At 44.1% G+C, this 130303-nt stretch overlaps 1 protein-coding gene across 4 annotated transcripts; it reads right to left on the bottom strand.

Moving 5' to 3' along the window:
* Window positions 1-954: 954 nt before the first annotated feature.
* ATG7 (autophagy related 7) lies at window positions 955-114195 on the bottom strand. Of its 4 annotated transcripts, none has more exons than XM_065845443.2 (21): window positions 113669-114195; window positions 111972-112182; window positions 111689-111743; window positions 109853-109970; window positions 108478-108555; window positions 107805-107921; window positions 106749-106898; window positions 104505-104593; window positions 103462-103583; window positions 102332-102422; window positions 100753-100897; window positions 99998-100156; window positions 94705-94899; window positions 88541-88744; window positions 88174-88289; window positions 87365-87440; window positions 85399-85479; window positions 69955-70077; window positions 4170-4310; window positions 2648-2760; window positions 955-2091 (listed from the first exon to the last, which is right to left on the bottom strand). In XM_065845443.2, the coding sequence occupies exons 2-21, from the start codon at window positions 112147-112149 to the stop codon at window positions 2076-2078; spliced, it is 2367 nt and encodes a 788-aa protein (XP_065701515.1). In that variant the 5' UTR covers window positions 112150-112182; window positions 113669-114195; the 3' UTR covers window positions 955-2075. The 4 variants fall into 4 exon arrangements, with proteins under 4 accessions (XP_065701515.1, XP_071669424.1, XP_071669425.1 ...); XM_071813323.1 differs by having other exon boundaries at window positions 113658-114153; XM_071813324.1 differs by lacking the exon at window positions 94705-94899.
* Window positions 114196-130303: the final 16108 nt, after the last annotated feature.

A 130303-nucleotide genomic window follows, 5' to 3' on the forward strand; every position in this document is an offset into this window, starting at 1 on the left:
ATTTTACACGTCATTTTGCTAAGCAGCAGCTTCCTCAAACGCCAAGGAGAACATCTGTCTTCTCTCCAGCACACAGACAGACACGAAGGCGTCTGTCAGCACGAACCTGTGTCAGCCGCATGCCTGCTATGGGTAACAGTCAGAAAGCTGCTTATCTGAGAACTGTTTACTCAGTTTGGGCAAACACTGTGTACGCAGAACACTTCTGACAGCGTCCTGCTGTTCACGGGGGAGCCAACGCTACTTTTGTAAGCCAGGAAAACGTGAAGCTCAAATCTATGGCTTCCTGAAATAGTAAAATAATGAGGGTCTAGTTGTGTTAATGACACGGGGCTTATGTGCCAAAATATCCACACCGTAGCACGGCAGTGTTCTAGGTTAGTTAAAATCAAGTATAAAAAATGAGATTTGTTTTTGCTTTCAGAGGAAAAAAAATGCTTCAAATAGTTTAAAAATAAAAACCTAAAAGTTCTCACCCTAAAACCAAACCTTTGCTCCTCGCTCACCCACCGTGCTGTTCTGTTGTTGTTGTTTTGAGAGGGAATCGGGGATGAGAAGAATGGAAGAAACTAAAACAAGGCTTAGCCATTACATCAAAGGCCTTTCCTTTCCCTCCCACGTGGCGGCTTCTTGTGCTCGTGCTGAGGCTACAAAAATCTCTTCAGAAGAGAACGCACGGCAGGACCGCGGGTAACACCGCGTTACGGGGTTACAGCAGCAGCGAAGCCCCTCCCCCCAGGCTGCCCAGCACGCCCCTCTGCCAGCCGGTACCACTTTCACCCGTCACACACCTCCCCTCGGCACCAACAGCCACGGCCACTGCTCTGGCTGCTGGAGCCCACCCGACTTCCCCACCAGTGAAAATGCTGGAAATTCATTAACTGGAACTGATATCTAACTGAAGAAGATAACTTCTTCTCATTATTTGGAGTTGCTAAAAATAGAGTCATCCTCAGTTGTGAAAGTACTTTTTAATCGCAATGGTAACCTTTGTCAGCCGTTTGTACCTCTCTCTTGCCCAGTGGCTCTCATACCTCCCCTAGGAATTTGAAAATTGAGATTAAAATAAGTAATTTCTTAACCTGCAGGGCCAGTTTAGAAAGGTAACAACTGAAACTAGTAAGCCTATTTAAACAAAAGTAAGCAATATTCTCATTTTGTCCCCTGAACTGCAGACCTACAAATGTACGTAATTTACCTTTTGCTTTGAGAAAGCCTTAATGATTTATCAGGAAAGCAGAATTAGCTGGTCCAGGGGAAAAATAACATATAAGAGCACGCAAGACATCTCATCTGTTGGGATAAAGATGTGGCCGTCTGAATGTAGAACAGGGTTCAGAATGATCAACCACAGAAATGGAAAAAGCACTTCAACTCTCAAACACCACACTATAGACCTTGTCTAAAATGTTCTGTTCCTGAGATCTCCGCTTCGAACCATTCCTGCCCCGTCACCTCACACCTTTGGCATCCCCAGCCCATACAATGGGATTTCATTTGCTCAAACGTTGAGTTTTCAGGTGGGAGAATGAGGAAAAACCCCAGGCCAGCAAAGCCACCAGCACACACAACACGGTGTGATCCTAGGGCTCCTGTTCTAAAGACTTTTCATGGCAAGACCACCTTTCCTCACCACACACAACAGCGCTTTGCTGCTGCCAGGCCTGGCAGTGCAGCCCGTGAGCCCAGCGAGGCCCTTTCAGGAGGATGCACACCCAGCAGTCTGGTGACCTCGCTGACACGTCTGCGGCTTCAGTGACTAATCCAACAAATAAAGAAATACAGGAAAGGGGAGTGTGGGATTCTCCTCCCGCTCTGCCCCGTTACAGCTGAACTCTGGATGCAGTTTTGATCCTGCCAGTTCTCACAGGAAATGTGAGAATGCCCGGACAAAGGCTGAGGATTACAGTCAACAGCAGATCCACCCACAGCACAGCATTAACGAAGGAGAAGCTAATGAAGGCAAGAAGAAATATCCTCCTATTTGTACAAGTTTTTCTCCTTTTAACAGTTGCTCTGTGACAGATCCCATCTTCTCTCCATTCTGTCCTTACGTGACATGCTCCCAGAGCAAATTACGTGCATTTTCCCCTGAAAGAAGCATTAATTTTACCAGCACAGCTAAATCCAGCTCACAGCAATCCGCTGCCTTCCCCTCCTGGTATGTGCTGCTCCCCCTTCCCCTTCCCCTTCCCCTTCCCCTTCCCCTTCCCCTTCCCCTTCCCCTTCCCCTTCCCCTTCCCCTTCCCCTTCCCCTTCCCCTTCCCTTCCCTTCCCTTCCCTTCCCTTCCCTTCCCTTCCCTTCCCTTCCCTTCCCTTCCCCTCCCCTCCCCTCCCCTTCCCCTCCCCTCCCCTCCCCTTCCCCTCCCCTCCCCCTCCCCTCCCCTCCCCTCCCCTCCCCTCCCCTCCCCTCCCCTCCCCTCCCCTCCCCTTCCCTTCCCTTCCCTTCCCTTCCCTTCCCTTCCCTTCCCTTCCCCTCCCCTCCCTTCCCTTCCCTTCCCTTCCCTTCCCTTCCCTTCCCTTCCCTTCCCTTCCCCTTCCCCTTCCCCTCCCCTCCCTTCCCTTCCCTTCCTTTCCCTTCCCTTCCCTTCCCGTCCCCTCCCCTTCCCGTCCCTTCCCCTCCCCTCCCACAGGACTTAGGGGGCACCAGAGCCTCTTCCTGGGGAATGCGGGGAATGCAGCAAGTGCCTCAGGGCTGCCCCAAAACCAGAGGAGCTTGCCAGGGAACACGAAGGTCAAGTCTGCCCACGGCTCCAAAATCTGCAACGGTACAGATAATTCTTTGAATTGACTTTTTCTGAAGTATAAAAGAAGTTCTTCCCTTGAGCTCTTAAAAGCATAGAAGTCTATACTCAGAATGCTGATTTCCAGAGCCCAATGAAGGCAAGGGTGAGTGTATCCGATTTGATAGTAACATTCAGTACAGGTACAGAGGAAATAAAGCATCAGAGCTGCCAAATACGTCACCTCACTACTAGAGAATCAACAGCATTCAGACTTCAGGACTTCCTTACACTGCTCCATAGCCATTCAAAAATTGGGTTTCTGCCTTTATAGTACTGAGGAAAGGACACAGACCATGGCTATTATATCACTTGCACAAATCCCAGCCGATCCGTCGGCTGTTTGTTCTGCCCAGTACCAAGGCACAATGAACAGAACACCGCCACCATGTTTCAGTGGCAAGAAAGTTTTTCTGCCATGCAGTTATTTTGGTTATACTTTAAGGGAACAACTGTAAGGTGGCAAGGTAGTAATACTGATACCTTACCCCAATTACATATTCATAAAATTCACTGAAATCACCGCATGAGAAAATATTTCACTTGAATTTTTCAGAAGCAAAATTAAAATCAGGTTATTATAAATTATTACATTTGGAATTAATTCTGTTCTCGAGCCATTTAGCTTCACATTTTCAAGTCTTTCTACGCAGCCACAAAACAGATGTGTTCATTTTTAAATTAAGAAAAACCAAAACAGATTCTTGGGAACTGGAGGAACACAAAACAAAACAAGCCAGTGTTGGGAGACCAGCATCGACATTCTGAGTGTTGAGAAAGCTACCATCTACCCAGCTAGTCAGACTGATGAAAAGCAAATATTGTCTCCTCAGGAAACCTCCACTGCTTAGCCCTGCAGCCCTGGTGTGGGAATCAGCTACACTACAACCTCAAGCCAAAACACTTCAAACCTTCCACACAGGACGGTGTTCAGGGAGCACAGGGAACATTCATTAAGGTACAGGATCACATCATGAAGATTCCAGGTATGCTTTTTTTTGTTTTGCTCATGGGTGAGCAGTCTGCTTAAGCAAGTATATCTGCCTAATTCCTCTGTAGGTACAGATGAAGAATGTTCCTCTACTCTCTTTGTTTCTGCAACAGAGTGAAAGCTGGCTGGCTCACCTGTGCTCCGTCATCCTCCAAAACCTCACAGACAAGCAACCCAACAGGAAGCGCCCAAGCAGCTGAAAATTGATGCTAAACCTGAGAAGAACTTCCCCTAGATAGACAGACCCTGACCAGAAAAAGGGACGTGTTAAAAACTGCCACTAGCCAGGGAAATGACCTGACGCTCTCAGGAGGAATGGAATGGAATGGAATGGAGTGGAATGGAAAGGAATGGAACGGAACGGAATGGAAGCTTCTCAAAGCCAAAAGCAATACCTCTGATGGGAGAGCTCCCTGGGCCATCCTTGACCCCACGCTCTGAAGCCTGGAGCAGGAGCCGATCTCCTTCCACTGTCTCTTCCAGGCTCCTCTGCTTCTGGCACTTCTGCTTTTCTTCTGCCCCTTCATATCCCCCATCTAGAACGGAAACCAAGGATGAAAAGGAAATATCAGTGTGGCAGGACAACGGAATGACCGGAGCTTCATTATAATAGAGATCTGGAGCAATGATTTCAAAGGATTTCAGTTTATTTGCTCTTCTCTCTTAATTGGAAGTTTCTCTGCTGTTTTTTAAGGTAAGTGATGGTACATATGAGACTAGACTAGATTTATTTTGTACTTCATTTGTGAGAAGTTTAACTGGGGAAAACAGTCAATGACTACACTGTGAAAGTTCAGTAAAACACAAAAATGTCACTGACACCACTATACAGTCCAACAAATTACAGGTCATGGCAACTTATTTACATCTTGTACTTGGTTCATGAACAATTCTCCATATTTCACTCAGGAAATGGACAAAAAGAAGTGGTGTTGCTGCTGTTTTTTTTTCTCCTCTGGAGTACATTTATAATATATGGGCCAGAACCAATCGAGAAATGTTTGTTAAGAAAGAAAATGAAAAAATAAAAACCAACCAAACAGGAGAATGCCCAACAAACAAACACCAAACCTAAACAAGTCCAATTCTTACTCTGGATCTCCCTTTTTAGATCTGTTCTTGCTTCTTAATTCTTCCATTCCATTACCAGAGTCGATGCACACCTTCCTGTTGCAAATGAATCCAAACCTTTGATTCCAGGGGATGGAAACTTCAACGAGCAGTGCCAGCCTCAGAGAACAGAACCGATGCTGTTTCCAGCCACTCTCAGGCCGGGTTGCTGAGCCCAGCAGCGCCATCTCCAGCTGTGCCAACAACCTGAGCCAAACGTGGATGTGAACCCCCTGGGAGCAGCTGCACTTACTGGGAAACAAATGGTTAAGATTCCAGCACTCAGGCTGGTAACAACAAGCACAAGCCTCCAAACCAGAAACTCTGTTTAAAAAAAGCGCATTCAAACTTTTCTGTAATTCCTTTCCACAAGAAAAACAAATGTGTTTTGTGACTCCTCAATATTTTAGCTGATCTGTTACACAAAACCTCACGCTAACCCTGGTAAGCATATTTTCCTGTACATACGTGTAAGAAAGAGCAAAACCAAGACAGCAAGGGTTTAAAAGTTAACAACAGATTTATTTAATCCTCTGTTACATACATAAAGTTTTTAAATACATACTTAATGTAAGATTGTCTTTACATTTGAAATCAAGACTCCTTTTAGAATTCCGAAACCCAGTTTAAGACATCACCATGGTCTGGCTTAGAGCATCCAGAGTTGGGCATCCAAAAATTGAGGCCAAAGAATTTCACTACACACTTCAGAACTCCTTGTCCAAAATGATTAAATTAAAAGGCATCAACAGACGACGTTAGAGGTGAGATGTGCCTGTACCACCCCCGACACTCGCGCTCCTCTATTGCCTGACCCAGTCAAGACTGGTCGTGCTGTCCTGGGCATCCACGCAGCACTAAACAAAGCTCAGCCCAGGGCCGGGCACTGGAGACAACGCGACTTTCCTTGGCTTCACTGCAGGTCTCCGGTACAGTCCACGTGTTCTACTCAGTTCAGCTTCCCATGTCTATGACTACTATGGACAGGACAAAGTTGCTTTAAATAAGCAGCGTTCAAAAAAGTCGCACTAATTAATTACCTTAATCTCTGAGCTATGAAAGCTTGAACATAACATTTTGGCTTAGAAAACTTCTGAAGCCACAATCACCTATCATTGTAGCAACAAAATGATTTAAAAACCAATTTGGTCATATTCTGAAACAAGATACCGCTGGCTGACCTTGTGGCATGTCAGCCCCATCCTGAGACTCAAGTGACATTTAAATTACATTCTCTTCTATTATTTTCCAGTATCTCACATCAACAGGTATGTTGTTATTCTCTGTTCCTCGCTGATTTTTAAGCACTGGGTATCTTTGTGTTATCTATCGGAATCTGTTAATGACATTTCCAAGCCCTAACAACAGGAAGCTAAATTAAGTAACGGATACTTATCATAGCTGGAAATGGGAGCGGAGGATCTCCAGCCGCGGGGGGACGCTGGACACACGCCCGGTGCCCTGCTCCCTGTTTGTCCCCTGCAAACTGGGGTCTGGTTGCAAAGCAGCCTGTCTGAAGTTTCTCATGTTGGACCACTAAACGCCTCTGAACTCCTGTTCACTGCAATGCAGTTAGTGAGTACTGAAACGTCTCACCCTGGGGCTCCTGTGAGTGCCCGCCACTGCAGCGCATCGGGCGGCTGGCGAGGAGGAGCCAGCTTGGCCGAGACACGGGGGAGAATCCCAGACGCTGCCCAACTGCACGCCAGAGCGTACAACGGTAAACCGCTTAATCGGGGAAAACTGCCTTTGTGTCTGTACGGGTGACGTTCCCCACTCAGCACCAGAACACCGCTGCTGCTCTCCCAGCCATTGGGGGCACGCTCATTGAAAGCACGCTCGACCCCTGCACAGGGGTCACTTAGGAAACGAAGGATCCGAAGGAAGCTGAACAGTAAGTTTATGAATGTAGAATGAAATAAAGAAAAAAAGAAAAAAACTTATTAAAAAGAAAACCAAAACAGATACAGAAGCTTTTAACCTTTTTTTTTAGGACTTTCAGTGTGTCAACTGAAAAATAACTTTAATCACATGATTCTTCACGGTGCCAAGCTTTGACCTGGCTTGCTATAACTGGAAGAAGGACCATTACCTGTGGTAGTCACTGATGCCACCTCCCTGAGGACGTGGACTCTCTTGGAGCTTTCTTTAAAGCGCGGCCACAATGGCGCTGCCTGCTCAGAGACCTCAGGCGGCCAAAGCACAACCAAAAGCACAAGCCCAGTACCTCTGCTGCACCAACCTCTACAGAGGCCCCACACTGCTGCTATTTAAACAAGGGGACAGGGATCCCTTGCTCATGACAATAATAACTAAATGCAACGCTCTCACAGCCTGCTCATGAACAGGCAGACACCCAGCTCATCACACTCCCCTGGTGACAAGAATCCCCAGCGCTCTGACAGCCCCAGCACGGACATCGCGGGGGTCCTGCCCGTCCCCACCGCCTGTCCCCTGCTGCCCCCTCTGCTGCCAGCCAGGTGCTGCAAAGCAGCACGTTTACCCCAGCTCCTCCTGTTCCACCCACGTATTTGTACAGCGTTGCCACTGAGAAGGAGCAGTTGAGCGTTCTGTCAAGAACGCACTGTGGTGCACACGGAGGGCACTGGGAGCAGCCGGGGAGAGCCAAGCAAACCGCCCGCCAGCAGGAAAACACTTTTCTGTTGTTTGCGTTACTTCCAAACCAATAACGGAAAATTATGCTCATGCCTTTTCCTTCCCCGCTCCCTCTCCACAGAGCGGGAGTGAATTAAGAACGCTTTATAACAACACAACCTCTGCTAAGACCTGATCACAATTATTTCATTCATAAATAGCTTACGTAGGAATGCGGATCTCCTGTTTTAAGTAGAGTTCAATATTGGTGATTTCAACAATTCAAAAGGATAAAGCATGTGCTGTGTGGTTACTCATAACGGCGAGGCTAACTTAGATAATGAAAAGCCCTTGTCCCCTCCCCCCCTCACAAAGAGAACCCAAAACAAAGCTGCAAGTACTAAAAGAAACCCGACCGTCCCTGTTAGGAAACAGGCAATGCAGGCAGGGGCTGCCGGTGATGTCGTTTCATTCACGCGCTGCCTGAGTCACAGGTTCCTGAGGAAGTGGCAACACCTACAGAATTACTGTACCAAAGTCAGACTTTGAAGCGTGGAATTAAAATAAGGGCACTTAAAGACAAAGCAAAACCCCCAAGCAAAATCATACCTCTGCTATAGATTTTTTTGTCTCTTACACTAATTTGAAAGTCTATCACTAGAAATTAATTTGCTTGTTCATCCACGTCCCTCCCTTGGCAGCGAGGCACCGAGCCCTGGGGCGGAGGAGGAGGGAGGAAAGAGAGGGTGGGCGGGGGGACGGCCACTAAATTACCGGCTGCCGAAAACCTGAGTCCAAACGCGTTCGGAGCGGGCCAGACCTGGAAGCCCACAGCCCTCGGGTTCTGCCAAGCCTGCTGACGTGACGTGGAAACCATTTCAGCAGCATTTCCTCACAGTGTTTTCACTTGTAGGAAGTAAAACGATTGCAGAAATGAGATGTCTGCTGCATTCTGGACGTCCCCGCAGCGCTGCCTCGCGGGGCGCACGCGCTGGACCAGGCCTGGAGGGACCCACTGCCGGCCTCTGCCAGGAGAACCAACCCTTATTTCCGAACCGTGTAACGGCATTTCACTAGCAAATCAAACGATGAATCATTCTGCCGAGATCTGACAGAAATCAAATGTCCTGGTGCCAAAAAGTAAACTGAAGTTACACACAGGCCAAAATTTTTGGATGCTCAAAGATGAGCGAAGCAGCAATCCGTAGTTAAAGGATTGAAGAACAAAAAGTAACTCCTTGTGAGAGAAGCTACAAAGAATGTGTTTTTTAAATTGCGCTTTCGATTCGCAGCAGTACAACACTAGATAGATGCATGCTTCTGTCTTTTCCTGTTAGCTTACTAAAATCTTTTGTTAAAAAGTAATTTGAAATTTTTAGCATTGAAAATGAAATGCACGTGTGGACGTGACCTTCATTTCCAGAGGCAAAGTCCATTGTGCTTTCTATCCATGTCCTATATAAACATCTATTCAAAGAACAAGAGGAAACAGGCATTTAGGCTGCTACAGTAGATGGAAAGCGTGTGCTCTGTGCCAGCCAGGAAACATAACACGTTTGTTTTTAGAACTCCTGGCTGCCTCTTTTTATTCCCAAGCCCAAGGAAGCGCCTGCGAGGAGCTGCAATGGCAGGGGAGTACCAGCACAACCGGGCCGAAAGAAACCTGGCAACTTCATCTGCAAAGTTCAGACAAACAGCTCTGGGTTCTGAAAATCTTTTGAGAGAATGTCCTAAATAATTCCACCGGCTCTGAAACAATGCTATGGCTGTGTTGCAACAGGCACGTAGCATTGTCAGCTATCGAGGGCAGCAGTTAGAACTTGAGATTATAGCTGGTCAGAGTACTCATCTGCATCCTTATCCTAGGGCGAGAACATCTGAACTGGGAAATCAGGTGAAGAAATTGCTGCCCTAAGACACAGAATATCTCAAGGTACTTAACACCATTGCCACTCAAGTTTATTGCTGTTGATTCTTTCGGGAGCAGGTTCAGTTTCCCTTCCGCACTGCCAGGGTGCTTCTGGCCACGTTCAATAATCCTCAAGTGTCTTCACCGAAGCCTGGACAGAACACCCACCACGGCCCAGTGAAGAACGCAGACTGCTGCACTTCAGCTACTGCTCTTTAGAGAAAAGCGGCTACAAATTAACCCAAGCCACAGCCTATTTTGGTTAACACTACACGACTTCAAACAAAAGCCAGCGATACTTCAACGAACAATGGGCCAGAGCAACAGACCAGTTTCTTTGACCTGGGATAACTAGGAAAGAAACACATAGATATTATTTGCCAAGTACATATATCCAATTTCCACACATTTTACAGCTGAGGAATGAAATGAAAGTCTAATTAAAAAAAAAAACGTGGGAGTGTTAACCTCTTTGTGCCGACCTCGGAGAAGCGCTACCGCAAAGCAAGGAGTCCCGCGGTCCATCCTGCATCGGTCACTGCTCACTACGAGGAGTCACCATCGTCCATGGTAGCGAACAAAGAGGATCAACACAAGTAAAATGAGACTGAAAACACTGTTAACAAATCGTCAGGGCTTTTTAGTTCAAAACTTGTCCAGTGCTGCACAAATAAGAAAACAAACTTTTGAAAAATGATTGCACTCGATAGCTGAAATGGTAACGGACAGGGCAAGTCCGCATGGATGTCAGACCTAGCGCACGCCCTGTGCGGCCGTGTTCTGGAGGAGGCCCAGGCAGCCGCAAGGGAAAGAGCTGGAGCTGAAATGGGACAGGCAGGTGGGGTTTTCATAGGTTAGGAATTCACACCCTGCCAGACTGGGACCGTACAGAGTCCTTCCAGGGCGCTATTTCTGTCTTTTTACTACAACTAATCCAGGTGCTCTAAAAGAGCAAAGGTGCACAACACGCTCTTCAAGGAGAGTTTCACTGTGGCGGGATACGGATGAGAACAACAGCTGCACTGAAAATTAAAACGAAATCAAAGTAGGAAAAAAGGAAAGCAATTAAGGACAAAGATTCAGGGCAAAAAATGGTAACAGGCTCAGGACATCTTCCAGACTGTGTTTCTTCGGAAGTCTGCTGAAGTTTACCGTGTTGCCAATATTTCTTTAATGGCTCTCTTTGGACTATAAATCCTTATTTGTTTCTAAGGAAAATATTGAATTATTATCATTTAAAAAAATCTAAAGCAAATGAGGTGTAAAATCCCACCATGTTGCTATTCACGCTCTCTTTGGCTTTTGTGTGCTCCTACTGCAAAGTCACCGCCCCGCACACCCGCGCCACCGGAGCGCAGTGCCTGCGCTGCCACGGAAGCGGCAGAAGGACAAGAGAGGCTGACTACGTGTTACCTGGCAACACATTAATTTTTGAAAGAATGTGAGCTATCCTTCCTATTCCCTTAAGAATAGAGAGTTAGGACTCTCCTTGAACTCTTAAGACACAGTTATACTCTGAAGAGAAACTATACAAAAATACGCACATGGATTCTCCCATGGCTCTTAATGATGTTGTAAGAAGCAGGCAGAGCTGTTCCCGATCCACAGCCCAGCAGCTGCTCCCAGCAGCTCAGTGATCTCCTCCAGCAGCTCAGTGATCTCCTCCAGCAGCTCAGTGATCTCCTCCCGCAGCTCAGTGATCTCCTCCCGCAGCTCAGTGATCTCCTCCCGCAGCTCAGTGATCTCCTCCCGCAGCTCAGTGATCTCCTCCCGCACCACCGGCACGCACGGGAACCCTGCACACCAATGTCTGTCCAGTCACATCTCAGCAACCTCACTGCTTTTATGATTTGACTTAAAGAACAGGAAGAAAGCTCCACGGAGCACGGGGAGCTGGGGAACTCCTCAGCAGCCTGGGCAGTGCCAGGGTTATGGTGGGGTGCAAGGACCAACCTACCCGATCCTATGATGCTATTAGCAGTTCCAATTAGACTGGGTAACATACACTTAGAAGGAATTTGCTCAGTAAAAAGGGAGAAACAAGTGCTATATGATTCTACTGTGCATATTGAAAAGCTCAGAAATACATAAAATGCATTTCAGTAATTTTCTATGAAAGCGCAAATAATAAATTAAAATATAATGCTTTTCTATGCAAAAAATTACTAATTTTCGCTAATATTTCTGTTGCATATATTTAAGGTGAGTAGGTAAATATAAAAAGAAATAGAATTAGAAAGAACATTATACAGGAGGTGGAATAAGAATACTAAAGATGACAAAAATGAAATTTTAGTTTATGTCACTGGGCTTCTCTGAGGACACAAAATCAAACAGAACACAGGGAAGGGAAAAGTGTTTTTCCAGGCTCAAGCTCAATGATTTTAAGGGGCGAAGAAATCACTACGGTTACCTTTGATGTGCCACAATCACTACCGTGCTGTTGATTTCTGCTGAGGCAGAATCTTCCTTTAGTTCTTGAGTCTGCAGCTTCCTAGGAATAGAAATCCTACGGTTTCATTCCTTGGTGATTTTCTCTACCAACCTGCCTGGGACATCACGAATCTCTCTTCATGGATCTAGGTCTAATTCTCAAATTTGTGCCTTTTCTTGCTTATAGAGCCCAATGTTGAGGGCTTAAGACTCAAACTGGCTCTACCAGTGCAAAGACAATTTAACGTGATACGAAGGGCATGCCCGAAGCGGCAGGACACAGGTGAAGAGGACCTAACAGCAGCTTACAGAGGCTGTTCACGCCTCTTCCCAACAGATCTGGTCCGTCCCTGAAAAGCCAGCTATAGCTGTTGGGTTCTACAACAAATGGATGAGTTTGGGCTGTTCCCTGATGCCCAGGAGGTCATGGCAGCACAAATAAAATTGAAATCCTACCTCCTTCACGAAGAAAGGCCAAAGTTTAGCTTCTTCCATTAAACAGCAAGAACTGGAACTGAGGACTGTGCCAAAATCCTGACGCTAAGTACACACAAGCCAGTACATAAATGTGCTTATCTGCGAGTAGTATTTGGAATGTGCATTCATTCAGCTGAATGAATTCTCATGAATTCTCACTTAGTAAATGCCTAGATATTGAGTAAAAGTGAAATAAGAACAAGCCTGGTCCGCAAGGAGAAAGAGAACAACATTATAGTTAGACAAGGGAAGTTATTCCAAGTCAAACTGCAATGTTTCTGAACGTCGGAGACATCTGGGACGCATATGTACAGGAAACAGCCCGGCCTGGGAGAGCTGTGCGTTGCTGAAATTACAGAGGTAAGGAAACATTATATTAACCCCGAGTTTCGAACCTTTCCATCTTGTATATTTCTGCAGTTAAAAAGATGCTTTCGATGTGAAGCTACAATGTAACTTTACCAGGATAAGCAGAGTTTCAGATATTTAAAATAACTGTTACTATTGATCAGATTTCAGAAAGACGTCCGGTTTACAAGTTTTACACAATCAAAAACTGCAAAGACACTTTCACGCTTCACGGTCAGCAGCTCCCAAAGCCAGAAACGCAGACCCCCGTGAACTCCCCTGGCACTGCTCGCGGCTCGGGACGGAACAGCGCGGCAGGAAGCGGAACTCACTCCAGCGCCTAAGTAATGAACGATGTGCATTACCAAACTGCTTTACAACGGACCTGGCACGTTAGCAGTCCTATTGTTCACTACCTGACCACCAAATGATCAGTTCCTAGTCTACTGAAAGACACACCTGATTAATATATATTCTATATTACAATGAAGTTAGCTAAATAAGGCTACTTAAGAAGTCATGTAAATATAATGAATGTGACAGTTAAATAGAAATAATAGCTATTTTAGATACTTGATGCAAACCTCAGCATGTTCCGATAAATCTTCTTTTATGCTCAGAATATGGGAGTTGCAGATATCCTTGTTTTTAGGCTGATTTGACTGGACAGAACATCTTATGTGGCGTAAGAGAGAAGCTGTGAAATTATCTACACCAAATATTCAGAGCTTGCGTTAAGGAAGGAACTAAAATAATTGGATTGACCAAATAATTTTCATAATATACAGAGGAAATAAAGACTGCTTGTCAGGTAAAGTTATTTGCATTTTTTTCTGAATAAGCCCATAATCCCCACAATGTAGAGCCATAAAAGAGATTCCAAATATACTTCTAAAACCTGCCCCAAGACAAAAACCAATAGATTCACCCTCCATTTTGTAGCAATGCACTTTGATATTTTACAAATCCTTTTTTCTCAAGCTCTCTTTTAAACCCAGCCGTAACCTCTGACGCCACGCCTGAAGCTGCCAAAATGGAAAAACTTAAAACCCAACCAAAACGAACATCAGAACTGCTCCTTTAGCACCTGCACAGTGCTGCGCGACAGCAGCCAAGAACAGCAGAGTCACAGACCCGGTTCCGTATCTCAGCTCAGTGTTTCTCTACGAGTTTTGACTGAATCAATGATCCACCCCACCCGCCCTCAAATTCTTACTATAGAACAGAGACCTCTCTCAACTTCAGAGGAGCCTGACCATGGTACCAATGCATTTTGGTATTTCCCGTGTAAAAATAAGTCAAACCACATTTTTTCCATAGCATGAAATGATGAAATCTTTACAGGGAATAGCATCTCCATTGACACAGGCAAGAATGAAAAGTGGGACTACCAATCCATACGTTGACAGAGCAAGCAATGTGGTGCCAGCAGTAGGTGGAGGTTCTCACCTGCTCCTGCTCCCCTTTAATAGTGCGGTTTAATTCCTAATAGCAGAATATTCTTAATCTTACCAACAAATAGCAAATAAAGGAGCATAAATCTGAGAGAGATGAAAAAAAAAAGACAATTAGACATGCTGCTTGGACATGTCCATCGACCAGTAAAATAAAAATTGGCACAAATAAAACACCAAAGTTTACTTAAGCAACACATTTTATATGTAAGCCATATTCAGAAGGGAAGAAAATGAAGATGAGGTTTAAATGTAACCACATTGCTTTAGTTATTTACATAATAAAAATGAAAATGTGGAGAGCCATATCCATAACAGACTGCTTTTAAGGTGAAGTTACTAATGTCAAAACCTGGATCATATTTGTCTGTATCTGTAGCGGTCAGAGTGCGTAATCAATCATTAACTCGCCAGGAGAGACGCAAGGCAGCGCTGCAGCCCCAAGCAGGACACCTCCCACCTCCTGCTCATTCTCAGACCGCGTCGTCGTCGCTCATGTCCCAGATCTGCAGAAAAAAGGAAAATATCATTTCAGTTCATGCAGTTCAAATTTGCCTTTACTGGACATTTACTATTTAAAAGGAAGAACAAATAACATTTATGGACTCCTGACTAGCACCAATGGAACGTTACATAGAAGTCAGTATTTTTCTCTTCCGTTAAGAACCTAGACACCACTCGTTATTTGTAGTTTTGGGGGTATTTTCAGCATTTCTTCCTTTGGTTGTTTGCTATTTATTATCATTTACAGTGAGCCACTGACCAAACCCAGCCGTGTTGTTCTGGTCTGCTGGCTCACTGGCACACACTCAATGTGGACAACAATTTGTCATAAATAGCACTTCACGAAACACCGCAGAAAATTTTCAAGACATTTATAAAGAACTAATTGTTCTCCGAGACTTCAATTCATGCTCAAATATCAGGTCGCATAAATAGCAGCATAAAGCTGGAAAGTTATATGAAAATATATACTTTCCTATTGTTTAAAGACATTTTAAAACGACACAGATTTGTTCTGCGGTACAATAGTTTGCTATTTGCTCATGGTCAGCAAGTGTCTGTAGACTGGGCAAAATGTCAGTGTTTTCAGAGGCCACTGAGTAATCCGGTGTCAGTGTGAACACACTGAGGCGATGTCACAAACCCACACCCGTTACCAGGGAGCAGAACGCGCGGTCCGAGGCAAAGCACAGGGACCGGCCAGTACCGCTACTTAGTGGGGAACGGGGAGAGAATGTATTCTGAATGGGGGCTCCAAGCTTTTTCTTCCAGAGAAATGTGGGTGCTCTTAAAAGGCTTTAAACGATTTTTTAGAGCTTTAGCTCCTCGCAAACAGCCTCCTTCCATTGAGCGGGGCTGGCAGTGGCTTGGGATCAGGACGAACAAGGGTACTCAGCTTTGAGCTGGATTTATTAACATCATCGTATCAATTTTATAATATATAAAACTCCATATCTGACTTGGAGCATTTCAAACTCGTGTAACTCAGCAGCAACACTGCTGGAGTACCATGACAAAACACCGCTTCTCCAGCACGCAGCACTCAATGGCCCTCGCTGCAAATGACCTGGCGGAAAAGGAGCAGCGCCGGTCCTTCGTCCCTGCGCAAAATGAAATTCGGTTCCTTCGTTCCAAAACATGATTGGTGTGCTGGCATAAAGCGCTCCACTAAGTTCTTCTCTCATCTTACATCCTGACCGCTAAAATATCGATGCAAGGAAATACAGAGCGTGACCCGTTACCTAGACTGTGGGTTCCCCGGGGCACAGTTTGCCGTGGACTCGGTGCCCGTCACAGCGCGGCTGCGTTCACACCGGCACCCACACACACGCGTTAGCGTCAGACAAATAAAAAGCGCAAACCACCCCATTTCTGGACAAGCAACGACAAATGTTGACCTATAGCTGTAATAATCCCCTTCAAGACAAAATGAAGTATTTCTGGAATTTGAAAATATTCTGAAAAAAGCTCTTCAGAGCCAACCTCAGAAAACATATAAGCCCGGACATTTCTGTGCAGTGCTGCAAGCTGTGTGAAATGAAAAACTCTGAATGGCAAGACTTTCTCAATTGCTAGAAGTGTTGCAAAATGGTGGTGTAAATCCTTATGGAAAATACTGGAGGAACAGTTTGTTTACAGACGGAAAAAAGCGTTTTCATCCTGCCCTAGATGAGCAGCTTGGAGCTGGCCAAGGCAAACACAATGTCCCGCTCGCCAGTTGGGGTCAAGGATGTGGAAAATAAATACGAAAAACAAAATCTTTAAATAGAATTTATGGTGTGATTCAAGCTGGCAAAAAGCAAGAAATGCAAAGTTCAGACTGATAGTCCATCTTTGTCTGGCCCACTCTCGTTTTTGCAAAGGAAGCCCGTAGACCGTGGCCCTCACGAACACAGCGCTCCGCCAAAGCAGCGCAAGAAACGCTTTCAAAAACACACCGTGAGGCGACTCGAGGGCAGAAGCGAGCGAAGCCAGCGGGCAGCCCCAAGCAGCCGCGTCTGCCGCTCCGCTCTCCGCGCGCCCAGCGCCGCCCGGGCCCCGGGACGCGGGTCTGGGCCTGCCCGGCGCCCCGGGAGCTGGGAACGCGGCTGCGCAGGAGCCAGCTGGGCCACGGTTCCCGCAAAGCTCCGAGCTCTGCGCGTCCCAGGGGTGAGGCTCAGAGCTGTTTAACCGCTGTGCAAGCAGCCTGCATTGAGGAGAATTATTTTTAGACATTTGAAAGGTACTCTATTATTTGACTTCCAGGAGAAGATTTCAAGACAGTTTACACTTCACGTAACTATCAGGGCAGTCACAACCTTAGCACTGCGTGTGGACTCTTACACAGAACAAAGTGGCAGCACCTTAATAAATGACATGCAGAGGGGAGAGGAAAACATGAAACAAAGAGGAGAATTCAATACAAAAGTTAACAGTTGCGTGTTAACTCAATGAAAACAAGCTACGCAATACGTGGAAAGAAGTTGTGTTAAATGCTGATATTGACACCTACATTATAATACATCATAGGCTCTTTGTTAAAAGCAATACACCTTTCCACAAAAAGACTTTTAAACTACATAGACTATGACTATGCAACTATGGAAACTCTGGTTATTATTTCAAAAGAGTGAAACGTTTAGGAAGAGAAATAATGAAATACAGAAAGCCATCAAAGAAAAAGTCTAAAACAACTGTGGCACCACGAATCTGATACCTGGATCGAGCAGTGAGTCTGGAATTCGTTCGCAGTGCTCACCTGGCTGAGTGGAACCGCAGCGCAGCCCCGGGCAGCGCGGGAGGGCTCGCGCCACAGGGAACCCGGCCGCAGCTGCACAGCTCACCGGAATGCACCTGTTTCTTCAAACACGCCTTTGTATTCAAACTTCTTCATTTTCAGGTGCAAATTATGTCTGCTCACGATAAGAGAAGAATTCCTGCACTTGCTCTCTTGAATTTACAAGTATTATTTTCTTGCATAAAAGGAAGAATGGGAAAAAACCCCACCCTGTGAATTAACTGAACTGTTCGCAAGTTCCCAGTGACTGATTTTGCACAGTTCCAGATTGCATGTTCAACAACTCCTGCTGAATAGAGAGCTTTGCATTTCCTTCATACTGTGCAATAACACCTGGTACCTGGAATTTAACTTCCACGATAACATTTCTAAAATGGGTGTTCACCTACTGAAGCAGGTCGTGGCTTTACATCTTAGAATTAACGCATGTAATTCAAATAGATAACTACCATTTATGTTATAAATAACTTGCAAGAACATAAATGTACCCTTATGGGATTGTTGCGTCTCTTGCCAGCATGGGTCTAGCAGGATTTGCCACAAAAACGGCCGCCTCACTATGAGAGACAAACCAACCAAACAACCCCCGCAAATGCTGTTTTCTACACACAGCTGAGACAAACTTACATACACATGCACCAAAACCCTCTGCTTAGAAAAACCTGGAATAGTTAGGATTTACTGTCTTCTAAACGCTCCAAATAGAGTGAAAAGAGTAAAATTCTGCAGGCAGAGGCAAGGGTTGAAAATGAGAGGCTGCAAATGCCAAGCAGCAGAGCTGAGCATCACCTGGGAACGTCCCAGTTCCCCACATCCATTAAGGTTCATCATACCTTTGGCTTTGATTTAGAAATGTACGCTTACTCAGGAAATATAATCACATGAAAAACAAATACTCGTGCATATGTTTAACTTGAGAGCAACTGAATTATTTTATAGCTATAAAGTGTGAGCTTCTTGCTAGATACTAGGTTAAACATGTTTTTGTTCTATGCTTTATCAGAAAGACAGCGTATCAGAACGTTTGGCAGCCTAAATTACTTTACAAAATACGTGTGTATGTGTCTAGATATACTTGTCCTAGGAATGAACCAGACATAGCGGTGCATTAACACGCTGGTGGGACCGGACCAGTGTTCTGGGCCCACTGGCTGTATCTTTCAGGAATGGCAACAGAAATGAAACTGCAACTTGAAATTCATTAAACGCCCACAAGTTCTAACATGCAACGTTTTCGGGTTTCACAGTACAGACTGAGGGATAATTACCGCGTTCAGCAGCCTCCTTTCATCTCGGATACCTGATGCGCAGCGAGCACCGCCCTTCATCTTACCGAAACCAAAACCCTTCAAGCGTTTTGCGTTATCGACAGTTTCTTCCCCATCCCCGTTTCTCACATGAACAGAGCCACGCGCGAACACCCAGCAGGAGCAGCGCTGCGCCCCGACAGGAGCGTTCAGCTTTGTGCAGGGTTTCCACGAGGCGCGGTTTGGGCACCACGCTGCTCCCGCGCTGCCCGCCGCGGACACGTTTTCCCTGCGCTCGCAGGGGCCGTCCTTACACGCCCTGAAACAGGCACCCGCTCCCCTGCGGGGCGCACCAGGCTCTGGCTCTGCAGCAGCCCTCGCAGCCTTTCCCGTCTGAATGGTTTGCTATCTTGCAACAAAGCTGAAGTCCATCAACTTTGTACTTTTTTTCAGTGACAGTGTCCCTGGCTGATGCTATTTTCCCTTTCTAGCCTCTCCAAAATTCTGTATTTTCAGCCCATAACCACAGCTTCAAAGGTCAAGGTCATGAGACATTTCCTTTTTGATCTCAACCAGCATCAACCATTATTCTTCATGTTCCTCTCGCATGCATTTCTCTTGAATACACATGTAATACTTCTCACAACGGGCCTCAATTTTGATACAACAACTGCATAATAGGGTTTTCTTGGTATAAGAATGCTTCAGACACATTTCCTTCCATTGTTTCTTGTTTTACAAGGTGAACAAACAAAGCAGAGAAGCAAGCAAATACAAACCCAGCTTCTCCCCCCTCCAAAAGCGCCTTGGGCCGAACAGGCCATTCTTTCAGGGCACAACACTTGAGCTCCTGCGATGAGCTGTAGTCAAGAGCATCCTCAGGCTCTCAAAAACCCAGAACAAACAAGTGCGAAAGGAGCCAACCAACCCCCTGCCCAAGCAGCTTCGGTGGTTGCCTCTGTGCTGTTTTCTGGGGGATCTTAAACTTCATTTTACTACCACCAAAAGGCAACTATCCAAACAGAACGTGTGCTTGAATGAAGCCACAATGAGTGTAAATACTGTCATAGCGATGATTAGATCTGATACTAAACCTTTGACTGAAATGAAAACATTACAGCAGATAAATGTATACATTCAAATTCTTCTATCATCTTCCTCCTTTGATGTGTCTACATTTTACATTGCAAATAAAAATATGTGTAATTCTATATGAATTACATTTCTAAATCCTGCAAAAATTCACAATGTAGATGAAACACATATTTACTTTCAAGGGTTTCACAGCCTTGCACAGGAAATCTTGATCCTATAAACAAATGGATTTCTCAGAATAATTATCACCACTTATACATCTTATTCTATGCCATTCCAACCACACGGATCTTATTCGTTTTGCTGTATATCAACAGCTTGCCATGTTTTGCTACACCTGATGAATGCACAGGTGATACACACCTGCTGCCTACGACCTGCAAATCAGTCTTCAGGTCACGCAGAACCCAACATGTGATAGCTACTGATTTAAACAGAGCAGCAGTTCAACCACGCAAGCTGCTCGACTGAATGTCAGAAATACATCCAAGCCGATCGAGAGACGGTAACACACGACACTGAGGGCACCCTCAGAGTGCCAGCCCGAGGAACCCCTGGAAATGCCTTTGTCCGTTCCCATCAGAGCCAATGGGCTGAGGCTGCTCAGGGGCTTGTCCAGCTGAGTTTTCAGTAGTTCTGAGGCTTCACAGCCTTTTTAAGAATCCTGCTCTAGTGTTTGACTTGACCTCCAAACATAAATTAAATCGTGTTTGGAACAAGGATCTGCTTTGTCAGATTAGCCCATACCCACCACATTTCCATTGATATGCCCTGGAAGAAATCTCGCTCTTATTTAAAAACCAACCAACAAACCTGGCTTTTACAAGTGAAAAAAGAGGCCCACAGCAATCCTTGAAACTGTACGGACGGATTAAAATGCACAGACCATTTTCAGATTCGACAAAGAATCCCATCCCAGCAGGAGGGATCACTGGAAGGTCACCCAGCTCAGACACACCACGTTTCAATCCTACGCCTACAGTATTTTCTTGTTTAATCAACCACATCCCATATCTTTACAAAGTGTAGCTGGCAAAGACAAACAAAATATGCATTATTCTAAATAATTCTGAAATTAATAATACAGATCCTTTTCAGCTCCATTCCCATTATCAGAAAATCATATTTGGCAGTAAAAAGTAAGACAGATTTCACACACGCATTTATGTCATCTTCGATGCACATTTTGTACCCATCTTTGGTAGAAACCTATATCCTTTATTGTACCCGTAAAGGACACATAAATAACAGAAAACTTAAAAAGCGATCAAAATATTAACTTGTTAAAATGTTGCTTTATCCAGGGAGCTCGCTAATCTCATCACTGCTTCCCCAGAGATACATGTGGTGTATTCACATCGAGAGCTCATAGGGAACTTTCTCTTCTGCTGCAGAACAAATGCTCTTCATACAGTGAGAAAGTACAATAATTTCTGAAGACACCCGCTGAAACCAAATGAATACAGGAATATGGCTCCCAGTATTAAATGCAGAAATCATACTGCAATAATCAGATTTATTTCACAGTACTTAGTTCGAAAACAGGGGAAAAAAAAGGTATTAAAATCTTACATGCTAGTTTTCCCCATTAATTAAATTAAATTAATATGAATTAATAATTAATTCAAATTCTACACATAACTTTTCCCACTCTGTTTATCAAGTAGGACAAAAGTAAAATTTACCCAGAAAACTGCAGGCATTGGTATAAAAGCACAGCTAGCAAAATGTTTCGATATTAAAGGTACAGGTGTTCTAGAACCAGACCAGGCTGGTGGGTCAGCTCTGCTAAACCCCTGTTGTTTCAAATGAACAAAAAACTACCAAAAGCGAGCAGGAGGTGCCCAGAGCATCCACTGCGCCCACACAGCGCACCCACTCGAACCAAGGGAGCAGCCCCAGTCCACCAGAAAACCACGGCAGCGACTCAGGACGCAGCTCGGAAAGGGCACGTGCAGCCGGAGTCAGCTGAAAACCCACACGAGGGCCAGATTCGGTTTTCTGACACTCGTATGAATACAGAAACAACTGACCAGACAAGAATTTTGACAGAGGTTTCGCGCTAGGAGGGCCTTGCCTGGTTCTTAGGATTCTGTAACCCTCTGCAAAATCGGCTTTGATTTTCTGACCACGTCATCTCAACGCTTGTTGGACCACCAGACCATTGGTGAATACTTGTGTCCTAGCTACCAAATCTCCTTCTTTAACACTGATTTTCCCTTTCTTTACCTGTCCTGCCAGACCTGCAATAACACAGTGGCACCCCACTTGGTCCTGGTTGTTTTTCCATTCCCGGGACACAGTCACAAAGCCACGGTTTCACAGTCACAAAAAGCCACGGTTTCACAGTCACAAAGCCACGTTTTCACAGTCACAAAGCCACGTTTTCGCAGTCTGGAAGCCACGTTTTCGGCAGCTCCTGCGGCAGGAGAGCCCCGTTAAGCCCGTTTCAGCCCGAGGGTCCGGGGCAGGGCCAGGCCAAGTCGCTTGTTTCTTGGAGCACAGCAAATCCCATCTCCACCAATTCAAAATCAAACCCACCCTGCTGCACTTCATTATGGGGAAGGCAGCGCTCTGAGAAAGAAGAGAGCCAAAGGCAGCGTCTCCAACGGGCTCTGTCTGTACAATGCGGCGCGCTCGGCGGAGCCCGGCCCGTTCCATTCGTGCCGCTGCACATGTGCCGCACCAAAGCCTTCCTGGCGCTGACAAGCCAAACAGCTTGTTTTGGCTCAGAAAGCCCTTTTCCCCCATGTGGGGTCACTTTGATCTTTTTGCCTATTTTACGATTGCAATTAAACTGAGTTTATGGAATCAACGGGGATCACAGAAAGAACATGTCAATCCAACTGCCAACGACAGAGTGAGAAGCCACTTTGGAAGGTCTGGTTGCAGGGCAGCAGATACAGTCTGTATGTTTTCAAACGGGAGCGTAAACCAAGGCAGTTAAATTAATTTTCCGGAAAATTAATCTGAAAAGAAGCAACAGACCTCCTGCACTATGAAAACATAGTTTACTTCTTTGTGGCACTAAATTGACATTATCTTAAACATCCCTTTTCTTTCACTTCATCACCTCCTCCCGGCAAAGAAAGACCTGGGATACATTTATGAGGTTGTTCTACGTAATTCTGAACAACGAAGGAACATTTGTGTGTGATTCTCAGCAGCGATGTGAGGCTACAACAGTGTGAACTGAGACATCAGCCCAGTGGGGGCTGCGCTCGTCCCCTTGTGCCACTAGGAGCTGGTGACAGAAGCTCTTCCACAATACGCTGAGAGTGACAACAGCCTGTTCAGACAGCGTTAAAAACCAAGGACATACTCAGTTTTAAGCATCTAAGATCATATTGCACTTCAAAAAATGTCTGGTTTTCAGTAGTGAGTGATCCATTTTACGCAGTTTATAAAGCTCTTCAATTCCCTACAGAACTGATAACAAACAGAAATTAAAAGGAACAGGTGATTATAAATATGGCATAGGGGAAAACTGACCACTTGGTATAAACCAAAACACAGAAGGTACTCTATAAATCATTGAAACATTCAGCTACTGTTTGCAATTCCTCTTTTTAAACTGAAAAAAAAAATCTGAGGAGCACTCTCACAATGTTAATTTAAATGTTCAGGTCTGAATTTGAGAAACAGAAGATCATCCTGAATAATTAGAACGTGGGTAGCAGGCAGGCAAATAACCGTATCCAAAAGAAACACCTTACGAGAACTATCTTGATCACCTCTTTGCTTTGGCAACCCGTGACCCCGCTCCCCAAGTTCGGATCTTGTTCTGTGTAAACCAGGCAACTTCTGCTTCCCAGTGCTCACTAAGCCTGCGCTCTGGGTCGCGGTCCAGAAATCAGCAGCTCATCCTCATCTGTTCTGACGTAACAGCAAACTTTTCATAACACTTTAGGGTCGATGGAATATTTCTACATAATGCCAGTGCTGCATTCACTATTATGTAATGGAAAAGACTTAAAAAACAAAACCCAAAAAACCAACACAGCAAAAACATGAACACAAACGGTTTACCTGGGAGTACTATTCTTCCAAATTGTCCTCACTGGGAGCTCAGAAAAGTGATATAATTTTGTATTTTCTATAGAGCTGACCACATCTCTTTGATTAACCTTTCCAACATTTATTTAAAAGCTTGTATGTATTTCCAGTATCTCTCTTCTGGTGCGACAACAAATCACCGTTCTGTTGAAACTGTTCTTCCTCCTCATAACAATATGAAAAACCTTCGTTCATAGGCAAGAGCTGAGGTTCTGATTTCCTCCACAGCAGAGATGGATGCTTTCCCCCCCGTTTTTTTTTTTATTATGGGTAACAGGAAATACTTTCTAAGGAGCTAAATCAGAATTAGAGCCACATCATGCCCAGGTTGTGGTCTGCGACACTACGAAAACAACACCACTCGAGAAAAGGAGTTTCGAAAGACATGAATGAAGTGTAGGTTCTTCACAGCTGTAATCAGGGCAGCATCAGCCAAGCGCCAGTCACTCCTGCCCTTGAAATCCTCTCCGTTTTTCTCCCCTCAGGAATTCAAACCATCCAAAGACACCAGATTGTGCCTTTCTTTGTGCTACACATCAAGACGATATTAAACCACGGCAGAACGTTTTTAACATTGTCCTGCTTGTCCAGCGGTCCCTGCTCAAGCCCACGTCACCTCCTGCCATCCAGCTTCCTTGGCCACCCAGCAGTTACTCATCAGTTACTCTGACAGTACTAACTACTGGCTAACTTCTCAGGTACTCCGGGGCTTTCTCTTACACTGACCACACAGGGAGCAAATTCTCAACCAAAATTGTATGGTAACAAGTGAATTAACTTGTTCTTTGATATTCCTCAAAACATCCCAAATCAATCCCATTTGGGAATCAAAGAAACAAATGATAGGCAACAATAAAATTTTGCTGTTGACGTAGAATTTGTGAGTACAGCTTCAAACTACTAAAGACAGCAATTTCATTAAAAGCAGGAGCTATTTTCTTCACTGCCCTTCTGCACAACACTTAATATAATGATCTACTGTCTAGTTTCGCTGTAAAGATGAAGTTTTCCTTCATCCACCGATAAGAACATGTAACCAACCAAACTTGGCATAGCCAACCTTTATGAATTACTTCAGATATAAGCAGAATAAACTGGTTTAGAACTGTGATTTTGAGATGTCAGTGCTCTGCCAGTGAACTCTTCACACAAGACAAGCTTTGAAAAAATAAGAAGAATCTTCCTAGTCCATACATTTCACCTAAATGAACAACTGTCTTTAAAAAAGCAATTCCTTCTTCCAAGAAGACAAAATACCAATTCAGTAACTCCCTTCAGTACTCTATCCAACAGTGAAGTGCAGGCAAAAACACTCACAAAAATACAATTTTAACATTTATTTTGCCCAACTTTGATTTAAACTAGCTCGTAGAACTGAAAATAAAGGATTGCCAACAAATTCAGAGAGTTAACAGCACGTAAAGTTCACCACACCAGATACGTCGGTAGCTTCTTAGCGAAGCGTGTGCTCTCTGTTCCCGGCACCAGGAACAGGCTCCTCCGAGGAGCACGTGCAGAAAGACGGGAAGGCAACGGGCACGAGAGGCAGGAAGAGAAATTCTGCCCGCACGTAAAGATTGGTGAGGGGACAGCGGTGGGGGGACCAGCTGCCCACAGGCTCAGCCCTGCACTGAGGAAGATGCTGGACGAGAGAGCTCCAGAGCTCCCTTCAGCCTCAACTTCCTTCAGTTCTGTAAACTAGTGAGTAACTGGTACTTTGGTGCTGGAACTCAAGTTGTTACATTACTACGTCACCCAGATGACTTTTAGTTCTATTCATCATGAACAGCTGAATCCTCTTGTGGGGTTAGGATCTCAGCTGAGTCTTATTTAAAGGGTCATCGGCTGGCAGGGGCAAGAGGACCGCTGCAGGAAAGCGGGGACAGCACGACCTGTGCTCCTCTTCATGCACCACGGTGAAGCTCCGTTCCCAGCTGAAAGATCTAGGTGGACAAGTTTTAGCCAAATACGTGCTTCGTAACTATTCTTCTGAAAGTCAGGGAACTATTTTCCAGTTCAAAATGTTTCTGAAAGACTAAACTATTGGCTCCCAGAGACTGATGGAGTGATTTCCTGCTAATCTGATATCTAAATATTGTTGCTCTGGGTGACTTTGGTGATGTACGGAAACTCGTGTATTCCTGTGTCTTTGTAGCAATATAGCTCAACTAAAATTTCAGCAGTGAAAAAAGTGCCATCGTGTTAACCAACGATACTGAGGGATTGAAAAAACCCCAACATCAGCAATCGTATCTCAGGTTTGCATCCATACACTTCATTTTCTACGGCAGTTTCTCTGAAGAGCGTCCACTACTTTAAACCCATTAGCTTCAGAAAATTCCTCTAGTTACCAAACAAACACGTGACAGATAAGAGAGCAGCAAACCTAAAGGAAAAGACTGTATGTACCTGGCTGCCAGCGACCCCAGCAGAGAAATGGGACAGCACAGTCCGATCCCACTGGAAGCCAAACCCTCAGAGCCAGCAGAGTCCAGGCCCTCAGCTCTGACAACTCATCACCAACCTGCTCCCGCAGTATCACCCTGCTCTGTGCGATAAACCCCACCTTATTTCTCCCAGAGTTTTTATCAGTGATTTCCCTGCGCCTTGTCTTAAAATGCAATTCATAGCAAAAAGGTGCCCGCGACATCAGCTCCCTTTGCACCCTGTGCACATCGCTTGAGAGCCTCCACATTAAAGCAGAGTTCTGATGACAGCAAAAGTGGTGTGGTCATGAATAACCATCATTGGGTTTTCTCACTTTGTTTTCATAGAAAGCAAAGCTCAGGTTTTTTTGGGCTGTGTAAGTAACGGTAACCAGAAGAACCAGAATAATCCGACGGCTTGAAGAGTTTGTATTTATGCAAAGACTAAGGTGTTCCTTGAAAAGTTACAGTTCTCGAGTAAACTCTAAACTGAAGAGAACGTGAACAGCTAAAATACTTTTGCACCAACTGAAAAACTCCTTTACCAGTCGGGAACAAGCTGGAACTTGCACAGGGCCCTGCAGGCACTGGCAAACATCTGAACTGCTGGGAGCAGACAGAGTCTGTTCAGTCGTGTCTGCTGAAGCGGGAAGGAGATTACAACACATCTGCGCAGGCCGTTTCCACACGGGCCCTTCAGTTCTCGAAGCTCCTTCTTCAACCACCTAACCCCTCACGGACACCATCCCACAGGCTGCCCCTGCACCTGGCGAGTGGACAAGTGATCTTGTAACAGAAGCTCACAGTCACAGGAACAGCCTCCGAGTCCTTGACGTGCGGTGCCACCACACGCTCATGTCTGGGAGGGATTTTGCAAGAGTCTGAGTATGGCTCAGCGAAATTTCCAAACAAGCACAACCAAAGTCGCGGTGCCCTCTGAGGACAGCAATAGCTTCTTTAAAACACACAGGGAACCACAGCACGGCAAGGGGAACGGGCAGCAGCTCAAACCGCGAGATGAATCCAAATCGGTTTCTTCATTTCCAAATGATGGGGCGGGTTAACACCCCATCCTTCCCAAGATATTCTAGCAAGTTTTTTAATCCCTGCTCCAAACTAGCCAAAAGCTACGCACCCACAGAACACGTGGCATGACACAAAAACCTATTTAGAGCCAGCACTGAGGTGGATCTCATGTAAATGAACTACACAAGGAGTAAGGGCGGCTTTGTGCACTACAAACACCCAAACGTGGTTTTCCCGCTTTAGCGGCGGTACCTCGATTTTCAACACACACCCTCTGCTTATCCTACACTGCATTACTGGAAGGAAAAGAGTTTTAAGGTGCATCTGCACACTGCTTACGAAGTCATATGTGAAGTGCCCTCTCTGCAGAGAGCAGCTTCATGGTGACCTTTGCAATGTGGGTCAGTCTTGCCCCACAAGACGCTATTAAGATTCAGGCAACCAGCAAAATATGACACAAATCCATATACAAATCAGCATACAAATCTTCTAGCATTTGGATCTGTCTGCCTCATCCAGAGTGTGGCGTGGCCCACAGAGCCCAAAGGGACGTGGGTCCTGTTGTGTACAGGAAGAGCCTGTGTGGAACCAGGAGGACATGTTCCATTTGTATGGGAACATATGCTCTTCCCTTCAGCTTGATTTTGCATTCCGGGCAATTTTCAGCCTTGCAGGTGAGAAAGATCTAATATCAGGTGGCAGCTTAAGTTATTTTTATGTATTTTAACAAATTCTGAATTAATGTATACAAATAAATTTAATACATAGTTTAAACTTATTTTAAATTCCAAACCTTCAGAACAGAAAACTATGGTTAGGCTTCATGTCCCATGAAAGAGTTGAGTACGATTTGGTTTTCACAAGCAAAAAACCTCAAAAGGTCAGGTTCAATCAAAGGAATGATATCTCTCCCTTGATGTCTCCAAACTGCAGGCAAGTTCTGATCTGGGCAGTGATAACATCAGTGATATCAGCTTAGAAACAATTGCTGTTTGCTTTATTTAGGGCAGCCAGTCACCAGGGATTTATCTCTAGACTGGTACTTTTCCCACACAACGGAAAAATGAAATTCAGATGGAGACTGAGTACAAAACTGGGCAGACATATCACATGATCTGATTTACGGGAAATTTTTTTAAATTATGGAATTAATGTTAGCAAGAAGAAAGAAGTCAATAAACAGCAAATCATTCAAAAGGCAGAACAAGTTCTAAGCTATTCCAGTCTTAAAAGTTCACGCACAAAGATTAGAAGCACCATAAAAACTTATAGGAAATGACGCAGTGAGTCGAGGTTTATTAAAAGGCCACGGGGAACGCGATAATTATTGTATTTCCACATGCTTGTGAACTGGACTCAAGGAATATTAGATGAGCAGGACAATGCAGCAAAGGTGATGTAGTTACGTTCCTTGACTTCCATGGTATGGTATGCTTACATTAACAACGGTAATCTTTCATTACTTTGGGAAAATGGTGGTGTCATCTTGATTTACAGTCCACACCAGAAAGGCAAATTGGATGCGTCTCAAGAAAGGGCAGCACCTGAACTGATGAAATCAAGCCGCAGTGAGACTGAAGGACAAAACCATTTAGGTTGTCTGATTATTGCTGATGGCTCTATGCAAAACTAGTTAAAGGGGATTTATTAGAATTGTTTCATAGAAACCCAGATAAAAAAGGTGTTGACTGGGCTTCTAATATCACTACAGACTAGGAGCATTTTGCAGTAACAGAAACGTCAGAAAGGTGACAGCAGCAACGAGAGTCCAAAAGAAGTTACATGTCCAGTTAAATGGTTTTTGAGACAAGCTGGAAGTTGGGTCACAAGATGTGTGGATGGGTGGACAACACAAAGCTTATGGTGACTGCTAATACAAAGGACAAAGCGGCGCTAGAGTTGAAACAAAAACCCTTCAGCCAAAACGTGAGGCAGTGGAGAAAGCAGACAGGGTCTGCAGGGACAGCGCCCGTGAGACTTGGCAAAAGAGGGAACCCCGGAGATGAAAACACATTGAAAAGACACCAGCGGCACACAAAGATACTCCCAAGATCAGTATCGATGGTACTTTTGCCTGAAGCATTAAGTTTTTCTTTGGAAGTGTCCCAACAGTGATCCAGCCCAACTTTCTTAATGCATGTGAAATAGACGAGATTTTTTTAAACTTTAAGCAGCAGATGTAACAACACAGGTGTCTCCTGCCAGCTCTGCTCACAGCCATCCTGTTTTTCGGAAGGGTGGCAAGGGGCTGTCACCCCAGCCAGCGTGGGCTCAGCTGGCGGAGCAGGGACAGAGCGGTCGCCACAAGCAGCGACTCGTGCTCCCCGCGGCTGCACACCGGGAACTGCAGCCTCCTCCCGAAGCCAATCGCTTTGGCTGTTTTGGCCCTAGGCTGCATATTAGAAATTATGAAAGTAGTTCTTTCATACCCAAAGCAAGACAGCTCGAGGGCCAGTGTCAACACGACCAAGCTGATGGCGACGGAGTGGGGTCGGGACCAGTTAACGCCAGGCAAGTGGGAACAGGACTCTCCTGCCCGGTGGAAGCCTGGACTTACCCCACCATAGTTTTTACCCTGTGTTGACCAGACTCAGAATTGTTGCTCTGGCAGTAAGTACAAATCAAATTCTTTATAATTGATGAAGAAATGTCCCTGGAAACAATTCTGTGTCTTTGACATACACTCAATGCTTATTTAATCAGTTAATCAGTGCTTCCTTTTCAGGCACAGACAGACGTACAACTGCAAGAGACTGTAGTGGCTCATCACAGTAACTAAGAATATACAAATTACACCCAAATAAGACTTTTCAAATATAATAATTAAAATCATGACCGAGATGCACCAAAGTGTTCACCAGCAGCCAGGATGGAAACTCTAAGCAGTAACTTCTTGAATCTCGACGAATTATTTCACCGGAAAAGAAGAAATATTTATAATTGGAGACATTATAAGGTCTGTAGAGAGTGCGTTTCAGGAATTTGCAGAATGCAAAGGGAGCTCGTAAGACTGCAATGTCACTTGGAATTTTTAAATGTTTTGACTTGTGCCGTCATTTTTTCTTATGAACGGAAAACGCTCCAAGGAACATTGACAAAACATCCTCCAGAAAAATCCCGGTAAAATTCCATTTAAAATTCTGTATTGTACGTTTATGTGACGTGCATACACTTACTGAATATGGCAGAAATTGTCTGTCGTAGTAAAAACCCTGAACCAAGACTGCGAATGCAAAAACAACGAGGTAGCTTGATGATCCCTTTAAGATGCTACATAGCAAGCAGTAACCTTAAACTTAGTTTAGGTACGGTAAGCTTTCACGTACTTTATTTATAATCTCTTTCTTGGCCATTTCAATTATTTTATTCCCTAGTGATTCTCCTTTCTGGACATCTGTTTCCTCCCACAGTTGCCCCAAGGCGGATCAGCTGTCTTCACAGCCGAATGAAATTCCCTTCTCTGGCTCAAAGGAAAACAGGGTTGGTTTGCTTGTTTAACTAGAAAGAAACCAGCCATCGAAAAGCAGAAACCCTCACCTATCATCTGGGATGATAAGAACATTCTTCCCACAAAGATCTGTGTACTCTGACTTTGAAATACAAGAAAATAAGCTTGTCTGCTACGGGTTATTGAGTCTGTCTTAATTATCTCTACTAGCATCAGGCCTTCTCCTAAACGTTTTGTAACAAAAAGGTAACTACTGAAGTTCCGTCATGCAAACAGTTTTCAAACAACCATATGGAGGTATCTGAAAAAACAGGAACGTCCTTAAATCCCAACTATGACTTCGAACAGTGAGATGGTACCAGCGAGATGCAGCAACCAGCTTTAAGGTCAGTCTTGGTTAGCACAGCCTAACATTAAGCTGCAGGCTGGGTTCATGTTCCATGCTACTGCAAATACGAGACAGTCCTCAAAAGCCACCGTCCTCCTCTCCTCTTGTGCCCCACATCTGGTGATCGGGGAGCTACACGTGGACTGTCAGAAGAAAGGACAATTATTAAAATTGGCATTATGTGTAACTATTTTTGTTCAGCGCTCACTGGTATTCAGTAACTGTGTTACAGAAGCACTGCAGGACTCTGGTCGTGCTGTCACCGTTTGCTAAGACACGTTCAAGCTGATCAGAACTCTGCGGAGCTGCTGGCACAGTCCAGCCCTGGCTCCTGCCCACGGGTGGGCTCAGCGCACCCGGAGAGCCCATGGCCTCCTCCACACCCCCTTTGCCGCCCATCCTCCCGCAAACAGAATATTCTGGCCTATTTATCGATACATCTCTTCATACAAAGTATTTTGAGTAGAGTATCAACCGAAGTGCCGGCTATCTGTGATTTCAAGCCCTGATTCTTAAATGGATAATCTTCTACCAATAGCGTATATTAACTGAGTTGCAAACAGTAACATGAAGAGGCAAAAATAATTACATTCTAAATCGTTGCAACCAAAATCCTGGTGCATGGCCTGGAATAGTGCGGGAAAATTATGTTTAAACTAGAAAATGATAAATGGCTATAGCTGCAATCCATTGATCCAGGAGAGGCCACGGGACACAGGAAGGGATGGGACAGGCAGGGAATTTGGGAGGAAGAAGTTAATAAAGAGCTATATTTTTAGGTAGGTTTTTTTCATCTCAAATTTTTCAGCAGATGTATCACAGCCAATAGTTTTAAGACAAATGAAAAGTACCCAAAGCCATCTGGAATATGATAAGCACCCCGTTATCAACAACAAAATGGTTTTCATAAAACCACCCATCTCTTTCCATCAAATCAAACCATCCTCGAGCTCCCGCTCCCGACTCAGGCCTGCCCGCTCCGTTCCCTCCCGCCACCTGAGGAAGCGCAGCGCAGGCGCAGCCCGGGCGGGGCCGGGCGGGCAGAGCTCAGCCCTGAGGAGCTCTCCGCTCACCCGGGCAGCGACGGCCAGCACAGCTGTCGGTGAACCCGCGCTCCCAAACCACGCAGGAAAGCGACCCCTTCGGAGAACGAAAACACAGCATGGTCTGAAAACAGTTCCTGAAAGAAAAAAAAGGGAAACGGAAAGGACTGGGTGACAGTGAAGCTATGGAGAAACTCCACTGTTCAGTCTCAGAGCAAATGATCTGCCTTCAGCCAGCCTAAATCTTCTGGCTTTTCCTTCGCATGCAAATGTTGTATGTCAAAAAATTCTCTTGCTTTCCCAACTACCTCAGTGCATCTATATACAACATACTGCCCCCTCTGCACACCTCGCTGCGCTCATTCCCTCGGCTGCCCCGGCTACATCACCGCTAGCGAACTGGTCCACATCACAAACTCAAGACTGAGAACCACTGCAACGACTCAAAAAGACAGAAACAATTGATAATTTGGACAACTGGAACACCAAAAGAGTTTCCTTGCTAAGTGCCAGCTGCCGGAACTTGATGGCTTAACGAGACGTCTTGTGAGAAACAGCAAGGTCAGCATCGGGCTTCCCGCCCGAGCAAAGCAAGACTCGCTGACCCAGCTGCCCCGGCCCCTCAGGTACCTGTTTTTGTCTTTCGGACAAACTATCACGCATGACCCTCCTGTTCCGGAGATTAAATCAGAGCGTGTCTTCTGGTGACCAGGAACTGAACGCCGCTGTCTTTGAAGTCAGCTGGAATTTTGCCATTTATTCAAATGATGAAGGATGGGATCCCATAGTGTTTGTTCAGCGGTTTTGGAAGAATGCCAGTCTTCATAAAAATCAATTAAAACACATTTTAAAGACATGGCCAATCAAAATATTTGTTTCAGACTCACGGACTCACCTCAGTACTGGGCACGACTTTGCAGCTGAAACGCAGGACGCCCCCGGCCGCGGGGGCACAGCTCCGCAGCTCGTCCGCAGGCCCCACCGCGCACCGCCGTGCTAGTGCAAGCAGCCCACTCAGCAGCTCGTGAGGACTGAGCAGGACTGAAACGCTACTCGCGTTTTGTTTCTCATCCTCACTAATGGAATGATATTTTCGATAAATTGGGCATATCGAGATCTTAATCCTGCTCTTGGGAGAAGCTCATGAACTTACCAAGGTTTTCCCCTCGAGACACCAAATATTCTACGCTGAGATATCAACAACATAGGTATGTTAAAACTTCTACATGATTTTGGAATGTAATTTTATGTCTACTTCTAACAACGCTATGTATATGCATATTTTAATTGGTTTTAAAAGTTGAATATTTCTATTATAAAAAATCATACTACAGTTTTTGTGGAGAGCAAAAGAACTTCTGGTTCTAATTACTGTATCACAATTAAATTACCTAATGTACATAAGATCTGTGAACTCTTGGAAACAATAGTGGGTGGTGTTTCCTGGAACAGGGCGATGTGTCTCACGACTGGGAAGAAACACACACCACCTCATTTTAATGTTAAGTCCCACAATTCAATCCACACCGTCAGGCAAGAATTAAGAACAGGAAACAGAGACTTCTTGTCAGGGTAACTATTCAGAGATTGGGAAAGTTAATTTACCCGCCCGAGGCAAACACTTAAAAGTATAATAGCTGAAGTCAACTATATTTGTTTCTACTTTGTATCTATTGCTAGGTTAAGCAAGACCACGGAAAACACACAGAACTGATTCTGACACTGCTTTTAAGATTTACAGTTTTCAAGAGTACAACACAATGCTGAAAATTAGTTTAGAAAATAAAGCTCTTTCACCATTTTTCTCGGACATAAAATTTACAGTGCATACATTAATGTGTGCATACGTACTGCATTTAAATACACAAATAGAGTACCAAACGCAAAACTTCCAAGTAAACTGAAAGTCATTTCATACTGAGACACAACAAACCTACCGTACTAGGACACAATATCCACACTTCTCTTACTGCCTTGTGTCTGAGTTTAAATACTACAGCTGAAACGAGTCTTTCATAGGCCACACCCACTTGGATTTTTTAAAGCTTCATTCCCAGTTAATCCAGAAAAAGTCATCTAATTGATATTCTACTTCCAGCAGGCGCAGCTAGAACCAATTTTCAATTATTCATATTGTAAGACTCTGAAAGGGAAACTCAAAAACGTCCCCAAAGCATTCACGAATTCAATAGATTGTTTAGCGCTGCATAACACCACACTAAACTTAAAAACAATGTCGGACATCAGTAACTTGAGAGGGCAAATCCACACGGTCACAGCCGCAACCCCTGCACCAGTCAGCACCGCTAACCCAGAGCGCACAGCTCGCCCGCTGCGCTAGGACCGTCCCCTCTCACAACACTCGGAAGGGTACACTATAAACTGCTGCAGTTTCTACTGCAGCTGTAGATATTGAATTATGAATTCTATCAGTTTCTCAACACAGCTTAATATTTATTTGTTTCGACTTCTCCTGCACATGATTTGTGTGAAAAGCAGGTTATGTGGACCACAACGGAGCTTGTGAAACGACGCAACTACCGAGCTCACCAACCTGGTTGCCTTTCAGTCAAGACACTTCTCTTAGTTTGTCTTACAAATCACAAAAAGTGAGTCAGTTTTCAAACTGATCAAGGAAGGCCTGAACCTTATTACTTTATACGCAAGTCAACCGCAGAACTTCCTTTGGCTCCATTGTAAGATTTTCAGTGGGTGAAAAACTGGTTTTGCATGGTTATTATTAAACGTGGTTTCAAGAGAGTTCACACTTGTTCAACAGTTATAAGCCGCATTCTGCCTAAGGACGGAGCAGCAACACGCGAACACGCTGCTGAAATCCAGCAACGTTGTCTAGCACAATTACTTTTCAGGTAGATTTCTGCAAAGCCTGGGTGTATGGGAGGCAGTCACTAACTTACATAAAACCTGATGACAAACATGAACAGAAGGGCCACAGTCAGCTCTGCCTCCAGAGACCGAGGTGCTGGGCAGACCTACCACGTCCGACAGAAGCCTCAGTTCCACGCATCATATATTCTATATTAATGAGTAAATGCAACAATTATAAGAATTCTTTATCTCCTCATAGCAGTAGAAACTGTGAGCATAAATTACCTCTTCAAAAAGGAAGACAGACATGGGAACAACATTGTCTAGTAGGACATTTTGTTAAAAAAAAAAGAGTTGTACGAGCAATGAGTTTGCAAAATGATTTGTCCTGATAAAAGAGAAGGAGCAGCTTTGCCGCAGGGCGGGACAGGCGGCCTGCCGGAGCACGGCCAGCGCGGAGCCTCGGCAACCTGAACCGCAGAAGCACGGAGCTTTTTGATTTTGCATGTGGCAACACGGTCCCCATTTCGGAAGCAGCATCCATTAGGGACTGATGTAGATGATAACACTTCCAATATCATGTCCAATATTTAAAAGAACAACCAAGTCAGAAAGTTTCTGAATGCTCAGCTTTCTGCAAAAATAGCTTGTTTCTAGTGTAGCAAACCGTTTACCCTTCCACGCCATCAACCCCATTCAAATCCATGAAATGAAAATTTTTCAAGAAACTTTTATAAAACAATATTAACAAATTTAATTAAGCCATACGATCAATGGCAACTCTTCTTAGCCATGATAACTCGCAACCATGGCTGAAGAGTTAGGCTCAGTAAGACATTTCAGTGTGGTTCAAATGCGATGAAAACTTTCAGAAGTGCAGGCTTGGCAAAATCCGAGAGCACAAGGACAGATCCATGCGGGACAGCCAACGCCTCCGTGTTCTTCTCCAGGGATTATCAGACTTCTGCTTAGGATTAGAGAACAACACTAAGTTGGGGACACCTGGAGGCGATTTGCTGCGACTGCCCAGCGAGCAGGGCCAACGAAACCTCCCGGGTCTCATTTTCTCACGGGGTCTCATTTATTGAAATGTCACAAAAATAGTTTGCAAGAACTGCCAAGGAAACTCCTCCCATTTCAAACCTCCAGCAATGCCACCGGCTCCACGCTCTCACGAACTACTCCAGCTCGTAAGGAACCGGTTGCAAGCTCGGTAACTTCTTTTGACATATCAAGAACCAAATCAAGGCTGAAGGAACATTTACCTCATGCATACGAGCATCCAGTAGCTCCTCGATGTCAGCTGTAAAATCACAGACACCTAGCAGGTTCATCAGATCGAGTACTTTACTACTGTGCAATTAAATAATGTATGTGTAAACTAGCAGTAAGAAACTACTGGCTTCATGACCCATTGCTTAAATTCACCCTTTTGACAGCGTCGCACACTTAGAAAGACAGAAATGTTGTGTTCCAAGCGTAGCGTCCTTATTAGGTTTGGGGGATTATTTTTAAAAACTTTCAGATTAGATACAGGTGTGAAAGTGTGGAACACAATCACTTTTAAACCCAAACCTACTGTCCAGGATTCTATGAGAAGTTCTCTCAGACTGGAGATGAAGACCTCTCTGTTTCCACGGGTAATTTATGATAAAAATCCTGACGCTTCGCCGCGTTCTCGTTGAACAGACACCAACCACGACTGCTGCTTTGTAACATCACAAATTGTTATGGCTCAAAGGTTTTTCTTCACACCAACAGAATAGCTTTTGTTCAGCTTCATACAAATGAAGCCTGTATCGCTTAGAGTCAGAGCTGGGTTGCAACGTGCCCCTTTCCTTTAAATTAGAAACCAGATTTCAATACCTATTCAAAGATGTGACTTCCCTATAAACAACAGCATAGCAAGCACTATAGTAGATCAAACAATGGACAGGTATAATCTTACTTTTCTGACTACAATGAAAAATTCAGTCAAAACAAACAGTTAAGAGGTTGTTTTATTTAGTTAAGAGCAAGTCCAAACAAGTATAGGCACTCTTCAAGCAGGAAAAAGAGTATCTGTAAAAGCCATCTGATTTTTCCTCCAAATATTAAAATAACCAACACATTTCACGAGGAACATCCCCCAAAAGACAACCTGCACACAGTAAACAACTATCTTCTAGTGGATAAATATTTTTCTATTTAAGACAGTTAAAACAAAGCCAGCATGAAAGCATTAATACTGCCAAAGCTCAGCATCTGACGAGCCTTCCCAAAGAAGGCTTAACCTCTTAATTTTCAAAACACTACGTGCAACAGAGGCTTGAGTTTCCATGCGCAAATACGTTCTGATAGACTAGGTTTTGCTCAGCATCTCCTATACTCAGAGGTTTGCATTAGCAAACAGCCAGAGAAGTCTGGATGCAAAGAAACCCCAACCGGTCCAACCAAGAACTCCCATTCCGTGTGGTGTTCACACGGGTCACAGCCACTGTTCTGATCCACAGGCTGCTGGCCAGCTACCTAAGGAGGCACCGCAGCGCGGCACCGGCCGTGACCGCGGGCTGGCACTCCCGAGCGGCACGGCGGGGACCGGAGGAGGAACGGGCAGCGCCACCTTCGCTCGGCCGCCGGGGGACACGGCGGCTCCACGGGCAGCGGTTTCTGTGACTGCAGTGCAAGCCTGTCTGCTGCCCAGTTGTTCGTCTTCACTCGGCTCATCTTCTTCAGCTGCTTTCTTGTGACTCATGCACCCATGGAAACAAAGACAAGCAAGGGCTACTGTTTTGCTAAAGAGCTGGAAGACATCTGTGAAGGTAGAAACTCCTGAAATTCAAGCCAAATCCCTCTTCTCTTTTTGTCTTATTCAAATATTTGATGAATAATAACACCAGAACTCAGAAAATGCTAAGTCCCTTGTATCAGCCAACTACTCAGAGGGCGAGATAACCTGCTTCTTCCAGGCTTAGTTTATTTGCCTAACATTTCCAAAGGCTCACAACGCATTGTTTAACTCGTGATAGGACACTGGATAAACGTGAAACGTATCAGTTTGGCTGACGCATTAACAACAAAATTCCCTTCAAGTAACAGCAGCAAACCCGTCACACACAGCTCCGCTGGCCGCACACGGCGAGGCTCCGCGCACACAAGGCCACGGTCCGAATTTGCACTTAGCGATATTTTTATCCCACAGTTCAAATATCTGAAGATGAGTATTTTAATACATTGGAATGAAATTTGACTGTTACATAGAGGGAAAAAAATAAATTTAAGCCACTTCCAATGCAACTTCTATATTTTCATCTTTTAAATCCCTTCCTTAGCAACAAAACATAACGAAGTGTAAATACAAAGTTAATTTATTACCCACATCTTCCTTGCTCAGGTTTCTTCGTTTCTCTCCTAGCCAGCTAAGTGCGACAGAGCTCCACAAGGAACAGCATCGGTCAGTGGCCTAAAGCGGTACCGGGGGGCTCCCGTTTGCTGAAGGCACCAGCTTTCTTATTTATTTCCTCCTCTGAGGGGAATGGGGGAACACAATTACACTTGAGACACAATCACTGAAGTTCTGAGTGTGAGACAGCGGAATGAGGAATCAGATTTTGCAATACCTGCACATTTGTTTACTGAGCTTGAATTTATTTTCCCAAGAGAAGTTACTGAAGAGAGCTGGGAAAAGTCTGCTACATAAGCAAGAGCTTTCAAGAAGTGAATATGTGAATTCCCGTCAAAATTCAGCTATGTTAATTACAAACTAACTTATAACCTGAAGATGCTGATTGGTATTGAGCAACTTCAAGGAGTTTAAGATCTCAGGGAAGATCACTGCATGTGAAAACAGGAGGAGTGGCTGACACTGGAAGCTGTGCTGCCATCAGAGACCTGGACAGGCTGGAGAGCTGGGCGGGGGATAACCTGATGGAATTTAACAAGGGAAAGTGTAGAGTCCTGCATCTGGGCAGGGACAACCCCAGGTTCCAGTATAGGTTGGGGAATGACCTATTAGAGAGTAGCGTAGGGGAAAGGGACCTGGGGGTCCTGGGGACAGCAGGGTGACCATGAGCCAGCACTGGGCCCTTGTGGCCAGGAAGGCCAATGGTACCTGGGGTGGGTTAGAAGGGGGTGGTCAGTAGATGGAGAGAGGTCCTCCTTCCCCTCTACTCCGCCCTGGTGAGAGCCCATCTGGAATATTGTGTCCAGTTCTGGGCCCCTCAGTTCAAGAAGGACAGGGAACTGCTGGAGAGGGTCCAGCGCAGGGCAACAAAGATGATTAAGGGAGTGGAGCACCTCCCTTATGAAGAAAGGCTGAGGGAGCTGGGGCTCTTCAGTTTGGAGAAGAGGAGACTGAGGGGTGACCTTATTAATGTTTATAAATATATAAAGGGTGAGTGCCACGAGGATGGAGCCAGGCTCTTCTCAGTGGCAAACAATGATAGGACAAGGGGCAATGGGATCAAGCTGGAACACAAGAGGTTCCACTTAAATTTGAGAAAGAACTTCTTCTCAGTGAGGGTAACAGAGCACTGGAACAGGCTGCCCAGGGAGGCTGTGGAGTCTCCTTCTCTGCAGACATTCAAACCCGCCTGGACACCTTCCTGTGCGACCTCTCCTAGGCGATCCTGCTCCATGGGGGATTGGACTGGATGAGCTATTGAGGTCCCTTCCAATCCCAAACATACTGTGATACTGTGTGATAGATATTGAGAAACACCCCAGAGGCTTCACCTCTCCAATTAATCTTTCATCTCCCAAAACACACAATAGTACAAGAAGCATCATATAAATCTGATATGATGTACTCCAATTCCCTTCTCATTTCAACACAGCAAATCACATGGAGCTGTATTTTGTGAGGACATCTGAAAAAAAAAGTCTATTTTCTAAAATTATTAGAAACACAGCTCTTAAAATGGGACAACAACTGCAGAGTGAAGACGCTAACTGTAACGTATGACATAAATCAGGAACACCACTAAATAATGTTCAATTCTAATTTAAGTGTTTGGATGTTAATACAAATACCCATATTAAAGACAAATAACATGAACAAGGAAACTCTGTCTGCACTATGGAAAGAACTGCAGGAATAAATTACCATCATGGCCATGGAAAAATGACGACTTTATTATCAATGCATCACAACAGGAAAGCTTGAGCGAACATTCTTCAGATGGTCACGGTCCCTCAGGAGCCGCTTGTAAAAGAAAAGGTCTCGTGGTAGCAGTCTTTGTGCAAAAGACCCTCCAAAACCACACCACATTTGCACAGGACTGACCTGAACGTAACAACCCCTGCTATCTCCTAAAACGATAGACTGACAAACACATTTGAGAATGAAAATGAACCAAAATATCCTTTAACTCACCCTGAATTTTTTCTGATGTTATTGTCAGAATGTAACTGCCCGTGTCAAATCAAGTACATATGCATTTATAATCAGACACAAAAACCACAGAAATACTGAAATAGAGGGTAAATAAGCTCATGGCAAAAGTGCATCTCTTTTTGCTAGACCGCAGAAATAGATGTTTAAAGAATGCATTCCTAGCTAAGAATGTGCAGTGTTAATGTCAGCAGCTTTGCTTTGTAAATAGAACTGGCACAGAGGAAATGAAAATCAGCACCCAGTTTTTAATAGATTTGGCTTTCTTTCTAGCCTCTCCCTCCCTTCTCCTCATTAGCACATCATCTAACAACACTAGAAATCTAAACCAACGGGCCTCAGTTATTGTGTGAAGGTGGTCAGGTAAAGACCTGATTAAAATATCATTAACTGTAGCCTGGGGGTAAAATAATTAGGGGAGAAATAAAAATGAAAAAGGAATGGTTGATTTGAGCCTTGCAGCAGTGACGTGGTATCCCAGGAAACCAAAGTACAGGACCAAAGAACACTGCGTGACAGCAAAATAAATCAGATACAGGACACAGAAACAGGCTCAAAAGATACAAACTGTTGCTTACTTTTCCGCTTCAAATTGCCCTTCAATTATGCCATAACACATCTATTAATTAGTAAGAGGTTTTGGTACATGCTATATTGAAATTACTTGTAATGCAAAAATCCAACCCCAGACATGGCACAGAGAACGCTGACGGGCACAGGAGAGCAGTGAAGTCCCATTTAAACCAGTGGCCAGGACCACGTTGTTGCCGGTCGACAGGACATCGCTCGCACACCCGCTGTAACAGGGACCGCCTGAGAACGTGTGTGTGTGTCAGACAAGTACTCTGGGGACACTTTTGGATTCAGTTTGTATTCAATATAATAGGAAAAATAAAATCAGGTGTGGGGTCCAATTTTTAAAGAGTTCAAACAGATAAAAACTCAGCAAGTTTACTTACACGGTCATCAATCGCACTGGTTAACTAGCTGAGACAAGGAAAACCTTTTATTTTTGAAATCATAATCTACTAAAAGATGCGAAGTATGAAAAGACAGAAAACAAGAGTTTGAATAATATCCAGGGAAAACTGAACAACCAGAACCCATGCGAGTCAAACACTCGAACCCAGATACACTAGGAGCACAACATTCCACCACCAAGGTGAGTCCCAATGACAAAATACCTCACCTTGTAGAAAACAGTCTCCAAGGAAAACAAAGGCACTGATTTAACCATTTCTATGATGTTTAATTCATTGCCTGTAAATAGTTCCGATGTAATAAACTGTACACCAGGAAAACGAGAAAAAAATGAAAAGAACTGAACTAAATTTAACTTTTGCATATCATTCACAAAAATTTATATAAAGTACATAAAATGAGTGCTGAAATTATTAAGTATTATAACTGATTAAACAAGTCCACATTAACATGCAATAGCTGAGTCCCAGTGCCTTTACATTTATGAATAACATTCCCTTGCATCTTGTGAGCTATAAATAAAGGTCAGTAATTGATACAGCACTTAATAACAACAGATATTTGGAGATAAACCAGAGTCAACTAAAGCAACACTTGTTCGGTTGGGAACAAGAACTTGCATTAATGAAGCATTTTGGCAGACCAAAGACTTTGTTTCCAATGCTGCTGCTTTTGCATGGCCTTGTCAACGGGGCAGCCAGGAGCAGTTCCCCTGCCCCAGCCGGAGCTGTCGGGCGCGGGTGCTAAACCTGGTTCTTTTGGGAGCCCCGGCTGTGCCGCCTCCCGCCAGCGGCAGGGACCACGCGCCACTGGGATCTCTGGAAAAATCCCGCACAGCCCTGTAGGGCGGCTCACCTGCTTCTCATGCGTTCTTCAGCTTCCCTTGGAATCGCTGTTTGCCATTTTACTCCCACTTGTGTATTAGTTAAAATTGAAGAACCGTGGAAGCGTGTCAGGGTTTAAGGCAAGGCGGCAATCAACCGTGGCAGACGCGCCCTGCTATCCCCTTTACCTCCCGCCACCCCTCCACTTAGATCGGAAAGATGATCAGAAAGATAAGGGGAAAGGAAGAGAGACTTAGACTTCAGGTTGGAGAGTTTTAAAGCGTTTTACTAATGCTACTAATAAATAGAAAATATATATATATATATATCCAAACCCAATCTGGAGTGCTGGCTGTGGAGCTGGGTCACTCAGCAGCAGAGCAGAGCTGGGTGTGCGGGGCTGGCGGCTCCAGGTGCAGCTCAGGCCCCTGGAGTCACGGGCAGGGCTGCACAGCAACCGGAACCTGGGTGCAGGGTGCAAGGCCTGAGGCCTGTGGATCACAGACAGACAGACAGACAGGGGCCTCTCTGGATGCCGGGCATGGGCGAAGAGAGCGTGACCCTGTGATCACTCTCTGATGTAGGGGGTATGACAGTTATGGGATGGAATACTTCCGCTGGTCAGTTCCAGTCACCTGTTCATCCACCCCTCCTCAAACACGCCCCTCTCACAACGGAACGGGGGAAAACTTATCAGTCTTTCTTTGCTACCATAGTGATAAATCTAAACAGGAGCGTCTTCAGCATTCCGTTGGTCTCCTATCAGCACCAAGTACAGCATCCTAGAAGAACTTGGCTGAAAGAAAAATCACTGAAAGAGAACCGGTCTTGTTTTTAACAAAACCAGGACAAAGCGTTACGAAATGAATTTTCACTACCTGTGCTGAGTTAGCCTGGCACTCCAATTTGATCAAGACTTACCCATTTTAAACGCTGTGAGCTTGAAACAAAGCCCTCTCACTAAAGGCGCTGCCATGATGTGGACTCCGAGCAATCCACGTTCACTCCAACGTGTTTTCAGAGCTTTGCTGCCTGGGGCCCCATCAGAACCTGGTTCCTCCTCTTAACAACAGTCCTTCTCACATATGTCTACCAAGAGACTTGCATTCTCTGAGAAATTTCTCTTCTTAGAAGGTTTAACTCTAGGGAATACGTATTGAGAAGAGGTTAGTTTGGGGTTTTTTGGTGGGGCGTGTTTTGTTGTTTGTTTTAACTAGTTTGGCTGCATCCTAAGTCTTGTTTCAGAAAGGCCGGACCTCCACTCTGCTGCTCTCGGAACAGCAGCGAACCGAAACAGAACGCGGGCGGGGGGACGCTGTCCCTGCCCACAGCGCGGGGTGCAACGAGCTGGTCGGTGAGGTCCCTTCCGACCCAAACCATCCTGCGATTCTGCGATCTGCTCCAGAGTGCTTCGCTAAGAGGCATACGGACAAAAATCAGGAAGACATAAGAAACAGAGGTAATTTGCCCAGTGCCATAGTACAGACTCAACCAGTGGGCTCTCTGCCCGCGCTCTTTTCTTCTTGGGAGAATTTAATTCACGTGTCTTTGCTGTATATTTTAACTACAGCCTTAAAGAAAAGGAATCTCCCTCTGTCCTCTACCGCTAGCACCTCTCACAAATCCTGCCCAGTGAAGAGCATTAGGGCAAAGAGCGGCAGGCTCGTCACCATCGCTCTCGATACTGAAGGTGCACTGGTGCTCCATATGCCCGAGTCACAAAGCCTCGCGCAGGCCACAGCGAACCAAAGCCGTGCCAAACGCTGAGACAGAAATACTTCCGGATGGTCTTTCTCACAGTTCCAACGGGCAATGCTCTCATTATAAGGTATAATTATATAAGCAATTTTATTTCTTCAAAAGTAGCTCTTTGATGGGTCAATCCCGGGTGCTCAGTCACTCTGTACGAAAATCACCTGGGAAGTCGCACCGGGGTTCCAGGCAACAAACGTTCAATAGGAACCTTTCTTCCCTTCCGTAAGAGGGAACTGATAAATATCTGCTTTTGGAAATTGCTTTGTGATGTTTGGAGTTTGTACCAGCAAACCACTCTGGGCGCTGTGGTGCATCACCACACGGCACTGCACGGCTCCAAGAAAAACCCAGTAAAATGAAAACACTTCATTACCGTGAACTCTTGTTTCTTAAAAGCCACATAATTACACTGCAATCTCTTATAAGATCTTATTTATTTTAGCTTTAATTATTCACTTCAATGCAAGGATTATTTCATAAAATAAATATTTTTACTTTAAAAAATACAAGTCTTTTTTCTTCGCTGTATATATTTTGTGTACCGCTTGCCAATCTGTTATTTCACATACGTGAAAAGAAAACTGGACTGAATACATGTGAAATAAACTGCTGGCAAAGGAAGCGCAGAGGTTTGCCACTGAGAAGATCAGAGTCACAAGAAACACCTTTGACACTTTCCAAAATCAACTAACCTATTAAAAACAAAGGTAATAAAAAGGAATATTAAGGGAGAAGAGATTTTTCAGGTAACTCTGAATTCCAAAGTTATTTAAATTATCCTCAAAAGACTTACATGTTTCAATTGGATGTTCACTAGAGCACTGCCGTTCACTGCCGAAAATTATTAATTATTGCTTTTATTCAAGTCCTTGTTCCTCACTTGTTTAGCAGGATTAAAAACTCCTGACTACACCCATCAACAACTCCGATTAGGTTTTGTGGAAAGAGCACTTAAACTCTGCAGCTTTCATTAACTTGTATTCCATCTTGCTTAGTCCGTACCTACATATAATCTATTTCAGTCAATAAGGAACATTTTATTTCCTTAATTTGAGAGACCAAGAGAAAGAATACATTAAAAAGCAAAGCTGTGACGTCCTGCACGGATGATTCACTGCAGACTAACAGTTAATTTCAAGACAGGAATTGGTTGCATGTAGATACCCATCCCAAACTATTCTATGATCTCTTTCGTTTTCAGCTGCGGTAGGAAACTGTTTTCAGCCGAATACATGCTTGTAGAATTTTAAATGAAATAATTTCATTAAGCAGTTTCATCTCACAAAGCTCCCACAGACTCAGTTCCCAGCAGAGTTCTGCAGGTTCCCCAGGAGGAGTCTCCACAGGGGAGCGCGAGCAGGCTCCTCGGACACAGGCTGGGGAAAAGTATTGGAAAGCTGCTACATCACTATTCCAAAGAAATATTTTCTAAAGTTTGTTATGATGTAAACACTTCAGATTACCAGTAACATACTATTAAGTATCGTATTAAGCTATACCACCAGCTTTTTCATGCTATTCCTTGTCCATAACAACTACGCAGCTAAGACAAGTTCATATCGTTCAACTCCGCAAAAGCCAAAACACAAAAGTAAATGACACCCCCCCCATGAAATGCTCACTTCAAAAATCATTTTAAAGCTACCAATTTTCTCACAATTTTCCAAAGCTTTACAGGTGGAGGAAGAATGAAAGTAAATTGAATGCCCCAAGAAAACCATACAGGAGCAGAAACAAAACCCGGATTGGCCTCCAGGATCCCCAGTGGCTCCTGTTCTGTTAGAAACGCGTATTCCTTTCTAAATCCAAAACAAAAATAAAAGATGTGAGAAGCTTTATGACAAATTAAACCGTCCTTTTGTCACTGTCACCACCACAAATTTTGGTTCAAACTTAGTTTTACGCAGAAAGTCCCCCTTCCACAGCACACAATAGTGTCCCATTAGAATGCTTCAATGTCTTATTAGCAGAAATTGCAGCCTTTCAACTCCGGTTTTTCCTCACCTTTAGCAGCTCTGGGAAGATCCCAGAGCAGGTACCAACCTGCTCTCTTGTAACTACAGCACTGGATCGCTGCTGTAACTGACTCCCAGTTCAGGCAAATTATAATCACGTACCTATTGTGCATAACAATCCTCTAATGGCCGAAAAACCATAATAAAGAAAGCTTTAATGAAGAACGTTGGAAACCAGCCAGAATTTTATGGCAATGCACTCAAAGAGTTACAATCTGTATTTCAGATGAAGAGAACCTTTTAATCCAGATGGCCAAAATTAAACAAAGCAGTGCAGGGAAATTTTGATCAAAAGCGAGTACGACATGAAAGAACCAAAATTCCCCCAGTAAACCACGGCTAATTATTTCAAACGGACGCTGCACGTTCGTTTTGTACTGTGAAGAACTTTGGGGAAAACACAATACGAACGTGTTGCTTTCTCTGTGATAATTCACTTATCCGCTAACTTTTTTGACAAAAGTGCGGACGGTTTAGCAGCAAGAAATCTGCTTGACGGCATTTATTTGGGGAAACGCTCGGATAGTTCCATAATAAAATTTTAAAGGAATTTGCAAAATTAATGGTAGAATATCTCAGATTAGTATACACACAGTTTTAAGATACAGCTGGGTAAACTACAGCTGCTGCAACAGAACCTTGCAAATGTCCTTAGTGTCAGTATTGTATTGTTAACAGAGACAACACCTGGTCTCCCGTGGCTCACTCCTGGGCAAGCCGGCCCTCCCCCCCGCGCAGAATCTGTCCGTCAGGGCGGTGCCGCCACGGACGCGCGTGGGCACGCGGCACCACGCTCCGGCAGCCACAGCCGCACCACTTGATGCCAAGGGCGTTCACAGCCAGTACATTGGTGAGTGGTTCTAAATCCCCAACATTCTTCTTTGGCAACTGAAAACTAAAAATATCCATTTTTAATTGAGCAAGATAGCAGTAACAAATTTGGGGGTTTAAGGGCCCTTTTTCAGCTTCTGTGCGTTCTAGACAAACATCAGAGCAGAGAAGTACACATAAGATGACTTCTCAGCTCCCCTATAATAAAAATTCTTCCATTTTGCAAAGGTTTTTTATGTTAATGAAATAAAACCTCTGTAATATTCATTAATGAATTGGAAATCACAGAGTCCAGTCAAGCCTGAACTTACACAAAACTAGCAGCATTTTACCCTCCTAAAAGCACCTAAACAAGAACCCAGTTTGTACACCTAATTATTCTTATTCTGACACTTACACCCTTGTCTTTGATCTTTTTTTGCTGAGGCCAAACCACGATATTAATCACTCCTTCACAGTTAGGAGTTACGAATACTGCGTCAGACAAACAAACAAAGGAATTACTGTGCTGATCGCTGTCCCAGAGCCAGGGGCAGAGCCCCGTGTGCCGCACGCGGCGTCGCTGCCGCCGGTCCCTCCCCATCCCCAGCCCGGTGCACGAGTGGTGCCGCCCCGGTGCCAGCCCCGCGCTGCTCTGCAGAACAAGAGCTGACCTGGCGTTTGACTGAGTGACTTTTCGCTCTTGCTTCAGACCGTTTAAGCTGGAAGGAGACTCCTTCCCCTCTGCTCTGCCCTGGGGAGACCACACCTGGAATCTTGTGTCCAGTTGTGGCCCCTCAGTGCCAGAAGGACAGGGAACTGCTGGAGAGAGCCCAGCGCAGCCACCAAGATGCTGAAGGGAGTGGAGCATCTCCCGTGTGAGGAAAGGCTGAGGGAGCTGGGGCTCTGGAGCTGGAGAAGAGGAGACTGAGGGGGGACTCATTCCTGGGGATCAATATGGAAAGGGGCAGTGTCAGGAGGATGGAGCCAGGCTCTTCTGGGTGACAACCAGTGACAGGACAAGGGGCAATGGGTGCAAACTGGAACACAGGAGGTTCCACTGAAAGATGAGAAGAAACTTGTTCCTGGTGAGGGTGTCAGAGCCTGGCCCAGGCTGCCCAGGGAGGCTGTGGAGTCTCCTTCTCTGCAGACATTCAAACCCGCCTGGACACCTTCCTGTGGAACCTCAGCTGGGTGTTCCTGCTCCATGGGGGGACTGCACTGGATGAGCTTTACAGGTCCCTTCCAACCCCTGGCATTCTGGGGTTCTGGGATTCTGTGAGATCACTGTATCTTTGATTTACATCTCTGTGCTTCTTGATTCCACCTCGCAGATCAAAGGGGCTTAGAAAAACTTGGTGAGAACCCAAGTGATCTACAGAGCTTTGACAGAAGAGCGGAAACTGAGGCTGAAATCTCTGAAACCCCAGGCAACAGGTTCATACTGGCTACAGAACATTCTTCCATCTCTAAATGTTCTAATATTCCCTGTGAGCTCACGCAGGGTTAATGAAATATTATTGACATGAATGAAAATCAGACAAAATATTGCAGCAACCGAACATGATCTGAGTTAAAAGTTGTACCTGTGGTGATAACAGAATCTCCTGCATTACTTGCAGATTGAGCAGTAGAAAGTAAATCCTGTCCAAAAGTAACAACAAGAGCTTTTCACGGGCACGCAACTGCCATCCCTGTGTGGCAAGGAGCAATCCAGTGATCTTAATGCCACCGATTTTTCAAACAAAACTCTGCTGCAATACGAACAACGTGAGGGTTTGTGCTGTACCGAGCGCTGCTGCCATCGCGTTACCGCTGCACTGGCTCCTCGGGCCACTGAAACCAGAACTGTCTGTGTGCAATAATTCACACACAAGGCAGGAAAAGCTGATATCAATGTGACTATTATTATGGTCGGCTGTTCATCAAAACCAGCCTTGAAAGAAGCAAGAAGAACAAAACAGAGCAAAATCACTACGAAATTTATTAATGAAAATTACGGAAGGAAAAACTAGTTGGGGAAAAAAGATCAAAAGTGCCAAAATAATTGCAAAACGCAGAAGTAAGTAGAAGGGGAGCAGCTGGCCTGTGTGACGGAACGGCCCGGCTCCGCGTCCAGAACCCGCGGAAACCAATGACACGGCACTGAACCTGTCCCTGTATCTGCACTCACTACTGGAATTGCATTGACTCACGTGGCAGAGCTCGACTCTCTCTGCTGCTACAGGAGCATTCTTAGCATAATTAAGTTAAAAATTACAAAATGCCATACTGAAATAAACACTGGAGAATAAATTATTATAAAATGCTCATAAAAACGTCCCGCCGAATCAATGTATTGTTTATTTGTGGAATGCCTGCAATTGTTTTTTAAGGGAGTCATAAAAATTCCTCACTCACCAGGAGCCCATTCATGAGTGCAATGAATTTCCAGAGGACCTGATTTTTTATAGGAGAAATTTGGATACCAACTTAACAAAAATGTTTTTAAACTGATAGCTTTAATGCTCAAAATGAGCAAAGGCTTGCCTACAATGTAAACAATGACAATTAAAACAAAATAAAGAACACAAGGCTCGTAACCTAAATACAATACCCATTGTGTGGACTTCGCTATTTCCATGAAAAACATCTGATTTTCATTTTGGATTAGAACATTCTGCTGAAGTTACTAATATACTGGGATTTAATTTAATTGCAAAATTTCAAGATGAACAACCTCAGTTCTGATCTGATCAGTGTTCCATAGCCGAGAATTTACATTCTGGCTCTGGAGACAGCAAACAAAATCGGACGTTGCATCCTGGCTGAGCAGGTTTCTGTGGGCCCAGTGCACACAGTGGTTCTGCTCAGGAGAAACAGCACAGAAAACTCAGATCGCCTGGCAGCTCAGCCCGGGAAACTCTGGCGAGCGACTTGATATGTCTGCAATTCCAAGCATTTCCAGTATGTTTCTGTGAAGAGATACACAACTGCCAGAGACCAAAAAATAGACTTAAAATGTGCTTAAGTCAACGATGAGAACAATAATGACAAATTTCCCTCTGGTATTTCGCTTACTTGGCTACTCTGTTCCATTCTCTAAAGTCGTAGGGAGATAGGAGCTGGACACACAAACAGTCAGGAACTGCGGAGGGGGTGAGAATGCCCACGGGAATTGTGAGTAATGTCAACATGCTCCGGCTTGTGACAGAAGAAGGCCAAGAAGTTTTAATACAAAAGACTCCGTAACTGCAATACAACAGATTTAGTCCAGCTTTTTCATGTGCCCCACTCTTTTCATGGAATTCTGGTGAAATAAGCATTATTTAGGAGACACACACTAAATAAAGTCTAATAAATAAATAATGATACTAAAAAATAGAACAAAACCAAAAGACCCCAAACCAATGAACCAACAACAAAACCATACAGGCACAACCCCCCCACAACCAGCCAATCTACCCACCCAACCCAACAAAGTCCTAATACAAAAGCTTGACAGAAAATGTCTGGGGCAGAAACAGACAGACTGACTGACGCAGACAGACTGACTCACGTCTGAACCCACCCGTAAGTATCGGCACGTATGCAGCCTTAACTTTCCCTAGGAACCCATGAAATGACATTAGATCAAATACTAGTCCTGGGCAGCAAGAAGCAAGATATGGGGGGGGAAAAACCCAACAAGCTTTGTCTATGTAAATGTAGTGTTTAGATGTAACTTTTGATGTTTGATTGCCAAATCTAGGAAGCGACAGGCCTTGGCAACAGATGCGTGCTAGAATAATGCTCTGCTGTGTATTAGAATAATGCTGTGGGCGCAAACTGTCCCGGGGAGGACGGTGCTAACACGGGCAATGCACTCACAGAATACTTCCCCAAGGTGACTCTTCAATTACACCTGGTACTGAACAGTCAAGAAAAACAGGTCCTGACAGGGGAATACAGCCCCTGGGAGACGCCTGTCGGTACAGGAAGAAGGGAAAACCAACGCGGCTGCTACGCTGACTGGAGAGGCAAGGGAGGACAGAGGCAGAGGCAGCGGTGCTGCGGAGGCGGGGCCCGGCAGACGAGCCGTGCCGCGGCACACAAACCACCGCGCCGCTTCAGCCCTCGCTGAGCTCCTGTCTGCGCAAAGGACCAATGCGAACAGTTAAACACAACCCCCAAATCAACTGAAATATGAAGCAGTGAACAGCTTCGTGGTAACTGCTCATGTGCTTCGTTTACGTAGTCAAGTGGTTGTTACTCGAATTATTGTGAAACAAAGAAAGATGGAAAAAATTCTGATTTTTTTTAGCATGACAATCTGCTCAGGAAAAGCGCAACAAAGGACCACTTATGAATATCATTTTTGTACTTTATGCTGACAGAAAAACAAGTCTATCACTGAAAAGTAAATTGTTTAGAAGCATTCCCGTGTCAGCTTACTACTACTGTTACAATAAGAGAACACAAATACAATAGGAATCTAGAACTGTCTAATCAGAGAGCTTACCATTAAATACCACAAAACAAGTTCAATAATCCGGAAGTTGAAAAGATTAACATTTTTACTTTGAATCATGCAGGCACACACTTGAAATAAAACCCACAGATGATACAGAGCAGACATTCAAAGCTGATGCAAAAAGGTGTGCATCAAACTGAGAAATGATGGACGACACGGGACACGAGAGAAAAAGCATTGAGATGTAGTTAAACAGAAAGGAAACTGCAGATTGGACGAAGCACGTGACCGAGACAACAGAGTTTCACTGCTGAAATGACAGCGGTGACACATCTGGGAGAACTAAAGCCACACCGAGAAGGTTAAAAACAAAAAACGGGAACAGAAAGTTTAAATAAAACTATACGGGAATGGGACAGTAAACGGGAAAAATGCAACAGAAGGACAAGACCTTTCAAATACTTTACGAAAGAAAAATATTTGTGGCCCGTGAATGAAATAGTTCCATGTCCTAACAACAGCAAAGAGATTGTCACGGCAAAAAGGAAACCAGGAAAATGTTTAAGAAGAAAAATAATAATAGTGGTTTGCATAGTAATGACATCTGGGACTATGTCAATATAAGCACGAGGGAAAGAATAAGAGCTGGTTTTGCCTGAAGAGTTTTAAAAATACCTTTGAGAGGGATACAGTGAGAAAAATTAGCTGAAAGCTTGCAAGACAAGATGAATTCCAAGTGTTACTTTTTGTGGACTAAAGATTTTTCCTAATTCCCACTAACAGACAATACTGGTAGGAGATCGTCTCCGTTCTTGCCTTCTGTCCTCCACCTCTGCAGACACACAGACAGAATGGGCCCGTGGCATTTTAAGATTTGGACTCCGTGATGCCCAGCATGGCACGCAACAGGAAACCCCCACTGACTGCTGCCAGGCAGCGTGGGCCGCGCCAGCAGCCCCGGGAGCGGAACGCGCTCCCCACGGGCCCCGCGCGCTCCCCACGGGCCCCGCGCGCCCGGACGCAGAATCCCCAGCGCTGCGTGTTCAGGCCGGGCAGGTGGGCTGGGCTGGTTTGAACAGGGCCCACGCAGCTCCGAAGGATCCTGCCCTGTGCTTCCCTACGTACTTAAACTTACGGTGAGGATAAACATTCAATGCATTGCACTGCGTCGTGCATTCGACTTCGGATAAAAACAGCCACTTGGGCAGGTTGTGACAGAAACCACACTTGACTTTTCATTACATAAAAAATAACCCACACAGCATACTGTGCAAAGGAGCTAATACATCATTTTCAAATATTCTGGCATTTGTTAAGCCTGTCACCCTAAGAAACTCCACAGTGTGCACCTGGATTCCTTCTCATTCTCTGCTGTGTCTACCCAGAGATTCACTGCCCAGCCCTAAGAGCTGCACTTCAAAAGGTACAAACGACAACATATACGAAAAATTACAGGTTTTATTCTGCAGAGGAATGATTTATTAATGCTGAGAGCTTAATTTAGTAATCAGATACTATTTGAAGAGGGGAAAAAAAAAATGAAATCCTGATCATGGAACAGTGAGATGAGGAACCTACTCCAGCTTTTGATGTAGTTTTGATCCAAATTCAAAGTTAAAGACTGGGGAAGAACTTTTCCAATTTACTGAAATCCAATCTCCGACTGGATTCCGTCCAGCTCTGTACCTCAAAGGCAAAAGGGCTAAGTTGTATTTTTACATAACTAAACTCCTGAGTCACATTGCAGAGGGAGAGTCAAATGAAACTCGCTAACAATTTCTGCCATTAACTATTTTCTTTTTATAGTATTGCTTGTAAGAAACAAATATTGTAAGACTATTTCAAAACTTAAAAGCCTTTCATCATCAGTTATTGCTCACTTCTCATTCAGATTTACCACCAACACATTAATACGCGTAACACTAATTCTGCATCATGGTAACAAGAGCAAATGATGACTGCCCAGCTAACTCCAACACCTCAATAAATAACCCGTAATTAACTAGCTGTTAAAATAGTAACTGTTTTGAAACATCTTTGTAGTACTGTGCACTTTCATACCATGGAATGGAATGCAGCTCTCTAGAAAACGTTACTGGACGTCACACAAGTCTCTGAGCCGGGTTCACGAAGCAATGTGTAAATGCTGCCAATTTTATACAGCTGAGATCAATGGAATGATCAAATCGACATGATATGCACCCACTGGGCTCTTAGATCACATGGAAAAGAGACCTTGCAGCAGCTCAGCACACTGCAGTGCTGTTACGAATTTATATTTCATCATGCCTTCTAATCACACTAACCGTGACTAAATTCTGGAGATGGTGCAGAAGAAAGCCAAATGTAAGCCCTTTGTTCCCACAGCCACATTTCCCCGCTTCCTCCCTGCCTGAGGCTGCAACCTCAGCTCTTCTCAACTCCTCTGTGTCCCTCTGAAACTCAGAGCATTTAGAACTAACCCCGCGGTTCACCCCGCTCCAGAGCCCGTGCCAGCACCGCAGGGCTGCCCAGAGGCAGAGCCCACGGCGCCCTCGCTGGCCCTGCAGACCCCGGCTCCCCAGCCCTGCCTCCCCATCCGCCGCAGACCCCCCCGCTGCCCGCCTTCTCTCTCACATGCATGCAAACAGTAAGTTGTTCAAGAAACAGGCTTAATTTCTCTTGATCACATCAGTTCTGATGCACGTCACTCCAGTTATAAAGGATATTAGTTGCATTTCTCAGTGCAAATGCTCCATTTATTCCATTCTGTAAATTATCTAGCAATTGTGAGACTTAAAGGATACCAGGATAAAATTCATCATTTGCTCAGCGTCTGCTAAAAGCTGTCAAAGCTGCTGATTCATCTCATCAGCATTCATTGTATTTCATTAATTCTAGATCAAAACGTTTTCAACAAAATAGTGAAGTTACACATAACTCAAAGTGGCAACACCTACAAATCCTTCCAGCCTTTGGTAACTCCTTTAACCCAAAGCAATCACGTTTCCTGTAGAACAAGTCTTGTGATGTCCGTAATAGCACCTTCCTATAGTGACAACAGCCTTCACGTTACAGCTCTCCTGCATGCCTGAAGTATTAATCAGATCCCATATTTAAATAGGAAATTAGAGTACTCCTGAAACAGATATGCTCATCAGAGCCCCTCAGAAAAAGTGTTTAGAAGTACAATAAGGATCAAGACTGTGTAGTTGTTTTAGAGCTGAACATCGCAGCTTTCTGGTTACCACTTTATCACATCAGCCCTCCACCTTAAGGCAACGTTTCCGAACGGTCTGTTCTGTAAGCAATTTGCTTTGCCACGAGTTCCTTCCTTTTGCTTTTAAGCAGAAGAGAGTGAAGACAAATCCCTCTTACAATCAGAATGAAGGACAGCAGACTTCATGCTAGATAAGGGAACGGCATTCTCCTTCCAAAGCAAAAGGCTCCATGATCACAATCCTAATTCTTCAATTTAGAAATTTCTTTATGAAAACAAAATTTCTCTTTTTATAATTGAGCTTAAATCCCAGCAGTTTTCCAAATACACTAATACTTTTCAGTATTGTCCTGAAAACTCATGTACTATCCTCCACCAGTTATTACTAACAAGATAAGGCTGTTACTAATGCTACATTATAAAAAGTGTTATTTTTTTTATGAGTTTAACCTCACTTAGTGAAAAAACCACGTTCGTGACCTTCACACCTCAGTTTAACTAAAACCATATTTAACAGCAAGTATTACCTCCTTTTCTCAAATCTCTCATAACTATCGCTAATTTCCTCTGTCTAAAAAGAAAATTCGGTCAGCTCCTTGAACTTCACCAACAGGTTTCAGCTACAACAACATTTTACCTTGTTGAGTAATCCAAATGTAATCTGCGAGCATAAATCTACATATTAACCACACCTTAATCAATATTAAATATATTAACAAATTTTACCTACATTCTAAACTCTAGATCAAATCCAGATAGCAGAAATATCAAAAAAAGCAGCCCCCCCCAGCACAAAGCCTGCAGTTCCAAGAAAGGCAGGGTTTAAAGTATTTTGTTACCCACTGAGAAGCGTGAGCTGCGCTTTCCCGCTCGGGCCCCAGCACGGGCTGCACCAGTCAATCTCCCCTCTCCCTGGGAACCAGGGGCAGCCGGGTGCTGGCGGTGTCCGCATGGACGCCCACGTGCGCTGCTGGACGAGCGTGGGCTGGCAAAGCGGGACAGACCCACGGAGGATGCGGAGTTCAGCACAGAATTCCCTCCCGGGAGCTCGCCTGTTCCTTTGCGGCATCAGAGAAGAACTGAAGTGTTGTGAAAGCGGCGAGAAAACCTACAGCCAGGGCTGCTCTGCAGTACACGGCCACAACTGTCTGTAACCATAACACTACAACAGACTGCAAGCAGCTGTCCACAGACGAAAGCTACAGCAGATGCTCTTTAATTCTTTATCTGAATGAACCTTCATCATTTAGCTTCCACAATTCTTTCTAGTGTTGCTTATAGTGAACCAAACTCATGCAAAGAGGCTTGATCTAGTAAATGGACTGGAGTTGGACCTTGACTTGGACTGGAGTTGGACTTCGATGACCTCTGAGGTCTTTTCCAACCCAGTTGATTCTGTAATTCTTTCGGAGGCCAGAAATAACATCTTATTTTGCACTTGCCCCTTTGTTGTCCATTATCTTCTAAAATTCCACTAACAATTAAAACCAAACCACAATTTCCTAACTGTCTGTCCCTGCACACATGTACAAGACACCAGAATTTCTCAGAGACAAGGCCGTTGCCTGCGGGGGAGACCCGACCGCTGCAGCGCGGGGCGCGCGGTGCCGGCCCGCCCGGCGAGCAGAGCTGCAGCACCGCGCCGGGACGCGCCCTGTGCGGCGGAGGCAGATGCAGAGAGTGGAACACATACACCACTCACCCAGGAAGAAAAAAGAGTCTACACAACTGCCAACTAAGACAACTAATATGAAATGCATGTTTTCACAAGGGCTATTCAAAGAAAACGTATCTGTGGGAAGAATGAGTCATAGGAGAGCAAACCTCATATACTACAGTTACTCCAAGTGAGAAGACAAAGGGAATTAGAACTTAGATGATGGGTATTTTTTTAAACAACCGAGAAACATTAGCAAAACCAGCTGTTGCACTGTAATAATTTTAAATAGCTTTGTTATGCTTTCATATTCTTTTCCGGTAGTAGTTTTCTCTTGTTCTTTTTAACTTGCATTTTGGGTTTGCTGTTGTTGGCACATTGTCTCCGCAGACACTAGATAAACAAATGTTTCAACACCACAAACCTGTATCTGGTAACCCCGATTCCCTTTGAGAGGCTGTAAAGTAATTACTGAATTGTTTACAGGCTTACTTGTGCATCCCTTCTTATCTGTGACTTTTCTTTCTACCTTAGTTATAACAAAATAAGCATCTTAGTAGCTAACCCTACCTAAATCACAGTTTGTATCTTTTCCTTAACCATGCATTTTTTGTATTTATTGATTAACTTACATAATTTCACACAACTTGCAGAGGATCAAATCCATTGTCAAGTAGGCTTGAGTCAGTATTTAAAGTTACGGAAATTCACTTCATGTATAGTAACCACTTAACCCGTATTTTAAGATGACAAAGTACCAATGTGCCAGCACATACAGAATATTTCTTCAAAATTAGTTCTATAATCTCACTACTTTAAGGCAATTCCAAAGTGACTGGTTTTATTACGCCTACTTTTGTGTTTTAACTGGAATAGAGTCAATTCACTTGTCTTAATTTGCTATGGAAGAGTCACGTGCCATTAAATAATCATTTTGCCACATTTCACACTTCAACAGCAAGACAAGCCCTGCACGGCCACCTGCACGCACAGGGACCGAGCAGAGCTGCTCCACGCAGCCCGGGAGCCCCGGAACACCCGCCCCAGCACGGCGCTCCAGCTCAGCCAACGCTGACGTGGGTACCTCAGTCACTTCGAAAAGGACTTGCACAGATAAGGACTACTTTAAATAAATTTATTTGATGAAAATTATCTGAGTCTGATTTTGTTGGCTTTTCATACATTTCTTTCACCTCACCAGAACCTCTGAGATGTCGTTCTCAGGGTTTCTTTCCCCTGGCACACCGACACGTGCTGCTGGCACAGACCTCTATGCTCTTCTTCCCGCTGGGGGCTGAGGAGCGATTTCTCCAGTCCCATTTTTTAGATGTAATAATAATTGTTCCTTCCAAATCTCTGGAAGCTGGTATAGCCGCCTGTTTTGATCACTGTATTTGGTTGAAGAGCAAGCACTTGGCTCCGCAAGACCAAGGACGGGCGCCTCACGGAGTCCCAGAAGGACTGAGGGCCTGGCTCAGGTCACCAGAGCTCGGCAGAGTTCCCAGCCCACCAGGCAAGGTCGGAATCAGCCTCGAGTCTCACACAGGTTACCGCTTTCTATCGCAAACCCACGACTACGTGCGAAACCTGACTTTCATTTTTCACGTTCTCAAAGAGTATTAAAACTACCAGCAAGGTCTAAGGACTTGCATTTGGCCTTCCTGCCTGCAGTGACAAAGTGCTCATGAGTTAAGCGAATTAAGGACAAAACTAGTAATATTGCTTCATATATATTCTTATATTTTAGCCATGATTTTCACTTGATACTAAGGCTTGCAGCACAAGCTATCCTTTCGAAAAGTGTGCTGTTAGAGTTCAAAGTGTAGCACCCTTCCACTAATCAAAGCCATTCATATTTATCCGGTAAAACTACATTATTTCGGAGTTGATGCCTAACAATTAAATGACTTCAAAAATCATCATCACGCCTGCAGAATGACAAAAGATTTCCTGTATACGAAAATAACATAAACTGAGTAACCCACGAGCTGCTCTTGCTTCATGACATGTTACACCTCAGGTATAGCTGCCGTGTCCCAGAGCCGATACCTAGAGAATGCAACAGCACATCGCTAGTTCGAAGCGTGTTATCTAATATCTAGAGTAGGGTGTTTGAAACAGCAAGAAAACAGAAACTCAACCTAAAACTTTTTAAACTGTTATTTTCTCCAAACGTAAAAATGAAACCTTTTCTTCTCTGGGCACAATCTTTACGGTGTACATAACACTACTGAACTTCAGTGTCTCCTCAGGAGGTCAGACGCAACTTTCATTTACAAGATGCTTTTTCCAACAGTTTGCACTTCAATCAACTATGAAGTCACTGCTAAGGGAAACTCATCACTGCAGACAACCCTCATCTTCTCAGGCACAGACGGACTTATCTTGGAATCAAATCTGGATTTTAACTATGGAATTGGTCATTAATTTTTATTACTCCTAAGCTATCAGGTGGGCTCTCCAGGCCTACAGCCAGCCCCATAAAAACAAGGATGTTGCACAGCAGATTTCAGCCAGAAGCCAAGTTATAATGTGTTCGAGGAAAAGGTGATGTAAACCAGGAAACTTCAGGAAAATCTGAACTAGAATAAGGCAAAGAAAATAGCAGCACTTTGTAGAGACGTTCACTGAAACGTAAATACAGGAAAATACTCACAATCAAACAGAAAGAAGCTCAAGCTAGGTTAGTACTGATTTTAAAGGCTATCCAAATTTGCCTGTTTTTGTGTCAACTTTAGCCAACAACATTTGCATTAGAGTAGCAGCATGGATGTAAATCTTTACAGAAGCACGCTGCTAAAATTATTCCACACTTACTGAAGAAACAAACCCTAAGACACTGTGAAAATTTAAATTGAGAGGTAGTTTGCAAAGGGTTTTCTATATGAGATTTCTACATAGGAGTAGCTCTTAATGTTGATGTTTTGTTATTAACATTTGTGGTGCTTAATTTCCTCTGATTGGCATATGAATGTGAATAAGCAATCACCGGCATTAACGAGAAGTAGTGGTAACTAGGCATTATTTTTTAACAACTCTTTGCATTGTAATGAACTTCACTTATTACCACTTACTAGTTCCACCTATATTTACAGGAAAATGAGTAGTTTACAAAGTCGGGGGAAAAAAACTACTACTGTTTGCACAGAAAGGTCTTGTAGGTGAAATGACACGTTGGCAACAATAAAATGCCAATGCACCTGGTACGTGTGACACCTGACAGCACAAGTTCTCTTGCACAACTCCAAGAAGCCTTTGGAGACGTCTGAGGCACTGCCAGGGAAAACATAGCTTGGCAGAAGAATGCAGACACGGTTAACAATTGAACACTCTTGCGGACAGCATTTAAGGGTCTACAAGATGAACCGAGTACGTTAAAAACAGGAGACCGGGTGTATTCATACATAACACAGTAAGCCCGTCGCCGCTGGGACGCTGGGCAGTTCGGTGCGTGCAGCGGCCGGGTGGCCTCCGGAAATGCACAGCAGCTTGGGTACGGGCACGGCAGGACGTGTCTATGGGAACCTGTGGCTGGGAGCCGTCTGTCACGCAGCAAACGTTTTTCCCTTTTTACCCAAATGATCCACAGGGGCCCATATACTCTGCAACTGCTCACTTGCACTGAGATGCACATTGTATAATTTATGTTCTTAATTATAAAACAAAGTTTATCAGCATGTTTGTCTGTGTTGTGTAATTTCTTATTCTTCACATGAGAATAACAGAATGCATCTTGGACAGGCTATTCATTCTTCATTGTAACAAAATATATTGGAATGGAAGAGATTTAATCCCGAAATTATTTTACTTCTCTCTTCTTTACTGGACATTTTTCCTCTAGAGAAAAAGGAGTCAGAGTCTGAAAATCTTTCTAGAAGACAATTACTCCCCTTCCCTCCCAAAAGAGGATCCTTGTTTTGTCCGCAGATCCGCACTTCTTCCCTCTCAGTATTTTAAGCTTTAATTTGCAAACTTTGGTTTCTCGCTTACTGACATTCCCGTCTTTGTTAGAATTCCAGTGGAGAGACTGTGCTCTTATGATCACTGCAGTTTTCTGAGGCTACTTCAGGAATTATTGACCTTTTTTTCCTGTTATTACTCAAACGGATACAGTTCTGGGCTTCCACCAGGCATTAGGTTAGCAGAAGAGTTCAAATATACTGCAATTTTAAGAGCACTTAGTCCTCATAAGGTGTGACCCATGTAGATGTACCACCTGGCTGGATCTCAGCTGCAAAGGAGACCTGGGAGGTTTTGCACCCTGTGCCAAAAGGGACAGGGACAGCTGACAATTCCATAATCCCTGTTCCCACAAGGGGGAAGTGCAGGAGGATTCGTAAGAAATGAATTTTTGGGACAGAGATATTCACCATTCATCTGCCTTACCTTTTCCCCTGCCCTTCCTTTCATACAATTTGTATTTTAAGAAGCTTGTATCTCATTACTTTTTTAATTTGTGGCATAACAAACATAGGTTTGAGTGAACAACTAAATAAAACAAATGGAAAATCCAGAAAGCATTTTCTATATCAAGGCAGCTAGATATCTCAACATTAGGATAATATGATTAAATACATATACTGTAGAATAACATTGACAAATCACAATATATATTATGACCTCTTTTTCTTCATCTACATGAGGGTATCCTCTTCCGCACACACACAGAAAGGCAGGAGTGAGAGGTAGACTTGCACACTGTTATTCTTACTGTTACTGTTTCTATATTTTTGATACTTTTTTCCCCCTATTATAAACTTTGATCCTGTTTTAAATACGAAGCTCCTGGGCAGCACTCATCTTAACTCAGTGAGACACCGCTGAAGCACAGAGCTGAGAACACGGGGAGTTGCTGTCCCAGTCCAAGCCGGACAAGAGGAGGGAGCATTACCTGTTAGAGGCTGAGAGTTCTCGGGGCCTCCCACGAGTCAGGTAGCACGGCTCTCCCTGCAGCACGGGGTCGGTGCTGTACAGCACTCGTCCTCTTCTGGGCCAGGTGGAAACAGAGTACAAGGAGAGAAAATGGGGCAAGAGTTTATAGGAACGTCACGTCCACAACCCCACTGATTCGCAGCGACACCACATCAGTTTTTACGTATGGCTGTACAGCATCGCTTTACCTTAAAAATCTGGATCAGCATTAGGGAGATGTAGGAAAAGCACTTTGTAAAACTATCTCTGTGGGCAACCTACTTGATCTTTTAACTCTTTTGATCACCTTTCTTTACCATTAGATTATAAAGGATTACATTTTGTGTCCGGATTAATAGATTTTGTGTCTATTCCTGCTGATGGAACAGTCAAAACTCTCGAGATAGTGTTCCCTTACCAATATAAGAGACAGGCGAAATGGAAACATGGAAAATTACACAGTAATCTATTATACTGTTAATAAATAATGTAATAAAAATTACATTATTCAATAGGGATGTGCGGCACTTCTATCTCAGTCAACTATCAGAAGAGTGGGAATGTTCCCGGATAAAACGTTTCACCCGGTTACATAGGGAAAAATGCACTTCCTGTCCAAAGCAGAAAAAAAAAGGAGGAATTGTGAATATGTAACGTGATGATCGTGTTTTGTCCTGCATTTGCACACATTTCATGCCCTATCTCTAGTTAACTCCAAGAAACCATTCCTTTCCACCCGTCCCCTACTGAGTCTGACAGTCGAGTCCTCAACGCTTTCTCATTAACTGCTTATTAAATGTGATTCGTCATTTTACGAACCCTTCCCGGACCTGGCACGGCCGAGGTCCCCGGTGCCGTGGGCAGGTGTCCCCGGGCTGCGCGGCTGCTTCTCGACGACCGAGCCCCTGCCGCGGGATTTGCCACCCCAGCTGCAGAGAAGCCCTTGGGAACTTCTGCACCGCGGGATGGCACACACGGCAAAGCGACCGTGGCGGAACATCTGACCCGCCGGGCCGCCGTGACGGAGCATCGCGCCTGAAAACCGGGGCCACGTCATCTTCTGCCTCACAGAAGACAACAGTAGAAACATGTCACTAAGTGTACTAAGATCGCTAGAGGTATGATTAGTTTCTAAAGACACCAACACATCCATTTTCAGATTTTACAGCTTCAGTATGGTAGCTCACTTCAAAATTCTGGGTACTATGTTCATCATTAACTAAAAATAGTCTAAAACCTCAAGTAAAGAACAATTTAGCAGCATTGACTATCATGGCACAAACGGAAGCATTACTTCATCAGTCCAGACATTCCGTGTTTAGACACTGATCTAATGAGAGCAATTAAAACACTGGATCAAAAGCACCCTCTGGCAGCTGTGCAGCTGTCGGTGGGGCCCTGCTGGTGGCAACACCCGGAGGCACAGACACCGTGCGCCCTCGTGGGAGCAGGCGTCAGACACCGAACCGCACCGATCTGATCGATGCTGTTCATCAAGAGGATAAACAGCCCTGAATTGTATCTACATAAACCTGTGCTCAAAAGCTGCACAGGTATGATGAAGAACAGAGACTAAATGTTAGTGCTACAGCAGTTTCATAGCACCGGCAAAGGTTGATTTTTTTTGTAGCTCATATAAAATGAGGCACTGACTGCTATTTGTTGCATAGCTTTTTCCCTCACATAAAAACTGATTTGATTATAAGTTGATTCATAGCATTACTTTCCATGTTACAGCTATACAAGGTTTACTGTAAAATTTTATGTTTTGCGACTAGGACAGCCACTCAGTCTAACACTTAAAAAAAATGCCATCTGCTGCTAGCACAAGTGTCATTATTACATTTCTTTCAGCGGTTTAAGTCTAAGTTTCTTCCATATATTTGAAATTTCAAATGAAAAAGACAGCTTGATATCAACAGCAGCTTAAATTTTTTATAAATTATCTACACTGAAGTCATAATTTCCTCTATCTCTGCCCCCAAATATTAATTCTTACATTTGAATTTGCAAAGCTTCATGTAATTTGACTAATTACAGCACAAGTCTAATAAGTCCATCGATCTCTGCAGCTCATCACGCGCACCTTTAACTGGAGGATGCCAGCACTTACAAGTGATGTTTTTGAGACAGGATCAGACAGGGTGTTATGACAATGCGGATCAAAGGGACACGGGCAGTGCTGCTGTGCCTGTCCCCACGTGGGAACGTAAACCTTAGCGAGGGTCGACTGACGAGAATGTTGGTGAGGTCCCACTCCAAGCTCTGGCCTCGCAGAACTCGGCTCCTGGAGAGTTCCTGGGGCACCCTGTGCCCACAGAAACCTCCCGTCCTGCGTCCCGCCCCGCGGCCCGCGGCCCTTCCTCCTCTTCCTCCTCTTCCTCCTTCCTGCCGTCGGCTTCCGCTCCACTGACTGCACGGGGCCTTCCCTGTCCTCAGGGGACAAACACATATTTATCCAAATGTATCATGAAATGTGTATGTGTGCAGATCAGCTGCTGACACAAGTCCTAGGAAGGGCATCTGAGTATTATTGGTAACAATAATTGGAGTTATCAGTCAGGTATCGGGGGAAGGACAAAGAGAAAATGTTTTAGTGTGAAACAGAGGAAACACTTCAGAGATGTTTCTGAACTCTTCAAAGAGCAGCATAAGGTAGCAGCATCAAGACCATTCCTGGGCTTGTTCAAAGGCAGCGAAGCTCAGTTTGAGCTGGTCTGTGTTGATGGGACCACCACCTCCCCTCGGCAAAGCTTCAACAGCAGGAACACCACAGAATCAGCAGAAAATCAAGGTGAGGAAAAGGCATACTACAGCTATTTTAGGCATGTAATGGCAAAGCTTAACAACCAGGATATATTGGAAATTTAGATACATTTTAAAATCTGTCATAAGCACGAATCATTTCTCGTTTGGACTGTGTTCAACAGGAATTTTCTTGCAGAAAAAAAATTACCATTATTTGAAGATCTGGGAATTATTGCTCGATGAAGAGAAATGATGACAGTAATTGACATCAGGAGAAAACTCAGAAAGAAAAAAGGACAACCCAGCTCCCTGAAAGAAAACAGATTAATCTCTTAATCTCCGAAGAAGGAGATTCCAGGGCAGGCCTCAAACTGTCAAAGCAAATTTCTCCTGAAACACACCAGATTTAAAAAAATGGAGCAAAACAGAAAGATCACAGATACAGAAAAGTGTTAATTTTCATCTACCCATCAGTAATGGTTTTTTTGGAAATGTTCACATCATCAAGTAAAATTCACTTCTGAATGCTGCTCGGTTAATGGAAAGTTACAGAACTTAGTATTACATTGTTGAACTTGGGTTTTTCTGTTTTGTTTGGCTATTCATATGTTATTGTTTCAGCATCGAATACATTGCACAACATAATGCAGAATCAGAAACAAGCAGGATCTTTTAATAGCAAAGCACACTGGAAATTCTGTTGGTTTGTTTTTTGTTTTTTTTTTTTCCCAAACTTGGATAAGCACAAAGTTCACTTTCAATACCAGCTGCCTATTATCAGAGCTGAGCCCTGTTACAGAACCCCAGAATGTCAGGGGTTGGAAGGGCCCTGTAAAGCTCATCCAGGTCAATCCCCCCATGGAGCAGGAACACCCAGCTGAGGTTCCACAGGAAGGTGTCCAGGCGGGTTTGAATGTCTGCACAGAAGGAGACTCCACAACCTCCCTGGGCAGCCTGGGCCAGGCTCTGCCACCCTCACCAGGAACAAGTTTCTTCTCAGATTTAAGTGGAACCTCCTGTGTTCCAGTTTGCACCCATTGCCCCTTGTCCTGTCACTGGTTGTCACCCAGAAGAGCCTGGCTCCATCCTCCTGACACTGCCCCTTTCCATACTGATCCCCAGGAATGAGTCCCCCCTCAGTCTCCTCTTCTCCAGCTCCAGAGCCCCAGCTCCGTCAGCCTTTCCTCACACGGGAGATGCTCCACTCCCTTCAGCATCTTGGTGGCTGCGCTGGACTCTCTCCAGCAGTTCCCTGTCCTTCTGGAACTGAGGGGCCACAACTGGACACAATATTCCAGGTGTGGCCTCCCCAGGGCAGAGCAGAGGGGCAGGAGAACCTCTCTGACCTACTGACCACCCCCTTCTAACCCACCCCAGGTACCATTGGCCTTCCTGGCCACAAGGGCCCAGTGCTGGCTCATGCTCACCCTGCTGTCCCCAGGACCCCCAGGTCCCTTTCCCCTATGCTGCACTCTATAGGGTCATTCCCCAACTTACACTGGAACCTGGGGTTGTTCCTACCCAGATTCCAGACTCTACACTTGCCCTTGTTCTATTTCATTAAATTTTTCCCTTCCCAGCTCTCCAGCCTGTCCAGGTAATGGCAAAAACTGGTCAGGCACAAACTCCAAAAAAGTACAGAAGCAGAATAAAAAAGGTTCTTCTATTATTTCCTCCCGTCCGAGAAGGTCAAAGTATTTTACTAGCATGATTGTTGATTTTTTTTTTAATTGATCCTACCCTTCTGTGGGATCAGTGCTCTAATCTCCATTCTTTGGGATACAGTGATTCCTGTTTGGGATTTTGCAAATACCAAATAGGGCTTATTCACTGACCACAAGAACTTGTCACAGAAACTGCAGATCCTATGGATCGCATTATAAGAGACAAAAAGCCTTACGTACAAAATTACTAAAGTAAAATAATATAAACATCGTGACCTGCTGGCACCAGTATCTGACCTTTATAATCACGTTCAGCAATATGAACTCTGGTTTGGATTTGACTTCTTCCAAAATTCTTTATGATTCTCTTAGATCGCAAGAATTCTACCACTCCTCATAGTTTAATCAGTCAGAAACCAAAATCTTTGTTTCTTTTCTGTATTTTGTGATTTCTTTCATCCTGATGACAGCAGAAAGTTTAGCAAAGCTTCCTAAAGCATCCAAGCAATTTAGGAATTGAAATCCAAAGGAAGAAAGTATATTTATACTTAGGTCTTATTAAGAACAGAGAGAATTTAAGCTTCTGTATTTCTGAAAATAGAGAAATTCAACTGCACATACTACAGTGAATTCATGCAAAATTTCACTTCACGGTTCTCACCGCTCCTCCTATGAGTACATTTCACCAGATGCTCCACTCCCAGGGGTGTGAAGAGCACTGACATACATCCAGTTGTTTTAGAAGAAAAAAGGCACCAATAAAATGAGTACCCCTAACAAAGTAACTTCTTAGAAAATCTTACAAAATGGGAAGGGTTCTTCCACAACCATGGAATAATCCTGACTGTGGGTTTTATCTGTGTGTCAGTTTTTACTTCCAGAAGTGTGCCGCAGCAGGAAAAACGAATCCTTAACACAGAGTAACCAAGTGCATATCAGGAAACCTCTCGTTTTACAATAAATACAAAGAGCTCTCCACAGCAGCAAACCCCAACATACCTTGCAGGGTTAAATCTGGCAAGGAAAGCAGCTGCTCTTAGAGCAACCGTCACCTGAACTGGAGTTCACGCCCCTCCTCGTTCTGTCTCCGAACCAGTGCCCTGACTTTCTGACGAATAATTCAAGAGACGCACAGGCTCTCTCTATTTTAAGCACAGCTATTAAACTGGACTGCACAGCAGACGAGTTAAAAGCTCAGGTTAGGAGTGAGGAGGCGAAGCACTGTGGGAGACAGGAGCGCCGTGCCTGCGTGGGCCGGGGCAGGGCCCCGGTGCAGTGCTCCAGGTGCTGAGGAGGGACCTTCCCCTTGGAGGCCGTGGCACCAGCGCCCGCTGGTGAAGCTCTACAGAAACATCCGGCCGGTCCGTAAAGCAACCCTGAAAGCTCCACAGAGCCTAAATCAAAGCCAGATGTTGGAAAAGCAGACGCCTGAAATTTACTGCCATTTCAAGACAGAATAGAAACACTTGTTAATTTTCTTATTCACTGAGTAGATTGTCCTGCTAAGGAAGCCATGTAGAACATTTATAATTTCCTGATGCATCTCCTGTTAAAGAAACAGGTGCTCTATTGACTAAAACCTTGCAATTAGCATGAAATCTGAGCCACAAACTGAATCTGTATGATGATTCCTACTCTGGTTACACAATTCAATATTATTATATTCTTATCAGTCATTTTAAAAAGATAAGGTAAAGCATGTCAGGATGGTAACGACGCTTATGTCAAGGGCACAGCACTAGAAAAGGAAATTAACCAATTCAAGTTAAAAAGATTGGTAGCAAGTGGAAAGTTTTCCATGTCTTACTGCAAATTATATTGCTGTAATCTGGGCAAACACGGCCTGTGCTAAGCCTGTAGACAGGTAAGCTTTCCATGGCAACATCTGACAAAACGTTCAATTAAAAACTTTTAATGAATCAAGACTTAAAGAGGGATCATTTTTTTTAAAAAAGAACAAGATTGAGAAGTTTACCTGTCAGATGCAAGTTTATTAGCCCAACAGCAGTGATTTTATATCTGGAATTACCACACACTTGTGACATCACTGCGACCAATTCGAGGTTGGATGACACGCAAGTCTCTTCTCCTTACCGCGCAGCAATGGCACTGCTCACACTTCACCGCACAGGAGGAACGCAAAATCCTCAGTTCCAGAAGCCATTTCTACGGTGTCCAAACCCAACCATCAGCTATAAAATTTCTTGGAAGAGTGTGAGTGCAGAAAGGCAAGTAACCTCCCAACAGAACAACCAAATGTTCTAATTACCAAGTCAGGCCATGCCCCTCTTACAGAGCTGCTCTCACTACTGTTGTTGCGGTTTTTGGAATGCCATCCACCAAGAATATCTTCAGTTAACCTCAAGAGCACTGATCTTAACCTATTTCATTCCTCTATTTTAGAGAACACATTCTGCCAACAGCAGCTCAAATTCGCCAGAAACCTGAAAAGCCACTTTGCAGCCCCCAAACACAGCAAGAGAAACCGCACCAACCGCATGGGATGAGAAAAACGAGCTCAAAATACAGAAAAGATTCAACAGAAAATACAGTAACAGCACTCTCTTGTGCACCTGAGAATGCTTAAAACTGCCCAAGACTATGTACTGAAGGAGTAGCGCAAGACAACAAAACCATCTTTATTTTTCAGAGTCAACACTGGCAAAATGTAACAGAAGAATAAGGTTTTTAATGTAAAGAAAGGAAGCGTGCCCCAGAATCTGCACACACCCTGCGTGTTGGACCGTACCATTCACCAATACAGACTTCATCAAGACGGTTAAAATAGTTCACCCTGATAAAACAGACACGTTTTTACAAAAATACAGCAATGCTACAGGGAAGCAACCAAGAGAAGTCGCAGGTTTTATGGCAGTTGGGCTAATTTGAACGCATTAGCTTTGCAACTATTTTGTACGCCAGTTTTTTCACCTACGGGCAACGATTTCACTGCATCAACCCCACTGTTCAACCCAAAGATTTTCAAAAGCACCTTAGTTCAATTTTTTATGAAAACCTTTGAACCTCAGTTAAGTTGCAATAAACTCACAGATTCTCCGTTTTGTAAAGAACATCTAAAACTTCAGAAACAAACACCTGTGCCCATTCTGAAGCTGTAAAAACATATTAATTAATATCTGCAAAATAACAGATTACTAACCAGGGCAACTGTAACTGTTTTTAGTGGTGCCATTAGTAGTGCAGCCACTTCTTCACACGTACGGCGATCACCCTTCAGTCACTATGACCGCTCATGAGCGGCCCCTGTTAAAGGGGATTTGTTTGCCTTTGTTGGATCCCTCTCACATACATATTCAGTATTCTCTAGGTATCACCAGTGTGGTTTGAGAATGCATCAGGTATTTCACAGTTTAATACCCCCAGCATTTGCTTCAATTATTTCAAAAGGCTAAAAAATGAAACAGAGAGCTAAGTCATCATTATCCCCACAAACCTTATTAAGCAACCCCGCTGAGCTGTTTCCAGCTGAAAAAACAGCAACACCATTTACACAGGCTACAGTAACCGAATAATCACTTCTCAAAGCCAACTTTCGAAACATCCATGTGATGCAAGTGCACTAAAATTAAATTACAGATGTAGACCGGTACAGAGCTTTGCAGACAGAGCAAGGCTTACAAATCATTATAAAATACATTATTAGGATAGATACGGATTTCACATTTACTGAAACTCATTCAGCATTAAAATTATCACGTTTTAGATCGACCTAAAATGATAACTGATTTCTTTACCCCGCTTACCACAAGTCACTTGTTTTCTCTAAAAGCAACACCTGAAAGCGCAGCTGTGAGAGGCGGTGCCAGGACGGGCGCTGCGCTCAGGCGGTGCCGCGACGGGCGCTGCGCTCAGGCAGTGCCGCGACGGGAGCTGCGCTCAGGCGGTGCCGCGACGGGAGCTGCGCTCAGGCGGTGCCCTGATGGGCGCTGCGCTCAGGCGGTGCCGGGACGGGCGCTGCGCTCAGGCGGTGCCGCGACGGGCGCTGCACACAGGCGGTGCCCTGATGGGCGCTGCGCTCAGGCGGTGCCGCGACGGGCGCTGCGCTCAGGCGGTGCCGCGACGGGAGCTGCGCTCAGGCGGTGCCGCGACGGGAGCTGCGCTCAGGCGGTGCCAGGACGGGCGCTGCGCTCAGGCGGTGCCAGGACGGGCGCTGCGCTCAGGCGGTGCCGCGACGGCTGCCAGCAGGACTCGGTGCGCTGGCACGAAGAGCCGTGGACACACCCAGCGGACCACGGGCAGCAGCGGCCCAGGGGAGACGCACAGCTCCCCACGGCAACTGCCACCTCACAGGCTTCTGTCATTTTCCAAAATATTACAATGATACAATAATAAAAATAACAACGCTACGCATTTCTAACTGGCTGTCCATGTGCATCCCATCATCTATTCTTAAAAAAGAAAGATCTCTCACATCCAACAATATTTCTTATTCTCTAATGTTAAGACGACACATCTTACCTCACTGGATGGAATATGCACACGGCTTGTGTAAATCATCCCGTCAATCAAATACAACTGCCCGATTCTATCCGTGATTCATTTAACCCCACGGTTATACAGCGGAACAGAAAACCACGCACCCCTTACTGCCACCTTTAATCCTTAAAATCCAAAGTGTGTTTCCTTACCTCAGCAGCCTGTGTTTCCTGGTGTAATAAAGTCAGACCTGTCAAGTCTTCCAAGAAGGAATGTGAAGAATTGAAAACTTTGGCTAGGAAATTAAACCCTTCTCGTTCATACTGGTCGAGGACCTGTCAAATAAACAAACAGAAAAGGATGCTCATCATGGGACTCTTCATCATACTTTGCTCGTAAAATCACAGCACAATCTTTCTGAGCGCTCAGAAAATGGCTGTATATTGTAAGCACCTGGAAAGCACAGAGAGAAAAAAGGCAATAATTTCTCCAACTCAATTTGTGAAGTGGGAAAGGTGGAGGTAAGAAGGAAGAGAAGCAAGGTTTGAAGTTTCCTGGCTTCAACATTTTTTCAGGCTTAAAACAAGACAGACACTAAGGCAAGAACAAAAAATTTCATTTCGAAGTAATGAAAGGAGCATTTGAGTTACACTGGATGCAGTGAGAGCCCATTCTGATCCACCAGCGAAGGGAAGAACCACGCTGGGACAGGCTGAAGAGTTCTCCGTGGTTCCAAAACTATTGTATCTTAGAGCACTCCCCGTCTTTCTACTCCTATTTTTCCAGTTTATTTTTCGAGACAAGAACGTGAGGGTGGTTTTAGCCTATGTTTCTCTCAAGCCCCTGACCATGAAGAATTTTATTTCATCCAGCTCTAGCTTAAATAACTATTTGGTAGGCTGATTTCAATCAAGTATGATAGAGACTGAGGAAGTAAATGATAAACACAAAAGAATGTGATTCTAGAAGTTTTTCGAAAGCAGGTAGCAAGAAAATGGAAGGAGCTTATGACGGAGCAATCCCAGTGTCCATTGTTTTCCCGTTTTCCTTCTACCACTGAACACCTGCTCCGCTGTCCCAGGCTCAGTGACGACGCAGCCGAGCTTCAGGCTGTAAAGCAACTTCTCCTACAGCAATCCAGGCACCGCGAGCAGGGTGCACGCAGGGGCTTCAGAAACACACCCGATTTTAATACAAAGGCGTACACACGGTATCGACAGAGGTAGGGGAAGGATCATCAGTATCACCCCACAGAGAGAGGCCGCAAGAGTCCATGGATGGACAGAACACCTGCCAACACCTTCTACTGTGAAAGGTATTGTCGCCCTTCTCAGCATTTACACCCTCATCTCAATCACCATCTCCCTCAGATACATCAACATCAGTTCAAGAGTGAAGGACAGAAAAAGGAGCTAACGAGCAGGCAGTTTCACACGTGGCTGTTATTTTTCAGAACGACGACCATTGCCAAACCCGACATCGGTAAAAGCCTGCGCCTCTTCTAGTTGCCAATTCTGATGGCCCGCTCCTGCCTCTCGCCCACACGCGCTGCTCCTGCCTCTCTAAACCCCCTGCGTGTCTGAAGCGCCTGCACGAGTCCCTGCTCCCCAGGCGCGCTGGGAGGAGCGGCACGGCGCTGCTGCCGTATCGCGCCTTCCAGAAACGCGTCCTCTGCAGACAGCGCGCGACGAGCCGCACCCGGAAAAAAGCTGAACTAAGAGAACTCCGTACAGCTCACGTGCTCCTTAAACACACCTGCTCTCGCTGCACACACGGGTCCCCCAGAACCCGCGGAATTCACTTCCTCTGGGAAAGAAGAAAAGCGCACCCTGAAAGGGCTGCAGCTTGTTCTGTTGTGAGACAGGTGACAGCCCAGCGAGCGCCACTCCCAACCAACAGAGGAGCCGCGCCGCCCCAGGCCCAGGGCGCCATTCACCCTTCTGGGGACAACAGGAGGGGCGAAATATGGGGCTGGAAATGGTTTCACTACGGATTAACTCAACCAAAATCACAGCTTACTCCCAACAATCTTACTCTTCTGTAGTTTAACAGCTCCTAAAGGTCTCAGCCTTTGCATTGATGAATCTCAAAATTGTGGGAACTTGCGCAGCCCAACAGAATTCTTCAGCGAAACCACCAGGGTGAGCTCACACCGGCTCCTAGGGAATTCAAGCTCATTTAAAAATATACTCATATTTAGCTGCCAGAATGTAAGTTTACCAGTAAAAACAGACTGGGATCTGCACTTGATTCTTCATGCAAAATGTCCATTTAGCGGCAAAATAATCCGCTGTATACTTAGGTTTCAAAAAAAATCACAAACAGAAATCATGAAATACAACTACAGAGAGAAAGGAGACAGATGTAGGTGACTCTGACAAACGTTTTGCATCTTCTTGTCCACACTTTACAATTCTAAAATAAATAAACACCGCACTTCATGTTCTCTTATTAAACCCATACTAATCGTTCTTCATACTTTAACATGTTTTTTGTGTCTCTGTGCAATGATCCATAAGCAGTCAGAAATTTAAAAAGAAAAAAGGAGATCAAAAATTGCTGGGGAAGATTTTTTTGGGTTTTTCTTCTTGTTTTTTATTCTGGAGATAAACACGCTAAGAGAAACTCATCTGACGGTTCACAATGCAATGCAGAGAACTGGAAAACCTCAGCATTCCATTTGAGATGTGTCCTCCTAATAATATTATCATCCATTATATATAGTTTGAAATGACAGCGTGGATATGAACACACGTGACTATTCTGTGTTTCAAAATCCTAATAAAACGACCAGATGTGCAGGAGTCTTTTGCATTTGGTTTTGTGAAACACTGTCTACAGATAGCAGTTTAGAAACTTGGATTAAACTCACAGCCCTGCTTACGTTTAGTCCTCAAAGCTATCAGTACTACCAAACATTTTGCTGTTGCTTTAATTGGTTGGAACCACGATACAGAGCTTATGAGACATTTAGCGATGTAGGTTCGAGTATAGTTTGTAGTACGTTGAAACAATATTCAGCCTATACACAGTGAAACTACATCCCTTACTGTACAATATTATACCATACCGAAGAAATGCAGGAACAACAACAATAAAATGGTTTGGTCTCTTCCCACAGGTAAAAATTGCTTAAAAGACGTATATCACATATGCAAATATGATGAACAAGGAACCACGTGCAACCTTGCTATATACAAGAGGTTGATCAAACAGCCTTCAAATCTGGCTGATTTTGCCACTCGGCCAAGCCGCCAAGCCCCAGGTGAGGACAGGCGGGTGGGTCCGTGACCCCGCGCCCATGCCCCCGCGGCCCTGCCCGAGCAGCCCCGGTGCGGCTGCCCGGGGGTTGCCTGAAGCACCTGGAAGAATTTTCATTAAACCCAAGCGCTCTTTTGATTTTGAATAGTACAGAAGAGACTAGGAAGTCTCCCTCTCATCTTTCAAAACACTGATATGAATAAAAAAATAACGCGAATAAAATAAGGTGACAGAACCACGAGTTGAAGGTATAGTATTTTTTGATCTAGGGAATCGGAGCCTGTTTTTTTCATTTTGTTTTCTTTTGCTTACTTGTTTGTTGTTGGGTTTGTGTGTGGTTAAGCTGGGCAGAAATGCTATACATTAATACGACCAAATCTGCTCTTATTATGGAAAGATTTAAAAACTGATTTTTCCCCTGTGTAAACTCCATCACGTCACGCGTCTGGACTTTGCATCGTGCTAAGATGGCACATCTGGGTTAGGGTAACAAATCTGACTGCAGACACGGTATCTTCAAAACCTAAAGTTCAACAATACAGAATATTTTTCTTGTATTAGCGCCCACAGAAGCCTGAAAACCTTGATCCGAACGTGCACTTGCTGGAACAGCCTGCTGAACAGAAGCAGCTGTTAAGCAGTTTTGAACCAGAAACTCCAGCCCCACTGGTCCCTCCCAGCCCACCCGCTGCTGCGGAACCGCTGGGGGGGCAGCGCCCACACAGCCCGCCCCCCACAGAGCCCCCTGCCCACCGCAGGGCACGCAGACCTCACCGCAAATACCGCAAGAGGGAGAAACACCGTTAACTCGAGCACATCTCACATTTATTACACAAATTCAGTAAAAGCCGTCCTCTGATAAATGTAATATGGCATATATTTGTTCAAAAAGAAAAAAGACTGAAGCAAAATAAAACTCATCTCGGTACCAGTGTGAGCATTCGGAGCAACAGCTTCACAGGAGGAAAATGCTGGATAGATGCTATAACTTTGCTCCTGTTGATCTCAAATCAGTCACTACGTGGCTGCAGATGTAAAAAATCCCTCGGAAGCTTTTTGCGGGAACGAGCGGATAATGACGCGTCTATCCGGTGACGTGTCACTACATAGCAACTCATTTTCTCAAGCAGAAAAGGCTGGAAAGCAGCAACCAAAAGAACCAGAAAGATGCAATTCTGCCCAGCAGGGCAAGCTGGAGCAATAGAGATTTCTTAAGGATCTCTTCTCTTTCTCTCACTCGCAGGTCACTTTCCAGACCTTGGGAGGAGAATCAGAAATCCGGGTGCCTTCTGTATCTCATCGCTGTTATAAACGTGTTAAATTTCTAGAACCACGCTCTTTACTGACACCTGTAAATCTCCCCTCAGGCTGAGGCTCTAAGTTCGGTTCTAGTCTCCATTTTACAGAGCCAGAGCTGTAACTAATTTTTCACATGATGGCATTTTAATAGAACAAATGAAGCCATGGCTGCACATTATCACAACAGGGAGAAATTAATGTATTGCTTAAGCCTTTTGTGTAAATGATACATAGTAATCCATTTTATTAGCAATCTTCTTATTCTTGTCTGTTTACTGAAAGAAATTAATCTCATGGTAGGAGGAAAAAAAAGAGAGGCTTAGAGTAAAAGAACTTGTTTTGAAAGAGAAACAGATGTGCAGCCTTGGTGTTATATTCCTAATAGCATGGTCCACAAAGAAGTCTCATTTGCTGGGTAGAAAGATGGACAAAAAGAGAATCTGGCTCCAGATTGCGTTATAGCATAGAATATCTGGTTAAGTAAAAATACAAAAATAAAAAACCTCCCAATTCCAAGAATCTGGCTACTGATGTAAAATTGTCTCACAGTTTATGCTTCATTTCCTTTTCATAATTTTAAAAACTTTGACCAGTATCTACATTTGTTCTGGCTGTTTTGTTCTCTACGTGGTTGGCGCCTGCAGAGCCCGACACGGTGCTGCTGGCCTTGCAGAAGCCGCTCGGTGAGACAGAAGCGCTGCCGCTGTGCCGCTCCCCCCGCGGTCCCGCGGACAGGCTGCCCCAAAGCAACCAGGCTGCCGCTTTCCCCTCCGCCTGCCTTGGAACGCTCCCCCCCCTCCGCAAGGACGGCTCCCCCCACCGCCCCCAAAGGGCACAGATCGGAGTCAGAAAAATCACAGCATTCAATGTTCTGCTGAGCAATTTTACAGGCCTAGATGTATTTTTGCACACTGGTAACTACCCAGTGATCACAGGCAACGCAGAAAGACTGGTCAACTGCTGCGAGTGTTGCCGTGCAGAAAAGAGACATTTTGGTTTCAACAGCTGCTCGGAAAATAAGGAAGATGTAAAATCTTCCTAGTTAAACCCTTTGAAGCTCAGTGTATCTGCTCTTAAAACAGGGAGTTTAGCGAAAGACGACAATGCTGTGAAGGATCCCTCTAAGTGAGGAATGAGGCCCGTGAGCCATTGGAATCTGGGCCTGGGCAGCTGCACAGGCAGCACCGAACCCTCCACGTCTTACCCTTACAAAAATCTTCAGCTCCTAGCCCTTGCCTTTTCATGAAGTTTTCCATTTTTATTGCCATTTGGTCCTAAAGAGCCTAATAAAGTGATCCTGTAATACATCTCTGAAAAAGAATGCATCAAAATGGAACTCTTTTGCAGATTGTGTAAAGATTTTTCAGAGGCTCAGTTCATGATACCGGAACAGAAGAGACCGATGGCTTACGTAAGCATGAAGATGACTCTTAACACATCTCCTCTTCTGATAACACTCCAAGTATTACCTTAGTGTGTGTAGGAAGGGTCACACACACCTGTGCGTTCACACACAATTAAGTTTTAAGAACACGATCATAAAGCAAAGCTCTGAAGAAGGCCATTCTGAAAATATTTGAAGGTTATAAACCACTAGGCAAGAATGGCATCATTTTTGGCTCATGTCCAAATAATTAAAACACCCTCTGCATATACAGTTTTCTCCTTACCTTCCCATAACTATAATTAGAAATGAAAGCAAAGCAGTATAAAACCTTCACTAATCCAAGCACAATATGCTGAAAATTCATTTAAGAAAGAGATCGCTCTTTTAATTTACAGGAGGAATGTAGTAACACAAATGTGTCTTATCTGTCGCTATTACCTACATCGATTTTGAAATGCAATGGACAGAAAACGGAGTATGGACTTACTGACACATAGGCCCTGACAGGTCTCAACAAGATTTTCTGAGCTTAGGACTTCTCAGTTTCTTCTTTTGAATACTGAAAAGCAGAAAAATTAGAGTTCCTAGAAATTTAAGAGATGTCAGTTCAAGCATGGTCTTGTCGACATTGAGTTCTCAGGAGCTGCGCGTATTCTGAGCTTGCTGGAAATAACCTTGATAAGTTTTATATGCAAGTGGCTGTTTTTCCTGATATAAATTGACAGACTAACAATATAGACAAAACAATGAGATTTTTATTTTAGCTACTTCTTCCTAAAATATTTCTCACAAATTATTCGAAACATAACGGTATCTTCAGATTCTCTACTTCACAGCATACAAGTGAAAGCATTAGTGAATAGAGCGAAAAGAAAGCTAAAGGAGGAGGGAGAGCAGGAGGAAATAAACATCTCCATTCTAGAGGCTAAGAACAGAGGAACAAAAGAGTTTTCAAGCAGACAATATCATTAGATCATCTGTCTTGACCTCTTGTAAAACATGGGCAGATCCTTCAGTCCCCTAATAGGCATCTCTTGCTCTCTCCACATTTTATGCTGACGGATATTTACAACTTTACTTTATCCCCGCTCTGCTTGCTGTCCAAACCTTGTGCCGATTAGGTCATCAGCAGCTACAGCATCGTTGGCTCCAGCTGACAGTGGCAATAGCCCCTCTGTCGCACAGCGACTGCACAAAGTCCTTCTTCTTCGCCAGTAGAGCTCAGGGGAAGGACACTCTGTGCCCGGATAACCTGTCTGCTACCCGTACACAGGGCAAAGCATCTATAGCACTATTCTCGCTTTTGCCTTGGAGACACAGCCCAGAAACAGCCCCCATGCCCCTCAGGAAACCCCTCGTGCTGGGGGTGAAGCAAGGTCACTTCCCCAAATATCTAAGAAAGTGATTCTTCTCACAGAGAAGCAACCACCTGGCACTGAATGCTACTCCGGCTGCTGTACAGCTTGACTGCACGGGGCTGGAGCGGCGCCTCTTGGATGGGTTGGCTGAGGCGAGCAAAGAGCCAGTGCTGCTGCCCATGGAGCGACTGATGGCCCCGGCTCCCCCGCCCGGCACCAAGCACCCAGAGCCATCCCCGCCGCCAGCACAGCCTGCAGGCGCCCAGCTGTTCCTCAGTCCAAATCTCTAGCTTAAAATTCTGTATTTTATAGACCAGATCAGAGCAGAAGATTTGCCACAAGACCCATGCAAAACTGCACTTGAAAAGGAAAACCAGCATTTTCACCAAAACCACACATATTTACTGCATTTCATCAGTTTTGGTTACTTTGCCAGCTTTTAAAATTCAATTTCCTTCACTTTTTTCCAGTTTCAAAGAAAACAGAAACACTTCCGCAAAGACACAGGCAACCCCGTAAAAATGTGGAAAAACTGAATAAAGGTTAAACTTCAACTGTTCAAAAATGCCTGCGTGGGTATTCGCAAACAGAAGAACAGTTGCCCAATAAAGTGAGGCTGATGATTCGTTAAGTTTAACAAAAGGAAATAGGTATGGATGTAGACAGAGTCCCGTCAAAGAGTGCGCTGAGCAGAACGCAGGAAAACATACAAGAAAAAATGACACTAGTTAAAAATAGGAGGGTACTAAAAAATGACCTGGGAAGAGATGTGGTACACATCCCTTTAATCTCATGAGATTAAAAATATAACTGCAATACAAGCAATAACCCTGCACACCTGAAAATGTTCATTCATGGGATTTAGACTCAAATCTTTGGGTAACCCTGCCAGTTTTTCAAACTAGCTCAGTTTTTTGCATATACACTGTAATAATTGACAATTAATATTCTTTGCACGTAACTGATGCGAACAAGTACTTTGTCTCACTTACTGCACTAGACATGCCAACATATTGAATTACCTTTTTAATAGTCACTAATATGGAAAATCATTATGTTACAGCCAGGAATATGCAGCTTTTTGTTTGTTTGTTTTCTTAAAGTGATTCCTCGGTTTACAAATAAAAAACGTAGGCAGACACAAAGTATACCATGTCTATATTTTCTTTGCTGAATATGCACTGAATCCTTAGAATAACTAAAAAAAAGTAAGGGAACAGAAGGCATTAGGCTGCAAGTATGCAAAAACCTCATGGAAGTAAAAAGAACAATTACAAATCGCTCATATCCAGCAAAATAAGCAACCGACCTTTTGAGTTCCAGCCAGAAACCTACAGAACCAGGCCTGAACGGTTTCCACGCTCCGCCATGGCGGGATGAACACCATCGCAACAGCACCGCACCGCACGCTCCTCCGTTTTACCCACCCCAGTGTTCTCAAACCTGGATTTCGCAATTCGCAGGTGAGAGCCGGTCAGCAAGCAGACATTTTATATCAAACCAGCTTAGCTCAGTTCTGGTTTACGGCCACCACAGGAATTCCGTACCAGCTTCCCAGAGCTGACAAGGCAGCGCTAAGTTATCAGAATAAATAATTAAAAGCAGTATTCTAGACACAGTTAGATATTGAAAATGGCAATATCAGAAAACTGTGGTGGACCCTCTCTCTTTCCTGCTGACTGATAGTCCTTTAACTTTGTACTAATTGGAGTTCAAATGTAATTGAATTGGAAGAAGAAAAAATATTGAAAAAAGCCAAACAACTCCAGGACCCATGAAATTTAATTTAAATCCAACAGAAATCCAACCTGTCAGAAATATGAATTAATGGCTTTTTTAAATGGCAGGTTTCTTCTTCCCCTTAAAAACAGTATTTTAAAGCTGGTGAAACTTAAAATTCGGAAATTTAATTTTATTCACGGTGTAGAAACTATTGTATGAGTTATGTATTTTCACCTAAACACTTCAAACAATTCTGGTTTTTCTTTTAGTTCAGATAGAGATTTCTATTTAAGACAGACCTCATAAACTGTTCTCTCTCCCACTTACTACTGTTCAGAAGAATATCTTGCACCCATTTAAGATCACTGAACAATTACTGGAACACAGTTTTTCTTCTTTAATGCTATTTACCTTGGAGACAAGTAAACCAGCGCACACCACGGATCAGTCTGTACCACCAGCTGCTTCTCGGACCGAACTCGGGCGTTTTCCGCACCGGAGCTTTGCTGGCGCTGCCCCGGCGGCTCAGGGCAGCTCAGGGCAGCGTGGCACTGACTCGGACGCCAGGAAACACGTCACAAATTCACCAAATAAAAGAAGTACGAAACAACAAAATCATTTGTTTTCTTCCCTGAAGGGCAAAAGTGTGTTACTTATTACTAGAAACGGATTCCGAATCTAGTAGCTTTAGTATTCTGAAACCAAAAGTAATAACAACAGAATTGCCGATTTTCTGGAGCAAAGGGAAGATGGAATAAAGCTTCAGACAGCTGTATGTTCTCTGCTCTTTTTTCCTCCTTCCTCTTTCTCTCACCCTGTCAAGAAAACTCCTTGATCATTCAGTAAGCAGAGTTCAAAACTTCCATTGCAAAGAACATGATACTGAAGAACGGCTCCTGAAAACACTTTGTTGTCAGCCTTAGTTATCCACTCCCTGGTGCCACGGAGACAAGACCCCAGGGCATATGCCAAGTTGGATTCAAACTCACTAAGCTAATAAAGAAGTCATCTTACACGATGAAGACAAGTGGATTGGCTAAAATAAAGACAATTGTCTTAGCATAGGGGGCTAGGTAATAAAAACTGGTTTTGCTCAGCAAACCATGAAAGACGCAAACCTCCAGATCTCAACATTTCAATACAGTGGCGAAGACCCACACTGCAAGCAACCCTTCTGAGCCGCACACGGAGCTGCCGGCTTCTGCGAGGCGCAGATTTACCAGTCCTGGAGTCAGAAGTTCTGAAAGTGCATCTTCTCCTCAGAGCCCCGAATGCAAAATAAATCCTCACCCATGCGAAAATATCTGGGTGGGTGTTTTAGTCTCACAAGACACAAAGTGATCATTAACTTTATAAACAGTGTCAATTCTTCATGTAGATAAATACATAAACAACATAAGCTAAAATGGAATAACATGTTACTGATGTGTTGTGGAGAAGCAGATTAGTTTTTTCTCCTTGAGAAAAACAGTAAGTAATTGCAGCAAGAAATCAGTCCCTGCTGTAACTCCAACTAAAGTACAACAGGGAATACGAGAGATCAGTCAAAAGGAAAACTAAACCCTCCCTCCTGCGGGCTGATTTCCAGCACCACGATGTCTGGGAAGGGAGCAGAGGAGCCGTGGCCACTGCCCATCCCGCCCGCCTCCCCTTTCCAGCCCTCCTGCTTCGATCTGACTGGGTTCTTAAACAACGTTGCTTCTCTTGACTACGACAAGATCCAGCATCAAAGTTTGTTTCTTTCTTTAAATCCTCCCTTCTGTTGACTTTGGGAAGGTGTTTGGTGTCAAGAACTCATGTTATCTATAAAACATCAATAAACCTGCATCCCACTGCTCCAAATGGTGGAAAACATTCCTCATTTCTAACTCTTCCAGTCTGGTCACAGCAGTGCTAACTCACGGGAACGTCAACCTGCTTGCTGAATTTTGGTAATTCTCTGAGAACGAAGAGCAGCACGCTGCGTCCCCCCCGCGCGCCTCCCGCGGAGCGGCCGTGCCCAGGGCGGCTGGTTCGGGCTGCTGCCCGTGGGACGCGCTGGGACGCTTCAGCCGTCACCACAGACTGCGCAAGGAGGAGCGGGAACTACACCCATCGCATTTACATCGTGTACTTCATTTCGGATGTAGGACACAGATAATGAGCTCTCTCTCGCCTTATCAGATTGTAGCGGTGTTGGTTTTTTTATGTTTCATTTTCCAATTATCATCTACCTGTTCACACAGACACCCCCACCTCCCGCAGTGCACAGAACTCAACACACTGCTGATTCCACACTCTTTCCTCTGTTCGCAAAATAGAATAATACTTAAACTTCATGTTAGTTTTAAGATTTCTGGGGTTCCTGATCACGTTCACCCTTCCTCTAAGGGAAAAAAATGCCATGGTAACGGTCACATCTCCGTGGTCAGCACTCCTCAGCGCATGATGTGACCTTAGCGCACACCAGTTTCCTTCTGATAGCATCACTTTACATGGGATATTTACATCTATTTTGTTTACTTTGTAATAGAAAGTCAATATTTTTGAAATAGTAAGACCAGGTATTATTTTCAGGAATGCAGGTCTTTTACGTGAGCAGCAGTAAAACCACTCTCACTGAGACTGATTTTGAAAACATACGATTTCAATCCTCTCACTAAATTTAAAATTGATATCTAGAGAGGTAAAGACTGCCTGAGATTACAAAAGTTACAAGCAAGATAACCCTGCCTCCCGCTCCCGCCACTTAAAACGACGTTTTTCAGAGGAAAACCAAAAGTGCTGAATTTCTGTAAGTCACGTATCATAAAGCAATCTTCTGTGCCACTGCAACAGAAAGAGAAGTATTACACTTAACTCAGTATGCTGAAAATATGCCTAGCTATATTAATGATGCATTCTTTAATCCTGAATGAAATCTATCCAATATTAATGCAGAGGCTGCACTGTATGTAGAAGTTTCAAATGCTAACGTGTAAATTCAGGAAATAAGGAAAGTTATAAATGGACTCAGTTACATAGACTTAATGTTACAGCACAGCTACAGAAATAACTCTTTTTAAACATTCTTTTACATTTTTGCAGCGCTCGTTCCTGAAGGACAAACATTCCTCCCCATTTCCCCCATCATTTCTGCAACTACATAAGAGTGAGCCATTTGAAGGACAGGAAAGGACCAAGGCTTTTTTACCCCCATGACTTACACGTCTCTATTTACCGTCAACACAACATTTAAGTTGAGAAATGTATATGTAACTTAAAGATTCAGCACAATTTCCCTGACAGATCTCACAACATGTTGTCACCGGGAGAAAGCACATAGGGAAGGTTTTCAGTGCAGGTAGAACAAATATGAAGGGTCTTGCTGGAATCAAAATTAAACCCATCTCAAGCGAAACAGATCAGTAAGGTACTGAATAGTGCACATTACTATCATCACTGATCGGAACAATTTAAAGTAAGAATGCCCACAGAGCAGTTAGCAGACGAGAACAATAAAAGCATTGTTATGTCTACACGATGATAGATTTCAAAGCCGAAACACTCATAACTAACTTACACAACACAGGCACGTAGTAAATGTCACAGCGAAAGCGCCTAATGTATTCCTGGGATGTTATAAAGAGAAAACATCTGCATGCACAGGGAAACATCTTGACTGAGAACAGAAACTGCAACACGGTGTCCAGAACACCATCCTGGCCCTGGCGCCCACCCCTTCCTGAAACGCGGGGGAACTGAAAAACATTTAAAAGTACATCAGTAAAATTCCTCAGTGGTTAAAAAGCTATGACTTCTGCAGCACGCTGCACAGGAAGTTGAGAAAGAACTTGAAAATGAGATGAGATAATTATGCTTTTTTTTTTTTTAATAACGAAGATAATTAAACGCCAGAACAATTTTAGTGGGGGAAGGAGAGCAGTATCCTTAAGTAAAATAGGGTACCACAAATCCAAGTTTTGGAGGAAATAAGACATGAAAGCTAGATATAAAAACAGAGGGGACGTGGAATACCCAGGTCGGTTAGCAGCAAAAATCTTTTCTGAGTTTAAGCTCTGAACCTACAAGGTCTCCTGGTTCATTCCATGATGCACAAGGAAGAGGGAGGAACAGTGACAGTAAAATTTTCATTACCGTCATTAAAATATAAACACTATCAGTTTTGCATTAAGAACAATAAGTATTTTAACATTTGTGTTTCAAGGCTACAGCCAGTTGCTTGCAAGGATCAGGTAGTACAGGATCAGGATCACTCTACTTATCCACAGGTTTGTAATGCTTCTCACCATAATATTATGAGAAAACATCCTCATTTTGCTCCCAACAGGGTAAACAGGCAGCTCAATCGGCACAGCAAGTAATAAGCTTAACATTCTCGTTCTGTAAGTGAAGCAGTTATTACAAAGAGCGATCTGTACTGAAGAACTTTGGACTCTCCCCGCTCCTACCAGCACGAGTTTGGCCTGGGAGGAGAGGAGCATCACAAGAGCCCACCCTGCTCCTCAGGCCACGCGCCTGCTCCGCAACAGGGTTCTCCCCAGCCCAGCACGCGCTTGTGCAGACCCAGAGTAAGACAGAGGGGGAATCATACGAGGAAGATTTGGCCCGGAATAAAACCAGATCGGTTTCGTGCTGCGACCATCCCAAAATTCCTGAACCGCTGCCTGCGGGAAGTTTACGATGCGCGTGGCCTGTGGAGGACCACTCTGGGTAAGGAGTAACCGGCTGCTGCTTGGACGTCCGGGCTCTTCAGCTTCAAAACCAGAGGAACGAAGCCACGACGATGAGTCGCAATGGAATCCAATCTCCAAACACGCAGATCGTTAGCAGCCTATCCTAAGTCATCCAGCTGTACTGGATTTTTTTCTTTAATTCCTAATCCATCAGTTTTATGTTTCAAGAGTCAGGCAGTGACAAGAGCTCAAAAAAGAGAACGCTGGTGTAAGAAAAGGAATAAGGTACCAGCAAATTCAGTTACATCAGAAAAGCCATTTCTCTCCTATGGTAAAAGTTTGAATCTACGCTAAATCTGACATATCGGGATGAAATTATGCTAAACTGCTGCACTAAAAAAAGACAAATTGAAAATTGGATTTGTCCTTTCAAAGTATTAGCATCAGATTTCCAGATAATACAGGGTGACACGCTCTTACGCTAATAAACACAAAGTTAGCAAAGTAAACAAATGCTGTGTTTCTCCTGTAAGGAAATACGTGCGCCGACGAAGCAACCTTTTCAGCAGAGAAGTAATTTAATACCCAAACCACATGAAAAGTGATCTCTCTGGGAACAGCACAGCTGCTAAAATCCAAGGCAGTTTTTATTAAATCATCAAGTCTGTTTATGTAAAACAGGGCTCTCTTAAAATGACCTCCAAGAGGAAATTATTTACTAACAAAAAATTGATACCTGCATTTGGTTTATCTACAGCAATGTATGTTTTTGGTTCTTTTATATATCCACACATCCTGGATGGGAGATAAAAAGCAAAAAAAAGCTTATTCTAACAGTTAAAATTCTCAGGCTCCACCATCATAAAGTTTCAGCTACCGCTGAGATTTCAGCTATTCAAGACAGTAGATATATGTTTCTAAAAATAACAGCAATTTTAAGTTTAGTGTTTCCACTTTTGAGGAGAAAATGGACATTAATAGTCCTTCAAAAACTGTCAAATGTACCCAGACAGCCTAGAGAAATAAATGGAATATTGTAGAAAAAGAAATTGTGCAAGCCCTCAAAAAAACAATGACAGTGCCTCCAGAGGTTTTGATGGCTGTTTGGAAGAAGGATAAGTGTAGTGAAAAGAGCCAAGGGAACTTCCTGCAGCAAGTCTCAAGGAACATAAAAGTGAACTGAATTAATGGCACTCCCAAGTAGTCCAAATCGCGAGTCAGTCTCTGAATCTTCATATTGAGATATCCCAGCCAAATCCTCTTCGACTTGCGTTACATGGCCATAGAAAACTTGCCAGAGAAAGACCTTTCCAAGGCCGCAGCACGGCAAACGGCGCGGGGCTGCCGCGGGGGCCTCACCCGCACGCGGGCGCTCTGGCCACGCTCAGCTCAGCCCCAGCAGCAGCTGGAAGCCCACGAGGTGGCTCCGGACTGTCACCCAAATCAATCAGCCTCTTCAATACACAAATGCTATGGAAGTTGGTTTGTTTTTTTCTTAAGTGTTCCTTATGTGGGTTTTTTTGTATTGTAAAACAGAAATTTAGACAACTTCACGTATCTGTAGTGATACCAAGTTCAAGAAAGCTAGCAAGATATATTTATACATCAGAAACAATATAAAGAACTAAAGACAATAGCAATTTTATTCCTTCCTACAAAGCTAAAAGATATTGACAGTATTTATGTGATTAACTTTTCTGAAAAGTGCTGGCCCTAATCTCTGCCTGGCTTCTTCAGCTGACTACAACGTCTATATGGAGACAGCATGCCAATAGGTGACGCCAAAGAAATCCAGAAACCAGCTAAAAAATAAGGGGATGAGGGCAAAAGAACTTCAGCTGAAGTGAGAACACAGATTCCAAGCCCTAAGAAAGAGAAAATGCGAAGTACAAGGCAGTGCTCAGCACCCCAGGACTGACCTAGAGGGAGAGCACTCTGCACATGCAAACAAAGCACAGACAAACTCAGACTTACTTTGGTTGAACAGGCCGTGCACTTATCAAACGCCAGGCTGACCGGAAGAACATTATCAAATCTTGATAAAAATCCACGGATCTGGAAGATGAAAAGAATGACAATCCTATTTTATACTTACAAAAAACACTTCCAAAATTCCACATGAGCTGGACACATAAATTCAATAAAACTACAAAGATAAAAGAGCGTCTCCCAATAACACCTAGAATAGATCTATACTCAATACATGTTACTGGTTTTCTATATACAAGGGATGGCACAACTGTCTAAATGCAACACTATTTAAACACAGAGGCACAGCACCACCTGGAGTTTGACTTCTCTAATTGCGAAGTTTGATCAAAAAACAGTATAATCAGTTAAACACCTTTTTTCCCCCATCTCTATAACGTATAATCTGAAAAATAAACTCTCATACATCTCTAAACCGTGTTGTTAATACAATACCACTGATATGTACTATGAAAATTCCAGACCATTGTTTCTGATAACAGAGGTTGCACTGAAAACCCTTTGGAGCAGGGATCGACCATTTAGACCGCGAACGCTCGTAAACCTCGGGAGCCAGCAGCAGTATTGACACTAAGGTATTTTTGCAGAAACACCAAGCCACACATAATGTTAAAATACAAAAATACAGTCATCTTCAAACAAAACTCGCAGCCAGGAAAAGAAAACAAGAAAATCAAGTCCTCCTGATACCACGTTGTTTCGTGTTTCTGTTATCCTAGGAACACCAAGACACTTCCTGGAAATAAACTAAATTCATTTCTGACAGACTAAGACTACGAGCATGCAACATTTATCACCCACAAAGGAACACCTTCTTAATGGGTGTTACGGCTGCACTCAATGATCTTCGGGGTCTCTTCCAACCCAAATGATACTATGATTCTAATAAAGAGGACTGCTGCCTTAATTAATTACAATTCTTCTTTCACACAAGTGGGCTAATCAAAGAAAGAACACCACGAAAAAACCCCACCAAAAACCCACTAGAAAGTAACAGTTGCTTCTAGACCCTTGGGAAGAATATTGCACTTGCTGAGTGGATTAGATGGGTGGCTACCGGGAGAAACCTGTGGTTTGTAAAAGGATTAGATGTCACAACATCTGGAAAGAAATTGCCTATTTTCATTTTATACCTACTGAAATTATACCTGAGTTAGAACGTCCAAAGAGAAGACATTCATGATAGTCACTAAAAGTGAAAACAGCTATAGGGTTGACAGAAGTGATAATTCAGCGAAAAGTTTTGATTGAAATCCATATTTGCTACAGATGGTATCTCAAAGCATAGCCCAAACCAGAAAAATAATGCAACTAAAATCATACAGGGGTACAAAACAAGTATCCAAAGAGATTCACTCAGATAAGCAACATAGAAAAAGAGGCACAGAATACTTTTAGTCCCCAATTATAATATCACAGGGGGTGTGATTATGGGATACGATCAGCTGGAAGTTTTTGAAGGACAAAAGCCTATCTAGCAGGATGAAAAATGGTATCGTTAACACATTTGTGACTAGAGGCTGGGTTGAGCAGAAGAATAAAGACCACTGTATCACACCAGAAACAGACGTGCATTTTGGAGAACCATGGTAATTGTGAGTCGGCTGGATTTGAATTTTTTTTCAAACTCAGAAAGGATTTAAAAAGTGAACAAAAGCAACTTTGAGACGCTTATGTCAGCTCTGATGGGGATCGGAACTGTCAGTGTTGCCTTATTCACATGCTGTCTGCTCCAAAGAAATTCCTGCTAAGTAGGCAGCAGGAATTGTGTGTCCACAAGAGGACAGACACAATGCCAGGAACACAGCCCCTTGGGCCTGGGTGAGAGTCAGTCCTTCAGGGAATGGAATCAGCCTAGAGCACATTTTTGCTAAGGAGGCAAAGTCTGCGATGTGTGCCTTATACCAGTTCCCAGCTTCCAGACAAAAGCATTTACTCACAAGCTATTTACCTGATGAGGAACAAGACCAAGAGAAGTAGGTGGTTCATTCATTCTGTCGTCACTACTGCTGGCCACAGCGTAACCACTGCCAAAAGCCAAGAAGGAAAATTAGAACAAGACAACATACCGCACAGTTAAAATTTCCAGCAAGCTTCAAGACATTTTGTTACAGCTTCATGTTCAGAATCTGGAAATGAACCTATCTGGAAAATCTGTTAGACGGTAATTAAGATTCAGCATGGGAATACAAAACCCCTTTTTCAGAATCAGTCTCAGAGACCTGTAACATACTCATGTCCAATTCCTAACTCACATCCTCTTTCACAGATTTTAAAGACAGGAAACAAGCCTAAATTTCAATTACCGAATTTCAGAGTAATTTCTGTATCAGTCCCACTGAATCTTAATCGAGATTTTGCAGTATGTGGCTTATCCTGAAGTCCTCCATGTGACAAAAGCAGTTATGGTAGCTCCTCATTACACTCACTCTCCTGAGCAAAGGAATGCCATATCCACTAACAGGAATACTTCCTTCTTCTGAAATATTATCAGTACTTTTTTACTTTGTTTATTCTCAGAAAGAGAGAAAACTCCCAGTTCCCAAGATAAAAACTTTGAATTTGATTAATCGGTTCGTTCTTCAACATTGTTAAATTACAGTAATATAGGAGATAGGACCTATACTTTACATTAATTTACAGGCAACATTACACCTCACAAAATCATCCTAGTTGATGTGTACTTCATCCTCCTTCTCCTGGAAGATTATATTAAATAAACGTTCTTTCTCAGAGAGCAGCAGCCCAGAAATGACTCACCCTTCTGGATGCTGTAAAACAGACACCATTAACTCCACTGCAAGCGCTCCAGCTATCATGGCCAGTCCAGGTCGACTGACCGTGCACTGCTGATCCAGCGTGCGATCCCTGGTGGACTACAAAGACAGACAATTCTAAAGGAAAGGAAAAAGTAACTCAAAAGTAAGCAGCTGCCCTAGCATACAAAACATCTTTAGCTCTGCAAAATTAATTTATCTGATCTTCTGAATAAAAGATGAGCTATTTCTTAATCCTAAGTGTACTAACAAAATACAAATCCCTTTACGAAACACCATTTAAAGGAAATAAAAACTCAAGTCACAAGAAAAGAGACACATAATCACCCTTTGCATAAGGTTCTACTCACATCCCCTGGTGCCACAACATCATTGCAGAAGTAGCAACCCAGTTTATAGCCAGGGATATTTGAAAAGAGCGATGATCCCAAAAGATCAGAAGAACCAGAGGCACTGTTGAAACCTGAATCAATGGCTTCTTGCTGTTTTGGTTTCTTTAGTCCATGTCTCATAACAACAAATGTGTCAAATCCCAATGCAGCATTGATGACCAACTGTGAACAATAAAGAGAGAACAACAGATTTTAAGTGAGACAAAGGGGAAGGGGGAAAAAAAAGGCCTGAAGGCTTTATTTACTGTAAATGTCAAAAAAACCCCAGATGCTGTAAATGGACGATCAGCCTATTAAGTGCATATCTATTACCCAACAGATTTTCTGTTAGGTACAGAATTCCGGTTCTAAAGCGGTTAGAAAAAACAAAACCAAAACAAAAAGTCTGTTTCAAAGCCCACAAGCCATTACCTTTTTCTGTGTCTTTCAAGGAACCATGATACAAATTACCAGCCCCCGCTATTTGTTACACAAACCCAGGCACACTTGCTGGCCAGTTTAACATCTGTTACATCTGAAGCGAGGTTCACATCAACTAACAATCAATGTCTAAAGTTACTGAAGGTGCTACACACTGATATGAATTAACATCCATATATCCAAACTTGACCCAATATTCATACAGTTATTAGTCCAATTTTGGCCAAATATTCTTACAACTATTAGTACTATTACTGGAAAACTTATTTTGGTTCCAGCTCAGAACTGATGTTCAAGTTTGCTGCATATCCATATCCTCTAAGGGCTAAAATATTCCAAGTGCCATTCAAGCGCAACAGTGGCTATCAATAACAAGTATTAATGTCATCTGAAATTCTACGTACAGCCTTCTCAGTTCACCGTGGTTTGAAATATAACTCACTAAATACTCCCATGTGACAAAGCAATGAAATGCAAGCCTGTTATCCAAAACAAATTCTGCTCAGTGAGGAAAGCAATTAAGGATTACTTATGGTCTTCATATGCATCTGTTTAGTCACATGGGGAGCAGAAGCAGCTGTGGCCACGGTGACACTGGCAGCCTTTTCCCTCTTCGGTTTGTGACAAGTGCTTATGAGCAAGATGAAACTATATATGTTAAAATCAAAATATCATAAACCCAATACTTAAACTAGCAGGTTTTACTAAACGGCAATGATTTAGACATAGCAAAAGGCAAAACCAGTTACACAATAATGTCTGTAGCCAGTAAAACATAAAGGAAGATATCATACTGCTTCATATGAAGCTATTTTAGATAGAAATTCCAGTGCAGCAGTTCTGCATTTCTCATTCTTATAACCAGGAACTATTTAAAAGGGGGACTTTGTGGGAGGTTGTCAAGAATTAGCCATCTTAACTAGTAAGCCTCTGCGTTTCATCATCATTCTTGGTATTTCAAGTAATTTCTGGATATGCACTTCCAACCTTGTCGTAGTTTATTCTTTTCTCAGTCCTAAAGTAGAACAATGCTGTTGGATCTGTGGTAGCACAGCCAAGCCTACAGCAAACAATTAAAAGGCAACAAAAAGCAAAAACGTAAAAGTTCTAGTGCTCAGCAGGAACAGATGGTCTTGGTGCCATCTCAAGGCCTATCAAGGATAAGAGGGTCATTAGGGGCAGTCAACATGGCTTCACCAAGGGGAAGTCGTGCCTGACCAACCTCATTGACTTTTATGAGGACATAACGAGGTTGATGGATGATGGCAGAGCGGTGGACGTGGTCTACCTTGACTTGAGTGAGGCATTTGACACAGACTCCCACAGCATCCTCACAGCTGAACTGAGGGAGTGCCTTCTGGATGAGCGGGCAGTGAGTTGGACTGGGAACTGGCTGAAGGGAAGAAGCCAGAGAGTCGTGGTCAATGGGGCAGAGTCCAGTTGGGGCCTGGATCCAGTGCAGTGCCTCAGGGGTCAGTACTGGGGCCAGTATTGTTCAATATATTCATCAATGATTTGGATGAGGGAACAGAGTGACTGTCAGCAAGTTTGCTGGTGACACCAAGCTGGGAGGAGTGGCTGACACTGGAAGCTGTGCTGCCGTCAGAGACCTGGACAGGCTGGAGAGCTGGGCAGGGAAAAATGTAATGAAATAGAACAAGGGCAAGTGTAGAGTCTGGAATGTGGGCAGGAACAACCCCAGGTTACAGTGTAAGTTGGGGAATGACCTATTAGAGAGCAGGGTAGGGGAAAGGGACCTGGGGGTCCTGGGGACAGCAGGGTGACCATGAGCCAGCACTGGGCCCTTGTGGCCAGGAAGGCCAATGGTACCTGGGGTGGGTTAGAAGGGGGTGGTCAGTAGGTCAGAGAGGTTCTCCTGCCCCTCTGCTCTGCCCTGGGGAGACCACACCTGGAATATTGTGTCCAGTTGTGGCCCCTCAGCTCCAGAAGGACAGGGAACTGCTGGAGAGAGTCCAGCGCAGGCACCAAGATGCTGAAGGGAGTGGAGCATCTCCCGTGTGAGGAAAGGCTGAGGGAGCTGGGGCTCTGGAGCTGGAGAAGAGGAGACTGAGGGGGGACTCATTCCTGGGGATCAATATGGAAAGGGGCAGTGTCAGGAGGATGGAGCCAGGCTCTTCTGGGTGACAACCAGTGACAGGACAAGGGGCAATGGGTGCAAACTGGAACACAGGAGGTTCCACTGAAATTTGAGAAGAAACTTGTTCCTGGTGAGGGTGTCAGAGCCTGGCCCAGGCTGCCCAGGGAGGTTGTGGAGTCTCCTTCTCTGCAGACATTCAAACCCGCCTGGACACCTTCCTGTGGAACCTCAGCTGGGTGTTCCTGCTCCATGGGGGATTGCACTGGATGAGCTTTCCAGGGCCCTTCAACCCCTGACATTCTGGGGTTCTGTGATCTGACACAGGGATTTAACCCTGAAGTTGTGCATTTGTCTAAGATACTTGTTTTGGGAGGAAGGATGGCAGGAAGATTGACAATCATCAGGGTCACTTAACAATTACGTGGGGAAACCAACTCTTATTTCTACCCATGTACCCCTCAGAGAGAACTGCACACAGATTATCACTCACTGCGTTCTTCATTTTCTGTGTTCCTGTTTCAAGACCTTGGGGTCCAAACTGCAGCAGCACTTCAGATTTGCAGCCGTCATACTAACATCTGAAGTAGAGCTCTCATTGAATGTTTATCAACATGAAATACAATGAAAAGCAGATACTGAGCATTTCAGTTTGCCTTGAGATTCCAGTGCTGTACCTATTCAAGTGACAGAGGATTCCATCTCCTCACAGCAAAATGATCTTATGACAATCAAAGAACTGTGATGCAGTCAGACACACTAAGCCAACTCTCACAAAGCAGCTGAACCTCCTGACTGAACCAAACAGGAGCAGCTGCAAATAAAACTGCACATATTGCTTACAACTGGCAACCGTCATACAAAATAACAGGCTGGACCTTTCTAGTTTCAATAGCCAGCTTTGCAAACTTACTCTTTCAATGTAATTTCTGTGCTGTTTTTGAACAGACAAAAGATCACTAAGAGACCACGAGTGCAAACTGCAGAAAAGACAGTGGGGTTAAGTAGGAGCTGGTGAAGTTATGAAGCGACGTACACTCAGCGACACCTGAGATTGCACTTCAGTGAACCTGGCACCAACGGGACACGCTGATCTGTCACAGGCGCTGTGGTTCATTGGCACAGGGAAATCCATTTGAACTACAAAAACACAGAAGCCTATTGCTCGGGTCAGAAATCAACTTAAAATAAGGAAAGAACGAAAGAAAATAAAAAAATGGAAGACCTTGGCTTAAAAAAAAAAAAAATGAGAGAACTGTTTCATCTGGTAAAAACCTGCTTGCAAAGCAGGTGCAGGGGAAATGTAGTTAAGTTCAGACTAACATGAACTTCAGGAGAAGGAAAAATCTACTTAGAATTTATAACATAAAACTAGTTTGCAAATAGCACAAATCTGCATTCTCTCTCCTTTCTACTGTATAAGATTTTTGGTAATAAATACGAACACAAAAAACCACAAACACCTAGAAGCTATTAGGAAACTAGAGTTGCCATAGCTGAAAAATGACAGGAATCAGGAAATACAAAGATAAAAGACACCATTGACTGGGTCGTGTCACATGCATGTTTTCTTTTACTCTCTTGTATGAAGTTCATAACTTAATGAATTGCTACAGACATTAAATTTATGCCAGAAAAAACCACAGAATGCACTGTGGTTAAGGTGACATGTTAAAAGTTTAATACTTGCATTTTCCGATTTTGTGCTATTTTAGCTGAGCAAACATGAAACTGTGAATTAAGAAATATCAAGATTACATGAGACTGTTTTACTGAAGTCTATATCATGATAGCAAGGGAAGTGTTCAGGAAAATTTAGTTGGATTCTTCAGCAAAAGCGTATTTTCAACACTGTAATAATTTGGAGAAAGAAGTTGCTTCCAGAATCTTGTGTGACTGAGAATACTCCTTCACAGGAAAAGCGTGGGTGCCACACAGTCTTCAAGAACAACATGCACACAAAAAGGCTCTACCATCCACATCCAGTCCTCAGTAAGCTTATGTTTTATTGCTCAGTCTAGTTCATACGATCAGGCCGGTATACTGACCATAAAAGATGCGTTAACATTCTGACTACGTAGGCATTTTTTGCACAGTGTCACTGATCTCATATATAGAGTACGATCTGTAAAGCCTCAGATACTATTCTGTTTCAATGTAAGTATTCACAATCTCAGTTTCATGTACTGCAGACCAATCTCTTCATTTTTCTTTGCCCGTAACATGGGGATATTACTTTTAAGTTACGAAATAGCTGAAGCATTCAACACTGTCTAAGGGTAGAGTTAGGGTGCATTAGTTCAGCACAACAGTACATTTTCCGATAAGGCAATGATGAAAAGCACAAAATTAACGTTTAACTGACAGACTGCTGGCATATTTTTAAAGTTCAGAATTCACTTTCTGATTTTTCACTTTTGAGATATATTTTGAAAATGTGGTTTCAGACAAGTTTCTACAATTCGCATCCCCTATCAGTCAATCATTACTGTAATGTCTTTAGTCCTCCTTACTATTGATAAGGTTTAAGTATTCAGTGAATGTCATATTATAAGGGGTGGAATGTCCTGGTTTTGTTAAAAAACAAGTTTCTCTTTTAGTGAACTTGCCTGCCAGCCAAAGCCTTCATATTGCTGCATTTTCCTGGACAACCAGATACATGTTTTGGTGAACCTAGCAATGGAATGTGAACTTATTGATAAGCACGGATGGACATCTCGCCAGAGGGGCAACGAGAAACTGGTGATCGAGAGACTGACCAACGGAGAATAACATCCCATTCACGTGAATACTTCATAGAAAAGTGGGAGACCACGAGGATCTCGGCCCTTTTGCCCTTTTCCCTTTTTTCCTCATGGCTGACATTAGGAGAGGACCTTGCTGGTCGTCCCTGCGAACTGAGGCCAGTGAGAGACTGAATCCAGCTCCGGTTGGCTGCAGAGCCCAGTCCAGGACTTTGGGTGCCAGCTCTGCAGTTGCTCAGACTTTCAACATTGGTTTTGTATATTTTGTATTATTTTCTCTATTCTTATCAGTAGCATTAGTAAAACATCTTTAACTTTTCCAGCTCTCTTCTCTCTGTCCTTCTTTCCCTCCCGATCGCCTGTCCTGAGTGGGAAGGGGGGAGAGGGAGGGGCAAAAGGGGGAAGTGGGGGGAGAGGAGGTTGACAACACATCTGCCAGGGTTTGATTGTCACCCCGCAATCCTAACCCTCGACATTCTCTTACTATGAAATCATTTCTCTTAGTGTTACTATGAAATACGTTCCCTTGAAAATGCTCAAAAGATACTCACTAGACAAGACCCTGAGCAACATGCTGTAAGTTGGTCCTATTTTGAAAAGGGAGTTGGACCAGATCCCCTCCAGAGGTTGCTTTCAACCTCTATCATTCTGTGATACACGTTTCTATTTCGTCTTTTCAACATTCTCTTTTTGTCTTACACAGAACCTTTGAGGCTACAGAAAACAAGAAAAAAAAATCTGCGTAATCACAAAAGATCAGTCAAATATTTCTATTTTCCATAAAGTTCTTTGAGCTATACATATTTGGTTGATATGCAAGAGCAAAATAGTGACAAGGATATTAGCGAGGTGTAGTACAATACCTTCCTCTTGCTGGCTGCAATGACAGCAGGAAGCCAACGACTCTCTCTAGTGTCCATGAGCAGGAAAACAACATCATGAGCATCAATTAGCTCTTCAAGTTTAGCCACATCTTTCTGAGCCTGTGCCATTGTTACTCCAGAAAAATCCACTGGGTGCCCTGGCATGGGGATGCTCATGTTATAGCCTTCTGAACTCTAGATGGAGACAGACAGAAAACAACGTATTAGAAAGATAACCTTGTGATTGAACTGTATTATTATGAAGTTCAATACAAAACTGTGGACTAGAAATTCAATCACTGTTTGGCAGAATAGCAACTTTATTCTTTCCGTCTCTCTGTGTATCAGTGCTAAAGCGTCTGAGGGAAGGGCAGTCTCAGCCGTGATATTTACGCAGACCGGAGCAGCTCAATGCATGTGTCTGAGTTTGGGTGATGAGAGCTGACCAGCCATGTGCAGGTGGCTCAGGGCCTGAACCAATGGGCCCAGTTTCTCAGAAGGTCTCATTAGGCCTGGCAAAAAACTGCAAGAAATAGCTGAACTGCTCCTAATGCCACAGAAGAGCAAACATCACTACAAAAGCAAGCAGACAGATCTTACGTGTGATCATGATCATGCTGTTAAACTTAGATAAAATACTTGTCCTGGATTATCTTTGCAGCCATAATGTTCCCGGGACGTAGGTTACATTTCTGATATTGAATATTGGCTCATTTACAGTAAGAGAGATGTGGAGTATCACACATTCTCCTGTTTTAAATTCTTTATGAGAACAACAGTCTCTAATTATTTTCATGGAATTTGACCAACCATAATGTGAACTTGATATAGAAGGAAATAACTTCTCAGCCTTGTTACTCCTCCACTTGGATGTCTGGCGGTTTGCCCTATGAAGATGCTTGACAACGCTCGTTCTTATTGCAGAAACATTTGCCTCTTCCAATTTTGTATTTGGGCAAGGCATATGGAGCAGAAAACAGCTAAAGAGTCAAATGAGCACATACAACGCACATACAATGCAAGAAATTAACTCACTCATTTAGAAATACGTTAACACAATCTGCTATAAGAGAATAATGGATCCTTCATATATGTTACACATAGTTTTGATAGCCAGCTATAGGCTTTGCCAAGGCTTTCGTGCTTGTCACTGTGCTGTAAGCAACTAACAATTTAAATGCCAAAATCTAAAAGCTAGATGAACAAAGCATAAAATTACATGGGAAGAGACAAGAGGAACATTGGTGGAATGTGCTTTTGTATAAATCAATTATATGCCCAACTCATAAATTCAGGTGAGTCAAATAACCAGAAGGGTGAAGTATACATAGAAAATAGCCCTGAAGATAAAAAGAAATAGATGACACATCTAGCAGCTTGGGGAAATGAGTTTGGGTAATATCTGCACTAACCATGCACATTTTTCTTTACCAGAGTTCAGGAAAAAGCCTCTATCCAGTGACTGTAGCTGTAGGAATACACACCAGTCTGGCAGCTTCAATAGCTTAAATTTTATTTGAATAATTTTCCCTTGAAAAAAAAGACACCAGTCACTACCAAAAGTGGCTGAGGTCCACTTTTGCAGCCAAATGCTGGCAAAAAGAGCTAAAAGGGTACCTTGCAATGGTACATGCATATTGTTTTAAGGGGTAAATGTGCATATATCCCCAAAGACAGATCTCCTTCACTCCACAGAATTCCAAAAGCTCAGGGAGTCTCTACATGACCAAAAGAATTTTGCTTGGCTGTACACAAAAAAAGGCCAAGATTGTAAGACCAGAACCTTCACACTGACAAAAGATTTTAAAAGCCTCGAAACTGCCCAAACCAAACCAGTATTTAGTTACCATCTCATAGAGTACTAGAATCACTTACTTCTTTAAAAAACCCTTTCACTGACAGCTGACCAAAGCTGTGCTAGAGGTTTAAAGCAAAGAGACACCAAAATATTGCAATTTTTGGTGCTACTATAACCTTCTCTCTTATTTTTATTCACATTTCTATTAACTTTGTGCATTCTTTGCTAAACCATGTCTCAGATCACTTAAAAGATACCTGTGCTCAATACAAAAAACCTGAAGTGTGCCAGGTAGGTATGCAGAAAATTAAGAAATGTGATGCTGCCACAATTAAATTGGAAATACCTAAAATGAAGTGGCCCCTCATGCAATATAGGACAAAGGATGATAAAATACTGAACATACTGGAGTTCCATGCCTGAATACTTCAGAAAATGATTGTATAAGAGGGTAAATAAAGTTAAATTCCACAGCAGCTACATGAATGACTCTGTGCATTACCTACTTGTAATGAAAGGCTGTGAATCCATAGATTCTGCTATTTCCGAGTCCTCCCTTCTTTTTATTATAAAACTCTAAGCTACAGTTAATGATAATCTTAGAAGTTGAATGAAACAAAGCTCCTTGCCAAAGCATTCCTTCTTGTTTCATTTGCAATGATGAGGTGGTTACTCTTCCAACTAGAAAGGATGTAAAATTGAAAAAAAAAAAAAAAAGAATTCACATAGAGCAGTCAAGCATTTCAAAGTCAATCAGGAGAAACTGCATTTTGTGTGCAAAATATTACTTACATTTAAAGCAAAGGAAGTCAATTAGACTGCAAGTGAACTGCACAGAAACGTAAAAGAGAAATGCCTTCAGAATCAGCATCACTGCTTGAATTCCCATGGGCTTCAAAGGACTGTGTGGGTTTCCAAGCAGCAAGAGACAGCTCTGGCTATTCCTTCAGCGTGAGAGAAACGAGCAGGCTCTAAATCCAGGACAACTCATCTTTTTATTCAAAGACATTTACACTGATAAATATGGGGTTTGGTGACAAGCAACAGTGCAGTCTGCAGTAACAGCTGACGCTCTATTCTGAGAAGCCCAGCAAAACCAACTGAATTGTAAAAATCTCCAGCTACAGTAAGTTCACTGCCTCAACCATCCCAAAGCACCGAGACTTTACCCAGGCTAACTAAAGACTTGTGGTTAGTCCATGTGCTTGGCCTGCTAGTTAAACCTCACCACTCTCACATGCTGTCAGCAAGGTATTAACTGTTTCAAACAGAGTTTTTACTGCTAAGGCACGTCAATTCTTGTCAATGCTTGCATGTTGTTTCTCTGCATATTTACCGATGGTTAAACACGATACCTCTTCTCCAAAAATTCTATTGCAGAAATGAGTTTGACCAAAAAATATATTAGGAATGTTCTATCAAAAGGGTACACAGGATCGGTACAACTGCTTTCACCTCATTCGTGCCACAAAGCTGTGAAACCAGGTCTGAGTCCCACTGAAGGCTGATCAGATCCATGCATGGTATGAGGAAACAACAGAGAACATGTAACACTGACAGGGATAATGTGTTAAGAAAACAGTGGTAGATCACAGAACCCCAGAATGTCAGGGATCGGAAGCTCATCCGGTGCAATCCCCCCTGGAGCAGGAACACCCAGCTGAGGTTCCACAGGAAGGTGTCCAGGCGGGTTTGAATGTCTGCAGAGAAGGAGACTCCACAACCTCCCTGGGCAGCCTGGGCCAGGCTCTGACACCCTCACCAGGAACAAGTTTCTTCTCAAATTGAAGTGGAACCTCCTGTGTTCCAGTTTGCACCCATTGTCCCTTGTCCTGTCACTGGTTGTCACCCAGAAGAGCCTGGCTCCATCCTCCTGACACTGCCCCTTTCCATACTGATCCCCAGGAATGAGTCCCCCCTCAGTCTCCTCTTCTCCAGCTCCAGAGCCCCAGCTCCCTCAGCCTTTCCTCACACGGGAGATGCTCCACTCCCTTCAGCATCTTGGTGGCTGCGCTGGACTCTCTCCAGCAGTTCCCTGTCCTTCTGGAGCTGAGGGGCCACAACTGGACACAATATTCCAGGTGTGGTCTCCCCAGGGCAGAGCAGAGGGGCAGGAGAACCTCTCTGACCTACTGACCACCCCCTTCTAACCCACCCCAGGTACCATTGGCCTTCCTGGCCACAAGGGCCCAGTGCTGGCTCATGGTCACCCTGCTGTCCCCAGGACCCCCAGGTCCCTGTCCCCTATACTGCTCTCCAACAGCTCGTTCCCCAACTTGTACTAGAACCTGGGGTTCAGAACATTTGAGGCGAATGGTAGAGGAAAAATTCCTTACATACAGTATGGGTTGCACATTGTATATGCTATTACCAAACAGGAAAAGTGTCTTTTTCCTATGTGTACCACATGTTCAATCACTTCTTGATACAGACTGATAAGATTCTATGGCACAGTCTGGTCTTTGTTCTAACAAGAAAACTCATAACACTGACGTTTGGTCTTTACATGCACAATGTTACATGCAGGACTCTAACATTCCGGATTTGACAAACAGCTTTTATTTCTTCCAATTAAACTATTCATTCTTTCTTAATATTCCTATTTTCATTTTATCAACTTTAGAACGCAAAACATCACCCAACAAATCCTAGTTACCATCATGTTGGTGTTCTACGTGACAATGCACAGATGCTTTATTTTCTGTACTTGTTCTATTATTTAATAGTTTGATAACTAAATTAATATCACCAAGTAACAATAACACTCTAGTGCAACAAGGTTAAATGACATTCTAGGAACTTTCAGACAATCTCTTCTGATTTACTTATCAGAAGTTCTGAAACTGGGAATCATTGTTTGATATTCAAATACTCATTGAACACTAATACTGATTTCATAAATCATGGCAATAATAGCATCAACAGAGATAAACGCAGAACAAAAACCCAAAGCAATCCTTGGATCAAACTAAATGAACCTAAAACATTTGGAAATTATCTTCTGTAAAGCCTGTTCACAACACTGATCCTCAACAATGTAGCAGATCTATATTCCACTGTTCAGAACTCTCAATAATGACTAGAAACATAATCAGTGGCATTTTAAATACGTAATTGCATAGTAAGTACACATACCTCATTTGTACTACTCTAAGTGGTCAAGACGGTGTTTGTCAGTTGAGCTCTGGTAACTACAGCTACCAATTCTGACAGTCTCACCTCCAAAGCAAAAACTCTAAACAGCTGAGTGACTTCTGTCATATGCCAAATTATTATAAAAACACCTTTATTCATGACAAAGCAAACTGAGAGCATGTCTGTTCTGAAATTATAGGCCATATCAATTCTCCTCTCAAATGAAGGATGAAACTAAGATACATCTGTGTAATACTTTACCCACTCATAATAAAACTTAATTACTAGAACTTGGAACAGTTATTCCAAGTCACCACTTTTCCAAGGAACACTTTAGCACATTTTAAATACTGATCTTACCACTCCTGGGAAGATTTTCTGCAGCCTGTCTGCTGCTGCAAGTGCTTTGGGCTTGCCACCGCTCAGACAGTCTTCGAACTCGTACAGCGGCTGCCGTACCGGGTTGGAGTACGAGATCTTCGCATTGTCCACAAATGTAATCTTCCTGACTCCCCAAGCCTGAACACGGAAGTAATTTACATAATGAGATGTACAATAGGCTTAGCCATAAACTTTTGAGTAATGCCAGAAAATCAAGAGAAGTTTCGTCCAATTTTTCTAGAAAGATCAAGCCACAAGAGATTTTGAAGCTATTCACAGAAAAAATCTTGTGGAGAACAGAAAATTTGGTCTGTCCAAATGTATCATTCAGCAGTAACCCCTCAAAACTCTACTGAATCTAGCGGGACGTGGTAAACATCCCTGAAGGTAAGTATCAGCACAGTTACTTACTTCAAGTGCTTCACTATGACTTTGATAATATAATTTGTTACAGAATTTATTGTTCAATCTTCTTTTATGTAAATCCAAACCAAATTACTATTCTGCTAAGGTTCCATTACTACCTGCTATGCTACTATTAGTAAAACTTCAAGTTATTTCCATTAGTTACAAATCTTGCCTCTTCCCTGGAATTTATAAAATCAACTAATACATATTATGTGTACGTTAATATCGAGGAATACAAGTTTTCTCTTGCATGCCATGGCAGCTGCTCAAAAAAAAAAGAATTATGACGAATAGCAGATGATTTTTAAGATGAACTCAGGACTCACCATCAAGGTCCTTGCAACAGTACAACCCAGCGTGCCAGCTCCAAGCAGCAGACACTTGGCAGACACAATTTTTTCCAAATCAAGAGTAGGCACCAATCGCCAGCACATCAATTTCAAATTAAGATCCACTGACGACTCTGCTAACCTATATCATGAAACAAACAGCAACACACTTTTGAACGTTCTTGTGTTTCTCCAAAGCAGCAATTACTTTTATTTAAACTGAAGAAGCCCCATACTTTTTTTATTAAGGAAATAATTCTACTTAAAGGCAATATGAAGAACAAAGTCTCCCTAGTAATACTTCCACCTAATTATAAGGTACATGGTAAGCAGATTGGAAAAAAAAGGTTTCCTGAATCCATCTGTACTCGAAATGTTTCACTAACCTGTCTAAGGAATGGAGTCAGCTCTTTGTGGAAGTTTTAGAAGAAAAACTAGGTAGGAAATCCGTGCTCAACCTAACGTCAGATTTTTGTATTCATCACAACAAAGGGTGTTAAAACTCTCATCAAGTCAGGTAATCACAAATAATTCATAGAGTAATAACTAGCAGAGGAAAATGTCAGAATAAAAAACCAATAATCCATCCAGAGCAGGACTATCTCATGCACTCTCCTCCTTCCTCTTTCCAAGGAAGTGTATTGCTTGACACAGGATGGTAACGCTTATCCATTTCTTCCCATACAATTCCCTAAAATTGTTTTGCCTTTCTTGTCTTCGAGTCAGGTATGCATATAAGTCGTCAGATACCTGACAGTTTCATTCCCTTATACATCATAAACGTAACTTTTGCATTATCCAGTAAATTATTTGTTCAACAAGGATTTAAGATCATAATTGCCAAGGCTGGCATATTACTAACAGTCTCTATGGGAATTAACAGGAGTTAGCATGCATACAAGTAAAGGAGGACAAGTCAGATTTACTTAAAGAATTGCGAGCCCTCAGCTGAACTTGCTCTAATGTCTATGAAGATACTCGGAACTGCCACAACTGTAAGGCAAGAATGGCTCAGCTAGGTATGTAAAACACATGAACCTAAACCATGAGACCAACACACTCCCTACAGTGTTGCAAAATCAAGAACACACACGTAGTCAGTGAAAGCAGATGAGCCAAAGGGCTGTGTAACTAGACTGTTTTCAATCCATTGCCCACACATCATGTGCAGAACGATAAAAATTACTAAGGTCATGTTTCCTGAGCTCTTTCCTGTCACACTTTAACAATTCCAAAAGGCTGAACTTCTATTCATGCTTATTTTCATTATATTTAACAACTAGCAGGTTAGAGAATTCAACGAAAACCACAGGCCTGTAACACTCTGACCTACATTCCATTCGGTATAAATTCAATACATTTGAAATTTTAAGAGTCAAAAACTGCAAACACTTCTGCTGCTCTGCTCTGCTGAGGTCTTAATTCCAATAGGACTGTCCAAAGAATACAGAGTATATGTGGTACTGTAAATTCTTACCTACCAGAGAGAGATAGTTCTTGCATTTCACATTTCAACTTGTTAGGGCTTGAGCCCAAGTAAAGAAAACTACGCAAATTTAAAAGAAAAGAAACAAACCTTTTTGGATCCATGCATTCACTGAGATTCACCATCCTTGGACCCATACCTCCCTTCTGGTTTTTCTCCCACCCAACAGCTTTTGGACAATCTGTTTGACACAGTCAGTAAAAAACAGAAGGAAGAAAGGAGGAAAGACAGAATTAAAGTCTTAATATCCCAGGATAGAAAAAAGACACTTTGTCAGATTTAACCTTGCTGGAAAAAAAAAAAAAATCTAAATCTGTAAGCAAATAATTTGTATCTTTACAACTCAGCATACATCGCTAGACAAATGTTGCTGTTTTCCATCAATTGAAATCACTGCCTCTTGGAGAAGTGCTTTACCCTCAGGTGTCCAATGTGCTGCTTTTGCCTATTCAGCCTCCGTCACGCCCAGGACAGAGACGGCATCATTCCTCAGCATTTGGATCCTTAATCTGAAACAGACTTCTATGTTCACAACTCACTACATTCATAATTCACAATTCAGTGACTTTTGTCAAGTTCAATCGTCTGTTCATGCTGCCTAGACTGAATCTGTAAATTTAGTAGATAATTATATATCCTAATTATATAATAATTAAACAACTCACAATGATAATATGTAAAGCATTCAGAACTTTTGGCATGAAGTAGAGAAATTCTCTGATAACTGCCCTGTACACAGAAATTAAGTCTTAGTTTATGTTCTAATGTTACGAGTTTATTGCTTTAAATTCTACCTGCCCACCTCACCATGGGCCTGAAGAAACAATTGCACTCTGTAGCAGGTTTCTACCATTCCCGAAATACACAGAAAGTTTACATCACATCAATTCACTACTACATGTATTCTTCCTAGCTGAGGGATGGCATGCCAATTTCATGAATGAAAACCACAGTTTGCTAGTTGCCTGATTTGTGTATTTCATGACACCAGGAGGATTTTCTCCTTTTTTTTTTAAAAAAAAAAATTAGAAACATGATTAAAGAAGGAAAACATTTAAAGGGAAGATGCTTCTTCCTTTTTTGAAGAACTGTTTCCTTTACAGACATTTAACAGAAATTCAAACAATTTAAAATCCATTAGAAATAACTTAGCATAACAATACTTGAGTAGTATTAATACATTTTTTCCATCTTCACAGCGATTGTTTTTAATGGATTACCTGGGCCAAGGACTCTCTCTGGAAGTTTTATTTCAAAGATAATGCTGTGTGTTATGTCTCTCACTCCTTGCATGGTCCTATCTCTGAAGCAGAGCACTTCAAGGGACTGGAGAATGCTGCCCCTGCCATTTGAAACAAAACAGAACAAAACAGACATGAAATTTCTTAATAGTAAAAGTTCACACAAGTGTAGTCTCTTGCAGATTCTGAATAACGCCTTTTCTGTTAACACTGGAACACTGCTGTTCTGACCACATATAAATAAAAACAATTGCCTAGTATGAGAAAACTACTTGTTGTGAACAACTCTAAAGAAATGTCACTGCCAGCCTGTACTCTGTCACTTACACAATGCTGCTGGACAAGTGGTGTATTTAGAGAAATGAAAGCAGAGAAGCAACAGAGGACATGTGAGGTGATACAACATACTATGCCAATGCACAAGCAATATCCTCTTAGCTCTTGATACAGTATCATTTTTCCTCCTTATGATTCAAATCCCCAAATCAAACAGTTAGAATGTAAAAGGCAAAACTACGAAAACGCAACTCAGCTACATTTTTTTTACAGCAACTCAATATTACATGATACTTTAAATGACTTTTTTTTCAAATACTGCTATGTAAAACTATGTCCTGTCTTCCCAACTTCCGCCCAACAAAACATTCAACAAGGTCCACTACAGAAAAACGAAGGGTATTTGATTTTTAAAATCTAAGTCCTACTATTATTTGGCACTAATTAATTATACAAAAAATACAGAACACTTTAAACAAGACTCAAAACAGCTAGAGGGTACTGGCAGGGTCTGAAGCATGTATTTTCAGGTATGTGCGTGCATGTGAGGATCAGGAATTATATGAACTTGTGACAAACAGAAACAACAAAAATAAAGAATAATATGCAAAATCAGAATCATTGAAAGTGAGTCATGTCAAGGTAAATCTCAGGTGGGTGATACGAGTAAAGTGTCACAGGGGAAAGAATGCCTAATTTTATATCAACCAATAAATAATCTTTGTAGGAAAGAATAAAACAGATACCATTTGTGTGCTGCCAGGATCAGGAAATTTCTCAGTGGCCATCCTGGATAGTGGGATAAATTACACGGATCATAAACTCCAACCGTTACCTGCAAATAAAATCGCTCTAAATGAGAAGACATCTATCCATTCTGATATTCAGTTCACAGTAAAAGCTATCTGGCATTCTTAATGTAAAACTTCTGCACGGAGAAGGCCTACACACATTTTACTTATTAACAAATGTCCAACATGCGGTCACACAGATTTCAGTCAAGCATTTGCCACAGCTTTGAGATTTGTTCATTTGAGTTTCTTTACGGACATTCACTTTTCACTACAGCATGGGCACCTTCCTTAAACACACCATGATGGAAAAAGCCCAACATCTGAAGCCTTGCCCTCAAAACAAAATTCTGTCTTGATTTTGAGATGATCCAAAAGTGAAAGGGGACTGGCCAGTAAGATGTCAAGTCAATGGAAAAACAGCATAAATTCACTTGTAAAGCCAACCTTCAAGATGGGATCTAATTGAAGGAACTGGGCTGTCTCATCTTCAATCAATGTAATACCATGTTCATAATTGAGGCATCTAAACTAGGAGCTTTCTTCACAGTCAACGCAGAACCAAACCACATCCAGAGATTAGAAAGATGCCACTGCCTACCTTTAGATATGCTGAAAATCCGAACTTGGCCATCACTAATCATACCTGTGCCTCACATCTACAGAGCTCTTCTCTCCTCCTTCTTCCCCTGTGAAGGGGCTCAGAGAGACTGGTCTCAACTCCACCATAGCAGTGCGGTGTCCCTGGAACAGCCTGACCCCTGAGCTCACGGATGCAGGCGGCCGGAACAGAGATCCCTGCCCAGCCACGCGCTGCTGCTACTTCGCAACTGCCGCCCCCAGCAGGCAGAACACCCCCGAGCTGATCGCATTTCATACACCAGCAACAGCAAAACCATATTCCAGGGGAGCAAGTTCAGTTGGTCACTGAAATGCAAACTCTACAGGCAGTACTGATGCAATAAATCTTATCCAACAGGTCTAAAATTCCAGCACTTCCCTCCAAAGTGAATGTTAATGAAGAAATAGATTCGAAATGATTACAGATTTCTTCCACATTGAGAATGCACCCTATATAATAAAGTATACTCTTATTTGTGACCCATTACTGTTGTTATAGTACCATTTCAAATCTCAACCCTCACATTCTTATTTTACAAAGAACTACCAACTAGGTCTTAATTTCAGAAAAACAAAATTGCAAATGCAAAAAAATAATTTAAGCACTATAAAAGAGAACTAAATTACTTTTGTATGGTGTGACAAGACCTCCTTAAAAGAAAAATGTCTTTTTTTTGCACTTACTAACTCTTCACCATAACTCAAAGTTCTGAATCCTAGGACTTCAATAACATGCGTGATAAAAAGAAGTTTGAAGTTCACCAAACATAAAGACGGTAAAGCATCTAGAAAGACCTAGCAAAGCCCAGCAGCTGAGCAACGTGACCCAGAACAGAATTTAATGTACATAAACACAAGCCAACCAAGCCAGTCAACTCTTGCTCTGAAGACATCTGCTTCATGTATCATCATAATTCGTCCCTAACTGAAAGCAATGGACAGTACTCACTTCATGCTCGTAGGACATGCACGATCTCTGTATTTAACAGAAGAAACATCACAGCCTCTTCTGGTGCACAACCCACCTATCTTCCAAAATTACAAGGCACTTACCTGGAGCATTCTTCATATACAGATTCCCAGGAATTTTTATCCAAAGCTCTCATAACAAGCACACGTGGCAAAACACACTTTGAAACTTGAAAACTTCCATTTAGTACTCTCTGCTTACCGCTACCAGAGTCAATAAATACATAAAATAGTCGAGCACCAATTTTTGGTACACAAACCATAAAATAAGTGGTTTGCATTTCATAGCTTGTAGGTAAAGTGGTTGGAAAACTTCAATTATTATGCTAACTCCTTCATAAACTTATGTTGTTTCTGTTGTGATAATGAGGGAAATGGAGCATGAAGAACTTTGTTTGCAAGCTGACCATTAATCTGGTGTAACTGGGCTCTTGCCTAAGAACCAGAGACACTTAACACAAAAAATCAATCCAAGCTGCTGGTGTTCAGGTATTTACCCAGCCTATTCACTCGCCAGCCATTGCACCCAGCTCAGTATTACAGACACTTTTCGTACCATTCGAAAATTTAACATTTCTAGGTTATAAAAAGATATGAATTTCTCATTACCTTTCCCCCTTGGTCTTGGAAGAAACCATCCCACTTTTTCAGTGGAGATATCACAACCGAATTGTCATGATACTTGATTAAAAAATAAGGCAAAGCTGTAACGCCCTCTTTCTGGCAGAGCTCATCATATGCTTTCTGAAGCGCTTGAATCTAAAAGCAAAAAGACAACTGTAACCAACAGTTTTAACAATCTTACACAGAACCACAGAAAATGCTTTACCGTCTGGGAAAACTACCTCACCCAAACAATCTTAGAATATTCTGAAGTTTTAAAGCCCAATATAACCACAAAAACTGAGATCCAAAATTCAATTGCAAAAGCAGTACTTGTCAATGCAAATTTTAAACAAGAGTGTTATCATGGATGCCACAAGCTGATCTACCAGTACAAGATAACAAGACAAAAATGTCATTCTGTTTGTCACAGTAGCTTTATATGAAAGTAAACTGCTCCTCTATTATTAGGAAAAGAACAGTTTCATTAATTTTATTTCGTTATATCTATTTTCAGTATTTACTTGAAACTGCCTTTGAATCATGCTATATATTTTAACATTATTCTTTTGCTACAGAACTAATGAGGGTCTCTGGCGAAGAAGGAAACTAAGAAAATCTTCCCTATCCAGTTCTTTTTCTTGTACAATCATGCATTTTATTAACACAATCATGCACATTTATTAACAATTTTGTAATTAGCAATTACTTTGCTCTCCCACTGGATGTCTCTTTAAAAAAAGTTTCTTAAAAACATAATGAGTTTCAAAAACATAGCTATATTTTCAATAAGCTGTATATAACAATTAAAAGGAACATAACTACCCCTTCAAGAATTGTTTGCCACATCTGCATCTAACTGATGAATCAAGCTTAAGCGGCATTAAGCTGAGAGCTTTTACACAACAAGGAGAAAAGACGTAAACAAAAACCTCACAAATCCCACCTGGAAATAAGGCAAGTGAAGATTTTAAAACGAATTAGATTCTCAAATTATTCAGTTGTACAGCCCACAAAACTGCTTAGTGCTACAGCCTCCATAACATTTTGTATTTTGAATACCTGATTTAATGGGAATCTGTCTCCAAGACACACTGGTTTCTGAATTACATGTATTCCATCAGGGAAACAGAGAGCAGGGTAGCAAAACCAGTAATAGAAATGATACTTTTTTAAATCCTAGGGGAAAAAAAATCATAAAATTAGATAATGAAGTAAATTATGACTTGGAATACTAATCATAACTGACAGTAACCATGCTACCCTTGTTCTCTCTACTTCACAAAGTACTGTGTTATGGCTTTAGAAAATAATGTTTCAGGTATTAGAAGACTTCCCTCCTGTGTATGTATTTTTAAGATTTAAACAGACAATAAATGGGCACTACTTCACTTTTTGTTAGCTGAAGCATTTTTTATTAAAACTTTCAATTTGTTAAACATGATACAGTTGCTCTACCTTTACTGATATCTGTAAGGCTGTCAGACAACCTTATACATTTGTAGAAAAGAATATGAGATGGCACCAGCATTTTTTAAAGAATACATTGTAAAATATTGTATATCTGTATACGAGAACAGCTTGTTAGCTTTATAAAAAAAATGTTTTCAGACACTTTAAGATGTCTGAGAATGATCCTGGTAACATTAATATGACAATACTAATACAGTACGTGTTCTAAAAAGAAACTACTTATTTTCACTACAATGCTCTGAGACATATTATCTTTACTTACTGCAAATGTCAGCAGCAGGAATCTGTTCAAGAGCAAAGGGTTTTCCAGAGCAGCTCCAGATTTTATGGATTCCCATATCTGTCATTGTGAGAATAAGAAGGAAGAGAGAAGGCAGAGAAACAAAAGAACAGCTGCAGAAACCTTTAATTCTTCCAGCTACTTTTAAAAAACCGAAATGAACATTGCTAGTAATCCACTGTGATCTTTTCCTATCTGATCTCCCTCCCCATCCCCCCATTACCTATGCTAAAAGGATTCCAAAGATCTAAATATAAGGCACAGACACATATTCTCTAACACAAAAAATCATGGAATCTGGGGAACAAGACGAGCATCTGTTCATGGATCAAGCATGAAACAAAATAAACCTCATCAGGAACATGTATAAAACTCATGTATATGAACTACTAACACTAGCACAATCTAGAACATACTGTGGTATTAATACAGCCTTCTATTGTACTCCTATCTTTTTCATTCATTGGATCTATAGATATATGTCAATAAGCTACTAAGAAATTTGACTGAAAAAATGGAGACTTGCAAGAAGGCAGCACATTGCACGCTGGTGCGAAGAGCAGCTGTAATACTGGTACGAGGCAGAGCTGCTTGATCTTTGTCTTAAACAAACACACACAAATACAAAAGCGAATCAAGCATTCTGACCTTCCCAGTTTCCCTAAAGACAGATATTGCATCATACCTACCACCACCTGGGAAGTACTAGCCACAGGAACACAAAAAATTCATAGCCCTGAGCAAAGATACGCATGAAAACTGCACTACTCAAGGCCAGCAGGCAGAAAATCAGTCTAATTAAAGGAATTAAGGACTAGTCAAAGTGAAGTACCTCAAAAAGAAAAAGGTTGCCTTAGTCTCATTTTCACTTCTCCTCAAGCCATGACATTTAAATTCAGTACTTGCAGGGCAAACAGACTAGCCCCTTCCCTTGACAGCCACCTTTTCCCTGCTTTATCTTTTGGCTATTTTGGAGCTTCCCTGTCACTTTGACACACAAATCAATTGCAGTAATCTAGAGTTTAAACCAGGCATTTGCTGGCTTCTGAATGTCAAGACAAATTTTTAAAATGTGTTCTGCAGAATTCAAGTCAATGTCAACTCCACAGCACTGTTAAGCTTAACATATGGCCTAGTAGCACACTGAAGGAAGCCCTCCAAGTATAATTAGCTACTTTCTACTCTCCTCTCGAGAAAAGCAAAAAGCAAACTTTAAACTATTCCTTTTAGAATAAGTTAAATGCTAAGGCTACTATATGAAAAAGTATGGACAGTATCTCCAGCATCTGGAGCAGAGATATAAAGCATTTTACTGCTTATTTCCAAATCCTTTCTACCAGTTGATTTTTAATCTTACCTCATTGGCTTCTTTCTCCAGAAGTGATTTCTTATCGCAGGATTTGAAAGTCTCTAAAGTGTTGGTATTATACAATGTTCCAAAAGCAGGACAGCAACGTGCTGGTATTGAAGCATTCCTGAATAAAAGAAAGAAACCCCTGGGAAATGGATACTAATGCCTTTAATGTGATCAGCAGTAGTAGCAATAGCTACCCTATGGTGTAAGGTTGTCCTGAAATTGTCAAATGATGAGGCACAGCAACAAAAGTCAAAGACAGCTCTAACAAAAATATTTTACAACCATGCTGCTTTACACGGCTTGGTATAAGAACCTGTGCAAATACACATCTATATTAAGACTTTGAAAATATATCGGGCATCTAAGCAACATGGCACTAAATCAAAGATTTTAAAATTCTGTTCCAATATAGACTATCCATGACAAATGTCATTTTTACTAAAAAAATTATTAAGACTGAACTTCAGATGTCAGTATTTCATTCACACACAGAGTTATTTGGTTAAAATTTTATGTTTAAGAAACAAGCCAAAGGAAGCCTAAACCAAACAAGAGACTGAATAGCTTTTATAGTTTGTAACATCAGCAGCTGGAGAAGCTCCTGTTTGCAAGCACAGTATATATTTCTTTCCCCCTTTTAATGTAAATTAGGTAAAAACACTACAACATTCCCTTAATTTACAGATCTGACTTATTTCATTGACCGCTTAAACATCATTCTCCAAAATTGATGTTTCTAAGCACTGCTAAAACTCAAATACAGCAAATATTTCAGTTACATAATAACTATACATAATGTAGTTTCCAAAATTTTTTTAATCTAAAAGGGAACTCCTCATGATCATCTAAACTGACTACCTAAGGTATAGAAACAGATATACAGAAAATTACTACAGTAGAATAAGTAAACACTATATAAATGGACCTTTCATAGTTTTATTTTTGTCATAATATTTGAGAGCTCAAATACCAAATTCCTAATCTGAAATTCCTGTTCCCAATATCACAGCTTTCTTCCAATTGCACTTTGCTGTATATGCTTTCACTATCATTCCTAAAAGTTCTTACCTAAGAATTAATGGAATAATATCTCCTAAGACATTATCTCAAAATGCACAAAGTCTCACTAGGCTCCTAACACCCTGACCAAAAAACACAAAGAAGGTAACTTCTGCAATGTACAACTTTATAATAATCCATCAATATAAACCAAACAAGACAGCTGTTCCTGTGTTAGCTATGCTATCTTGGGCATTTGCTGGAAATGAGAAGCACATGGAAAAAATCTTTCCCTCCTCATCTCATCTTTGGCGTGCACACTGAGCAGCTTTGGTTTGCCTTTCACTTTGGGGGTAAAGGCAAAAGTACAAAATTCAAGTTAAAAAGATTAAATATTTTGGAAGATACTACAATGTAACTGCTAGTGATTGCAAAAACTATTTTGAGATCCTAATTGTAATGATGAATCCTCACTAAAAACAGACCTAAGGAAAAATTTGACCAGAAGTCAGATGTCTGAAATATCCTTATTTATGCCAAAAAATTGAAGAAATGGAAAAAAATGGTATTTTATATAAACATACATACAAACAGTAAGTGAATCTGAGACTTATCAGCATATTTTAAACTTGGCCCTTCGGATCCATATACTACTTCAGACACAGGGAGTTAATGTTTGCAATTCAAATCAGTCTCTCCACTCTTATGAAGTTCATGAAAATATGCATTTATTTTCACGTAGAATTTGTCCAAGTAAGATTATGTACAAAAATATTACTGTTATGTAACGGAAGTGTCTCTACATACAAATTAAGGTAAACCACAGTACGTACTTACATATCAAAGGCACTAAACTCCAACGTCAAGCGAGCTGGCAAACCCAAAGGATCACCTGGACAAAAAGCAGCAACATGCTTCTTTTAAACTGCAATACATAGATTAATTTCCCTTTTTTCGCTAATGCAAGTTATAAATAGCCCACAGACACACCAGAACTCACAGCTCACCCAGCTGTGCTTTTTAATGTTTCAGAAAAACACCTAAAGCACATTACACAAATACTTAGAAGAATGACATGAGAAACACAAACTACTAAGTCAGATGTTGAGTTTCTACCTACCATTGTAGTAGTAACCTTTGATAACTTTTGGGGTCTCATCCAACCGGTACTCATTGAGTTTCTTCTGGGTTAGTTCGTGCCAGAATCCTGCATCCAAGGCACTACTGAAGGGAGCAAACTGCAGCTTTGAGATTCCAGGATCTACAGGATGCTGCAACTCACCACCGGCAGTTGCCATGATTTTAGGTAATGATGGCTGATAAACAGAATCCTGTAAAAGCAGATATGTCTGATAAGTATATATGCAGTTGACCGTATTACTCATGACTACTTAAAGCTTCTTTTTTAATACATTTTCTTGGGTTCAAGTACAGAAAGCTTTGCTCCTCTGAACATTTAAGTAACTCCAATTTTAAAAATCATTGATCAGAGGTCCTTTCAGTCCAAGCAAAGTCCTTCCAGCTTCTTGTTTGCAAAATTATGGAAGGTAAGTATATGTTCTGTTTGACCAAGCTGCCTAGAAGGAACTGATTTCCTGACAGACATTCCACAATTTTTCCTGTTACTTAGGATACTACATCTGAACTTTGTACTTCTGAGTTATATCTTGTATTGTGCTGCCACAGGTAAAAATAACAAAATGCTAAACACTGGATCAGTATTCCTTCTGTTATCCAGATATGTGTCTAAAAGCCTATTAGTACTATGTAAGTTCTGATGGCATTTAAAATTCAAGCTAGCATTCATTTAGCTAGGTTTTCACTTCCATAAATCAGCAAGCATTTAACTTTTACTACTACACAGGTCTTAAGCCTTACAAATTTTTTGTTTTGCAACTAAGTGTCACAGAATGCTCATCATGAAACAGGCAAATAATTGTTTGTCATATAGATGTCATGTATAACAGAGTCAGGTTACAAGGTACTTGATGCCAAGACTTCCATAATCAAAGTTTTATTCAAAGGTTCAATAGCTGCCTAGTCAATATTAATCCATTAAATCCCTTGGCACCTTTTTTCCATAAGCTGGGGAAAGTATTATTTAACATTAAAAAAAAAATAGTTGTTACGTTCCTTGCCAGACAAGCTCTATTATAACTAAAGTTTTACTCACTTTGAATTTTCTTGAAGTCTTTTTTCAACTTTTCCAACCAGTAACGTTTTCATTTTGCTTATAAGTACAATACCATACCCAACACTAATGTGTATTGTCAAACATCTTACATGACCAAGAAGCCAGCTGACGGTACCCAAGAGTAAATACAGAAAACACAAGCCTAAAAGCATCCACCAGGAATGAATTTAAACATCCTACTTATTTTTGTCATTACTGTACCTAATACTATCCTATAGTAATGTTACTACACCATAGGAATGTTTGAAGTGAAAAACACACTGTAACTTTTAATATTTGTCTTCCCCTTGACAGACATAATTAATACGTTGTAAAAGTACGATAAGCAGTTTAATGGCATTTAAAACTATCATGAAGCTACAGGTTTTAAACCAAATTCACACAATCCCATAAAACCTACAGCTTTTTTATAAAACTTCATTCTGTGGTCCAGAGTTGAGTGTTTTGAAGACTTTTTCTACATCTCGGTGCCAGAGAAAATCATTATTTCCTACCGCCGCCTTTTCAGAAAAGCTGCTGCTTGGCGAAACGTCCCTCGCCAAGCCTATTTTGGGGGCAAGGAACGTCTGCCCTATTTCTAACCTCCCCGATTCGGAAAGGCCGCTCCGGCACCTGGGGCCAACCTGCTCCGCCAGCTCCCGGCGGCTGCTCCCGGCGGCTGCTCCCGGCGGCTGCTCCCGGCGGCTGCTCCCGGCCGCTGCTCCCGGCCGCTGCTCCCGGCCGCTGCTCCCGGCCGCTGCTCCCGGCCGCTGCTCCCGGCCGCTGCTCCCGGCCGCTGCTCCCGGCCGCTGCTCCCGGCGGCTGCTCCCGGCCGCTGCTCCCGGCGGCTGCTCCCGGCGGCTGCTCCCGGCCGCTGCTCCCGGCGGCTGCTCCCGGCCGCTGCTCCCGGCCGCTGCTCCCGGCGGCTGCTCCCGGCCGCTGCTCCCGGCCGCTGCTCCCGGCCGCTGCTCCCGCCGCGGGGCCGCCCGGGCCGCCCAGCCGGCCCGGCCGCGCCACAGGGGGCGGCCCCCGCCCGCCTTTCGGGACTGGAGCCCGCGCTGCCCTCCCAGAGCTTTCCCCCCCCCGGCAGCCCGCGGCGGGCCGGGCACAGCGACCCGGGGAGCAGGACACAGCGATTCAGGGGCGGGAAAGGACCCAGGGGACGCAGCCTGAGGGAGCACGAGCCCGCCCCGCTCACCAGCTGCACCGCTCGGCACTTCCTGCACCACCCGCTGCCCGGCCAATGACGTCATCCCGCCTCTGCCGCGTGACGGGAGGGGAGGCGTGCGGCACGAGGGGGCCGCCGTGACGCAGGCGGCGCGAGCCGGTTGGCTCCGCCTCAGGTGGGCGGGAGTGTGGGCCGGGATGGGGCGGGCGCCGTCGGTCGCCGGGAGTTCGACTGCTGCGGGGGAACGGGCTCGGCTCGGCGGTTCGCCGCGCTCCCCTGCGCTCCCCTGCGGCGCCGCGCGTTCCCCGGCCCCCCAGTCTCACAGGTGTCGCTGTGTGGTGGGCGCGCAGGCAGTGTGAGGTACGATCGCTCCACCACTGGCGGCTTCGGTGAAAAACGAAGCGGTACAGACTAAAAACTGCGCCGTGGTTGTGACTGCTGCGTGAATCTGCGCAAGGGCGCGCTGGTTTGAATGTGGTGAGGGGCAATGGGCACAGACTGAAGCATAGGAGATTCCATCTGAATATGAGGAAAAACTTCTGTACTTTGAGGGTGTCAGAGCCTGGCCCAGGCTGCCCAGGGAGGTTGTGGAGTCTCCTTCTCTGCAGACATTCAAACCCGCCTGGACACCTTCCTGTGGAACCTCAGCTGGGTGTTCCTGCTCCATGGGGGGATTGCACTGGATGAGCTTTACAGGTCCCTTCAACCCCTGACATTCTGGGATTTAAGGTGAGTGAGCGATGAGTCCCTGGAGGTGTGGGGCTGAGTTACCAGGGCATGGCCAGTGGGGTGGGTGTGACCACCTCCCTCTGGCCAGCAGGCCTGTGACTCACCTGCAGCAAGGCCACTGGTTTTGTGTCTCCTCCAGTTCCCCAGGGCACAGACTCGCAGGTCAGCACGGGGTCACTCATGGGCTGGAGCACAGGGCATGGGAGAGTTGGGTTTGCTTAGTGTGGAGAAAACACGGCTGAAGGGGATATAATGTAAGTCTTATGTGACCTAAAGTGGAGAAGATGGAGGCAAATTATTCTCAGGTGCTCAGCAAAAAGCAGGAAGGCAAAGAACACATGTCAAAATGAGGAAAATTCCAAATGAATATATATAGAAAAAAAATGCCTAATGTGGCTGCTTAAGCCCTGGAATAGGTTCCCAGAGAGACATTGTAATCTCCATCCCTGGGGACTTGATTGAGGATTGTGATCTAAATCTGATGTTAGCTCTTCTTTGAGCTGGAGGCTGGACTAGACCCTTCCAACCATTTTTTAAGGAGTCTGTATAGATTTTTGCAGATCTACAATGCAAAGCAAGGTGTGTTTTCTACAAAACAGGCATTACCTCTTTAAGTACTTTATGTCATTTTCCTATCGGGGAAAACAAATTTCCCAGAGCTGCCTTTTGTTTTGGAGCACACAGTACTGCAGTAACAGTATCACAGTATCACAGTATGTTTGGGATTGGAAGGGACCTCAAAAGCTCATCCGGTGCAATCCCCCCATGGAGCAGGAACACCCAGCTGAGGTTCCACAGGAAGGTGTCCAGGCGGGTTTGAATGTCTGCACAGAAGGAGACTCCACAACCTCCCTGGGTAGCCTGTTCCAGGGCTCTGTTACCCTCACTGAGAAGAAGTTCTTTCTCAAATTTAGGTGGAACCTCTTGTGTTCCAGCTTGATCCCATTGCCCCTTGTCCTATCATTGTTTGTCACTGAGAAGAGCCTGACTCCATCCTCGTGGCACTCACCCTTTATATATTTATAAACATTAATAAGGTCACCCCTCAGTGCTGGCTCATGGTCATCCTGTTGTCCACCAGGACCCCCAGGTCCCTTTCCCCTACACTGCTCTCTAATAGGTCATTCCCCAACCTATACTGGAACCTGGGGTTGTCCCTGCCCAGATGCAGGACTCTACACTTTCCCTTGTTAAATTCCATCAGGTTATTCCCCCCCAACTCTCCAGCCTGTCCAGGTCTCTGGATGGCAGCACAGCTTCCAGTGTCAGCCACTCCTCCCAGCTTGGTGTCATCAGCAAACTTGCTGATAGTACACTCAGTTCCCTCGTCCAAATCGTTAATGAATATATTGAATAATACAGGCCCCAGTACTGACCCCTGAAGCACTCCACTAGATACTGGCCTCCAACTGGACTCCGCACCATTGACCACCATTCTCTGGCTTCTCTCTTTAAGCCAGTCTGCAACCCACCTCACTACTCTATTGTCGAGACCACACCTTCTCAGTTTAGCTGTGAGGATGCTCTGAGGGACTGTGTCAAAGGCTTTACTGAAGTCAAGGTAGACCACATCCACCTGTTTTGCAGAAACTGCGGGCAGAATTAGGAGTAAGCCTGAGAGGAAAAGCTGCCAGTCAGATAAGCATGGGTAAGGTCACATAAAGACAATCGTTCAGGCAGCATTAGGGGAAAATTTCCAGTGCTGCTAATTATGTAAGTTTAGATGTAATGTTTGGGTAGTGGACCTTGCTGTGGAGCATGGGCCAAATAGACCTTCCAGGAATTTCACAAATAAAACAAATTGGAATAAACTTGGGAACTTTGATATAGATGTTATGCCTTGAATCTAACTGCATTACATCTGTAAAATTCTACAGTTTCTCATTCTGCATGCCACTCACTTTATTAGTATTGGTAATACTTTTACTCTGTTGGTCACATCATAACCCAGTGCTGCAGTTTATTTCCCCAAGGCTGGAAAAGCTTTTAGCACTTTTTGATTTTTGTAGTCTATTTTTACACGAAATATAAAGGGAACATTGATGATGTCCCATCAATATAGCTGGAATGTTACCCAATCTCCCCAGAACTGTAACCTGGCTTAGATTTGTAGTCCTTGAACAGTTCCAGTTTCATAACATGGTTTATGAAACAGCTGTTAGCACATGTAGGTCATGAGCAATAATAGCAATATAGGGCAGAGGGACACTCTTCTATGAGCCCACATCCCCATATTTTCTCAACAAGACATATCATGCCTGAAATAAATCAGACTTTAGTAGTTAAATTTCTGCACAATGGTTGTAGCTGTGGGGGAATGCAAGATGCATCTGCTAGGCTTGCAGTCTGGCTCTGTCATTTTTTATACAGACAACTGGCTTGGGAAATAAACTTGAGATTTACACATGAAACTGCTGATGTTCACATATGAACACACCGCAGTGAAGTCTTACAATGTAAGAGGAAGAGGCACCTTCAGTCAGAGATCTCTCTGTGCCTGGGATCTTCAGGAAAGTGGCTACAACAAAGTTAATCTGAGATTTACGCTGGAGTTGATTGATTGTTGCAGGTACAGTTTACCTTCTGAGATCTTCCTATGACCAAATAAGTGTGTCTGAAATAGATGTGAGAATTTTAGTCAACTAGAAACAGTCTCCTTATAGACACGGAACAAATCTGTTGAGTGTTCTTGGCACGTATTTCTGTAGGCAGGACTTTGATTCTCCAAGCAAAATCCTGCAGCAAGGGAAAATCATCCTGGTTTTGAAGATGAGAATAAAATAGAAGCTGATTCAAACTCATCCATTCTTGAGGAATATTCACTCAACATGCTTTGGAAAAGGTAACTTGTCACAACTGTTTAGTTTGGATTAGATTCTGTTATATGTTTTAATAAAAATAATATTTATTTAGGTTTATATAGTGCCTTCCATTTAAGGATTTAAATGAATTTTACTCAACATTCTCAGTGAACAAGACCATAAAATACAGGCAGAACCTGGCAGAACTACTAAAAACTATACCTGGCAGCACTATTCTGTCGTATTATTTATAAAAAATAGTGTCAAAGGTAATTTAGTCCTATGTATACCTGTTACCACTGCGAGAGTGGGACACTGCAAAATTAAAAGTCGATTGTAGCAATGAGTACTAGAATCAGATGTGGAATAAAGCGAGAGTGTGCTGGGGAAGGGTTGTCTTGCAGTTGCCACATTGATGGGCATCTGTGAGCATGGTCACTGCTTCCTCTGGCGCAGGTGAATGCTGCTGCTGTGAGCCCTTGGAGGAGGTGCAGAGAAATGGTTGTTGCCCCTCCAAGAACTGCATTGAGGGATTAGTTATCCTAGTGAGGGGGAAATGACATGGCCAGGTAGGAGACCTGAGTTTAGTTCCCAGGTCTGACTGTGTTGGTTTTGAAGACAAAGTTGTGCCTGATCAAAACAAAGGCATTTGATTTTCCTCAAGTCATGCCATTTGATCGCACAGTAGGCATTCATTTTAATTACACAGTGCTAATGTATAGCAGTGGGTGCTGTGTATTTCTTTGAAGGCGTATTTCAGTTGAAACGTAACAGAGTTTAAACAAAGGATATCTTTCAGATAAAACAAAATGATAAAATATAGAGAGATTGTTAAAATTGAAAGGTTGTTAGATCTACCAGATGTCAATCTGGTTTTTAACTGTTACCATACACAAATGCACATCTCTTTCAGGGGGACTCTTACACTTTCTAACTGGTGGAGATCTCAGATCGCAGTTTTGTAGGAGCCTGTTATGTGTGCTCATATGACTGTGCGTGTATGGAATATACATCTCACATTCGATTTTTTAATATTTCTATTTTGGACTGTAAGATGACCATGTAGAAATTATTTATTCCAGTGTCAGGTATGTATCATTTTTAAAGATAATTTGGAATTCAGTGTCAGGAGTGTAAACTATTTTCATTAGCTATTTCTCACACGGTGTTAATATTAGTTGTTCTTTCTACCATCTAGTTCTTCAACAGACAAATAGTTTCATGAAAATTAATAATTCTGTCATGGTACATAATGTATTTTAAAAAAAGTTGTTATGTGTGCGTAGTGTTTAAACTTGGCATTTACAGATTAACTGGTTCTCATTCTGGTGGCAGGAATGCATGCACTGAAACTTTCTAGTATATTCTTCCTCTGTTATGTCGGAGATGCTTCTCTCCCACGGCAGATCCTGTTCCCAGCCTTGAAATACCTGCCTGATTCAGTAACAAATCTCCACCTAACCACAACCCTTCCACAAGGCAAGGCAAGGACAAGGCAAGAACAGACGAGGCAAGGCTAGGCTGCAGGACATTTTTGCTTTATATTTTCAAACACATTCATCTTCAGATGAAGAGGAAAGCCGTCAGACTTTATGGATTAGGCCCAAACAAAAACCCCACCTGCTTGAGACACTTAGACTAAGCCTAAAATGCAAAGATCTCTCCATAGGGATGATTTTTGTACTCTACTTCCACAATCTGCAGGCAGTACAAGAAAATAAGCTGCAGATCTACTTAGGCTGAGTCATGGTGGTTTGGTGCAGGAATCATGCAAATCATGAGAATATTTCACCATTTTTGCTCTGTTTTTCAGTGTATGACACCAAAACACCCACCTGATGACATCATTTCAAGAGCAACAGCAGCAATTTGCAGAATTCAGCCTCTTTGGGGAACTGGGAAATTGCTGAGCTGACACCAAGTCCTGCTGTGTCTCTGTCACCCGCAGAGTGCCCGCATCCTCACCACGGTAGCGGGCATTGTGACAAAGGTTCTATGTCAGCTGGCTGTGGCAGCCGAGCGCCCCCTAGGGGAGGGGGAGCCTCTCAGCCCCTGGCCTGTAGCTGCCTGCTGTCCCCCCTGTCACCAGCGAAGCCTCTGAAAACTGGCCAAAATCCCCAGATTTGGGGCCAAAGTGGCCCAAAGACTCCAAGAGACAAGTCTGGAAGCAAGATACGGGACAGAGGGAGAAAGCGAAGGGAGTAGGACAAAGGGAGGGAGGAGGAAAAACTAGAACCGGGCTGCAGGACTGAAATGGAGGAATTGAAAGAAAAGAGACAGGAAACAGAAGAGTTTGAGAAAAGCAGACAGGAAAGAAGAGACATGCAGCCAGACGAGGAGTTACTGAGAGAGGATGGGACAGAGAACAGGATGAGAAGGAAAGAAGGCAAGGCAAGGATAGGCAAGGCTAGGCCAAAGGACGTTTTTTTGCTTTATATTTTCTACCACATTCGTCTTCAGACCAGGAGGAAAGCCATCAGACCTTATGGGTTAGGCACAAAAAAAAAAAAAAACCCAGCTACTTGAGACACTTAGACTAAGCCTAAAATGCAAAGATCTCTCCATAAGGATGGTTTTTATACTCTACTTCCACAATCTGCTGGCAGTACAAAAAACTAAGCTGCAGATCTCCTTAGGCTGAGTCATGGTGGTTTGGTGCAGGGATCATGCATATGATGGGAATATTTCAGCATTTCTGCTCTGTTTTTCAGTGTATGACACCAAAACACCCACCTGATGACATCATTTCAAGAGCAACAGCAGCAATTTGCAGAATTCAGACACAGAGTCACAGTCACAGGTCACAGTCACAGGTCACAGTCACCGAGTCACACAGTCCGAGTCATACAGTCGTAGTCATAGTTACAGAGTCACAGTCACACTCTCGGAGTCACAGCAACAGAGACTCACAGAGTGACAGACTCACAGACACAGTCACAATCACAGAGTCACAGAGTCACAGTTACAGGGTCACAGTCACAGGGTCACAGAGCCACAGTCGCAGGGCGACATTAACAGGGTCACACAGTCAAAGAGTCAAAGTGATAGTGTCATAGTCACAAAGTCACAGTGTCAGAGTCACAGTGGTTGGGACTTTTGCACAAGTCCCTGTGGTGGGATAGTTAATCAACGTCTAGGATAACTACAGACCGGTCCCTGTTGGTGTGAAGACAGTGTGCCTGAAACTCTGTGTTTGTTTGTGCCTGCTGTACCTATCCGTTGCTCCACACGCCTGTGAGTCCATGTTGAGTCCATGTCCAAGTGTATAGATGGCTGTTTCATGTTCACTCAGAGGGAAATGGTCCGGTTTTTCTCCTGTGCGTACAGACGCGATTACGTTGTCTCTTGCGAACAGAGGTAACTGTGTGCATCCGAAACTACGTGGGAAAATGCGTCTGCATATGTTTTGGTGAACAATCGAGTGTGCGTGTTCTGACAGCTGCCTCTATGCAGACGTCTCCACAGAGCCGCTTCTGAATGCCCCGCAGCCCAGGACTGAATGGATACACTAACAAGTGCACCGGTGTGAGCAACCACATATGCAGAAGGACGTCTTTCATCTCACAGAAGCGCGAACGTCTTGGTGTTCAAGCACATGGCAGAAACAAGGTGTGAACAGATGAGCTGCTGCTATTTTCTCCGTTCGGCATGCTTCGTTGTAGCTCTCTTGCCGGTCGCCGGCTTAGCGGCTTGCTTTGCGCGACTAGGTCTGGGGAGAGAAGGAGATAGCGCCGGAAACCTTGCCTTTTGCCTTCTTCGGCGCTGGAACCTGGTTGCTGCGCCTTCTCTTTGTCCATGTGCACACACACGATTCCTCAGCGAAAACCATGCAGAAACCTTTCCACGAGCACCCAGGGATGTGCACCCAGCACCACGTGCACGCACACGCAGCTAGAGAAAAGCACCTACCTTTTCACACACTGATGCCTAAGCAAACGCGTGGCCACACACACGCACACATCCGCAAGCGCGCCTACTCCCATCTATTGAGGGAAAGACGGACGAGCAACGTCCTGACAGGCTTGAGGGGAAAAACGTCCGTTGATGGTTGGCGTACTGCACGCCCGCCTACGGGGCTGCAGGGGAATCCACATTTGGAAGGTACCTGAAGATGTGTGCCTGTTCTTGGAGCTCCGCTAGTAGGGTAGCAAAGACACTCGTAGGCAGTACTGAATGCTGCTCCGTGCTACTTCTCCTCCGCTGGCAAATGCTTCACAGTCGCCCGAGGAAAGACGTTTAACAATCGATCTCCAAGAGGAACGAAACACAGGATGCCATAAGGCGAAAGAATAGCAGGGCATCTCTTCACAAGCTTGTCCCTGATCTATAGCTGAGGGCAAACACTTGTGTGCTTGTGGGAGAGCCTGTGTCTTTCCTGGAAGCGTTTGGGAGTTTTGCTCAAATCCATGTTTCCTCAAGCTCGATAATCAAGATCTAGGATGCCTGCAGACTGGTCCTTGTTTGTGTGGAGACAGCCTGCCTGAAACCCTGTGTTCCTTAGCGCCTGCGGTATCTATCCATCACTCCACACGCGTGTGAGTCCATGTCTTTCTCTCCACAAGCACGTGTGTTGATTTCGTCGCACATGTGCATCCGCGCTAGTGTTGAGCTTAGCGGAACGTGTCTCTTGCCACTTGCTGTGTGTTGGCTGTGTTGGTGTGTGACACAGCACAGTCATGACTGCTCCAGTGAAGAGAGAAACGGGAAATCATCTTGGTAGAGGCAACAAAGCAAAAGCGAGGCAGGATTGACATCTGCTCAACAGAGACGGATTCCCTGCGCTGACACAGTTCACAGTTACACGAGAAGCAATCTGAGCGGTCCATCGACCGGAGACGTGTTTCCCAAGAGGTCGTTTAGCGAGTGAACAGCAGTGTGCGCGACTTTCAGGAGTCTGCCTGGAAAGTGCCAGAATCACCAGAGCATCTGTGCAAAAGCTGCTGCCTCTGTGACCGCATTGAGGCACGTTCCCGTGTCTGCGAGTATATAGACGGCTCTTTCGCGTTCACTCCGAGGGAAACGGTCCGCTATTGCTTCTGTGCGTACAGACGCGATTCCCTTGTCTCTTGCGAACACAGGGAACTCTGTGCATCCAAATCTACAGGCTAAGGACGCGTCTGCATATGTTTTGGTGAACAATCGAGTGTGCGTGTTCAGACAGCTGCCTCTATGCAGACGTCTCCACAGAGCCACTTCTGAATGCCCCGCAGCCCAGGACTGAATGGATACACTAACAAGTGCACCGGTGTGAGCAACCACATATGCAGAAGGACGTCTTTCATCTCACAGAAGCGCGAACGTCTTGGCGTTCAAGCACATGGCAGAAACAAGGTGTGAACACATGAGCTGCTGGCATTTTCTCTGTTCGGCATGCTTCGTTGCATGAATGCTTTCGTGCACAGGTTCGTCCAATAACAGGCACGTATCTGCAGGTACCTTCCAAATGTGTGTTCTAGTACAATCTCTTTAGAAGACACTAGATGGCAGCGAAGACCATGAAATAATTAACCTCAGTCTAACCCTAGGTTTATGCAATTGTTTATTACTATAGATGCGTTGGATGTTAAAAATTCCCACAAATTGTAATGAATATGCAATAATTGTGTGAATACAAGCATCGCAAGAGCATCCAGTTTTTGGAGCACTTATGGAACATGACAAAGCCAGGCACAGCCTGACAAAGCATGACAGAGCCCAACAGAGCCTGATAGAACTCAACAGGGCCCGACAAATCCCGACAGCGCCTGATAGCAAACAGTGGAGTCTGGCAGGGCTTGACAGAGGCTATCAAAGCATGACAGAGCCTGAAAGAGCTCACCAAAGCATTACAGGGCCCAGCAAAGTTTGAAAGATTGCAACAGGGCCAAACAGAGTCTCACAGAACCTGACCATACCCAACAGGGCTCCACAAAATCCAACAGAGCCCTGCAAATCCTGAATAATGGAAGAAACCCTGACAAAGCCTGGCAAAGCTTGACAGAGCCCGACAGGTGTTGACAGAGCCTGACTAAGCCTCACAGTGTCTGACAAAGCTCAACAGGGCCCTCAGAGCCATGCAAATCCTGATAGAGAGCAACAGACAAGGACAGACCTCCACAAAGCCATACAGACCAAGACAAATCCCGACAGAGCGTGACAGGCCTTGACAGAGTATGGCAGAGCCCAGTAAAGCTGGACAGAGTTTCACATTGCCGAACAAAGCCTGACAGAGTCCAACAGAGACTAGCAAAGCCAGACGGAGCCAGAGGAACCTGACAGAGCACAGCAAACCCGACAGGAATAGACAAAACCTGACAAGGCCTGGGTGCACAGACCTGGGTGCTTGTGGAAAGGTTTCTGCCTGTTTTCCGGTGAGGAATGGTGTGTGTGCACGTGGACAAACAGAAGGCGAAGCAACTGGGTTCCAACACTGAGGAAGGCAGAAGGCAAGATTTCCCATGCTCTCTTTCTCTCCCTATAACTATCAAACGTTGTAAGGAACCAATCTTTTCCTTATGTAACTGTGCACCAGATGCGGTTGCAGTAACATGGAGAATTCGATCACCTGGGACATGAAGCTCCTCAGCAGCTCTGCCGAAACAGCCTGCATTCTCTGTGAATATGCTAGATGGCGATAAAGACTGTGAAATAACAAACATCTGCCTAACCCTAGGTATATGCAATTATTTCTTTCTATAGATGTGTTGTATGTTCAATATTCCCCCAAATTGTAATGAATATGCAATAATTGTGTGAATACGAGCATCGCAAGAGCATCCAGTTTTTGGAGCACTTATGGAGCAGGACAAAGCCCAACAGAGCCCGCCAGGGACTGACAGAACCCCACAGAACCCAGCTGCCTCCCCCATCTGTGATCCATAACCAACCCCATAGCTACCCTATGGTTGCCCCACAGGTACCGCTGTAGCAGCCCAGCCCCTGCCCCATAGTCACCCCATAAGTGCTCCAGACATGCCTCTTAAGAGCCCCTACAGCAGACTCATAAGTGCCCCACAGGTAATTCCACAGCCACCCCATGGCGGCCGCTCCTGGGTCCCTCACAAACCTCTGGGTTCCTTGGGGCAGTCGGGGGTCCTTCTCAGAGTCCTGGTTCCTTTGGGGAACTCCTGGGTCCCTCCTAAATTCCTGGGTCCCTCCTGAACTCCTGGGTACCTGGGGGCACTCCTGGGTCTGTCCCGAACTCTTGGGTCCCTCTCGAGCTTCTGGGACCCGCCTGAAAACCTGGCTCCCTCTCAAACTCCTGGGGCCCTTGGGGCACTCCTGGGTCCATCCCGAACTCCTGGGTCCTCCCAGAACTCCTGGGTCCCTTGGAACTCTCTTGGGTTATCCCCTGAACCCCTGGGTCTGTCGCAAACTCCTGGGTCCCTCCCAAACTCCTGGTTCCCTTGGGGCACTCCTGGGTCCCTCCCGAACTCCTGGGTCCCTTGGGTCTCTCTGGGTCCATCCAGAACTCCTGGGTCCCTTGGGTCACTTCTGGGTCTGTCCCCATCTCCTAGGTCCCTTGGGGTACTCTTGGGTCCCTCCCAAACCCCTGGGTTCCTTGGGGGACTCCTGGATCCCTCCCAAACACCTGGGTACCTGGGGGCACTCCTGCGTCCGTCCTGAACTACTGTGTCCCTCCCGAACCCCTGGATCCCTTGGGGCATTCCTGAGTCCCTCACAGAGTCCTAGTCCTTTGGGGCATGCCTGGGTCCATCCAGAACTCCTGGGTCTCTTGGGCCACTCCTGGTTCCCTCCTGAACACCTGGGTACCTGGGGGCACTCTTTGTCCGTCCCAAACTCCAGGGTCCCTTGGGGCACTCCAGGGTCCATCCCATCTCCTAGGTCCCCCCCCCAAACTCTGGGGTCTTTTGGGGCACTCCTGGGTCCCTCCAAGAGTCCTGGTTCCCTTGGGCACTTCTGGGTCTCTCATGAACTCCTGGGTCCCTTGGGGCACTCCTGGGTCCCTCCCACAGTCCTGGTTCCCTTGAGGCACTCCTGAGTTCCTCCTGAACTCCTGGGTCCTTGCAAAGTCCTTGGTTCTTTGGGGCATTCCTGGGTCCCTCTCCGAACTCCTGGGTCCCTTGGGGCACTCCTGAGGCTCTCCCAGAGTCCTGGGTCTTTTCAGGCAATCCCGAGTCCCATAGGGCACTCCTCGGTCGATCTTGAATTCCTGGGTCGGTCCCGAACTCTTGGATCCCTCCTGAGCTCCTGAGTCCCTTCCAGAACTCCTGGGTCCCTCACCGAACTCCTGGGTCCCTCTCCGAATTCCTGGCTCCCCCCCAAAATCCTGGGTCCCTTAGGACACTCCTGGGTGCCTCCCAAACTCCTGGGTCCCTTGGGGCTTTCCTTGGTCCCTCCCAGACTCTTGGGTCCTTTAAGGCACTCCTGAGTACCTTGGAACACTCCTGGGTCCATCCCTGGTCTCCTGGGTCCCCCCTGAATTCCTGGGTCCCTTGGGGCACTCCTGGGTCCCTCCTGAACTCCTGGGTCCCTCTTGAACTCCTGGGTACCTTGGGGCACTTCTGGGTTCCTCCTGAACTCCTGGTCCTGTCCCGATCTCCTGGGTCCCTTGGAGCACTTTTGGGTCCCTTGGGGCACTCCTGGGTCCATCCCATCACCTAGGTCCGCCCCCAAACTCCGGGGTCCTTGGGGGCACTCCTGGGTCCCTCCCAGAGTCCTGGGTCCCGTGGGGCACTCCTGGGTCCCTTCAAAATTCGTGGTCCGTCCTGAACTCCTGGGTCCCTCCTGAACTCCTGGGTCTGTCTCTAAATCCTGGGTCCCTTGGGGCACTCCTGGGTCCATCCCACCTCTTAGGTCCCCCCAAACTCCAGGGTCCTTTGGGGTACTCCTGGGTCCCTCCCAGATTCCTGGGTCCCTTGGGGCACAACTATTTCCCTCCCAAACTCCTGCGTCCCTCTGGGCACTCCTGGGTGCCTCCCGAACTCCTGGGTCCATTGGGGCACTCCCGGGTTTATCCCCGTCTCCATGGTCCCTTGGGGTACTCTTGGGTCCCTCCCAGAATACTGAGTCCCATGTCCCGAACTCCTGGGTCCCTCCCGAACTCCTGAGTCCCATGTCCCGAACTCCTGGGTCCATTTCCCTTACTCCTGGGTCCCTCCCGAGCTCCTGGGTCCATTCCCCGAACTCCTGGGTCCCTTGGGGCACTCCTGGGTCCCTCCCGCACGCCTGGGTCCCCTCCGTAACCTACAGTGCCCCCTAAATGACTCATAGAGCCCCATAAGTGCCCCATGGCATCTCCCCAGTGCCCCACAAGTGACTCATGGAGCCCCATAAGTGACTCTTAGTGACCCATAAGTGCCTGTTAGTGACCTCCAAGTGCCCCATAGCGACCCACATGTTCCCCATTAGTTCCCCATAAGTGCCCCATAGCGCCCCATAAGTGCCTCTTAGTAACACCCAAGCGCCCCATAGCGACCCACAAGTGACTCATGGAGCCCCATAAGTGACTCAAAGAGACCCATAAGTGCCCCATAAGTGCCTCTTAATGACCCACAAGTGCCCCATAGCGACCCACAAGTTCCCCATAAATGACTCATGGAGCCCCATAAGTGACACATAGTGCCCCATAAGTGACCATAGAGACCCATAAGTGACTCATAAAGCCCCGTAAGTGACCCATAGAGATCCATTAGTGACCCATAGCATCTCCCCAGTGCCCCATAAGTGAGTCTTAGCGACCCATAAGTGCCAATTAGGGACCCCCAAGTGCCCCATAGTGACCCACAAGTTCCCCATTAGTGCCCCATTAGTGCCCCATAGAGCCCCATAAGTGAACTATAGTGGCCCATAAGTGACTCATAGAGACCCACAAGTGCCCCATAGCGTTTACTCGGTGCCCCATAGCGCCCCATAAGTGCCCCAAAGAGCCCCATAAGTGCCCCAAAGAGCACCATAAGTGACCCATTGCGGCCCATAAGTGACTCTTAGAGACCCATAAGTGCCCCATAGCATCTCCACAGTCCCCATAGAGCCCCACAAGTGACTCTCGGAGCCCCATAAGTGACTCTTAGTGGCCCATAAGTGCCCCATAAGTGCCTGTAAGTGACCCCCAAGTGCCCCATTGCGACCCACAAGTTCCCCATAAGTGCCCCGTAAAGCCCCATAAGTGCCCAATAGAGCCCCATAAGTGACCATAGAGCCCCATAAGTGACCATAGAGACCGGGTCCCTCCCGAACTCCTGGGTCCCATGGGGCACTCCTGGGTCCCTCCTGAACTTATGGGTCACTTATGGGGAACTTGTGGGTCGCTATGGGGCACTTGGGTGTTACTAACAGGCACTTATGGGGCGCTATGGGGCAGTTATGGGGGACTAATGGGGAACTTGAGGTTCGCTATGGGGTACTTGTGGGTCACTAACAGGCACTTATGGGGCACCTATGGGTCTGTCTGAGTCACTTATGGGGCTCCATGAGTCACTTGTGGGGCTCTGGGGAGACGCTATGGGGCAGATGGGTGTCACTCTCAGGCACTTATGGGGCGCTATGGGGTACTTATGGGTCACTAATGGAGAACTTGTGGGTCTCTATGGGGCACGTGGGGGTCACTTACAGACACTTATGGGGCACTTATGGGTCGCTAAAAGTCACTTATGGGGCTCCATGAGTCACTTATGGGGCTCTATGGGGCACTGGGGAGACGCTATGGGGGACTTATGGGTCTCTATGGGGCACTTATGGGGCTCTATGGGGCAGTAATGGGGAACTTGTGGGTCGCTATGGGGCACTTGGGGTCACTATCAGGCACTTATGGGGCGCCCTGGGGCACTAATGGGGCTCTATGGGGCACTATGTGTCACCTATGGGTGTGTAAGAGTCACTTATGAGTCACTATGCGTCACTTATGGGACTCTATGGGGCACTTATGGGGCACTTATGGGGCACTAGAGGTCACTTATGGGTCCCTTGGGGCACTCCTGGGTCCCTCCCGCACGCCTGGGTCCCCTCCGTAACCTACAGTGCCCCCTAAATGACTCATAGAGCCCCATAAGTGCCCCATGGCGTCTCCCCAGCGCCCCACAAGTGACTCCAGGAGCCCCATAAGTGACTCTTAGCGACCCATAAGTGCCTGTTAGTGACCCCCACGTGCCCCATAGCGACCCACAAGTGCCCCATACGTCCCCCTTAGAGCCCCATAAGTGACTGATAGAGACCCGTAAGTGCCCCATAGCGTTTCACCAGTGGCCCAGAGGGCCCCACAAGTGACTCATGGAGCCCCATAGTGCCCCATAAGTGACTCTAAGCGACCCATAAGTGTCTGTTAGTGACCCCCAAGTTCCCCATATGTGTCCCATAAGTGCCCCTCGCCCTCCATAAGTCACCTATAGTGCCCCATAAGTGACTCTTAGAGACCCATAAGTGCGCCATAGCGCCCCATAAGTGACCCATAAGTGCCCCATAGAGACACATAAGTGCCCCATAGAGTCTATGCAGTGCCCCATAGAGCCTCACAAGTGACTCAGGGAGCCCCATAAGCGACTCTTAGCGACCCATAAGTGCCCCATAAGTGCCTGTGACTCCCACGTGCCCCATAGCGACCCATAAGTTCCCTATTAGTGTCCTGTAAGTGCCCCATAGTCACCCATAAATGACCCATAGTGCCTCATAAGTGACCTATAGTGCCCCATAGGTGTCTGTTTGTGACCCCCAAGTGTCCCATAGTGACCCACAAGTTCCCCATAAGTGACCTATAGTGCCCCATAAGTGACCCCTTTGGGCCCATAAGTGACTCCTGCAGACCCATAAGTGCCCCATAGTGACTCCCCAGTGCCCCATAGAGCCCCACATGTGACTCATGGAGCCCCATAAGTGATCCATAGAGCCCCATAAGTGACCTATTCTGCCCCATAAGTGCCTGTCAGTGACCCCCAAGTGCCCCATAGCGACCCACAAGTTCCCCATTGGTTCCCCATAAGTGCCCCATAGCGCCCCATAAGTGCCTCTTAGTAACACCCAAGCGCCCCATAGCGACCCACAAGTGACTCATGGAGCCCCATAAGTGACTCAAAGAGACCCATAAGTGCCCCATAAGTGCCTCTTAATGACCCACAAGTGCCCCATAGCGACCCACAAGTTCCCCATAAGTGACTCATGGAGCCCCATAAGTGACACATAGTGCCCCATAAGTGACCATAGAGACCTATAAGTGACTCATAAAGCCCCATAAGTGCCCCATAGAGATCCATTAGTGACCCATAGCATCTCCCCAGTGCCCCACAAGTGAGTCTTAGCGACCCATAAGTGCCTCTTAGGGACCCCCAAGTGCCCCATAGTGACCCACAAGTTCCCCATTAGTGCCCCATTAGTGCCCCATAGAGCCCCATAAGTGAACTATAGTGGCCCATAAGTGACTCATAGAGACCCACAAGTGCCCCATAGCGTTTACTCGGTGCCCCATAGCGCCCCATAAGTGCCCCATAGAGCCCCGTAAGTGACCCATTGCGGCCCATAAGTGACTCTTAGAGACCCATAAGTGCCCCATAGCATCTCCACAGTCCCCATAGAGCCCCACAAGTGACTCTCGGAGCCCCATAAGTGACTCTTAGTGGCCCATAAGTGCCCCATAAGTGCCTGTTAGTGAC

The sequence above is a fragment of the Patagioenas fasciata genome, chromosome 10, assembly GCF_037038585.1.
Source record: "Patagioenas fasciata isolate bPatFas1 chromosome 10, bPatFas1.hap1, whole genome shotgun sequence".
Taxonomy (NCBI): domain Eukaryota; kingdom Metazoa; phylum Chordata; class Aves; order Columbiformes; family Columbidae; genus Patagioenas; species Patagioenas fasciata.

Bases quoted from the DNA above. Each gene is read 5' to 3' on its own strand.
- ATG7 (XM_065845443.2), bottom strand. From the start codon at position 112,149: ATGGCAACTGCCGGTGGTGAGTTGCAGCATCCTGTAGATCCTGGAATC. The intron at 109,971-111,688 runs GTAAGTACGTAC...TCTTTTATTCAG, and splicing joins GAGTTTAGTGCCTTTGATAT to GAATGCTTCAATACCAGCAC. The intron at 88,290-88,540 runs GTGAGTAGAACC...CTGTCTTTGTAG, and splicing joins ATGTTGTGGCACCAGGGGAT to TCCACCAGGGATCGCACGCT.